Below are 144,179 nucleotides of genomic sequence, written 5' to 3'. Positions count from 1 at the left end.
GCTACAATAACATGTAGGGCGGCCTAAAGCCTTTATACGTACCCTTTTAGTGCATAGAATACTAAGCTATTAAAATATTAATCGTTGCCATGATTTTATAAACCATCTCTCATGTGGTACAGTGAATCTTTAGGATAAAATGTATCTGGGGATGGCTATCTTAAGCTTGATTTATGGTCCTGCCGATACTCCATGCAGAGCTTTCGCTCAGAGGAAACGAGTAGGGGGGAAACGCAACGCTACGAAGCCACAGCCGAGCGACGTGTAGTTACATTTTTCGAGGGGTGCACATCAGGCTACGGCGTAGGGCCCGTGTCTCCGCGTACCTACGTACATAGCCACGGCATAGATTTAACGCAGAAGCATAAATCATGCTTTAGTGACTACCTTACCTATAGGCCAGTAAGCCTATCATCAGTGAGGATTTATATTTACTAATATGTGGGAATAATGTTTAGACATTTAAATTTTTGAAAAAAAAAAATACATTCACTTTTTTATTTTTTTTTATTTTTTTTACAATAATTGGGAAGCCCCCCTTCAGTGACTCCAAGGACCCCCTTTTAGAGGGAATGCCCTACTATGTATGCATGCATACACAAAGATAAAAAAACAAACAAAAAAGACCACTCTCTTTCTCTTCCTCCAAGGGCACCAGAAGTACCCCTCAGTGTAAACCGCATTGTCCTACAAAAGCGCGCAGCTCCTCCCCTCTGAGCCAGTGTCAATTGAGATAGGGTTCACATTCAAGGGTGTGGGGGGAAAACCATCTCAAGGTCATTTTGGGGGAAGCATCTTGAAGATATGGGTAGCCTATATCTCCAGAAAATTAGGCTGGAAAAATATGAAAATGGCTTGGAGAATTTCTAGGTTAAAGAGCTGCATTTTCCCTTCTTGCGGGGAGAAAAGGGGGATGGGTAAAGGTTAAAATGTCAACTCTGCAACCCAACAATGTGTTTTCTTTTTCTGGAGGTGTATTAAAGATGTATGACGGCTGAAGGTAGATTTTAATCAAACTATATATATATATATATATATATATAAAAACACCTGGACCTCATCTGTGGCTGATTTGTGCACCAAAAACCAGAATATGCCTCAGAGAATGTTAAAGATAAAAATGTAGTCAAAACACCCAGATGAAAAAACTTAAACCCAGTTACCATGGTTATTCCCACTTATCTGCTCTCTGGCATGTCAGAACATGTCTCTGTTTTCCCAAACAGGCTTTGCTGGAACAAAACAGATTATTCCTCAAGTAGTCCTCTGAAAACAGCCATCAAGATTGCCTGAGCTAATTTTTGATGGACATCTGTACAAGGGGATGTCTTGACTGGGATGATGACTCTATGAGCCTTCTGAGGCCTGGTGCGTTTGCTCTGGAGTACCTTGCAGAGGTGAGATCACAGCAAGTCTGTGTTTGGGATTATTTTCTCCTTGTTTTGCTGCCTGGTTCAATAGCTATGCTGCATTGCCTCCCTGTGATGCAGGGATCTGATCAATACTGGGTCTCAGGGGCAGCGGAGCAGGCAGTGAAAGGACTCGACAGAGAATATGCTCCATGGGCTGTGTAATGTTGTGATCAAGGGATGGTGTCAGCACCGTGGCTAATGCTGTGCAACCATCTCAGCATTGTTTTTCATCCAACAGGGTGCATGCAGTCCTCCTCACATGAATATACATAGACCAAATAGGAATAATAAAAAAAAAAAACACACCTGCATATAACTCACATACTGAAACAATTAGTCAATTAATCGGTTAGCAGATCAATTGAAAATCAAATTAACAATACTTACAAAACAATTAATCATTAAGTTATTTATCAAGCTAAAAATGCAAACATTAAGTGGCCATTTTCACTGTTTTCTAACATTTTTCTTGTAGTATAAACAATTTGCTGAACTTTTCAAAAATATTAATCCAATGATTCAAATAATCATTAGTTGCAGCCCTACACAAAAGGTCAGTGGGACAGCATAAAGACACTGCACCAGATTAAGGGGTACCCCATGTCCCAATAACCCAACTACAGTGTGCAGACACACAGGAGGATTACTTCTGCATTCATGAACTTGTCTATGAGAAATTGATGATTGATTTTCGAAGGAATACAACAGGAAATATGCTACCACTCGAACACCACAGAAACTAGTCTTTTCTGGCTAAACATCAGAGCATGTTGCTTTACTGGTGCCAGCCGTGCCACACACACACACACACACACACACACACACACACACACACACACACACACACACACACACACACACACACACACACACACACACACACACACACACACACACACACACACACACACACACACACACACACACACACACACACACTTCTGGCCCAAGGTTGACTTGCAGTCTCTGTATTTACCTCAGTGTGGTGCAGAGGTTGAATGCCGCGGAGATTAAATCAAAAGGACAGAGGGACGGTGGGGGGCGAGTGCATTGTTGAACTCTGTGGGTACATACGTGCACATACATACACACCCTACTGATAAACATCAGCAAGACCAAACCAGTTAACAGCTGTCTCCTAAATCTATCAATGCAAACATCTAATGCATTTATAGTGGGAATGAAAACAGCTGGGATACTTGACACTAATTGTTAGAGATAAATAAATTTGACTGCTTTTGTGAAATAACATTATTCATTCACTTTTTATAAATAAAAGTATAAGCATGGAAAATAAAATGGATTACGGGATGTGTTACCTAGGTAGAGAGATGCATTTTCTTTCTTCACATTGTCGTCCAGGTAGGTGGGCCCCAGGGTGTAGATTGGCGTCGACCCCATGCCTACAAGAATCTGGGCGCAGATGAACAGAGTCACATACAGGTTGTGCTCATTGCCTTCCTGGTCGCGTGGGCACGATGCCACATTGAGCTCACGCCCGCTGCTGTTGCCGCTCTGACAGAGGCCTTCGCGGCCCGTTGAGGAGTTCATCTCCTGGATTTGGTAAGGTGGTGAGATGAAGTGGGGCAGGGAAAACAATGCTGCCCCTACAGCGATGACCACACCACCGACAGCCAGCCAGCGAGGCCTCTGACCTCTGCCGCCGAAGTAGGAGATGAAGACCACCACCAGCAAGCTGCCGATGTCAAAGCAGCTGACCAGCAGGCCGGACTCAGAGCTGCGCAGACTGTAACGCTTCTCAATGGTGGTGATGACACTGCTCAGGTAGCCTGAAACCATCAGGGACTGAATGAAGGTCAGGTAGCACATGCAGAACAGGAAGCAGCGGGAGTCCCTCAGGATGAGCCGCACATACTTCCTGGCTGGGATGCGGATAAGGCGGGTGAGAGAGAAACCAAGTTCTTTAACCCCGGAGCCAGCGGCCCTGTTGCCCTCCAGAGGTAAAGAGCTACTGAGCCCCACCATGCTGGAGGCAGAGGGGGAGAAGTCGGTCCTGGAAGAGGGAGTCTCTGCCTGGCTGGAGTCTGGGGTTTTGGGCTGGAGCTCGCTGCTCTCCTCCCCGACCACAGAGGCGTGGGTAGTTTTGACCAGCCGAGGCTCTGCAGCCTTTCGATTTGGCTGACATGGTCCATTCAGGATGGGTAAGCTTCTGGATTTGAAGCAGGTCTCTGGGTCCATGTACTGGTCGTGGAGCTCCCGGATCTCCAGACACTCAGACAGGTCACTCCCTGTTTCATCATTGTCCGATGAAGTCATGGTGCAGCTGGGGATGCAGCTCCTGGCTGTACTGAAGAGTCAGTCAGTAACTAGTGCCACATGATGACACAGTGGAGGTGCTGCTGGAGGAACGTCTCTGCCCTGCCAGTGGGACTGGGTCGGACTGAATCCCTCTAGTTATGTGCATATTCTGTTCCACATAGCTATTTAAAGCAGCTCTTCTCTGTCAACCTTAGTGCCAAATTATTCTTACAAGCCCCTAGCCAGTAGTGATATCTTGACTGAATACAGAAGAACATCACCTCCCTTAACTAAACACTTAAGAATATGGTCTAATGAGGGAATTGTTTACAATAAATAGCTCATACGAGTAATAAAAAGGTGCTGTCTTCACAATGTTCCCCTAATTTACGATCCCATATAGATGTTGATTTTATGGCTCTTTGTTAGATAGCTTGATCATAGGGTTTTTGTTTCCTTTGTCCCATAGCTGTGCAGCATCCTAGAAAAAGGAGAAAAACATTCAATTAAAACACTAACAAATATTTAAATGACCAAATTAGACACACTTAGATACCTACAAAATCTAACCCTTATCACTTCTGGCATTCTGGTAATATGTCCACCCTGGATTAAACTGGTTACTTCATATCGCTAAATTGTTAGACACAGGAAAATATTACACCAAAAACAAAACAAAACTACACGAACAAACAACCGCATCGGTGTGAAACTGTCGCAGCGGGTAAGGCTAAATAACACCCAGCTTTTCTTTGTCAAAACGAGAAATATACCTAGAGAACAAAAGACCACGCTGTCCAAACACGTCTCAGTCATGACTTTGTAAAGAAATAAAATCCAGATTCAATACGAGACATTTCTGAAATTATATGACAATAATCTCGCCCTCGACTACTAACGGCGACAAACATTATTTGACATAACTTCTGTTAAAAGGCTAGAGGTACAGAAGGCTGTAATACTCACACAGGACAGAGGGAGGTAGCCTGTTGTTCTCCACGGAGCGGCCACTCAGTGAATGAAATCTGTTTGATGCGGATGGCTGCTGCCTGCTGGTTGGCAAATGCTGCCTTCATGGGCTGTCGGAAATAGTACAATTCAGAGTTTGAAGCGCCAATAAAGTGGAGGAAAAAAACGCTGCAAGGTTTAAAAAGTGATATAAGTGATGATTACACAAAGGAATTTAATCGATACATGTATTCATCAATTATACTAGACACAAGTTACCCTTGCATACTTACCCATACTATTTTTACGCCTTTAACTGAAAGTAGATATGTGCTATGTGAGTTATAAATGTAAAAACAATCACCAAGAAACAAGTCTCGCTTTCTCGTCTACTTCGGTGTTATTTTTCAGACACATAAACATAGACACATAAATATATGACAACTCTTATTTACAACCTTCAAGATACCTTGTATAATCCTATATATCTATGGTACAATCCAACGAAAAGAAGGCAACTTGAATGCAGCAAATGTGTGGGTGAAATTTTTTCACATCAGCCATATTGGGACTTGTAGTTTCTAACGTAAGTCAAACGTGCGTTTAGCTCTCTATCAAACTACATGTAAAACTGATAAGAGTAGCAGCCAGCCTCGGACACATAAGCCACACCGAATACTTCTGAAAATGAAATGCTAATAAATTCATATTTTCATTCAGTTAATTTTGAATAACCTAACTCTAATAATTCATATACCAGCATGCTTTTCATATGGTGGCTTGTTTAGTAGCCACATACGTCACCTGGTGTTGATGTCCCTGTGGTACCTTTCACATTAGATGTGCATAACCAGAAACGGTTTAGGATCTTTGGCATAGCCTCTGGAACCTGTGGCCTAGGCAGTTTTCTGTCCAGCCTGATGATGACGGAATTGTCATTATCAATCAAACCCATTGGGCCGCTTAGGTCACAGACATTCGAACAGGGACCAACACCGGAGATGCAAATGTCCCCTGCCATCAACCTCAAGGATCACAACCTGCCTCCGCAGCCAATGAGCTCCGCCCGTGGGCCTTAGCTGGGTATCATAGTCTCAACACATACATGTATGATGCTACCCATGTTCCCATCCGGGCCGAGGTCATTCCTGTGATTCTCGAGTACCTGGCTGTATATGGCTGTACTATTTCTCCAGCAAGGAGCTGCAAGTCGGAATGACATCATTAACCTGATAGTTCTAGGGGTTACAATCCTCACCTGCGGAGGTAGTATCACCAACGCCAGTCTGAAGAAGATTATCACATCTGCAAGCCAGGAGACCTTAGACAACATTGACTTCACAAGGGAAATGGTGACAAAGGGATGGTCCTTCCTCAACCTTCACTGGGCTCATCAAGTTCAGACCTCCCAGGATAGGGAGGCCATTTTTTTTGTCCTGGGTCAGTCTGTCAGCCCTGTGTCTCTCAGACTGGCTCTTGCATGTTAGCAAAAGTCGAAGATGCTCACAGGGATTGTGACTATCAATCGAGCCAGCTCTAGGTTCTGAGACTTGCCTTTGGAGGATCTCAACAACATGATCACCCATTTGACAGGCGTAAATGAGCTTGCCCATGTTAATGCCTTTGCGGACTACTTGGAACCCCCAGTAATGCTGGAGGCACACAGATTGGCAGTGGGTGGACTTTTGCACTTCGTCAACAGACTCAGGGGTACATGAAAAACACAACCTACCCCAATCTCTTGTACACTGCCTTGCAACTGTCAATTCAGGTTGATGGAAAAATGTCCCTACGTGGGTACAAAGATGTTGATAGCTTAACCATCCAAGCTAGGCCGATCATTGACACACGGGTCACAGCATAGGCTACCTCATCGAAAGAGGAGCTCAGCAGTTTCCCTGGTCCCCAGTTCCAGTAGCAGATGGGGTTGAGATTCATAACATCCAAGGCAAGCATATCTAGGTGCACGGGGGAAGGTCATTTAGGGTTATATTTGAAGGCTTGTATCAAACAATAGTACTGTTCCCCTGAGATTAGCTTTATAGGTGCATCAAGTTTATCCATTGTGTTCTTCTCGACCATGTCAATTTGACTTATTAGTTTCATTCCTCTGGGATGTCACTCTTGTTCTGCTCTGCCCAAGGGCTTGGGTAGTCTGGCCATTAGGAAAATTCGTAATGTTTTACAAATGTTTTCTAGTCTTAACGACTACTCAAAGTGCTTTAACATAGTACAGGAACCATTCACCATTAACACACATTCATATTACAAACATTTAGATCACAGAAATGTCAGGAAAAATAAATAAAATTATTATTAAGCTTATTTCCTATTTCTCCCGCCATCCCTTTGGAACCACTGATATGAGTTTTCACTGAAAGTAACGAATGAAAGCAATACATAGACTTCACCAATTTCCACTGGGTCTGTCTCATTGTGGTACAACCCTATGCTGTCAGAATGATGTGAATGTTGCTATAATCTATAAAAGAGTATATACATAGTGACTTTAACATCATGAGATAGAAAATCAGAACAGGCATTTGGACAGGCCCTATTAGCTGACAACAGACAAGTGAAGTTGTGTTCAAGTACAGGTTCTCTATTTAAGATTTCCTTTTCATACTTTATTTTGTGCACGTACTACATTATCTATTTCATGATTTTTGTTGTTGCTGGTATGGTTTGGTTTTGCACCAGGTAAGAGTGCAGGGTCACCAAACGAAAATTACATTTAATAAAGATTCAGTGACTGGCTCAAGAGCACTACATCAGCGCAGATTCTTGACCCTGGTTCTTTCAGGTGAAGGATAGGGGTTTTGTGTGACACACATACTTATAAAGTTGCATTTTTTATTATGTAATTGTCCCATACTGTATAAATTCATTATCCACAGCAGATGTTTTTCAGCCAAACACCCTTGATTTAGAGAAGATAGGGAAGTTACAGAGACATAAAGTTCTAATGGAGTAAAGTACAGCTTTAGAAGAAAACAGCAGCAGCAGAACAAAACATGTCTGTTTTTGGTGCAGAAAAAAAAACAGACAACTTCCCATGTTAACAAGTGAGCCAGAACAATAGAGACTGTACAAACATGCTTGCATTTTTAAAAGGGGGGTCACTGCAAAGCATTCCTTCATATCTTAATGTTTCCCACAAACCATTGCCAACTAGTTATTGCTGTATTGCATTTCTCATATACCCAGCAATAAAATATGCAGCCTCTTATTAGAACAGCTGTAAAAAACGGGTTATTGCTTATAGGGGGTCAGAAATCAAACCTATTTAAAATATCAACATTGATGGGCAATATTCAGACCAGACCTGTCACACAGAAATTAATCATTCCCTGTAGGATGGTGATTACTGTTTTATAGAGAGAAAATTCAATACATCTGTAAACCCTCAAAACAACTGTCTTGGATGTTACTCTGTAAGCGATGTATTTACAATGTGATAGGGCAATGTACTGATTTTCGAAACCTAGCACTGCTTCTACAACGGAGAGAAATACAACACCACCCTCTAGTGCACAATCTGGTTCAATGAGGCCAGGAGCTGCAGAGTGCTTGTGTTTCTGAACATGACCAGAAGATGGTGCTCAGTCCTCAAGATTGTTAGCCTCAAACAGAGGGATGGGCTGCTTGGTATACATCAAGCAGCAACTGATTTTACACATGAAGATCACTTTAATTGCCACGAGAGCCCATAGAAACTGTTTTATAAAACTGTATAAAAATTGTCTTAGAAACCAACCCTAATGATCTTACTGGGTTGCCTCAAAAACAACAGACAGAAACCTGCGTTACAAACCGGGGGAAAGGTGTTGGAATTATGTGAGTTTACCAGCAAGACAATATCTAACAAAAGACAGTATTGAGTTGCATCAATTTTGACAATTCTTTTGAATCTGGCCCTCACTAGTTTTCAAATTTTGTGAAAGTGCAATTATAGATCTCTGTAGTACCACCTTAAATGATTTGAAAGTTTTAAAAAATCAAGCAAGTCTTTTTTTTATTTCATGAAAATATAAAGTTAAACTGGCTTTATACAAAATAAAAAAAATAAAAATAACTTTAGCACTATAAACTAATTAACAGCCAATAATATTACTTTGATTTTGTCATTTCATTTCTTTTATCTTCCTTTTACAGCAATACACATTAAATTCACTCTTTACAATGTCTGGTCAAAGTGCTTGTTACAAAGAGTATGTCAGTAAGTGTGCCCGTGTCTCCTTTCAGTCCATGAGTGATGACATCATCATCCCCATCATCTGCAGCTTGGTCTGACACTTCCCATGGCCTTGGGTTGGTCTCCCCCTGCTCCATCCCCACACTCTTCCTGTTAACCATCCCAACTTTATTGACATTACAGGAATCACCAATGAAACCCTGTCTGTTTCTCAGCTGTTGTGTCTGCCTATGGAGCTATTAAAGGGAATCACACACAAAATTATGCAGACATGTGTGCACATAAATATACTGTAAGTTCCCATCCCCCCACCGTTCACATCTACACACGCAGCCTTTTCCTGTACATAGCCTTGGCTATCATGTCCACCAATACGGGAAAATGCAATAATGACAGACATCGAGGTTTGTGCATCTGTAACTGGAAGTCAGGAGTGCTTCTAGGAGTTCCATGACTCCAGGATACCTGGCTTATAAGGAAACATAATTAATCCTAAATTAATAATAATTGTATGCATCCTGAAAAGAGGTGAAGCAAACATTCCAATCGTCTCCGACCCTTTGCACAGCTTCATCAACTAATGGCTTTACAACAGCACTCAAAGATATAGGTGGACTCAATGCTTGAACTATAAGCCTCTGTGGTACTGTTTTACCACATTCTGTTAAACCGGAAAAGGCATCCTTATAAATTAGCAGTCCTCTTTGCGCTGCTTCCTAAGGTCAACATTCTCATGTTGTGGACAGGCTCCCTGGTCTGTAGTCAGGACTACTCCCCAAATTAGGTTACCCATTCAGAAGGGCTTGCAACTGGAAACTTTGCAACCCAGAAAACAGCTGATACATATGAATAAGGCAAGCACATCAGGACAGAAGGGTGGTGTAGTAATTGTGTTAAAAAGTGCAAGGGCCCCAAAATAAAGACCCCCAGTATAAGCCTGTGGAGGCCCCCTCACTGGGCAGAGCAATCCCAGCAGATTGGGCCCCATGCTTATGCAAAAGTCCTCAGCCCTTCCCCTCAGGACCCCTCACCCTAAACTCTACCATTACCTCCAAAAGCCTGATTGATAGACCAGGTCACCCAATGAGTGGACTTATAAACAGATCCCCCCATGACAAAGGCTGGCTGAATGTCCCTTTCCTAATAAATCATGAGGACATTAACAAATATGTTCCTTGCTAAGAAGTGCACAACAGCTCCCTTCCCTGTAGGGATCTTTAACACTGATAACACATTAGCAAAGACGACCCGAAAATTCTCCCCTGCTGAGGGGAGCATTGGAAAACATTTAAATGATCATGGATTACTGCTTTGCTAATTCATTATATCAAGAAAACATAAAATAATCGAAAGTAAAAAAAAAGTAAAATAGTCAAAAATACAGCAAACTGAAAATACTGTATAACATAAAAAGTGATATACTTCTTATTGTGGGATACTTACTGATTTAGCAGTATTAAATAGAATGTTAGCAGTCAGTTACATAGATCTGCGATCTTACTTGAATTTATTACCTATAATTAAATTAAATGTAGCCTAAATGAACGACTGAAGCACATGTGAATCAAGATGTTAAATTTTATAAAAGTATCATTATTGTCAATGACATTATCAAGATTGTTTGCAAATTAATTTTACGCTAAAACTACAGTAGCTCATTATACAGTAATCTTCCCATAAATCAAATTACCATCTCAACACCAGTTACATTTCTTTATTTTTGCCCTAATCACATTATTGTGATTTTGAATGCATGAGAAACAGACAGCCTGCCATGACAGTCATTTTACTGTAATTTAAATCAAAACAGGACTAAACATGCAAGTGAATAAACTAAACTCATGCTGTTTAATAGACAGCAACTGATGGGCTGCTGCTGGTATGAGTTTGAAAAAGCAGTTTAGCTGCATACCCTACTTCCAGAAGAGACCCTGAGTTTACTGTAAACAGAGGGCTGTTTCAAGCCCTCTGCAATTCCCCTAACACTTATGGAAATGGGCCATACCTTTAGGGCTTTGTCCTCCTCCAAGAGCATCCACACAGCCCTCGCCATGTTAAAGGAGGGACTGCCAAACATTTCATATTCATAGGACACAACTACCTCCATATGAATGGAATAATTGCCCTTTAGCTTAAGCTACCAGCTGAAGTATGTGTGAGTTTTTTTAGGCCCTTGGGCTAAGGTGATCAACCACCTAAGTAAAGGGTGTGCTCTATCATCTGTTGGAGAAAAGGAACTTTTGACTGCTGGAGTATGTTACATAGGTCCCAATATAATGCACAGTATGTGTGTGTGTGTGTGTGTGTGTGTGTGTGTGTGTGTTTGTGTGTGTTTGTGTGCTGTATCTTTGTATCTTTGTTTTTATCTTATGCTAAACTTTTGGTTTTGTTTGTAAAAGGAAGCATGATTGCTAAAGTTAGCAGTGAAATAATTTAATTGCCTGTATTCACTGATAATTATCCAGCAACAAATACTTTTTGGTTGCAGAACTTTGGAAGGAAAATGACTCATCTGTCTGCTGAGACTAATGCGGCTTTATTATATCATCATTTTTATTGCAAAGGCTTACATTGCTGAATGAAATATTTCAGATATGACGACATCAGATCACGACAACAGCATGTGAACTAAAATGGAGTTTTTGGGACAGCTGCTGATGAAAACATGTATGTTACCCAGCTGTGGTGCACCTATTTTCCTCTGCAGGGTGGGTCCTTCTTGGATGAATTCAAAGGGAAATCCCCTTCTCATTGTTGTCATACCACCCAGACACACATCAGTTCTTCAGAAGCCAGGTACTAGAGCGTGTGCCTTCTTAACCCCTGAAGAGGATCCTTCTGCTCAGCTCATCCCACTAATTACAGCCATACTGTAAATGGGCCACTCCTGATAATCAGCCTAAACTGCAGGAAGGCTGGATGGAAGTGCAGACAGAGGGAGACATGGATGGATAGGGGATGAAAGGAATGGGGGCAATTCAATGAAACTGATTAGCTGGGGCCTAAAGCCTTAGTTTGACAACTTGTAAAGTTTTGATGACATCATTCCATGCATACCGGGGCTTAAGATCAATCCCCAACTGAGCAGCTGATTAATTTCCTTTTCTCAAGTGTGTTTCTGCTCAGAGAGTTGGGAAACTCAGTATGCTGTGGTAGCAGTGCAACAACCACTTTTGCATGTGTGTTTTTGTACAGTCTGTCATTGTTTAAACCCCAACCTAAAAATCATCAATAATTGTAACTGAAGCCGTTAGAGTCTAAACAGTAGTTGAGAGTGTGTGGCCGTGGGGTTTTCTGAATCATAACATAGAACACATTTGTGGGATTATGTGTGCTGGGACATTTAAAACATTCAAAGAGACATGGAGTAAGTACAAGTATGCAACTTTAGCAAAAGCTGTTAACAACACGTTGCACTGGCTGACATGTTCCTTCATTACGATGAACATGGGCAATGTAATTTATTTTGAATCAAATCCTCATACATCGCCCATGTCCCTCTACACGCACTGAACTCCTGCAAAAGGCTGTCTCTCTTTCACCCTCCTCCGCTGAAAATAGTCCCCAATAACAATGCTATTTACTCCTTCTTAAGTAACGTTTGCTAAAAACTTCAATGCCTTGAACATTTTTACGCCATTTAAAAAAATGAAACTATATATTTGTGATCGATTTTTAAAGATTTACTTTTTCAGTAGGAACAAATGGGCTTGGGGCTGAGAGCCATGGGGTAGGGATGTCTTAGAATATTGAGAAACAGAGTCATTGTTGGTTTTCGACTTTTAATGGATTATAAAAAATGAGTCTATTTTCTACTGAAAATAGCACTAAAATGAAGGTCTGTTTTTTATTGTTGTCCATCCCTCTTCTGGATCATCCGAAAGGCCCCACACATCCTCCTCTTACAGTGGTCAGGTTCTTGAGACACAGCTGCTAATAGAGCAATGCCTTCTGCCCCCGTTTCTCCCCCTCCCACACACACACAGAGCAGTGTTTGCAATGTAATTACTGCAACACTGTCTTTGTCCGGACCATAATCCGGGAGATCCATTGTTGATCATACGTGCCTGCTCCTTCATTATTACCAACACTCACCCTCCTCCTTGTCCCTCAAACCACCCCCAAACCCTTCCAAAAGGGTGTCTCTCTTGCATCCCCTCCGCCCCACACACAAGAGAAGTGTGCTGCACCACAAAGGGACTAAAAAGAGGCACAATTAGCCCTGTGACAGTAAGCCCCGGCGTGGGCCAGGAAGCATGGCGCACAATGGGGACAAACTTTTATACAACACTTTAATGCAAACACTGGAGTGTGCTGCCTCGCGCCTCGGTGCTTAGAGCCTGGCCACTCTCATCACAACCCTTTGTGACCAAGAAACAAGCAGCCATTCATTTTATTTATTAGTTACCCATTAATTGGGGAGGCACAGTGTTGCCATTGAGGCAATGAGGGAGATGGTGTTACAGAGTGTGGATGAAAAAAAGAAATCATCAATGGGCTGTGCCTTTAATTGAATCCCATGCTAGTCATTCAGAGATTGCTCTGTCAATGATTATATGGGGATCAATACAGTGAGGGCAATTGCTATCTGAGATAGAGTGTGTGTTTTTTTTACTGTAAACTGCTTTAAGGAAAACCTTAAAGCCAGTGCTTCTATATTTGGTTTGCAAGTGTAATCCCTCTAACAAAACATAATCTACAACACAGAATCACACACACATCTTGTTCTGGCCTTGTTTGTGCTGCTAAGCTGTGTTGGAGCACTTCAACGGGTTTCCACTGATGCTCTGTATCTGCACTGCAGGACCCACATTAATGATCGGCAGACAAATAAACCCTCTGTGGTTGTTCTCTATCGATCAAGTGATCTGGCTATCAGATAAGATAACAGATCTATGAAGGACTCGTGCTGTAATTGAGTTGCTCTGTGGGAGTGTGTGCCTGTTCGAGCACATGTGTTCACAGGCACATCGCATATGCCCATGGTATGATCCACCTAGAGAATTATCAGCACACTTTTGGCACATATTTGTTGCTTTTGTGTGTGTGTGTGTATGTGTGTGTGTGTGTGTGTGTGTGTGTGTTTTACACTGTGTGTCTACCCAAATGGGAGATGTGCTCCCTGTGCTAATTATGAGTTGTAAAGCGAGTTGTGATTGCGGTTGTTGGTTTGAGTCCCAGAGGGGTAACAGTTTTCAGTCTGTCCACTGCGCTGTGTGATTAGAGAGACCGGGGAGAGGAGGAGGGTAAAGTTTAGGTTGAGATGCTGGACCAATTAAGATATCAGGAGGAGAATCCCATCATATGTATTTATTTTTGTAATTTTGTTGTAATTGACTGGAGTATATATGCATCTTAAAAACTGACCATTCTCATGGTCATGTCATTTCTGCAATGAAGTATGAAAAAGATGAAGTAATTTACTGAGTTAGACAAAACCAAACCATTTTTGGGACAATACAGTCCTGAAAGACATGATGGGATTTACTATTCTTTGGGAACACCAAACAAAGAGATCTTTGACTCAAATGTTGCATGCAAACACCAGAAAAGCTATAACATAACAAGGAATTAGTGTGAAGATGAACATCGTAATGGTTTGATTTTGTCCAGGAAATGTGTTCATTGGAAAAACGGACCTGATGTTTGAGAGATAAACTGTTATTTGTTCCATTGCATGTTATTTTTTAATTGCCAGGTGTAACTTGTATTAAATCTATATACTTTATAGGGAATACTAATTAAGTTAAACAGGTAGCAATTGTGCCATCAACTCTTTGAATGTGTAATGTGTGTGGGGGTATGTGCGTGTGTGTTTCCACTCTGTGTGTGTGTGTGTGTGTGTGTGTGTGTGTGTGTGTGTGTGTGTGTGTGTGTGTGTGTGTGTGTGTGTGTGTGCGTGTGCAGCATTTATGGCACTTGCATGCCTCCATGACCACCTGTGACGCTAATGTTACCTGTCACCTTCCTCACCACAGCAGCCATACTGGCGACAACACCCACACGCACACACACACACACACACACACACACACACACACACACACACACACACACACACACACACACACACACACACACACACACACACACACACACACACACACACACACACACACACACACACACACACACACACAAACACACACACACACACACACACACACACACACAACACACACACACACACACACACACACACCTCCGCTCAGAGCTTTGCGTCCAGCAGGAGATGGGTTACAGGACAACAACAGTCACAATTAATGGACACTCAGTGTGGGATCTGCCTTCATTAGGTGTGTTTTTTTAAGGGACAGCCTAATGGTCAGGTTTAAGGCTAATAGGGCACAGGGGGATAGGAGCACCTGAGTGAGGCCCGCTCCTCGCAGATTACAGACACACACTAACATATTAACACATGGACTGCAGCAGGGATGACACACAAAAGATAAATAAAGAGGCATTACAGTGACTGTTCTGCAGTCGAAAAGGTAAAGGGGAGAGTAAATACTTTCTATAATTTCTCACTTTCCTTTAGAGGTATCTAGCAACAGAAAGTCTGAGTTTCATCTGCGGAGGCTTTTTGATTTTTTTCGGCAGAAAGTAGTGCCAATAAAAATAGTTCACAGAGAGATCTGTGCATTTTCCAGAGTAACCAGGACGTTGTTATTAGTAAGGAAAGTTACTGCTGATATTTAAAATGCTCTGAGCATTGGCAAGGTGGCAAAATTCTCAGTGACGGATACCTGAAAACCTCATTAGATACAACCAAAATGGTATAACTACTGCATATCTTTTTTTTATTGGGGTGAACTGGCCCTTTAATCTCTTACAAGGAGAACAGGGCTAACATCAGAGAATTTTCTACACAATTCTAACCCTGCCAGTGAATCTGCACGTTTCCAATTTCATTCTCAGTTTAAAGAGCGATTTAACCAAGTTAATGGGATCATAGCTCAAATATTAGTATACTAATAATATGAGTATTGTTTTACGACAGACTTAAAAATAAAAGTCCTTTAAAACACCGTCCAAAGCAGGATGCCTATCGCAGTTGTCTGGCCCCGACCTTACAGAGCAGCTCCAGTTTGCATAACTCACACACAGTTACCTCTGTGGCAACAGCGAGGATCCACATCTCATTCTCTAAATCAGGGCCTGTAGGCCACTCTTTCTCCTCCTCTGCTCCAGACAGGACTGATGACTTTTGTTTGCAGAGGAGCATCATCGCTCACAGCTGCTATACTGCTGCTGTAAATTTGACCGAGAAAGCTAAATGAGCTCATCCTTCTGGTCTCACGTGGCATTTCTGTTGCAGTGGTGAAATATCAAGGATGATGATGGTGATTATTGGTGATTTCCTCATCTGTGTTTGTCATTAGGAGGGGAAGGGGGGGGGGGTTGTTCTTTGTCTTATTTATGTGTGGAGGGTCTACTCGAGGCGGGATGAATTGTCTGTCCTCAGGTCACTGTTTGGATCACCTGGCTGATTGTATTTCAGCTGTTGATTAACTGCGGCCGGATTAATGTGAGAGCTATATAAGGCAGAAAAGATAGAGTAATTAATCTAACTGTGTTGCTCCTCAGCTGCTGTCTTTATAAATCGGTGCTTTATAAATGGAGCGCTGAAGTTCTCTATCTCTTTCCAAGGCGAACCCTATAGACCCCTGCTCCTCTCCTCATCTCCGTGTTCCCTTTTCCTTTAATTACTGTGTTCATGCTTGACGGGCACTGATGACTTGATTAAGCCTGCCGTGTGCAGTTCCAGTCTCTACCCTGCTGATGAATGAGGCTAAAGCTTATTAACTTACTCATTGTGATCAATAAGGCGCTGGGCTCGAACACTGCAAGGACAGAGAGGAAACCGCTGCTGCTGCTGCTCGTCCACGCTGGCAGCAGGGATGACATCAACACACATGATTAGCGTGTGTAACCAATCCTGCTGCTCTGTGGAGAGAGGTGAACAGGTGGATTGATTTTGTGCATTACTTTCAGTTGCAGAGGCTTTAGAGTCAGTCTTCCTGTGACTTTCATGATAAATATGGCTGCATTTGAAAACTTATTTATATCTTTAGGTTGGAATGTATCATAAAATGCTTATTAAATCAGCACAAAGAGTAAAAAAAGGGTTTGACATGGTGGGAATTTAAATGGCAGGTTAAAACAAGGACTGACCTAAACTAGATAATTGGCTAAATGTCCACAGAAAGACAAAGTTTTGTGTGTCAATTTGACTCTGAACAGCACTTTTTTATCTTTGGTATCCTTCCTTAAAACATATCAGACAATAAGTTGAGTTATCTATTAAGTATTTTGCTTCAACTTGCAGACAAACCTAACAATATGGTCTCCTTATGAAAGCCAGATGCCCACATTTTGAGCAATGGATAGGAAGGGTTAAGGTAGTTTATGTCATGGAAAGACTTTAGTTAGAAACAGAATCATGGAAAGATGGGTATTACTTTCACACAAATTTCTATTTTAAATTCTATTTTTGTTCTAATCTAAATCTAAAAATAATCTTTTCTATGTTTGTGTCAATTAAAAAAAACTAAACAAAAAACTTGGCTTTCGCTGCAAAAAACACACAACTAAACTGCCAATTTGTTTTGGAGCTCAAGCCAATCATTCAGCAATATTCAAACTATTTCCCCACAAAGAATACCCCTCATGTATTAGCTTCCACTACTCATTTACACTCAGAAGACCTCCAGCATCCAGAAGGCAGCGGATGAAAGGTTACATCTAAACCTTATTCCCCTGAGGAGGCCTTTCAGCTCCACCAGGGCCTTTAGAAATGAGAGGCTCATCATTGAAGCTAATTCAACCACCAATGGAAGCAGTCAGCATGCCTGTAGCCCATACAGTGCTGGACAGACATTGTATGAAGGTGACATCTTAACTGATAATCCTTTGAATAGGAGATTATGACTGAGGAAGGTGCCATGTGTCTGTCTGCACCCCGGAGCAGACAGAAAAAAAAACACGTTTTCCACTCTTCACATTCCGATATTGATCATTTTTTGTGCTGCAGATTCAATCTTTTATGGTAAGAGGTTCCAGTATTGATGTATTGTGGTCAGTGATACACACACACAAAACAGAGCTGAAAGGTGTTTGATTCATTTTTCATGTCAAGAAAACAGATGCTTCCTGTTGCAGAGAAGATGCCGATCATCTGATATCCCCTCAATACGCCCTTGTGTCTGAGAACTATCTCTGGTTTTGTCAGGGTCCTTAATGAACAGGACTTGGTAATGTAAGCCTTTAACTGTTAGCAGGCCTGGCTAGGCTAAACAAGACTTGGTGCAGGATAGCCTGTATTGACCTTTGTTTCCCCTCTGCTGGCTGTTGTGTTTGGAGCATGTATGAGAGTGTGAGCAGGAAGGTCTTCTGGGAAGAGCCCTTTAAGATGATGCGCACCATTAATGTGACTGTAGGTCGGCTCCATTTCAGAGACATTGATCTGCTGCTGGAGCTCACAGGGCGGTGTGGGCCTGAGAGGTTGGAGAGAAGGACCAGAGGTAAATCTAGAAATGATGAAATGAGGGGTGCTAATGCAGAAATACTGTGTGCGCTAAAGGTTTCACTGTGTTTAGTTTTGTGTTTCCCAGGAAGTTTACGAAAATGAACGATCATCACACCTGTTTTTTGGGGGGTTTTTTTTGGCAGGGTATATGTACAAAGGAGCATTTTGCTATCTCTATCTTTTCCTGATGTTATCGTTATCATTACAACTGCTGCAAAGGATCCAGATGAACTATTTCACAAGATAGTGGAGAGGTTGAACATGCTTTATTTTACAGTAATCCATTAATCCAGTAATTGTCTTTATTTATCCAGTAATTGTCTTTATTGTCCAGTAATCCATTAATCCATCCACATAATGCTCAGAATTGTGCCGCTACTCTTTTATCAGAGACCTTCATTGCTATATTAAATAAAAATGTTTCATAGTAAGTGAAATATATTGATATAATATCTTATGCTTTTTTTGATTTCCCTTCATGCTTTGCCTGATGTTTTAGTTTGACAAGTGGACTAAAAAAAATAAAACACTGTGTGAAAACATTTTATTTCATCTTGTGCAAAAATGTGGATTAATAAAAGAAAAAGTGCAACTCCATACATACTCCATACTCCATAAATACTGCAGTTTGTTTTATTTTAACTAAATATTCATTACTAAAAAAAAGACACAAACCTTCACTTAATACAAACTACACATCCCAGACTACTTTATTGACGATGTTCTTATTGACTGAGGTAAAAGAAGTCACAGAGGATGGCTCAGACTCAAGATACGGTAAGAGTCAGTCTATATTTCTGATAATGTACATTCATCAGAGGAAAACTGCAGAGCTCTGCAAGTATTTTCTTCACTTCAGGATTTAGTGGTGCCTGCTAAGCAATGGGTTTTTCTCTCAAGTGTATTTAACAGGGACAATACAGATACACATTTTTACATAAGAAGTAATGCAATATTATGTACACATAATGTATTCAATATTTACATCTCCGTTGTTGTTTAAATCAATATTTCACATGTGCATTGATTTTATTTATTTTTTGCATTGAAAAATTCTTTGCATATATTTGAGGAATCTCTTGTTGCATTCCAACCTGTGCACCCAAGGTACATGCTTTGATATATTGTTGGTTGTCGATATGCATGGAAGACAGAAAGCATGAATAAAAAGAAGAAGGTTGACATGTAGAATAATCTATTTAAAAATCCATTTAATAAAAAGCCAGGGTTTTATACACAGTCTGGACACTTAGCAGGCACCACTAAATCCTGAAGTGAAGAAAATACTTATTCCATTATATAATATAATATCAGAAATATAGACTGACTCTTACCGTATCTTGAGTCTGAGCCATCCTCTGTGACTTCTTTTACCTCAGTCAATAAGAACATCGTCAATAAAGTAGTCTGGGATGTGTAGTTTGTATTAAGTGAGGGTTTGTGTCTTTTTTTTTAGTAATGAATATTTAGTTAAAATAAAACAAACTGCAGTATTTATGGAGTTGCATTATTGCATTATTGGAATGGCAAATGTCACATGGTAACTGATAATGCTTCGATAATGATTGACTACAAACAAAACAGCAATGACTGCCACCACTAATTAATTGGCCTGATGTTACCAGATGAATCAATGACCATCAGAAGATTGTCTGTGGCTGAGATGAATCTCAAGTGTTGGAAGATTGTTAAAAAACCATAAACAGATCAATGGAGCTCCACTTTATATGCGTGGATATGGCTTAGATATCAGTTGTGCTTGATGTTGGAGTGTGTGTGTGGGGCAGACGGACCGCTTGTGTAACGGGAGCCGTAACACAAGCCCATTTAGCATATGGCATTTTTACCACGGAGAGGTAAACACAGTGGGGAGGCCAGGAGAATAGTAAAACACACTGCTTGGGCCTGATGTCCCTGTGGACCCACACAGGGTGGACACACACAGAGGACGCAGTGTCCAGTCCCAATGATAAGCTGAGGTCACTCTGCTCAATAGCTAGATTTTGTGTCTTTTGTGTCTCGTCTTGCTTTCTCGCTCTCTTTCTTAAAGTTTCTTGTCCACAGTCCTTTCCTCCTACCCTACAACCTACCAACCTTATTTCCCTTGCTCTTTGAGTCACATTTAAACGTGTCCCAACACTAAAGGATGTTGCTATCAACTGTCAAACCTTAAACCCTAATGTGGCCTTTTTAAAGTGACAATCTTAACAGATCAATGCACCCCCTTAGGAGTCCGATTACAAAGACTGTCAATGACCACACGTGAAGGAGAGGAAAGCAAAGAAGGGGGAACAACATGACACTGGAAGCATACAACAAAGTCAGCTGAGACATACCAACCGCATACCTGCAGCTTGATTTAATGGATGTCTCGGGGATATTGTGCTGCAGCCATCCTTTGTCCGCTTAGGAAACCCACCAGGGCGAGGCTTCTCCAGCAGACTGCTGAAAGGGCATAAAAGACCAGCGGTGGCAGGGTGTTAAGAAGTTAGATGCCGGGAAGCAGCACTAAGGTGGCGCTAGGCTAGAGAGAAGCCATAAAGGCCTGTTAGGGTACATTAGGTGGAGGAGAGGGTCATAAGGCTTCATGAATGTTTCAGCAGGACGGGGGGCATTTGTCTTCCGGCTCTACTGTCAAAAAGCCATCATGACTCAGTGTTGGGGGTGGAGAGTTGGAAGGTGGGGAGCTGTGGCTCCAGGGCCAAGACACTCTATTTCCCTGTGGCAGAGCACGCATACACAATCACAGACATGGGCAGACAATGCACTGAGGAACACTCACACACAGCATGACAAACCAACAGAAGTACATATTGACTCTTAGCTGTGGTAGTGCACTCAGTAGCCGCCTCATCCTTCACAGTTTTCATCTCCATCACTGTCAACACACACACACTGTTGAATCATTGCCTCTTGTCTCCTGGATGAGCAGGTTTAAGACCTTTCAGCTTTACACTCACTAATGTTTGGCACCAATGCAAAGCATCAGGTGCTTAAACAGTCATTCCTGCCCCGAGGTAGCTGCTAAACATCCACACCCCTGGGCCTTTCAGCATCTTCTAGCCTTTGACCTATGCAGACCTTTGGGAGCTGCCTGGGGTCACGGTCAATTGTCCCATGAACAATAGTAGTGTGGCTGTGACAGCAACAGAGACTATATTACCTGGTTGGTAAACTGTGTGTTTTTTTTTAAAGGCAGTGGAAGGAAGGAGTAGACACTGAAAGAGGAGGATATTGACCCTGACATCCTAGTGTGAGGATTAAAAATGTCAGTAGCTTCTGCATGAGTTGCTGGCCTGTTCCTGGCAGTTGCATACATGACATGGTTACATTTTGATTTTGGCCACAGTTTAACATAGAGAACTGACAGTGCAACTCACGCCAACTTATATAAGAACTAAAGACATTTAGATTTACACTTCTTTAAGACAGTATGAAATGATCCTCACTCAAGGGAGGCAATGTAATGGAATCACTAACAAACTCAGACTCAAAAGAACCCCCTGGACTTAATCCTGCCTCACACACTAACTTCTTTTAGCTACAGCGTTGGCTTCCCAAATCAGACTGTAAGTTGATAGAGAGGCAGTATTACAGTGATTAGAGAGGGCGGGTGGTGATGAGAGGAGGAGGTAACTAACTAGCTGATAAAGCAGTTGTCCTCCCTTGTCTCTGCGCTGTTCGCTTTGTTAAATGTGACTGACAGCTATTGATGGATATGTAGCTGACCTGCACTCCTCTGTCTAACACTGTGTGTGTGTGTGTGTGTGTGTGTGTGTGTGTGTGTGTGTGTGTGTGTGTGTGTGTGTGTGTGTGTGTGTGTGTGTGTGTGTGTGTGTGTGTGTGTGTGTGTGTGTGAACGCACATATAGGCATGTATGTGTAGATTTTGGTTCATTGCACACACATAACCCTGTGCATTGGAGTTTATGTGCATATGAGGGCTTGGTTTGCAAGGGTTATGGTGCACTGTGTGGCTCACTCCTCTACTCTCATATTGGTCCACGGGGAAATCAATCATCAGCTGTCCTGTGCGTCTGGTGACTGTGCATTCTCCAGGAAGAGGAGATGAAGGGAACGAGTGAGGAAAAGACAAGAGTGCTTAATAGCTAATCCACTTCAAAAGGGTTGAAATCTCCCACTTACTTCACTACTTCTTGCTGTCTGTTCATACCATACTTACAAACATATGATACATATGGCATACTTATTCATTTTTCTCAAATATATGAAACACACTCCATATCCATCTTCCTCCCCCTCTCCGACAGTAACAGAGAGAAAGCAAACAGATCTCTGTTTGACAGCATAGTGCAGAATTAATGTCTGCCATACGTGAGTGTTGCCCTCTAAGTTTTCATTTAAATGGACAGCTTAGTTAGGATTAGTTGAACTAACAGCAAACCTCTTCAGAGGCAGGGAGGTCACATCATCTGTGCATGAATGTGCATGTGGTAGGAGTACAGTGTCCATATGTTGTAAATCCTTCCCTCAGGGACAACACATGCTGTCCTTTTACTGGTAGAAAATACACATGCTTAGGTTTTATTTTTTTTACATTTCTATCTTCCTCTGATCTCTGAAAACTATGTTTTATTGCACCTCAAACTGCCTGTAGAAAACGTTATGACAAACAGAATACAAATGTCTAAATTTTAAGATTCCTGAACTTTCACATCAGTGGATTTTTGCAAACCTGCACCAGTGTGTGTCTTTCCTCTGGCCAATAGTGTTGTAGCAGCATGTGGTCCAACTGTCCTAAAGTATCAATTTAAGACATCCCAGGGCCTTTCAAGACCTCTACCCCACCGAGAGAAACAATCGCCTGAGAATAGACCCTGGCACAACAGGGGCAGCCAAAAGCATGAGGCAACTGTCACATGGGAATTACATGGTCACAGTCTATCAGAGCATAACATACATGTACATAATTTGCATGATTTTTTTGTTTGAAAGGCAGCATCAGGATGCAATTTTTGGCAATTTATTCAAAATTGAAAACATAGAAACACCCAAACAGAGGGGATTAAGAAATTTGGGGTGATTCAGAAACAGAAGTGTGTGAGAGAGAGGGAGGGAGGTAGGGAGTACTGTAACAGTAACTGCTCGCTTCAACACCCACAGGAATAACAGTTGGGTACATACAATAGGCTTTCGCATAAAGGCACACAAATAGCACACCGAGAACTATTGTAAAGCGCAACGCATGGGGAGAAGAACCCTATAACACTTTCTAACATCCCGAATGACAATGCCAGATGTCAACCTACAAGCAGATTTACTCCATTCAGCATTGTTGCATATGAATCATCGGAAAAGAAGAGCCCGGCAGTCTGTCAGGGGTTAGATAGTTCAAACAGCTCAAGGAAATAGATAGATAGATAGATAGATAGATAGATAGATAGATAGATAGATAGATAGATAGATAGATAGATAGACATACTCAGGTATAGGTATACTTTCTGGGGGTTTTGTGTTGTGTGTGTGTGTGTGTGTGTGTGTGCGCTTGGGGGGGTAGGACAAAATATGTTGCCCCATGGGACCACAGTGGAACCTCACACCAGCCCCCACAGAAAAGAACACCATCTGCCCTTCTCATTCATCAATCCCACCAAGAACACACACATACACACACACACACACACACACACACACACGCGCACACACACACACACACACACTCAGTGCTGGGCAGCAATATGGAGAGGCTTTGCAGACAGTGTTTGATCTGCCTTTCAGCATGCGGGCTGCTGAGCCTCTGTGTGTGTCTCGTGCTGTACTGTCCACTGTCCCAGTGGAAATCACAGCATATAACAACAGCTCCAACCTGAGGCATGAATGGCAGGACACAAGCTTTTCTGCCTCATCTCTTGACTGTGGGAAAAAGGGGGCGGAGGAGGGCGGGGGGAGGGGGGGGGGGGGTCCATTTAAACTTAAATGACTTAACTCAAATGTTTCTTTAAAGGTAGGAGTCACACATTGTGTGACCGGATTAAAACTAGAATTCAGAGTAAAGGCTGGTATTAGAAATGCAGCAAAGCTAAACCAGATAGAAAAATATAGCTCCCAAACCAACTGCATTTATTCTCATGTCTTCTGAAACTGAACAAAATGAAATCCAAAGATGGCAAGGCAAGTTTATTTGTGTAGCATCTTTAAAAGAAAAGCAATTCAAAGTGTTTTAATTAAAGTGAAGAAAATAGTAAATAATATTTTGTAACAACTTACTTACTTTGTACTTGGAGGAACAGTTTGGTATAGATTTGAATAAAGTGTCATCACCATTAGGCCTAGTAAACTCCTTCCACAATCCACACCTATGTAGAATTCATAAATTGCACAGTTTCAGTTAGGCTGATCTTACAAAACTAAATTCATAAATACATTAAACTTTTTTCAGTCGAAAGAGACACAGAAACTGAGAGAGACAGGAAGAAAAACCCTGGGTGTGGATGTAAGCTCAGGACGTGAGTCAGCTGAGCATGAATGCCCCCAAAACACAATGTTTTTGAAGGGGTATATACGCTGCTATATTAAGGGACACAGAGGGGCCAGGTGTCACATTCACTGTGAGATTAAGCCTATTGCATTAAAAAGTAGCACATTTCTAAATTCTCCTTCTTCTTAATCGTCGCTGAGTTTTCGTGTGGTTTGAGGCAGACTGAGGCACAGGCGGACAGAGAGCTGGTGTGGTTATAGTTTATGAGTCCACTCAGCTGAGGCCTGTCTGGATCCAGGGGCTAGCCTCAACGTCAGCCAGACTACAGCGTGCGCGCACACACACACACACACACACACACACACACACACACACACACACACACACACACACACACACACACACACACACACACACACACACACACAGCTATTAGGCAATCAATAGTAGCTAATACATCAGAGCATTTGAACACTCAGCTCCACTAGCTTAGCAGACAGAGAGGAAGACAAGAGAAGAGATCTATCAATCATGCTGTATGAAGAAATGCATTTTACAAGCATGAAGTATACAGGTGGTGAACCTATCCCTGCACAACCCTGCAACAGCAACCTCTCCTTTATATCAACAGACACTACTAATTGATCCAACGATTCAGTTGTGGCAGCATTCATGAGATGACATCATACATTGTTTTGTTGTTGAGTTATGGCCGATTGCTTCAACCTCAGAGGGAATTAACCTCAGCAGCCATAAAACTCCAGAGCTCCTATCATTAATATCACATTAATATAGAGATTAATCTGAAGGATAGCCCTCCAGAGGCCCTTTTAACTGGGCAGGAGGTTAAGTGTGAAATCAATCTGTATAAACGACCTGGATAAAAATTCTTCCATGCTGAAGCAGTTGAGTCCTAAATCAGCCAATCACAGAGGTGCTAGTAAAACCCGTCTTTTAGCACGGCTCGCTAACAATCTCAGTATTTCAGTTCTGGCAGCTCATTCCCCCTTTTTCTCCTTCTGTCTTTCTTTTTGTCTTTGTTTCTGTCCCATCCTTCTCCTCCACCCCTCTGCTCCTGGAAGGCCACAAAGGGGAGTATCCTCTCTTTTCACAGCAGGCCCCTCGTGGAGGCTCGGGGGTCGTATACATGGGAGGCGAAGGGTGATCTACACTTGTTCAAGCATCCATATTTCGGCTATTTGAAGGGAGAAGGAGGCTGTTAAACATTCAGTGAGGAGGTGACCCCTGACCTGGAAGGCTGCTGTCAATCCGTTAGAGAAAATAAACAGAGAGGCTGGGCAGAGCTGACTTTACTGCTCTTCTCAGCCCAGGAAGATGTACAGAAAAGAAGAGCTTTGTCACTCTGATCTGATGGCAAAACAGGAAGAGTTCAGATCTACATCATGCAAGCTTATATATTGTATGCTTCGTGGAAAAGTGTTGTTTAAAATCACTTCCCTCTTTCTTGCCTTTTTTGCTTATTTCTAACCTCCCAATGCTTGAATCTTTGTTCTCACTTAGCACTGTCACAGCGTTGTAGTGTCTGACTACATGCCCTCAGTGTGAAGTATGGTGACCCAGAGGTTAAAGGTGACATAACAGAGCACTGAGACAAAGGCTGGACACTGTTATATCAGTCAAACCCCATGCTGCTGCCACCACCAGTACCAATTGGGGCTTTTCTCAAATTAACACATGCGCACACACACACACACACACACACACACACACACACACACACACACACACACAAACACACACAGACACAGACACACACACACACACACACACACACACACACACACACACACACACACACACACACACACACACACACACACACACACACACACACAGACACAATCTGTCACAGATTACCATTTATCTATCTATCTATCTATCTATCTATCTATCTATCTATCTATCTATCTATCTATCTATCTATCTATCTATCTATCTCAGGACAACGCATGTGGGACAGTTGGTGACAGTGTGATGGCAGATGTGAGTCACTGCGAGCTCCTTTGTGTGTGGAGCAATAGACCACCTTACTGCTGCACTCTATTGTCATTCATTTGGTCCAGTGGGGTTTGTTCATTTTTACTGTGAGCATGCCGTCTCCAATCCATCACTTGGCTCTATACAAACACACCAGTGGATGCATACAGAGAGACACACACACACACACATGACTTAACAAAATGTCAAAAAATATAAATATAACTGATGAAATAACATGTAATGGATTTCATTAAACTGCTGAAGTGAATCAAATCTTTCCTGTTTCACTCACAAATATAACTGCATGTACAGAGGGACACAAAGGGAATGTCTGTGCTGTATTAATTCGTTTTAACCAATTTATTTCTTCTCAACTGAGATTTTAATGGAAGACCTGCACAATTCCGGCATAAACCAAAACAAACAATCTTGTTTCCATGCGGTGATTTTATTTGTTAATCATGAAAAAGCAGACGCTCATAGAGAACAAACGAGGACACTTTCGATTGCTTCACAGCCTTACAGTACAGTAAAAAATATTATCATACATTATAAATTAAGAGAGGGTATAACATTTATTTTATACACAAATAGGCTCAAATCTACAATGATAAAAAAGCTTTGCTTTTCAAGCGTGTGTCGATGCAAGAAAACCCAACGTAATAATAATAATAATAATAATAATAACCGTTGTTATAATAATGCAAAATCATTGCAGAGTGAAAGCTGTAAGCCCCAAAAGAGAACACATATTTTAACATATTATAAATAGATTTAGACAAATTTTTTTTTTAAATTATGATGAGCCTTAAATAGGCCTATTATAGAACATTTTCTTATCTTAAGCAGCATTTACATAAAGAAAAACCACGAGATCCTACCTTATTGTAGGCCATATTTATTAATCTCTCATGGTATTACCAAACTGTTCCTGTATAGATGTAGTCTTTTGTGATATTTGTAGCCTATCGTCTAAAATCCTCCTCACAATTAGAATAGTTTTCTTTTTCAGGATTTACTGAGTAGGCTACAGCTGAGCTCAGAGAGAGACTAGTTCCAGGGCCGATATTCTGGATTTAACTGGTTAACTGTTAACCCGGTGTAAGGGAAGTTTTGTCCGGCGTTCTTCTGTATTTTTGGATTGTCCTTCAACACGGTGTCCTCCTGTAATCCACTCCCTGGAGAAGACGGAAGAACCGTGCTGTCCAAGATGTGCCTGTCTGCAGAGCGAGAAATTGGCTCAATAAAATAAGCAGTTTTCAAGGCGGAAGCAATGCAATTTGTTTTCTTTTGCAGCCTAAAATATGTATTCTTCCGTACTGATAAGAAAGTGACAAAAAGCTGCTTATGGATTATGGAAGAAACCAACACCATAGCCTTTAACAGAATGCATTTTTTTTAAAGCATTCATTCATACACATTTGCCGCCATTTGAAGACACGAGTCCCACATTTATGGCAATAACACATTTGTCACGGATTTGCCTTATAGAGGTGATATTAGTCTAAATGGTACACTTCTATTCCTCTGACTATTCGATTGTTTAAATGACTTTAGCCTAATTATTTAGGCTACCTTGCATTTGTTATATCCCTTCAAATAACCAACTTCGAATTATATTCACAAAATAAAAAGGTAAAAAGAAACTTGGGTGAATCTGCCATATAATAATGCTAAATTCAATCGGGATCCTGTGAGGCCCATAACTTATATATATTGTTTTTAAAAAATGTTCTTACTTTTGTGACTTTCCATGTGATATTTAAATTCCCGTTCCTCCTGAAAAGACGCTCCGCACAGGTCGCAGGGAAGGGGCTTGTCCTTTGCGTGGGTCCGCCTGACGTGGCTGTCGTGGGCGGCGTGGGAGGCGAAGGCCTTCCCGCAGTGCTTGCACTTGAAGGGCCGCTCTCCGGAGTGCTGGCGGATGTGTGTTCGCAGAATACTGGAGGCAGTGAAGGCCTGGGGGGTGGGGGAAGGGAATAAACACATTTTAGCAGGTGAAGAGTTTAGCAATTGCATTTTATACCGTTTAATGATTTTATGTAACGATTATAATAAGAAGAAATTTAATCCAACATGTTTGTTTCCGCTTTCTTTTCAGCGTCCTCAGCTCTAAAGCTATGACTGCGACCCTCCGGTCTCTTGGCCTAGGCTACTGCTTAAATTGTCCCGATAAGGAGAGAGGGGATTAGGTTAAACAAAACCTTCTCTGGGTGAATAAAAGGGGGGAGGACATCGAGAAGAAATGACAAAAAACTTCTGCTCATTCCACGGGCCGTAAATTAAAAGTATAATCTCGGCAGACAAAAGGGTGGGTGTACATCTGGCGATAATTAGCATGTAAGTGTCTCCGCGGAGCGTGCCCTTCGAGAGCAACAATAATGAGGGGCTCGCACCAAATGCACCGTGAAACGAGGAAGCACTAAATGGATCTAAAATGCGGGCTGTGGGTTTTAAAAGATGCGTAGAAGAAGAGAAGTGAGCAGGAGTAGAAGGAACCAAAACATTCATGACACACACTTCCATTAAGTCTCGAGCGGAAACAAGGAGACTTATGGCTCTTCTGTTCAGCAATAACAATGTAACTTAAAATAAATAAATAAATAAATAAAAACAAGTACTGAATTTAAGTTTAAAATAATATTTATTTAATGAATATTTCAGTTTAAAGTAGTAAAAAGTAAACAGTGACCACATAATTAATATGCTTACTTCCGGTAAATGTGGCACAATGTATAAAAAGGCTTCTTACCTTATTGCAGTAGACACACTTGTATGGCCGTTCTCCAGAATGCACCCGCATGTGTTTGTTGAGACTGGACGACTGGGAGAAACTCTTTCCGCACACTGAGCACTGCGGATCAGACAAATTAGAATGGGTAAAAGTTATTCAGCCAGTTCAATTTGTCATATCTTTTTTGGAAGTCAAACTAACTTTAAACAATTTACATTTTTTTTGTGTGGAAGAGTGTATCCCCATTTGTTGGATTCTGTTGAGTATTATATATAATAGATGTATACAAGTTTCTATTTTTTTAATTTGTTAACCTATTTTGATGATCCTGTGCAGTTTTGATGCTTTAGGCTATATGGTTACCAACAACTAAAGGACTTAAAGTATTTTGCCTTTTTACGAGGCCTAATAAAAATCTGAAGCATCCGTTTCTAAGAGACGCTGGATAGGGAGCTGTTCTTTCAGCACCACATCAACGTTTGGATGCTCTATCGACTTTACTGCGTGACGCAAAAATGCAATGATGTAATGGTCTGCAGAATGGGGATGGTATGGATACCCTGCACTAAATGCAACACACATGCACACGCACAATGTCAGTACCTTGTGAGGCCTGTGTTTTTCGTGAACGTGTAAAATGTGGATCCTTAATCTGTCTCTCTTCTCGAAAGATCTGTTGCAGAGGTGACAGGGGAACTTCCTGTCGCCCTGGTCCACGCAGCGCGTGTACTTCAGATGCTTGTCTCTGTAGTACTTGTATGCAAACACCTTCCCGCACCTATCACACTTGAAACCATCACCAGTATCTGGGGAAAATATAGAAAAATGTTAGCACGGTGGTAAAAACTAACCAAAGGAGCGTTGAGCAAAGATTCAAAGCAACACAAGGTTCGACTCTGACCTTCTGTGAGAGGAACCACGGTGCTGTCCTCTCTGTGGTCTTTCAGGGTGAGAGGGATGCCGAGGAACTGCATGTAGCAGTCTCCATACCACACCAGGAGCTCCTGCCCTGGCCGGATCTCTTTGCAGGCCTCATAGAAGATCTGATCCTGGACCTGTACAGCAATTAGGTTCTGCTCCTCTGGGAAACGAGCGCACTTCACTAACGACATCCAGTTCCCTGAGCCTCCCCTGCCGTCAACAAAATGACTCAACCGGCCGTTTTCAAACACCTGAAGGAGGAAAATAATGGTTTAGGGTTAGAGTTAAAAAGATCAGATCTTTATTTTTTTATTATTGGCTATAGATCAAACCTGGAACAGGACTTTGGAGATAATTGTAACACATTACCTCCCACATCAGAGTGTTGTCGTCGTATGTCTTAATCTCGCTGGTATTGACCATTTTTCCTTGGAAAGGTCCGAAGCGCGTCCCTTTGGGGATGCTGCTTTTGTCTGTGAAAACTCCACAGTGTGAGACGTTTCCCCAAACTGCCTGGACGATGGTCAACCCTGCAACACCGTGTCAAAGCAGTGTCAAATATCAGCCAGTGCCATCACGATCATTCAGGTACACAGAATTAAAGGTGATTTATGAAAAGAGAGTTGGCAGGTCTTACCCTCTGGAAGTTCAAGTGTTTCTTTGTCCAGTGAGAGAACGCGAGAGCCAGATACTGAAAAAGAAAGCAAACACAAATGAACACAATTCATGGGTTCGTTAATCCAATTTCTGCGAGAATTTAAGCAGGTATTGGTGACTAAATGTTATTATTTTTTGTTAAAAGTGATAAGCCATTTAGTCAAGAATAATAGTAGACTGATCTCCACACATTTTTTGACATGTCTAGAGATTATTTTCTCTTGCATGATAATAAAACCACGACCAAAGACTTTTCATTTATAAATCTAAATCTAAATGAACATCCAATAACTTAAGTCTCACCTGACTTATCGGGCAGGGCCAGCCCTGATATAGCGTGACCCACGCTGCGCTCCTGGCTGCCGGAGTAACCGTAGAGCACCATGAACAAGTCATCCTCGCTAAAATTATAAGACGTGCGCGTTTTTTCTTGCGACAGGTCCGCGCTCCGGAGGCGAAACAGAGTCTCTTTAGGCGGTGAACTGGCAGAAGAGGAGGCACATGAGGACCTTTCACTGGCCGGGCTGTTGAAGTCAGAGGACAGCGGACCAGCGGCGTGCTCGGTCACCACAGCAGCCAGCTCCTCTGGTTTGGAGTACAGCGGGTGTCCGGCCAACATCTGACTGAGGTAGGGGATGCCAGAGGCGCTCAACATGTGCTCGTGCAGGACCGAGGCGTGGTGGTGGAACGGAGGGGCTCCGCCGTGCAGGTTGAGCGGCATTGATGCCTGGGTGTCCGACACCAGGCGACCGAGGGACTTGAGCGGGTGGAGGAGGCTGTGAGTCCGCGGGAAGAAGTCCATGTAGTGGTGGGGGCCGGGGAGAGGGGCAGGGTAGAAGCCTCGAGCGGGACTGGCCTTCAGCATGCCGGCTTGGTAGCAGCTCTTGTCCTTCAGCACTACAGGGATGCTGGACAGGGACACCGACATGGCAGCACGTGGAGCAAAGGTTTCAGTGGAGACGGTAGTGTATCCTGCAGTGGATGGAAGAGAGAAGAGGGTGTGGGGGTGAGTTATAAAAGTTTAATGCAAGGAATCTAAAAAAAGGACACATGACATCAAGAGAGGTTGACCACACCTGAATTGATTTTTTTTTTTTTTTAAATCTGAGTAAGCCTTTAGTTTGGTAATTCAACCAGTGTAATTTCCCCCAACACAACAGAGGTTCAACTAATGTAATACACGTAGTGTAATTGAATAACCCTTAATTGAAATTGACGGAAACTACAGACAGGAAATTAAGATCTGGAAACATAATAAGCAAAATTCGTTATTGAGAACAAGTGGCACGATGTTTATATGTTGTATTAATACAACATATCTTTTTAATGAATCTAGCTCCACGACAACATATCCAGAATTTACGTTTTAAAAATCAAAATCTCACACAAATATGGACTACTGCAGATGAAAATACTGAACACTAGCTATTGCATAATAAGTAAAAGCAGTCCACAGTGAAATTGGACAGCCGATTTTGCAATATTTCCAGCTGAGAGGTCACACACCAGACACACATCAGATGTTCATCAGCGACTTTAAATGACCGGCTGGAATAAGGTGTGTGTGTGTGTGTGTTTTTTTTTTTAGGAACCGTTTACCAATCAGCCAGTAAATAGAGAGACAAATCAGGGTCATGACACTCTAATTAAAGAACAGTCGGCCGGAGCAGAGGTCATCATTAATGAAGCTTTTTATAGACTTTGCAATTACCGTCATAAAAAAAAAAGGTATCAGCAGGGAAAATGTGGGAGCAATATATGGGCTAAAAGTAATTATTAGGCTATAATCAAGACAAAGAAGACTGGAATTTAACAGAAGAGAAATTAAAAGGACTAAAGATAGGAGCGTGTCACTTGTGCGTAATTTCAAACTTCTGCAAAAACAACTTGGACTAATCGTATAGTATTTTTAAAAAGAAAATACAAATACAAATAGGCCTATCGCATAAAAAAGTGATTCACAAGTAACTCAGGGAGTACCATCGAGTGTAATTTCCTATATGAAGGTGCAGCAATTTAACGTAAGTTGGAAAAAGAAGCTTACCTTGTTAAATAAATTAGAGAGGTTACACAGTCATGTCCACAGGCTTCAGTTTGAACAACCTCCCGTGGATGAAATCAAACACAGCCGACAAAATCTCCAAAATGTGCAGATATAAGCGCAGCAGGTCGAAACTCGTATGCGCTGCAGGAACCTCTCTCTCTGACTTTACGGTGGTCATCTGAGGGCACCTATACTGAATACTGTACACAGTCAGGTCTGCTGCTGAAGATGCTTCCCAGCACCTTCTTCCTATTGGCCAGGAATCAGCTCATGCATCTCAATGTCCCATAGGAATCCATTTTCTTAGGGACAACCCACCCCGTTAACTTCTCCACTGCTTTCTCTGCTACAATGAGGCCCATTGAGAGAGGTTCCCAAACATTTCCATATGTGCCCCAAAACACACACACACACACACACACACACACACACACACACACACACACACACACACACACACACACACACACACACGATTGTATCTGAGGGACCCCTGTGGAGTGTAGATGTGTGTTGTTATGACTTGGATGTGGTGAATTAGGAAGAGAGAAAAGAATGGTCCAGATAGGCGTTTATCGGCTTCATCGCTCTCTCACTGCTCCAAACTTCATTAAGAAAATGAATAAAACTGATGGTCGGCTATTTAGACCGCACATTATACCCACCTGGTGCTTGTCACTGACTTTTGTTAGCTAATTCTATTGTATTATAGTTTGTGTTTTGGGCTACTTTTTCTTGTTGAGTTTGTGTATACTATTTGTAAAGGGTCATAGGCACGGGCATCGCAAGCTAGTTTAGGCTACAGGCAAAACATTCAATAAATAAACTCATAATTTGTGGGTTATTCGCATTAAATTACACTGAATGCATGAACCCAGAAAGAAAGACCCGCTAAACTCTGTAGCGATTTTCGATGTTAACTTAAAATTAGATCTTTTACTTACTATTTTTAATCTATAAACTTATTACTTATTTGTGCGTTTTTATATATTAGAAAATGCAATGCATGGAGGCCTTACATTTTCTTTTACTCTCAATCATATGAAATAAGACTCACTCGATTAAATACTGCAATAACATAATTCTTTATTTACAAGGCAAATAGCATCAGCGAAGCCATATTAGTTCACAACTTGCATAACTGTGGTTTTAACTTCTCTTGTATATCTAATTTTGCATAAAACGCTCACACACACAATAGGGGTACAAAGGTGGATGCGGGTATACAGTGTGATTCCTGTGAACAATGCAGAAGAAAAAAATATCTGGGGAAAACAACAGTAAGCTTTCTTCAGAAAGTCCATATAGTATATTACATATTGCTTCAATATCCCTATGAATCATCTTTTCCATACAAACAGTGGGAGGGGAAAAGAAATAAGAGTCTTCAACCCAACACAGAACAGAGAGCAATGATGAGAGTTCAACTGGGACTGAGTCTCCAGCAACTGAGTTGAGCTATGATGCACCCATATTATACACAAGTCATTATACAAATTTATACAGACAGGGGTGTAATGTACAAGAAGGAGAACGGACGAAATCTAAGGCATTATGCTAGGGTTTGTAGCATTTCAAGGTTGCATCTTAGCTCTAAGAAATTGGCAGACAATACAAAAGGGCATTTAAAGTTTTTTAAAACCATGAGTTAAAAACAAAAAATATTTTTCGTTTAGTGGGTCCAAAGCCTGGATATTTGTTAGGGGCAAAAATCATTTATTTGCACCTGTCCTCATTATAAATGCTAAAAAATGCATTGCTACCACATGGCTTTAAATCTTTTCAAAATCTTGACAATCTTTGGAAATTTTCAAAGGGCTGTGAATCATTTTAAATGACTCAAAAAGGCTTGTTCTGCGCGACTGTATGATACAATCAAAACAGCATTTATCAAAAAAAGTGTGATCTCCTGTAGGCCTACAGCAAGACAACTGCAGGACATCTGCAATGATGACAACCAAAACATTAATGCAGACTTTGGACACAAAGATGACTCGCTACAGCTTCAAATTTCCTTTACACAAGAGGCAAAAAGAAGCAACAGCGGGAAACTTTCTATCTAAATGCCGAGAAGAGCATGGTGTAAGTGTACACCACCACCTTGTCAACATGTTGAGATAAACACCATCAGTCACCAACACAGGCCTTTAATGACAATACATTCAGAATGATTCTTCCTGTTTTATGCTGCAACCATCCACTTTAGGACACTGCTAAGTGACATCATACATTTCTTATTTTCTGTGGGCCTCAAAGCATGCTAACCAACAGGTCGTCTCACTACGAAAATAAAAGCTGGTAGAATTCAGAAATCCAATTTGAAAAGTGAGGATTATTTGGCTTGCTCCAAGTTTGTCCTGGGTTAAAATAGTTTGATATAAAAAGTGTTGTTTTTGAGGAAAATGTACTTTTGAGGTTAGAGAAGATGAGTTGCTTTAGATCTTGTGAGGTCAAACCCAACCCCTACTGGGGCACAAGAATAGCATGTCATTACCGAACACTTTATAGTTGAACTGCCTGAGGTCATAAAATATGGCTAAGTGTCTGTCAGAGCAGGTCTCATGAAGCGTGCAGTCTTAACTCTGACCTCTGCTATAGACGAGTGGCTGGAGGCAGAGAGGGTGCGTGTCAACAAGGGGATCACAAACTACTTCCCTCTCCAGGCCTCAGCCAACGCTGCATAATCTAATGGGAACACTGTGTGGGTGGATGTAGACTTTCTTGGTACAAACTGCAATAAAAAACTGTGTTTAATACTGCATCCAAACGTGGAGCAAAAATGTATCCTTTTTATTCAGGAAACTGTACAAAAATTACAAAAAAAAATAAAAAAATAACACAAAAAAAACCCCAAGAGATTCTCAAGTAATTGTTATTGCTTGTTTACATCACACCAGAACAGTTTGCACCTAGCAGCTTGTATGAAGCATTTTTCACTCCAGACAACATAGAAAGCACACTTCTGTTATTTTTTTTTGAGTTATTGTATGGCTGTGTTGAATTTTGTATTTGTTTTTTTTTCCTTTTTTTGTGGTGTTCTATGCTAAAGGCAGAGAAGCAAGCGTTAATCTGTACACTGTATACACAGCACACCCCCTTACAACCCCCTCCCACCCCCACCCGTCTGCATCGTACCAGAATATCTGAACGTGAAGACTCCCACTCCACGTCCCTAAAACAAAAACGAAAAAGAAAAACCCTGCTCCGCTTCAAGAGGCAGTTGTGACCAGACGGGGAAACCAAACCCTAAGGAATAAAATAAATAGGAACGAAAATGTTTTACTTATTGGTATGTACAATCTCTGTAATTCATTTTAAAACCATATATATGATTTTGACATCTTCTTCTGAAACTACAGGACCAAAGTATAATCCATTATTCAGGTTAATAGAAGAATCTTCTCAGAAAGAATACAACCATTACTGTTAAAATGATAAAAAAAAGTGCCTCTTTCACACTTTTAGAAATCTTTTTCATGTTGCTACTAGGATAAAGTATCATCTACAATAATTAAATTAATCTATACAGAAAAATAAAACTTAATTTAATACACTATATAAACCTCTTGACTAAATTAGTCTAATCATACAACTCACCATTCCACTCAAACCATTCTTCTGCAGTGTTTTTCAAGATCAGTTTTTTCAACCATATCTTCATTCTACATCTTAATTCTCACAACAAGAAAAAACAACAACTAAAATAATAATAAAATAAAGAACAGCAAAAAGGCAAAACCGGCTAAGTGTTTGAGCTCCATCCATAAATTTAAACATAACTTGGAGTCTTTGCTGCCATCTTGGAACTATGTGGAAATGTCACAAATGTGTGAGCAAGGTAGGACTTAAAAGAAAAATCAGTGTACGTCATTTTTGAGATGAGATTGTAAATGGCCGCTGTCCACTGAGAGGAATACATTCATCAGAACAAGGGATCCCACCCACTGCTGGCCCCTAAGGTCAGTGTCCCCCACCAGGAGTCCTACAATAAGTCACACTACGGTGAATGCAGCTGGACAGGCAGACAGACTGGCTTATCACAAGGCTCTCCTCCAGGAGGGTTAGGCATGTTGGACAGAGATCCACCATCCTTCCCCAGCCCTCTTCACTCTCCTGGGTCTGTTCAGGGACAGGCTCTGTCGAGGAGGCCCAGCTGGGACAGACGGCAAACTTGGGCTGGGGATACGGGGTCAGGGCACAACCTGGCTGGTCCAAGGGGCAGTCGGTTGGTTACATGTTTGTACAATTTTTAAAGGGCCGACTCGCTCCTTGCTCCAGCTGATCACTGAGGTTCAGGTTAAGACCTCCATGAGGGTCAACAGTACTTCTGCAGGGAAACAACACATATAAGGTCACAACTTGTAAAGCATTTAATAAATAAACAATTCAACAGAACACATGAACTTGCAGAACTTGAACTTGTCTGGAGTAAATCAGCCACATGTGCAAAAGACAAACAATTAGAAACCATCTAGGGAAACACCATCAAGCCAAAAACAAGTCAGTAAATCACAAAAGTCTACACTAATGGCCAAACAGTAAATAATTGAAATAATCTAAGTGCCAATATATTTCTATAATCCTGGAAGGAGGATACATCAAGTGACAGATATACTGGTATGTTACAACAGTCTGAAGTGCAGACAATCAAACAGCAGCACCTTGGTTAAATATTCATGGCCCTTTATTGGGCTTAAAAGCATCACGGACAACAACAGTGCATTTCACATACCAAGCTAACAATACCGAGGAGACAAAGGAAGAAGGATTAACGTGGTTGGCATTAAATACTCACCAGAAATGGAGTGCTGACAAAAGGGGAAATGTTTGTACTTTTGCCTGATTTTCATTGAGTTACTGAGGTCAGTTGTCGTGCAAATGAAAGTCCGACTTGTCATTTCGCCAAATCAAATATGATTAAGCTTGTCTATGTGTGTAGAGAGTACGTAGGTTTGACAGATCTGTGCCATAAGGAGTCACGTTTTCCATGTTAAGCAAACCAGCTGTTTGTCTGAAGTTCAGACAGGCCCGCACTATATAGTCTAAATGGTCTGGCTCTAAAGTGCCTGCTGCTAATTACATCATTGCCCTCTAAGTTCAAGTGAAGTATCAGAACTCCAGCTAGAGGAGTTACGTAAACTGCTGAGTGAATTATTCACTAGCACGGCTGTTCAATAAGTGTACCCAAACACTTAGGGTCTTATGATAAGACAAACCCAGACATAGGCAGCCAGGAGAAAGAAAGACAAACCTTTTAGTTTGTCTTGTTCCCCTGATTACTGTATAAAACTGAAAGAGGTCAATTTTGTTAACCTCTAAGGCTTAAACCCTGAAAGTGTCCGATATATATTCCCACAAGGGGCTAATGTAAAGGATCACCCTGAGGATATTACTGGGCCACTCCAAAACCTCTAATTTGGTCGGGCCATGCTTAGCACATGAAACACTTGATAACAGCAAAGGTTTTCTTTGGGAAATTCTAGTTACACCAACTTCTAAAAGTGTCTAAATTTTGACCCCATTTAGAGAATTAATGTGTCAGTATCTGCCCTGTATTTACCTGTTCTTGCCCCATGGAGGGCAAGCCGGGTGAGGGCCCTGAGGCCATGGATGTGACACTCATCTGTCCGGCCATCTGGCCCATGCTGTTCATGCTGCTGGTTGCCATGTTGCTGGCCATGGAGACATTGTTGAGGTTCATGCCATTGCCGTTGTACATGTTGCTGTTACTCTGCTGGGTGAACTGTGGTGATGCTTGCTGCTGTGAGAACATACTGGGGAGAGGGGATGGAAAGAAAAAAAGTTGGCATCGAGTCAGTGAGTCAGTAGTCTCGCATTGCCAGACCTGTCAGCACTGCAGTATTGTCTGGCTTCGCCACTCATCTATTCTGGGATAGAGGGAAAAAACACTCTGGCTTGTTTGTATTTCACAACCGCCCTGGGTGGCGCTAAAGCTTGTTTTAAGGTTCTGCGTAGGCTCCACGCAGAGCTTTCGCCGTAGCCCACGTAAGTGGCCTGATGTCTATACTTGTGCGCTGGTGTGTGTCGAGCCGGCAGGTGTGTGTGTGTGTGTGTGTGTGTGTGTGTGCGCGTGTGTGTGTGTGTGTGGGGAGTGGGTGGTAGAGCAAGGGAGAAGTGAGAGAGTGACGGCGATTAGCTTCGGAGCGAGAACCGACTCTAGAGTCATAGTGAGAGAAACAAAGTGTCTCCCCTGTGCTTTCTGACCCTGGTGGGAAATCTTTAGCAGGAAAAGTTAACCCTCTCCTTGATTTCATGTTGTTTATAGGGAAGGAGAACCAGGAAATGAGTCGGGGGAAACGCAACCCTACCAAGCCGCAGCCGAGCGACATTTTTCGAGAGGTGCACGTCAGGCTACGGCGTAGGGTCTAGCGTAGATGCAGAAGGGTCTGCGGGGGTACACCATCGATTTGACGCAGAAGCATAAGTCTGAAAAAGGCCTTAAGCCCCGGGTGCAGCAACAGTGGCCATGCAAAATAGATAGCGAGATAGCAGTGTGAGGCTTTATCCCAGCAATGTACATCCGTTGAGCCAGACTAGTGACTCACACGGTAAGCTGTGGCTTCAACATAAGCCCCGTTTTTTGCTTACATTTCATTAGCTATAAGCAGTTCCTGTTTGCACTTCACTCATGAACAGACTGTCACTAAATAATTTTGATGCCTAAGAAATATGAAAAATGTGAGGATTCTTTTCTAGAACCTCGAAAACCATTTATGGACAAATACCTGCAATGGTTATCAGAGATATCGATATCCTTGGTAAGAGTAAGTTGCACTGAATCTAAGGGTCTAATCATGCATTAAGGGTTAATTGGGGAGAAAGTGCTATCCAGCTTTACCTGTTGCCTCCCATGTTGCTCTGTGGCCAGCCATTCATGTCAGGGGAGCCCTGGAAAGCAGCATTTCCTTGGCCCTGCTGCATCATTGGGGACTGTGTGTGGGCCATGCGAGGAGAAAGCAGGGGGCTCTGTGGTGTGCCGGGACCTCCAAAGCCTCCGTCTGCCTGTTGGCTCATACCTGTGGTGGAGGCATCAAGATAGGTCAACTTGACTAAAAACCAACATACTGAGTGGAGGAGGGGAGTAAATGTTAGCATTCCACGTAATTTACACAATCATGCCACATAAAGATGAACATTTTGGCAGAGAATGAGCAACTGAGCAAACATGATGATTAGTGTGACTGAAGACTTAATTCCAGTCTGCATTCAGGAGTGTTGGCAGGCAGTTCATATTTCCTACATGCACGTAAGCAGTGGACAGGCAAGGAACTAGGAAGAAAGAGAATAAGGAGATGGCTTAGGAGAAAAGGGAAGAGAGAAGTAATGTCTCGCTCTGTACGAACCCACGGGCCAGAATCAGATTAAGGAGTGAGGGATAAATCAAACATGTCATCATACAACTCAAGTATCAGTGTTATACTAGATTATCAGATTAGGTCCAGATTACACGCAATGCTGTCAGACCGACAGGTACTGCGTTGATTATTGCTCTGCCTGCTCACAATCTTGAGTCCGGTGTCAGTGTGTATCCTCAGTTAGGCTTTGATTATTGTGCTCGTGGTGCCCTCTGGTGGAGCAAGCGTGTATAGCCAGGACACCATTTTGGACAGTGCACAAAACAATGAGAGACATATAATCAGACTTTCCTGTAAAATATGTAGCATGACTTGGATCATTCAATGTCAGCTGATTAATGCAGTCATCAGTGCATAACGCTACAAATCAGATGATTGCCGCTCCTAAAAAGCATGTGATGCTGTGCAAAAGAGTCACATCAACACACAGACACAATGGCATACACACACACACACAGGTTGTAAGGTGAAGTGTGTGGTAGGCTGATGTGTGGGAGCAGTACCTGAGTTGGGAAACTGAAAGGCACTGTGCTGCATTTGGGGGCTGAGTACTGCCCCGTACTGTCCGCCCATCATGTTTGTGTTTCCCATCATCATCTGGGAGGAGGAAGAGGTGGAGGAAGAGGAGGTGCCATGCATATGGAGCTGAGGGTTGGGGGGGAGAGAGGGCAGGCTGGGGGAGAGAGGGGAGGAGAAGGGGCTGGTAGGGGGAGGTGGCGAGGCCAGGCCTGTACTGGTACCGTAGCTGGGCGGGTAGGGGAACTGCTGGGGGTTGGCCTGGGGGATCCTGGGGTTACTCATGCCTCCGGCGGCCATGTTGGGAGGCAGGTTGAGGCCCTGGGCCCTCATGGCCATGCTCCTTTGCTGCTGGACCTGCTGGGCCTGCTGCTGCCTCTGTCTCAGGTGATTACTCAGCAGCTCCCGCTGACGCTGTGCCAACATCTGAGCATTGATGGTCCCCTAGAGGTGGGAGTGGAACAATGTGTAAGAATAGAGGGACACAAAAAACAAAACATCTACTTGTGCCTCTACAACACAACAAACACTAAATTTACTTCAAGCCATCAACAAACCAAACACTACCTAGAGATATAACAACATATCCGTGCAGACAGATTATGTGATGGTGCAGTGAGCTACCTGGTTTGGAGCACTGGCTCTAAGAGGTAGGTTCACATTTGACACACTACTCATCTGAGTCATCATTGGCTGACGGTTCTGGTGGGACAAGAGACAGAAGACGAGGTTAAGAAAAACACCAGTGAATTGGAAACATCTTTGAAATGCTTAAAAACGTAGTGCTCCAGCTAGTAAATAGTTAAAGAATACAAACAAAAAACTATCAACACAAGAAGTATCCTACATGAAACCATGTAGATTAAAATGATATTCAAGTAAATGCCATGAAAGACCAGCAGATGGCAGGCAGACCTAAATGTCGCAACTATTCCTTGTGTGCACAGAAGACTTGCCAAAATGTCAACCTCAAGGATAATTACACAACTCCCATCTGCATGTTTAGTCACACAGCTACTAACCAAACAGCGTGGTTACATCAGAAAGACTAAAAAACTAAATGGACAGGATCACTTCCAGCAGTGTCATGCCAGTCTAGTTGCACATGTACCTGCTGTGACTGTAGCCGGTGCTGGAGCTGTAGTCGCAGTGCGTTGGGCTGGTTGGGGACGACCCCAGCGGGCCTGAGACCCGGCCGGGCCTGCATCCTCATCATGGGGTAACCCGGGCGTGGACCTATCTGGCCAGCCATGGGGTGAAAACCTGGTTCTTGCATGGGGGCACCAGGGTAGCCCCTTTGGGTCATGTGGGATTGTGGGGGACCAAATTGCTGTGTATACATGGGGGGCTTTTGGTCTATCATCATGGAGGGATCCTGGGAGAACTGGTCCGGCTCCAGTGATTGGTTCTGAAACAGGCAGCCACAGAAACAGATAACAATGTAGAGCCATAAGACATAATCATAAAAAGTCACTAAAAACACTAAATGTCATGGTAATCTCACTTGTTCTACCAGAGCAGGGATCCCCAGAGCACGATCAATCTCCTCCAGGCCATCAAAATCTTTTAGTGCAGTGTACAGCTGGGACATCAGAGCCCCCTCGTCTACTGCACTGCCATCAACAGAGCCGTGCCCAGTACTACACAGCAGTTCATCCTGAGGCACGGAGTGCACCGGCCTGGGCAGAGAGGAGACGGACAATATAAATATTTATTTATATATTTTCTAAATGAAAAGATTTTTTTCCCCATTGTAAACCATAGAACACTGAAATCAGCAATCTAATTACAACAAAAATACTCATATAAGGAAGAATGATAACAAGAGAAATAATAATCTTGAGTAGTGAGACCAGTAAGACTTTTTAGCATCATTAATAACATGTAATGGTAATTTGCGAGGATGTTACCTGGTCTGGTTTACAAAAGCTGTCTGGTCGATGGGCATCATGCTGTCTGGCCAGGGGGCTGTCTGGTTGGGCGGAGCCTGTTGTTGGGAGAAATGATGGCTGACCATACCAATATCCATATCAGGTTGGGCTAAATAGGGGAAAAAACCCAAAACTGTTTAAGGCAGGATAATAGACCGTAGACAGTCAATTCTGCAATTTTGAGGAAAACAATATGACAATCTAGATGATGGTCAATATTCTCTTAAACCCAGAACAACCAACACACAGAGCTGGGTTAGATATTACATTAATTCTTGAGTGCTGTACTATGGTTAGCCACTGGGCGGCAACCTTTAACACTCAACAGCAATAATATAATAAGGGTAAGTTGAAGTCTTGTCATCTTTGCCTCACCAGTCCCTCTGCATTATGAGTTTTAGAGGGACTAATAATTCAGTAAAGGTGAATTTATAAATGTCTTTCATCAGGTTTGTGTATTAAAATGCTTTAGCACTTGTTATAATCTTAGGAAGACAGGTTAGATGAAGAAACTGGGGCTTTATTGTCATGGATCAATCTGGAATGTACTATATACTGTCATACCGTCACTTAGTTTCCGCTTTTAAAACTCTATGTAACTTGTTTTTATGGCATACTGGGCTCTCACCATTGGCCATCATTGGGGAATGGAGCATCTGTCGGGGGCCTGGCTGGCTGTTGGGCCTCATGGGAGCACCGTTCAGCCCCATCCTGCCCTGCATGGGACCTTGCTGCCCAGGACCAGGTGCTCCCAAAGGAGGCGCAGACGCTGAACCCACCCAGCCCTCCTGCTGCTGCTGCATGCCTGGCCGTGGACCACCTGGAGCCATCAGTCCTAGTGGAGCAAACACACAAATGAAGACAAGACACAATGAGAAATGCCTCAGGACAGACCTCAGTAGATGTCCTCTGTCCCCATGATGCAATGGTGTAATATAAGGGGGAAAGCCATCTATGTCGTACGGGGGATGTTTGAGGACTGCTTATATGTGGAAATGACATCTTACAGAAACTTTGTGCCAGTGTGGGTGACTGAAAATTTCCTGTCACAGGAAGTGAGTCACTGTACCATGATATGGCACAGGCTGAGAGAGACACTGAGATAGAGGGGAAAAAAGGTCTTTCCTATTCCAAATTTTGAAAGCAGCACTGTTAACAAAATCATTTAAAGGGATGTAATCACGTTTTATTCACTTGGTTTTGCCGTTGTGATATTGCCAAGTAGGAATCACACATCAGAAAATTTATTAATTTCTTAGTTGACTTTTAGTGCTTTTTACCAAGTTTGTAGGTTCCTGTATGTTTTCTAACATTGGTGGTTACACATTCCCATGGACATTTTTTGTAGGAAGTCCTTCAATCTTGACTAGACTATAAAAAAAAGGACTCATTTTCATTTAATGTACACAACTAAATCAGAGCATGCATCATTTTTTGGTTCAATGGTTAATTTCTTCATCAAGGTGCACGACTGTCACACCCACCTGTGTTCACTATACCAACTTGGTTAGCCATCATGCTGTGACTTCCCACCATTCCTTGCTGCTGTTGCTGCTGCATAAGAGTGTAAGGGCTAGTGGCCCTTATGGGGTACTGTAATGAGGACTGCTGGGGGGACACATTCATGTCCAGAGACACGCTCCTCACAGGTAGACCTCTGCCTGGCTGGCCTGGTCGGACACCTGCAAAGCCTGAAGGCAGGAATAAATGGGTTTTAGCCAAATGTGCAACAATGGAAAAGTCAATAATGAAATAGTTAAAACTGTGTCATAGCTTTAGAATCGTATGACCTCATGATGGGAGTATTTTCTGAACACTCTAAAGTTTTAATATCATGAGATCTTCCAAGTAAGTGTGAGACTCACTCGTCGGGCCCATGCCCGTCCCGATGCCCCTGTGTTGCTGCTGCGCTGCCATGGCAGGATTAGTCTCTGACATCTGCAGGATGTCATTGATGATGTTCTGTTTGTCCATGGGACTGGGCAATGAAACAGGCCGCGGCTCACAGAAGAGCTGCGGCTGAGCATTCTGTAGGTCGTTCAGGATGTCATCCAGCTCTGACGACTAGAGAGAAAACAGAGAGACAGAAAGGGAAAGTGTGAAAACCAGAAGAATGAAGAACAGATGAACCACTTAGGCCTCCATTTAGAGAACAACTGACGCTTCACCTGCAGACACACAAACACAAACATACGTGTGAAAGGCATACACATTTACCGACAGCACACTAGGTCTGTAAACGCTACAACACTTGCACGAGAAGTCGTTATCTGGGAACAGTAGGCTTGGCCTTGTTTATAATACAGCAGTAACCCCGGGAAAAGAATGGACCACTTTCTATCAAATCTAGGCCACACTTCACTTTGACTTAGCGTATCAGACACATACTACTCCTCGCTTACTGGCTGGCGTTTTCAAAACACACAACTGCTCCCCTTTTTTAAAGCCCACAATTTATACGAACACTATTTTTATCCCCATTGAGTGATAAACACAGAAAAGATGTGGCTACTGAAGCAGCTTTCTACTGAGTAACATGGGAGAGCAGCATGAGGCAGCAGGAGTTTGGTTGGTGCCAAAGTTTGAACTAGGGCTGGGTGATATGGAGAAAATCAAATATCACAATATTTTTGACCAAGTACCTCAATATCGTGACAATATTGTAGGGTTGACTTGGTGCTTTCACAAAATATTTACACGAGATTCAATAATAATTAATAATGTGAATATAATGACTAAGTGGGTAAAGGCAAAAAACAGAACAGCTAGAACAGTCTAAAAGTTACATCACTTTACTGTAATGCAGCCTTTAAAACCTGGAAGAAAAAAAACCATGACATTATGACATCAAAATCTAAGACGATATCTAGTCTCATATCACAATATTGATATAATATCGATATATTGCAGTCCAATACAACACCTCGACAATCTACAGCCTAAAAAACACCAATCTGCAATTTCACTTAAAGTGGAACATTATTACCTTTAGTTAACATTAATTACAGCATTACTGTATTGATTTAATTTTAGGACAGACAAATATCAACATAGGTGATCATATTGCTTCTTAGAGAGGCCTGAGGGACTTTAGGTAAATAAGTTGCAATGGCTGTGAGTGTCCACGAGAGTGCAGCACACTTGGAATCACTGACGGCTCCTGACCGTGACATACTGTATAGCAGGAAAGCCGCACACCAGCCACTGTTTCAATGTTGTACTTCACTGTTCTAGACAATGATGTGTATCTGTTAGGCATGTAAATGCTACTAAAGATTACAAGACTGCCAAAAACGCCTGATAGAATTATTATCTTAAGTGGCCAAGGTGTTCAGACTGCATATGCTTTATTGTAAGATGTGAGTAGCAAAGTGTATGTGTATGTGTATGTGTGTGTGTGTGTGTGTGTGAGAGAGAGAGAGAGAGTGGGGGAGAGAGAGGGGAAAGACAAGGGGCAGTGGTGGGAGAGAGAGAAGCCCTAATGAGGTCAGGAATGATGTAATTCTCCTGTATGCTCTCAGTTTGCTCTTTTCCTCCTCTCCAATTCTCTCTCCTCCCACTTTCTTTCTCTCGTCTTCTCTAGTTGCTTTTACCCTTAATGGGTCCTATTTCTATCAATTCCTGTTACTCTTCTTTTAATGCATGTCAGTGCATGCATGGCAATCCATGTCTTCCTTTTCTGCATTACAGGCTGGTATACTGTATTTGGCTCAAACTGCAGGGATTTGTAAGGCCAAATGACCATTATCAAATATTTTATCTTAAGCCCAAAATTAGTAATGTTCTTGGCGTTAGAACGGTACTCACAGTGGAAGGGCAGCTAAGAACATTTACTATATAAGATGGTGTTTGTTTAAGGGTACACGTGCATATTCAAAAAATAATTTTATTTTAATTAAATTAATTGTGGTCACTTACTAAATTTAGAGAATACCGATACAATACAAAAAGTACAATCATGTACTCTGATAATGCCTTGTAGATTTCAAGCATGTTTGATACAAAAGGGACTCACTCCGCAGTTGTGTGCTTAGAAACTGAAGAGGCCGACTTTCTCACAGCAGGGTGGAGATGAGGCTGTGCTAAATGTGTATTCTTACAATTTGACTTGAATCCATCAACTTGAACCGATCACGGCTGTAACTGAGCAAGTTGTTAAATCATTATGTGATACAACCTTCTGATCAACATTTCGCATACAGTATATGCCCCAATGTCAATGTGGATCTCAGAGAAGTAGGAGCATTGTGCCTCTGTGACCTGGCCCATGCTATTTTATAGGAAAGGGAACTGAGAATCAGGGTGGGTAAAGAAGAACTGCCACTGTCAAGTAGGGCAAAAGGAAAAGCCATTTCACTCCAAAATCATGTTGGTCTTTTGTAAACAGCAACCACGTGGTAAAAATCTATCTGCCTTTTGAAAAAGCTGAAATGGCAATTTTTAAAGTCACATGGATGACTGCAACATTACCTGAGAACCTTATGTACTGCAGCATTTGAAGTTAACTGCCATGTTGGGACAGTTACTCATGACTATGTGTTTCTTCTTTGTTGCTGGTATTTATTATGAGATAAATGTCATTGCATAATTTGTAATTACTGATTTGTGTGGGATATCTTGTGGGATTGAACTGGAAATGTTCTATTGAAAAAGGGAAGTTAAACACAGCAAATCATTTTATGTTGCAACACACTGCAGGATTATGTTTTATTGCAGGACTGGTAATAAGAATTCAGAGAAATCTGGTGTTTTAATGGTCATATATTCACCACTACATCCAGTATAACATGCTCTCATTCTTTTCTGATGGCAGAGATTATTCTTCAAGTAATGATAAAGGAGTAATTATTTTAATAACACTGAAATACTCCGTCCCTCGTCTTTTAGAGGACTTCTGGCTCACCAGTTTTTGAAAACTCTTGACATACTACGTGAGGTCTGATACAGTAGGTATATTTGCCTGTGAGTGAGCACTAATGGAAAGGACATGTTTTGTCATGCAGTTTCTCATTATATCATCTCTCAGCTGCAGTATTTTTGCCAGGAGAAACTACTGATTAAAACACAAGATCAGACTGTATTGGATGAGATAAAAGCATTAATTTCTTTACCTGCTTATTCATATTCAGGGTTATTGAGGAGCTGTAGCTATTGTGACCCTCATCTGGCATACTTTTCATAAAAGAAATACTCAATATTGAGCTGAGCTGCAGTGATTTCAAAAGCCAAAGCAATGAACAACTCATGATACCACAGTGAACAGATCCTGTAATATTACTGACGATTGCTTAATTTGACAGTTTTTTTGATGTTATAAAGAAGAGGAATATACGCTTCGTGTAGAGTCATAATACAGTGTAAATTAAAGAAAAATAGAAACATGAACTAAATTAGTAACATGCATTAAACTAAGGATACTACTGATGTGGAAACTGGTTCAGCTTCAGAAGACTGTATGTTTACATGACAATGTGTGCAATAACCACAGAAGCACACACACATGTAAAACACACAAATAATCCTGCCTCCCAATGGGCCATGGGACTAAATGACCATACCCATAGTTCCTTCAGCCATTAGCTGAGCCACTACTACGGAACTCTGCTCTGATTTCCCATTTAGCTCTGCTCCAGCCATCAATAATTCAGCCCTCAAACAATCATGAGGAGAGAGGAGGAAAAAGGGAGGGAGAGGCAGCAAGAAAACAGTGGGTGAGGTTAGTAGAGAGAAGGATGAGTGGACTTTTTAACTAATACAGTCAGCTTTCACACATGGCCGAGCAGCAATTCACCAGTAAGAAACAAAAAACCACTCACACACATGTAATTGCTCTAATGAAGTCATGGCTTAGTTCATGTCTAACAAATGCCCTTGTACAGTTAAATTGGAATGAGCCATCACCATCACTTTCCTGAAGCTGTGAGCACTTTAATCACCATCTAACTGACAAACCTAGATTTAATCCTTTTCATTTGTACTGTCAACACAAGGCAGAAATTAACCAATTTAATATGAAATGTAATTTTGTTTGTGTAGTACACTGACCACTTCTAGAAAATAAAGCCTTCAGTATCAAGAAATAAATGTTAAACCTCTATTTTCTCAATTTCTATTTCCCTCTATTGTTTCTGGTACACTGCTTGTTCTACCAACACACCACTCCCTCTCCCCTCTATCTCCATGGTAGCAGAGAGGACATGCAGGAGCATATGGCTCATCATTTTCACTCTGCCTGCCGAGAGCTGGGCTCTCCTGGGGGTATCTACACCTCTCTCATCTCTCCTTTGTTCAGTTCAACAGCAGCTTTTATTATCCATCCAATCACCTTTTCCTCTTCTTCATATGTGTACCCAAGTGGCCGAGCACATACTGTACATACACACAACTAGCATGCATAGCTAGCTGACATTCTGTACCACTGCCTCTTTGTCTGCGTGGGAATACCACACAGTTTCTATTGAAATGTGCCACAAAGAAGGAAGAAAACAATAAGAAAGCAATCCCTTTAAGACGAACACACTGGTCTTCACACGCTTCTCTAGACCAGGATCATTTCTACAAAAATGTGACTTTTGTTTAATGTTGACATTCAAATGGTATAAATGGTATAAAGAGGTAGGTTATGAGAAAAAGAGACAGCAAAGTGTACAAGAGCATTCATGTACTTTTGTGTAATTCTATGGTTTAGCAGTGATGTGTGTGTAACAGAACTACATTTTGCTAGACTTGTGTCTTGAACTCGTGCTTAGTAGAGCGCGTCATAAACCGGTTTCCTGTACGCAAGGTTATGAGTCTCACCAAGCAGTGGTTTTCTTTCCTGCTTTAGAGAATCAGCAAGCTAAAACCTCTGCTACACAGAACTTAAAGTTTTACCAGGAACACTCTCCTTGCTCACTCCCTTTTACTCTTTCCTCCTCTTCTCTATTTCAGCGCCAGGCCTGACCTGAGCTCTGTGCCAAACCTGAGGATTCTGGCCAAATGCAACCAGGATCAAATGGCTGGAGAACCACAGGGGCTCCTTCCAAATGTCACAGTTGTTTGAAGCTGGCGGATCGCTTCACTCAGATTATGCTGCCAACGCATAGGCAGTGAATGGACCAAATGTGTTTATACATGTGTATAAAAAAACATGCATGGTGTCTTAAGTTTATATTACGAGACTGTAAATCTGAATGGGACTGTATATATGCTACAAATGCTGTCTGTCTGACCTCTACACTGCCAGACCGTTTGTGTTTAGCTGTAGCATCCTGTGTGGACACGGGACTCGGAGGAGCCAACATCTGCTACCTAACCCAGATTAATGCTCAGACCGAGAGGGGAGGCAAGTGGAGCAGTACAGGGAAAAAAAGTTTTAGTTTTCGCAATGGGCTAAAGAGAAGGTTACAAAATCAGTTTTAGGGCAGCTCTAGTTTTTTTCATCATTTCAAACATGGAAATGAATCAGTAAACAATCTATTTTTCAAACAGTAAGACACACAAGTAGTAGCTTTTAGGGGTGGGAAAAAAATTATCAATTATTGTATGTATCGTGATTTTTTTTGCGCCAACTTTCAAAATTGATTCTTTTCCCTAGAATTAATTTTTTAATTTTAATTTAATTAATTTCTTTTAACCAATGATTCACCTAAATATTTTCTGTTTATACAGCACCGCAACAGCGAGTAAATCATATCAGTTTACAGCAAAACAGAGCAAAAGCAGAAAATGTTATGTACTTCTTTACAGATGAAATAAATGTCAGACTGACTGAAAACAATGACTTTTTAGAAATATCTCATGATATATTGTCTCTAGAAGTGTATTATTCAACTTTTCTTTTTGTTAAAGAAGGAAAAGAAATCCGCAATACTCAATACTATCGAATTGGCAGCCATGTATCGTGAAAGAATAGAATTGGGTCAAAAGCATATCGTCCCAGCCTTAGTAGCTCTTTGTAAAAACTGACCTGTTCAGCCCGGTCGTATCCTGTGTCTTGTTTCTCCGTCTTGACATTAGGGTGTTTGCCCCCTTCGACCTTCACCTCCCCAGGCTCCAGTTTAGGGACCTTGTCCTTCAGTCCAGTGTCATCCTTATCCAGTAGGTAACGTAGCAGGGCATTGTCCTTCTTTTTGGGGCTCAAGGGCTCCTGCTTAGGAGCAATGTCTGCACCAGAAGCTGTACCACCAGCACCCTGGGTTTGGTCTTGGCCCATCTCTTTGCCTGTGGCCTCTGCAGTGAGTTTGGCCAGGTCTACTGGAGATGTACTGTTCTGAAGCAGTTGGTGGAGGATCTTGTGTTTTTCCTTAAGGGATGTGGCATGGGTGTTCCCTCCAGTGTGGCCACCTCGTACCCCAATCCCTGCCTGGTCCTTACCCTCACCTCCTGTGCCAGGGGACAGGGGCGTCTCCAGAGGTTCTGGCTTGGTGGTGAGCAGTTGCAGTAGCTTGGTGTGGCCCTTGTTGTCATGAAGACGATTGTGAGTGTCGTGGCCATCAGGGGGCCCTTCCCTCTCCTCCTTCGGCTCAGCTAGGTTGCTGTCCGTCTGGCCCTGGGTGTGCCCCTGACCCACCTCTGTGTGAGGTCCAAATGAGTCTCCTGTAGCACCAGCAGTACCACTGCCCCCTCCAAGTTTTGACATCAGATGAGTGTTCACCCCTGACCCTGGTGTGACCCCAGCTGGGGAGCCTATTTTGTTGTCAGGAGAACCCAATGTGTGTGCATGAGGGGGCCCATGCCCGTGTCCTACACCGTGGCACTCACTAAGGACCTGCAGAGCTGACAGAGAACTGCTAGTGTAGCTGTTAGCATGAGTGCTCGTCGTGCTACTACTACCTGCACCTCCAGGCCCTCCACCACACATCCCCACTGGGGAGGGTGAGTGCAGGCCTCCTGTGACACGAGGGCTGCCTGCCACCCCAGGACTTCCTCGGTGCCTGGGCGACAGCATAGAGTTCTGTTGAGGTGGATGAGGCCCACCGGCTGGACTGGGGCTAGCGCGAGAGGGGCTGTTCATCCTCCAGTTGGGGCCCTGCTGTGGTGGTTGCATGCCCCCAGTGTGGTTGTGTGGTGGGGGGCAGCCAAAACGGTAGCTCTGCATATGGCCCCCCATGGCTGCTGGTTCTCTGGGGCCAGCAGGGCCTGGAGAGGAAAAAGGCGTGCTGTTGCTGCTGATGGTAATGTCTTGGCCCTGAGGCCCTGAACCTGGCAAACTGCCTGGGGTTGGAGGAGTCATGGAGGGAGTGGAGGAGTTCATCGGTTTGGGAGCCATCCCTGTGGCCTGACTGCCAGGACCCATGTCCTGGCCCATTCCACATACTGTCTGCTCCCTAGAGGTTAAAAACAGACACACAGATAATACAGTTGATTAGTTCAGTTAGTTTTAATTACCAAGACTTTTCTGGAGAACTTTAGAAATTGTAGAAACTGTAGTTTATGTGTGTCTTGGGGTTTATCCTGAGAAAGTGCAACATTGTTTTTCAAAAAGGGCCATTCCTGCTGTTTTTTTCTAATATTATTGAAACTAATCTAACTACAACTATCTGTATATACCAGAGGGGGAAGGTGGGAAAATGTGTTCAATTTGTCTTTTTGAATAAAGTGACCTTCATGTCTGATTTTATTGTGACCTTATTCCCTGAGACCCAGACCACTGGCAAGCACAAATCTACATATTCAATTCTATCCACACAGAATACATAAAGCCATCAGGTCATGCTGCAGGGCATTAACAGGCTAAAACAGGTAACCAAGTAGGCCTGCACGATTCGGGAAAAAATATGAATCACAATTTTTTAGCTTAGAATTTATATCACGATTCCCTGCAACGATTTTTTTCTCACTAAGTGTAATGTTTATTGCACACACGAACCATGACAAAAACAAACAAATTGACAGTATCAAACATAGATTTCTTTTGGCACCTATAGCACATTGCGCATCACCACAAGCCTGTAAACATAGAGGCTTCAATGAATAAAGAAAATAAAGTAAATACTGGCCATTTAAGTAGAGTAGGCTACCAAAAATAGTGACATATAACACATTGAACTAAATATGGCCCTGATACAGGCTCTATCTGAACTCCTTGAACATGTCTTTATATAATTAAAACATGTCAATCAACATGCTGCAGCTACAGCTTCAGTCTCTAGAGAAATGGAGTTTGTCAATTGCCAATTTAAGTACAGTATCAAAAACTGAATGATTTCTTAGCACACTCTTTAACTGCTTGCCTTTTATAGAATTAACATTCAACTGGCCATTCAAGTCACTGAAAAATAATCTTAAAAAAAAAAACATACCTCTGAAGAATGTGTAGGGACATGTAGAGCTGGGGTTCATTGGTGGCGGGCGAGCGCACCAGTTTACTCTTGGTGTGGGCTGACACGATGGTTCCATCAGAGAGGGAGAAACGGTAGATGGGACTGAATGCCTGGCCATGGCGGAGCACTAAGGACACATATGCACTTATATCAGTAGATAAACGCACAAAGAATTTCTTACTTAAGATGATTGGTTTGAAAACAAATAATGAACAACTTTCTCTGGGTTGTGTATTTTGTATAGTTTAGGTTCTGTTTTCAGTTTGTTTTTGTAACAGCAATAACATGGTGATTGGATTGAGGGTCTCAAAGCAGCAGCCCATGATTAACCATTAGCTTTGGTTAGAATGGACCCATGGTTTGACCAATGGTCAAATCACCATTTTATACTAATATAGTCATCTGACAATAGCAACATGAAAGACAAACAGAAGTAACTATCAAGAGCCAATAATTAAACAATCTATTCTTTGCAGTAAGCAGCATTACCTTCCTGCTGATGTCTCTTGGCAAAAGACATCTCTCCGTCGTTCTGTAGGTGGAACCTCTGGATGCAGCGCCTCACCAGATCCTCCCAGCCCGGCTTCATGGACGCCCGCAGCAGACTGGTATCTAGGGACGTTATCTTACCTAAACACAGAGGACCGGATTAGAGAGGCCTAAGTCAGACATGGATGTAAGATACAAACCCGCAGCAGCTGAGCTAATGGGGATGTCTCTCTCAAACATAATATGTAGAGCGGCTTGTTGACCAAAATATTCTCTTCACTTGGCCACTCTGCTGCACAACAGCTCTGTGGTTTGATATTGATTGAAGAAATACTGAGGATTTACTCTATTTACATTTTAATTATACCTTCTCAAAAGCTTTAGCTTTCTTCTGTGCCCGTAAGGCACTAAAATCAACTGAGGAGACAGTCCTGGCTACAAAAGATTAGATAGGCAAAGACAAGTACAAATACTGTCAGTACAAACTGTATTTGTATTTGACATTTAGACACAACAGATAGAAGGATTCATTTTATAAGTCACCAGGGCAGCTTAGGCTCAACTATCTTTATCAACAAATACATCCATGCTACGTGTATAAACACACACACACACACACACACACACACACACACACACACACACACACACACACACACACACACACACACACACACACACACACACACACACACACACACACACACACACACACACACTCGTATCAGTGTAACAGTCCCTCACTGGTTTGCAATTTAAATGGTGGCAGTGATGCATTTAAAAAAGACTGACAAGCAGACTGCTGCTTGAATGACAGCCATAGGGACTGACTAAAGACCTGTCACACATTCAACACACAACGGTAGCCTTTCACAGCACACCACCATGTCCAACAAGTTCTCATTTTCCAAAGAATAATGACAGAAAAATCCTACTCTCAATCTTGAATAAGAAAATCATGATACTTATTTGATCCAGAATTGTGCAGCCCTAACAACCAGGCAAACAACTGCAGGATATGCATACGTGCATGCCTACAATAGTCTGGTTGGGAATTGGGAACTACAGTAAATGACTATATGTCAGCAAGTAACTATGTGTGTGTGTGTTGTGTATGTGTGTGTGTGTGTGTGTGTGTGCCAAACACAAATGGTACAAGCACATCAAAGACCAGGTGACACACAGACAACCGTCTGCATCCATGCGCCAGTGTTCAGACAGGTACTTTACCTCCCAGAGTGCAGACAGAGGTGGGAAGCATGTTCAACTAATTCATTTAATCCTAAGGGTCTTTGCCAAGGATATAATAATTTTCAAATACCTAAACTGTGTGAGGTGATTTATGTGCTGGTGACATGTGATGAGGTGGTGCTGAGGATATGCTTGTGTAAAGGCACTATATAAACACAAGGCAAAGCTTTATTTTAACAGCTGAAAATGCTTTACCAAATTGGTAGTAAGGGAGTATGGGATCTAAAATGGTCACTATGATCAGCATGATCTATTAGCTTTTACTGAACAGTGTATTTTACATTTTTGTTTCGTCTGCTGGAAAAAGACAAAGTTTATTTTCCGGTTGTGTGACTTGTTCGTGTACCTTGCAAGTCCTGGCGCGTGGTGAAGCTCTCATGCGTGGGAAGCATTGGCCTTTCCTTCATGGGCACCCTACGAGCCACACAGATCAGGCACGACTGAAAGTCTAAAATTGAGAGGAAGAGGGATAGATAGAGAGAGAGAGAACAGAGGAAACGTGTGGCGAAAAGATGAGGTAGAAGATGAAACAAAGAGGACAGGGCAGAGAGAGAAGGGATGAAGGGGGATGGGGGAGGATGGGGGCGTAAATGATAGAAACAGAGACAGGGAAAGAAAATGAAATGCATGTTATTCCCAGGCAGCATAATTAATACAGTTATTAATGAGCATGGGGATCAGGGCTCCACTCCTTTCATGAGGAGGAGCTGCTATCGCTGGCAAGGGAAATGATGAAGTGTGACCTTTGAAGGTGTGTGTATGCGTGAGTGCACGCATGCATGCGTGCTCATGCGCGTACACGGCTGGTCTCACCTACAGTGCCATCTCACACTGATGACACCTCCCCTGGCCCAACATTAAAGATTGCCATCGCTCAATCATGACAGTTTCCTCTAACACACACACACACACACACACACACACACACACACACACACACACACACACACACACACACACACACACACACACACACACACACACACACACACACACACACACACACACACACACACGACTGGAGTGACCCCAAAAAGTCTTCCATCTAACGTTATTCTGCCAGTAATACCCACAATCCCACACATGTTTCTGGCAAAGAAATGCATTGCAGGGCTGACACACACATTCCTCATTTTGACTTGTAAACAGAGCCTGTTGGGTGGTCCGGCCCTTAGATCAGTGAATCTCTCTCAATTCTCTTGCTTTCCCTCTCCTTCCTTCCCTTGGCTGGACAAACTCCTGCAACTTCAACCACTGATTCTGACACACAACACACACACAAGTCAGTCTATTTGCCAAAGTATGGCTGGCAAGCAGCTGGTGCACAAAGGAAGCCAGATAGGGGGAAAGACAGGTTGAAACTTGGAGTCAAACATGTGCATTTTTACTTATTGCTTTAATTAACCACTGAGTTATAGTTTGGCAGTGGGACGTTTTGGTTTCCCATCAAAGCCACTGAGCAAAGAGGATTTTGGTAATTAAGATGTAGAATATTGCATTTTTTTGAGAGCATTAGGTATCAATGCTTTATAAAAGTGCTGAGTTTTTGGATAAAGACAAGTCACTTGTGATGGAAATTTACTCAAACTAGAGAATCTCAATTTCCAGTTTAAAAAGGCATTAAACCACTGGAAAAGCCCAATGAACTCTCAGTGACTAAACACAGTGAGTATATGTTTATACTAGCTGCTATCACAAATGCAACCTCTCTGCTCACATATGCTCCAAAATGTGTTGATATGTTGAGAATTATTTTAAGGTTATCAAAAGACTAGGGTTGGGTACCGAAACCCGGTTCCACTATGGAGCTGGTTCCTATGCAAACGGACCGGATTAGAACGCAAATTTTGGTTCCTCATTTCGGTTCCGACTGAAATATTTTCCCTCTGTCGCTCTGGACAGCGGCAGACTCTTTTTTTCCTTTCTCCCTTTTCTGCCGAGTGGCGCACGTGCCCGCTCACGGTGTGAAGCGCGTATCCGCGCTATTCTTGGACATGCACTCTACAATCACTGCTGATAGACTGCTTTTTGTACACGCTCCGAAACGGACGTAAAAATATCACACTTACTCTGTAGTCTACAGTTAGCTAGCTACTGTAAATGTAGCTTTTAAAATGGCATATTTTCCCTCTGGGCTCACCAAAACTGATGTAAAAGCATATTAACCATTCACTGCACATGATCGCTCGTAAACATATTACACTTACTCTGCTAGTCTATCGTTCAGGACAAGACCCTGTAGCCTGGTGGTGGGGGAGGCGAGACAGCCTCCCCAAATTGTCTGCCCTTTCAAACTCCTACCTGGGTGTGTACAGACCTCTTGGACACTATCTGAGAGAGTTTTCTCCTGTGCAGGACATGCCATAAGTCAGGAGAGATGTAGTATCTTGCCAGAGAAGGCGAATATAGTCATTTTTCTGCAAAAGAACTGCTAAAGTTTGAAGGTGGTTGGCATACCAACTCAACATTTATTTTGTTGTTACTTGTTAATGGTGTAACTGTTATTTGTTATAAATTATTGTAGTTATGGGTTAGGTGACTTAGGTTTACTTATTATATATTTAAGTACTTTAAAACGTTAATATATTGTTCAATTTAAATCATTTTCAATAAAAAAAAAAAAAACTCCATAAAAAAAAAAGGCTTTCTTTTATGTAATTTTTCAGTTCTTCAAGAATTGGTTTAGGAATCGGAATAGTTTTAAAAGTACCGGTTCGGCATCGGAATCGTAAAAATCCAAACGGTACCCAACCCTACAAAAGACCGGTTTACTGATGCAATACGGATTAAAACAGCTACACTCTTTCCTTGGAGTCATATGCCCAGGTTTGTGAATGATGTACATGAATTATATATAGGCTTTAATGACAGCTGCCCAACCTCTTGTCTCCCTTGTGTCACACACAACTTTTCATGGATGTAAGTTGAGTGTCACCAGAACGGCTCCTTATCAGTAGCCAGAGAAGTTTTTCCCATATACTAAATTCAATAAGATTTTGCCTTTTTTCCCCCCCCGGTTGACTCCCTATAATGACTGCTGATGGTTTTGGCAATTGTTTCACCAATAACACACTTGAATATTTCAAGACATATTAAATTGCAAGCTCTGAGATCCTAATCCAACTCTAAAGTTCCCAACATTTCTCAATTCACTTTTTTATTATTACATTCTCTAATTGTAAAAGTGTTTACACTTTCTCTAGATTTAATCATTATCATTAAAATATAAATTGGTCAAAATCAGTACTGGTACTATACATATCACAGAATGGAGGCAATTCACGCTCTATCCATTCTCTTTTCCCCACACCATCTCTCCCTCTCCTTCCATACCGTCTCCTTCCTCCTTGATGGACTTAGGCTCCGAAACGGCGAAACACTGCATGGTCTCGTATTTCTGCTGCTGAGGCTCGTGCTCGTGCGCCTCGTCCTGGTTGTCGCTGTGGGGATTGACCAGCATCCGACAGTTGAATGTGTGACTGTTCCTCCTCGGACCCTCGCTGGACCACGGGACGCCATTCACTGCAGGGGAGCAAGAAGGGGCAAGGGAGATTTACAATCTGGCCTCCTGGGGATTTTATTTGATGAATTAAACTGCGACCAAAAGTGAACAACATAACAGAGGGCTGCAACGAGCGAGCCAAGAGAGGCTACCACACTGCAAGTGAAAGACATAATGAGAGCAAGACAGAGAGAATGAAGGCGGAAAAAGTGTAAAAAGGAGAGAGCAGTTGCTGGGTAGAGAGATCAGTCATAATGAGCAATTGGAACCCTGAGCCCTGTGCCATCTATCCACAGCCATGCATCACAGCCAGGCCTCCATATGCATGTCCTCTAAAACATCACTGCCAATCTTTCTTTTTCTCTCCAACACTTACACGGGCGCGAGCAAACACGCATACACGTACAAGCAGAAGCGCACTTATGTACACACGCACAAAAGAAAAAAGAAAATGTACAGTCACGCGCACAACTCATTTAACTCTAGCAAACTCCCATCACACTCCATCTGGTTTGTGATCTCATTCAGTGCATTGATAATCTCCCAGTATCTGGGACACAGCCTGCTGATCATTTCCAGGGTACTCCGCTCTGTGCTGCTCTCCCACCCAGATGGCTGGGCACTCAGACCTCAATCCGAAGCACCAGGAGACAAGAGGAGAGGAAGGGGAGAAGGGACTTAGGAAGAGCTCCTGGTGGGGTGCACTGACATACTTTACAATCACCGCTTATGCAGTGGAGATGGAGAGGTTGGATGTGGAGGAGGAATGGAGGTAGGTATGAAAGAAAAGGAAGGAGACAGGGGAAAAGAAGAGGGCAACATTTCTGTCTTACTAAAATAAATGGCCTGTTTTCATGAGATGAGCAATGCCAGCATAAAGACAATGCATTTCGGGGAGGCTAGGAAATGGAAATGGAGACCATGAAAATGGGAAGTTGGTGAGGGTGAGAATAACACACAAAGTGAAGAGAAGGGGAACGAAAGGGCATGAGATGAGAATATAGGAAGGGAGGGATGCTGCTGACGGGAGAGAAGCCGAAAAAGGAAGTTAATTAGTAGAAAAAGGAGAGCGAAAGAAGAGAAGAGCAAGAGCAAAAGTCTGGGCTGAGCATCAGCAAAAGAAAAGAAATGAAGAACCTATAGGCTATATGCACGGTGCCAACCCTGTATATAGAGCTTACGCAACACTTTGTATTATCCGGGTGTCCAACATCCTCTTAGCAGTTTGGCTGTAAATATTTTAATTAAACTGACATCACAATTGAACAGCAACCCACAACCGTCTGAACAGGGAGAAGAGGAGAGGTGAGGGTGTTAAGAGAAAGAGGAAGCACATACATGTAAAAAGCAAGAAATGAGCACAGGGTGTGAAGGACAGCCTGCTAAGGTATGAGCAGAGGTGGGAGTGAGGCAACATACGGGACATACACGCAGATTTGGGAAAGTGGAGAGTGAGACATGGAACACAAATGTGACAGCGAGACACAAACTCGAAAAAGCCAAACAGCAAAGCAAATGCTGGCAGGGAAAATAAGCTTGAGACTAACCGAGGGATTTGGGCAGCAGGTTCTTGATGAACTCCGCATGATCCCCGACGTGCAGCACGCTGTAGACACTAGTGTTCATCAGCTCCTCCTGGTTGTAGCGCAGGTACTGGGTCACATTTTCAGACACGAACACGATGTTACCCTCCATGTTCACCACAAAGAAGAAGCCGTCCAGTGCCTGGGGGAGTGAAAGAGAGAAAAGTAAGAGAGAAGCTCAGAACAGGCAAGTTTGATTAATGAATGTTTTACACCAAAACAGAACAAATCTCTGACAGGGAAACAGAAGCAAAAGCAGTAGAGTACATCTCTGTCTGACCACATACATTTCCCACTAATCTTGCCTGATAACTAGCTGCTATAACAATGCAGCTGAGATTATTAAAATCCTAGCATACTATGCTTTTTCCCACTTTATTATTGATTATATGGATAATTTTACTATTCTAGTTTGAAACTCTTAAATCCAACACCACAAGCCAAATATGGTTCATAAACAGGATTTCCAGGGCTTTGTAAATAGCCAAAATTACAGTTATAAATGCAGAGGAGTTTAGGTTCTGCAGATGCCCATTGTGTAGGTGCGCCCATGTGTATCTTCTATGGTCTGCAGTAAAAAAAAAAAAAAAGCACATTTAAAAAAATGCATGAAAAAAATATTCAAGTAATACTTTTAGTAATTCTTCAGCCTCCTTATTGTTAGCTTATTTTCCTTAGTAATGTGCCACGTCTGCCTGCTGCATCAGCTAGCATGTACATACAGTAGTGACATTTTGGTACATCTTATCAAGTTGTGTGCGCATGCAGCACATCTACATTATGTCTAAAAAGAAGCAATTAGTGCACTGTTGTGGGTACAGCCATCTCTCCTGCAGATGCTCAACATCAGTTTGGCTGATAGAAAACAGGATAAAAGCATGTGCCTGCAGAGATTGGAGGATGTGAAGGGGGAGCACTTAATTGAAAGAATACAGCCCCAGGTCAGCCATTACACACAAGATGGTGTCAATTAGGCCATCCAATCACCAAGAGCCCTTAAAAAGGGAACTCTGGTAGTTGTAAAGCTGTAAAATCTAGTGTCAAGATAAGAGACAAGGGACTCCTGCCAAGGTGTCCGTGTATCACCTCTGCTTAATCATCTCACACGCACACGTACTTTTAATGCATAAACTGTCAATTAACCAAATTGCTTTATATTTTCATGATATAATGCATATTGACAGTTGCATACGGTATTTGCATTGTCTCAACCTTCCCCTGATACAGCACCCTGTGTGCACCTATAATCAACTGCCTCTGATCTCTCAACTACGCTGCATAACATACCTGCAATCAACCAGCAGGCTCAATTTTGGGGTGTAGCAAAGTCATACATCCCAGGTTACACATGATCACATTGGAACAGAAGTTTTCCCTTGCCTGCATTAACACAGCACGAGCTGAAAATAGACTTAAGGAGATCTCATCTATCACTGTGTGAAGCAGAGCGGTTCCAAAATACAACATGGCTGTGCAAGTCCACCCTGTGTAAAGAAAGGCCATGTACTGGACAAGTAGGGCAAACAGAAACAGAGCAAACACTCTTTGGTGCCAACTCGTGCCTTCTTCCAGACACTCTTGAATAACGCCGTTAGGCAATACCTTCATTTATAATGCCCTGATTCGCTGTAGAAGTGACTTAAGCCGATTCAATTACACTGTATATAAATACACTCTGAGGCACCATACTTGCCATGCTCCATTTTGCACCTAGGCTATTGTTTTGATATACAACTCTATATTGCTTAACCTCCTTCAGCAATGCACAGTAGGTAGTGAATTGTTATAGTGTAGGGAATAGGGTCTGGTCAACTCCCCTCTCCCCTCTGGATGTTACTGTTATTTACGATAGGATACTGGTGCTTTGCAAACAGGGTCTCTCTTCACATAAATTCTAGCTAAACACGTCTCGCTAAAAACAATTCAAAACAGGTCTCTTGTAGGGCTCGGCATTGAACTATAATATATTTGTAGTACAGACAGAAATGGGTCTGTAGCACTGAGTATCAAAAACTGTCAAGTACCTAAATCTGGCATCAAATGTCTGGTTAGATTTGTACTTGTTTACTAATAAATGTAATGATATATTTACTGATTAAAATACTAGATTTGCCAATTTTAGTCTGTATCTGTCAAGATATCAAAACAAGTGTAAATCGTTAATGACATTGGTATCATATTGGCACTAGTATTGAAACATTTAAAACATACTCAGCCCTAGTCTCTTTCATTCTCTGACAATGTCATCATACCACACAACAGCAACCATACGGAGCAATCTACCAGGAATGCAAACTACATGCCACAGTAGCTGCATCACAGAACGAGACTTGCCCCCAGAGGGTTAAAACAACAGCACATTAATGTTTTTTCATGGCCTTCTCGGCCCTCGTACGCTCTCATAAGAGCGGGCAGCAGAGCGCCTTGGTGGAGGGTCATGGGGCGCGTGGGTGTATTTCCTGCCGACAGCCATTCTCTTCAGAGCATCCTGTAATGAGCCCAGGCTGGTGAACGGGGACATGGCTGGAGCAGAGCTGGTGTGAATGGCCGATTGCTGTGTTTTGGGGCTGCTGACAAATGGGAAAGCATGCAGGCTGCACTGGGCTATATTTAGCCGCAAGTTAGTATTCAGTCGATTCAGTGACGCTGGACCAGGAGAGCTATAAATATTCCATGGCAGGACAGATCTAGAGGCAAATGAAGAGAAGATGGGAAGGGGGAGAGAGAAAAGAGAACTGAACAAGTAAGAGAGAAAGGGAGGGAGGCAGGGAGGAAGTGAGTGATAGGAGAAGCTCAATGGACTGATTCATTCGCCAGGCTGTGGCTTTCTTTTCCCATTATACGTAAGCACTTCAGTGGCCCTCCACAGGACAACGAGGCCATTGCTCTGCTTGGTGATTTACAGCCAATACGGGGAAGATACAAGATGCTGGCAGCTTTTACTCCACACAGCTACACTCGCACACAACCACTACTGCCCCATTTGGGATTGTTCTCTGTGGATAGCACTCTTCATTATATACCAATCATGATTTAAAGAGGAGTGTATACCCTACTTGAGTGTTAGTATGAGTGTTCAGTATTTCAATATGACACTATGAATAAGCAAGAGAACGCCCTCTACCCACCTCCAGCATCATTGGTCCCAAGGCATCTTTGTCAATCACACTTTGGCCTGTTGATGAGACATCAGCCTTCTGCACCTCCTCCTCGTTTGCGGCTGCAGCCTTTTCTGTTGACAATGAAAAGCCAATGACAAAAGTTTACAGGCAAAAACAAAACACTCATTTTATGAATTTGACGGACACATCCCTTTTTATAATAAGTAAGTACATCACAAAACATAACCCCAAAACATGCTGGTCAAAGAGGAAAGTAATGAGAGAAACAATGTTTGCTTTGGCCCTGAAATTGACCCACATACTTTAAAGAGGTCACTTGTTGACAAGACTTTGAACAAGTAGCTTTCCGGCTACAAAGAAAACACATTTTGTCCCTTATTCAAAAAATTTTGCCATGGATCAAACCCAAGTATTGAGCAGAGAGCAAAGTGAAAGGTTGCTGTAAATGACTGTGTCAGAGCATGCAGCTGCCACACTGGTGGCAGCCACTGGATGGATTGCATTGTCATGTGCACAAAAAAAAAAAAAAGAGGCTATTATGCAAACACTGACCGTGTGTAAACAACTAATGCTTCCAAAAGAGCAGCAAGTTGTTACTATGTGTGGTTAACTGACAATGGCAGACCTTAGAAATACTTACCCAAAATATTGACCATAAACCATTCTTAATTTAATTAAAAGGGGTGATAGAATGATTATATAGGGTATTTCACACTGTTCCTTAAGGTCTCCTAATAGGGTATGGAAAATTGCCCGGTTGCTATTTTATGGGCCTTTATGCATCCCTGTGTTTTGGCCGTATTTTGAACAAGAGCTTTTCTTCCAAATATGGTATGTTCATGAATATTAAGATGAGCTGCGCGCTGATTGGTTGAGGAATCACATACACTGGAGACGAGACAGCAGGTCTCATATTTCAGACACCGCAATGTTTCGTTACTAAATTCACTTCTGAGACTTTTTTATGCGAGAAATCAACTATGTAAAGCTCAAATATAGGCCGTTTTACGAAAATTGATGGCTAATTGCAAATTTGGTAAGACGTGTCGGACTTCAGGAGGTCCACACAGTCTGACGAGACAGCGGCAGACCCGCTGCGCTCCATACCCAGGAGAAAGTTACAGTTTCTGGGTTACTGGACAACTGGCTCGGTGCTCCGCAGAGCTGGCTGGCTGCCGGCATAACTGTAGTATATTTACAGTTTGAATTTCGTCACTCAACTTATATTACAGCTACACTAAGGTCTTACAACGGTGAAGCTTCCAATTTCAATTTAATGCATTTGTGTGAATGTGAGGGGTTTCGTTAGCTGCTAGTGTCCCTTCAATCCTATGGGTAGCTAAAGATCACGGCTAGCTAGCTAGCTACACTTTCGGCATAACTATAATATATTTACAGTTTGAATTTGGTCACGTCACTTAATAACATAACAGCTACCCTAAGGTCTTACAAAGCTAACGCTTGTGTCCGATTTCAATTTAATGCATTTTTGTGAATATGAGGAGTTTCGTTAGCTGCTAGTGTCCCTTAAATCCTATGGGTAAAGATTGCGGCTAGCTGCAGGCCCTGGAGCTCTGTCAGGGCCTCAGCATTTGGTAGTCCAGTAACCCAGAAACGGTGACTTTGCGCGGGTATGGAGCGCCGCGGGCTTCCGGTCGTGACGGAGATCCATCTAGCTCACAGCGAGCCGGGTCTGTGACACCCTGGGCGGCGAGGCAGCACCGGCCGCTGTCACATTAGCCTGCTGAGCTCCTGCTGAACTGCTACACACAGTCGGACAAAATTTGCAATTAGCCATCAATTTTCGTTAAACGGCCCATATTTGACCTCTACATAGTTGATTGCTCGCCTAAAAAAGTCTCAGAAGTGACTTTAGTAATTAAATAGCGGACGAACAATGTATAACATTTCTGAGATCTGCGTGACCTAGATTCAGAAGACTAAGCTGACCTCAGGTCAGTGGTGTAGCCTATGTAAATGTTGGGGCGTGACAAAGGTAGAGACTAGAGCCAAATAAGGAGGAGCCACCGAGTTGACGTCAAATCGTGGTTCGTTGAGATTTGCCCGTTTTCAGCAGCAGTCTGAAATTGTGAGATTTGCAGAGGAAAGAGGTGTCAATGGGATTTAGAGGTTCTGTGTATGTCCTATTTACCCTCCAAACTGTCGTTTCTCAACTATGACAAGGTAAAATCGGTTTTGCATTCTATTACCCCTTTAATATAAATTATGTGATCAGAGAGTTTTTAAGCCTACTATTTTTGAGTTTATTATGTATTCATTAGATTAGTAAACACAATTAAAAGAATAAACTAGATTGATAAATTAAGCGACAAGATAGTATTTAATAGTAAATTAAATTAATTTCAAATATAGCTACATTTCTCAACAAAATAATGGTTTAAGCTGTTCAGATATTTTGTCACAATAATGTGAGCAGATATAGAATTTAGAGGGTCATAAACTATTAACAGTCTTTTGAGAGTCTTCATTTTGAACACCTTTCACTTTGGAAAGCTCTTCAGCATTGACACTCTGTAGCCAGGGGTTGCCTCCCTGTTCATATGGACTGCCTTTCTCAAATAACCTCTCCTTGTGTCTCGTTGTGACCGCATACTCCTATTGGATTTCCAAGTATGTACATACAGACTATGACTTAAAACGACAATTCCGTCGCAAAATGAACCTAGGGGTTAATAACGTGTACCGAGTCGACTGTTCTCTGGGATATGTTTTCATGCTAATCGAATGTGTCTCTAGCTTGAAACAAGCTAGCGCAAACCGGTGACTAGCTTCTAACGCTAGCCTTCGGGGCAGAGGAGCCTTTGGGGCAGAGGGTAAATCGCTATTTCTACACCACTAACAAGGCTCAAAATAGCACCACACTTACATGGTAGCATAATGAGGGTCCCTACATGTAAACCGAAGCATTGAGAACTTTGCAAGCATACAGACAGTTTATTAAAAACATTAAAATAGATTATAAACACAGTAACGTTCATGTATACGTGCAGGCACCATCTTGGGAAACAGTCATGACCAGTCGAACGCCATGCAACCAGTAACCAGTAACATAGCTCAAACACGGCGGTGTACACATATGTTATTAACTCCTAGGTTCATTTTGCACCGGAATTGTCCTTTAATGCACATACAGGTAATTAGGGTCTATAATATTACCAAACTGCACCTTGGCAAAACACAATTACACTAAGTTGATTAGCTTCACAATGTTTCAACACGAACATAGCACCTTTAAATCCACTGCAGAAAAAAACTCCCATAAAACATTTCAATGAAGTGATTATGTGATTGGTTTACTTAAGAGTAAATATAAGGGTATCCTATAAGCTCCTGTACCTGCACTATGGTGCTGTGCATTTGTACATGTGAGTGATTGGGTTAATAACCATGCAGAGAAGCCTTATGTTCAGAGTGTAGGCTGCCCTACTTTTGTAGATGATGATGAGAGGCGGAATATGAGTGGGCTGTTGGGGGGGGGATACATTTAACTGTCGCACCTTGCCAAGAAGAGGGCTGACCATATGGTGATAGAATGTTGTGGTGAAAAGCAAACAAAATCATGTCCTTTTTTTGGTGTAGATGTGTGAACGCTGACACAAATGCAGGTTTCCCCTCTGTGGGCCTGTGCAGCACCGCACAGACCCACATTCATCTCTTTCAGCATTAATGATGTGTGCATCAGCAGGACCTCTCCAGGCCCAGCGGGGCCCTGTATACCAGCACAGCTGCCCTGGGTACAGACCCATCACTCAAAGTCAGTGCAGCCCTCACTGGCTCTCTGTCCAGAACTGTGACACAGATATTGATTATTTATAAGGGTTATGTCTGGTAATAACAGCTACGTAATCCATAACATTTGCCATACACACAATTCTTTATTTTCACAGGTAGTGTATTAGGAAAGTTTTCACATACGTATAATGAATTAAACAATGTACTTAACTATCTGCAGCTCAGCAGCTACTGTATATGTCAGCCTCCAGCCAATGAGAGCTGGTCTTTGTGGTGTTGGCAGGAGCAAGCAGTTAAGAGTGTAAAGGGAGCTGTAAAACTCTTGCCTATGACCTTTTTTATAAGCTCTATAAAAGATATCATAACTCAACAAGTTGTCTGTTAAAGCAACAAGCTGGAAACAGAAAAAAACTAAACCTATGCTAAGCACACAACTCCACCCTAATTTCAATTAGGGAAAATGTATGCAGAAAGCATGAGAGTAGCAAACCGGGATGAATTAACAGCTTTCGGTAGGAGGCCACATTTTCAATGGCCATCACCGCGGCATTGCACTTCTCTGCAGGGCGGTGACACCCATCATTGAGTTATTAAGTCACATTAGTGTAATTTAATGCATTCAGTAACGTCACCATAAACTGAGAATATATTTTACACAGTAATGATGCTCTCAGGGGGAAAACAACAACAGGCTTATAGAAAGAGAGACGTGCACTACAAACAATACTAAACAGGTGGTGGATGGGGTGTAATGAAAAGAACAAATGTTGGTGGTAAAATGATGAACGTCGACTTTGAGCATAAATACATCTAAGCTCTAGCTTTCAGTGCATCCCTGGTTCAACAAGTGCAACAAGAAAAACAAATGCTGATGAAATTGATGCCCCTCTGAACTGTGCACGGTGGGTGCAGCAGCTCTCCATGTTAGCTATGAAAAGGGGTCTCTTGCTGGCCGTTCCAGAGAACAAAGCAGAAAAGAAAGTACTGTTTAGTCCTTCCCTCAGTGGTTGCTGTACAAACACAATTATGCTTTCAGATGCAGGCAGGGGAAGTCACTCTAGCCTAGTGTAAAAAAATGAGAGTGAAGAAAGGAAGGGTTGGAGGGAGGGAGTATGGAGACATAAGAGTGGGGGAGGGACGGACAGACGGTAGCCAGAGTTTGTGTGTGATTTTTGCGTCACATTGCTCACCATTACATAACGCTTGATTCTGTGAGTCGCATAAAACAAGATGTCATCATCAGGCGGTCTGATTCATGTATACCTCGAGTGGGCCACTCTTTGTCTACCAATCACTTAGCTGCTTTTTTCTTTCATGCATGACTCAAGCTTATTCACAATTTAGTATTTGCCTAAACGTTTTTGTTATGTTTGGACCTGTAAGAAGGAGAAACTGGGTTTTAATTGATCTTGGTCTGGTAAATCCAACATGAAAAAAGTAAAAAGACAGACCTTAACTAATTGCTAAAGATTACTATAAAAAAAAGAGAAGTTGGCAAGTACAACTGAACAGGATGATCCATTTGCCTGATGTTCTGGCTCAGGATGGAAGTGGGAAAGACAACAGCCAACAAAACACTGCTCTGGTTCATCCATAATATATGATGAAGTGATGGAGGGAACATTAAATTAAGTGTGCTGCCCTTTAATAACAACATCAATTATTGTGTGTGGAGCAGACCATTATATTTATGCCATCCTATCTGATGCTTCTGCCAACACAGTGCCACCGGTGGCACTTGTCGTTATATTGGAGCCTAAAATCATACCCTAAGCATATTCATGATATTGTAGTACCTTATTCACAGCATAAATTGCTTAAAATCAAACCAGTGTTAGATCCATTTGCAGGTATTCTACCTAGGCTAGGTTTGGTGTATATGTAGGTTGATTGTCATAAAAAAGCAGAATGGAAAGTTTGTTTGTGAACAGATATAGTAAAATATATGCTTCAGAAAAAGCAGCCAGCTGAACGGTAACTCGGTATTCCTTTCACTGTTGTACTTTGGGATCTATCACTGTGACTGTTTCTTCAACAGACATAAAGTGTCAAAATTCATTACAGGTTGTACCTTGCTCCTTTATTTGTCTGATCTGTTTCACAGTTTCCTTCAGGATAGCACATTTGTCAGGCTTGACATTGAAGTTGTCGATGTCGTTAAAGTTGGCGAAGATCAGCTCGGCGAGCTCTTCGATGTATTTGTTCTCGTGCTCACGGTTGCGCTTCTCGTTCCGCTTTGGACTGCAGAGAAAGAGAAGAATGGGAAGATGCAACGTAGAAAACAGTTAACTGCAGAAGGGATAAAAAGTATGGAAACAAGGTTAAAGTGTGGGTAAATGTATGTATTGAAAAAGCTAATTCTACCACAATAACACATTGAATGGGTGGTAAGAAAGAACCTGGAGCAGGGCAGAAAAGAATATCAACAAAACTACACCAGGAATGAGTGTTCGTTCGCACACATCTCTGGACATTTAGAGGTGTTGAAATTAATCAAATAATCGATGCATCGAATCGTGGACATGGACGATGCTGCATCGATAATCGGCAGGCTCATAATCGATTATTTCTGTTTACAATTTAATGTAGGCCAAACAAAATTTCTGTTTACATATTCGGTTATGTTTTGCACATTCAGGAAGTGCCATGTGCTCAGTGCTGTAGTTTTATGTATCCAATTTATTTAGTATTAGAGCACTGCAGAATGTTTTGTTTTTGAAGCTTGAAAAGCTATGAATTAAATATCCTACATGGCTTTAATAGAAAAATTTATTTGACGCATCGCGATGCATCGAATCGCTGACATGATAATCGTAATTGAATCGGAAGATCAGTGAAGATTCACACCTCTACTGGACATGATTGAAGATCCCTCTCATTTTGATTAGGGGTGGTACGGTTCATGAAAAAACATCCGAACCGCTCGGCCCGCTTGTCTCGGTTCGAAGAGTGTGTTTGTCGCACGGTTGGACGCATGCGAAATGTAGCCTTGTGCCTGTCAGGTGCTGTATGTGACCTCAGACAGCTGCGTTTCCCTTTCGCGCGAAAGAAGAGGTGTGGACAAGTTACTAACAAAATGTACAGCGAAAGACTGTGCAAAACATTTCAGGCCGTCCTGCCAACCTGTATACTTTTTAACATCAATGTACTGTAACGTTTTTCACTCTAAAGTCGCTGAAGCGGCTGCAGTTTAGATCCTGTCGGGTCTCTGCAGCGGGCGGGGCTGCTCAGTTCTCCACACACACACACACACACACACACACACACACACACACACACACACACACACACACACACACACACACACACACACACACACACACACACACACACACACACACACACACACACACACACACACACACACACACACACACACACACACACACACACACACACACACACACACACACACACACACACACAAAAACGGAGATGAGACGTACAGGAGGACCTGACAGCTACGCTCGTTATTGTAAGTGCAATGATAAGTCCAATAAGTACTTTATCAAACCGTATGACTGTGTGTGTCCCAGCCCAGGCCAGGAAAGGAAATTAACTAACAAGGTAAACTTTTTTTATGTTTAACGTATTCTGACTTATTCCAAAGACGGAGCTTTAAGAGTTCCTCTCTTTTTCTTTTAAATGATACAGTTTTGTAAGAGCTACACTGAAGTTGGCAGTTTGATTTGAAGTTATTTCAATTGATATTCTGTAATATTTCAATCTTCATGTGCTAAAAAGGCACATAAGTTCCTGTAGATGGCAATATACAGTACAGGCCAAAAGTTTGGACACACCTTCTCATTCAATGGGTTTTATTTATTTATTTTCATGACTTTTTACATTGTAGATTCTCACTGAAGGCATCAAAACTATGAATGAACACATATGGAATTATGTACTTAACAAAAAAGTGTGAAATAACTGAAAACATGTCTTATATTTTAGATTCTTCAAAGTAGCCACCCTTTGCTTTTTTTATTAATAAGGGAAAAATGCCACTAATTAACCCTGACAAAGCACACCTGTGAAGTGAAAACTATTTCAGGTGACTACCTCATGAAGCTCATTGAGAGAACACCAAGGGTTTGCAGAGTTATCAAAAAAAGCAAAGGGTGGCTACTTTGAGGAATCTAAAATATAAGAAATGTTTTCAGTTATTTCACACTTTTTTGTTAAGTACATAATTCCATATGTGTTCATTCATAGTTTTGATGCCTTCAGTGAGAATCTACAATGTAAATTGTCATGAAAATAAAGGAAATGCATTGAATGAGGTGTGTCCAAACTTTTGGCTTGTACTGTACATTCTCCTTTTTTTGCCAAATAAATGAAAAGCATGTTGAAATCATCAATGTCTTCCCTCTTGCTGTATCAAAATCTCACCTAGCTTTCCTCAGAAATGGTCCCAATAATGTGCTTAAAGTCAAGTGATTACATGATATAACTATATAATTATTTAATACTGTATCCTACATTGTGGATAATTAAGCTATATATATATATATATATATATATATATATCATATGATGAAGTATATTTCTGGAGTGTTAAAGATTAAAAGAAAAAAATAACAAGAACCGTACAGAACCGAAAACCGTGACACTAAAACCGTGATACGAACCGAACCGTGGGTTTTGTGATCCGTACCACCCCTAATTTTGATAGCAACCAAATGACATGCACAACATCTACTGCAAACCTTGGCACTGAGGAGAGCCAGAGGAGGCATAAGGCTGGGGTCAATTATTCTCCATAGGGCTTGAAATATATCTCAAGGACTCTTTATTGTGCCAACATGAAGCACTGCATCAATAAAGAAAATCCTCATTCTTGAGTGCTTGTCTACAGATAAATTATGCAGATTTACTGTACAGACTTCAACAGTGCTCCAGGGTTAGCTGCCATAATAGCATACAGCCATTGTTGGTAACTACTAGAATGTTAATGTACATTATTTGTTATGTGGCTGGAGCTTGAGTTTTACGTTAACCATCTTCAAATCTCGATCAACTTTGTTTGATGGGTAATAGATGGTTTGGCAAGAGGCTGTTTGGCAAAGCAGTGGGTACAGTTGCTGACCACACACACAGGTTGACTCTGGACCTGACCTTTGTTGAATGAAAAAGAATGTGATACCCACATACTTTTGTCATCGCTTTCAAGTGTACACAGTTAAACGCACATTATGCAATTTATGCCTTCAGGTAGCGGATGTAGCAACCAGTGTTTCCTCTATGTTGATTGGCAAGTGGTCCGCCACGGTTAGATTTCTCCCACCACGGTATCAGAAATATATATACAAAAAGCCGTCTATCAGCAGTGATTGTAAAGAGCACGTCGACGGAGAATAGCGCGAGGAGAAAAAGGAGAAAGAAAAAAGAGATAGGCTGTCCGGAGGACCTGGTTGAGATGGCATGTATGCATTCTTGAGAACTTTAAGTCGTATATATCTTATATTGTCAGTTAATTTAAGCCTGTATTATTCTATAGTTCGTTCACCTTCACCTGCTAGCTAAATTGCACGTGGCTGTTGATTCAATACAACGCCCTTGATATCATATCATGGCATAGTAGACTAAACCGTGATTTCATACATTCATGAAACATATTGGGGGAAATTCATTCAACATAATTCACAGCCAAATAACTAAAAGTATTTAGTTATTTGAACATTTATAACCTAACCTAACCTGGCAGGCACTGCCTCCGATTTGGTGTTTGCTGCGGTGCGCCGCTGCCTTTTTTTTCCTGCATAAACTCCGCTCTCAGCTCCTCTGCCAGTTGCTGCATGAACTTCCTCCGGGACATTTTACAGCTGGTGCACTCCTTGGAGAGGATGTGTGCAATGATTCCAGCCAGTTGTAGCATGTATAACGTTATATGAACACGTAGACAGCTAACGGCTAGGGCTGCACAATTAATCGAATTTTAATCACGATCACGATTTTGGCTTCCCACGATCAAATTTGCGTGATCGAGCGATATTTAAAATGCGTCATTCCCTTCATAGAACAGTTTTTGCAAAGCCAATCTAGCGCTCCATAAACCACTGTCTGATCACATGTCTCCATGAGCCAATCAGAGCTGTTCCCTGCCTGCACCGCGCAGCTTAGTTTCTAGATGTAGACAGTCACAGAGGACAGAGTAACATGAGGAAAATTCCACAACAGGTAGCAGTCGGTCATCATAAGCTGGTCACAATGTTTACCAGTTTACCAGTAAACGCAACGTTTTGTCCCGGCTGTGTTGTTTTTCAGACAACAGCAGTGACCAGTGCTAGTTTGTGTCTTTTAGCTCATAGCTTTAGCAGCAGACTGTTGGACGTCTATGGGCTGAAATATGTGCCACCAGAAACTGAATTTGAATCATTTATATTTGAATTTGAATTGCTGAACTTGAATAATTGCATTGAAAAACTGAATTTGAATCACATAATTTGAAATTGTATTGTTTAATTTGAATCATTCCATTGAAAAACTGAATCTGAATAGTATAATTTGAAATTGAATTTATTCGTTTGTAACTGAAGTCTAATAAAATTTGATCTTCACTGAAAATTCAACTCTCTATATATCCTCACATTCAGTTCTCACTATTCAGATTCAGATCAGCAAATTCAATTTCAAGTTACTGAGACAGACATCCGGGTACTTGGAGGATGAAGGAAGAGCAATCGAGCGCAGATCGATAGGTAGAGTTCAGTGGCGCAGGATTAGCACTAAAGATGCCAAACTGTTTTTGGATGTTGGAACGAAAGAAATGACAAAAAAAAACAGCAAGGGATAATAGTTCACAGGTGAGGATGTGTTTTATGATATATATGCCGCCTTGGACCTGCAATCTGAGCTCCGGCGGCAGCGGGAGGTGGAGAGTTCCGTGGCCGGCGGCAGCGTCTCTTTCCCCGGGCAGGAATACTGCTTTGCCTCGCTGCTGCGCCGGTCCCCGCTGATCCAGATCGGACCGGCCAAAGACAGAGTGGTGATCGGCAGGATCTTCCACATAGTCCAGGATGACCTGTATGTAGATTTCGGCTGGAAGTTCCACTCGTGTTTGCCGGGCGCGCAGACGGAGAGAAGCGAAAGCGGGCAGCAGAGTCCGTTTGCGGCTGCAGGATCTGGAGATCACTGCCCGCTTCCTGGAAGCAGCAAACCGACACCACGCTGCTGGAGGCCGGGGCCGTACTGCTGGGACGGCTGGAGGGAAGGGAAGCCCGGAGAACTAGAACCAGGACTAAGCCGGGAGCGGACTGTCACAGCTTGCTGAAGTTTAAATCACAGGTTTCCTAAAGGGAGTCTGGCGGGACTTCGGACTGTGGACGCCGAAACATGATTTTAAGTCTCTAAATAAATAACTAAATGCAGAACTAAATGAATGAATAGTGGAGCAGTGAGCCTGGACATTTCAGTCTGTTTAAACTTCACTTTGAAGCAGAACCTCTTAGTTTCAGAAGGGTGAAGTTTCTGTTTGGACTCAGATCTGTGAACTGATTATAATAAATATTCTTTTTATAAACACATGAATTAGTCTCTTTGTTTTGTTTGTTACTGCACATGATGATAAAGCTACACTTTTAAATCACAAACAAAACTAACTTTAATATGTATATAAACGCTCTAAGGAAGGAGACAAACGATCAGATATTAGAGTTGATTAAAAATAGACTCAAATAATAATTTACTATTTTGCGTTTTAATGTGGAAACATCTTGTATAAACTCAGGGGACTGACTCTTACATCACATTGTATTGCAGGCTTGCTGATGTACAAAGTAAACCAATGCAATTCAAATGTTTAAATTAATTAACATGTATTTTCAAATATGGATAGTCACACTACTTTGCATGCAGTAGGCTAGGCTAAGGTAGCCTATGTAGCGATAGTTCATATTAAGTTTACTTAAGTGGAAGAATGTGACTAATAAACCTAGGCCTACTAACACCAGGCATTACATTTTGAACATTGTGAACAGGTAGATTATATTATCTATGAGTCTCTCGGTCCGAGCGAGGCTGTGCTCCAAAACGTATGTGCTGGCCGAAGAGGAGTCCTGTGTATCTGCGCCACTGAACTCTACCTATCGATTTGCACTGCGATGCTCTTCCTTCATCCTCCAAGTACCCGGATGTCTGTCTCAGTAACTTGAAATTGAATTTGCTGATCTGAATCTGAATAGTGAGAACTAAATGTGAGGATATATAGAGAGTTGAAGTTTCAGTGAAGATCAAATTGTATTGGAATTCAGCTACAAACGAATAAATTCAACTTCAAATTATACTATTCAGATTCAGTTTTTCAATGCAATGATTCAAATTAAACAATACAATTTCAAATTATGTGATTCAAATTCAGTTTTTCAATGCAATTATTCAAGTTTAGCAATTCAAATTCAAATATAAATGATTCAAATTCAGTTTCTGGTGGCACATATTTCAGCCCATAGACGTCCCGCTGTTGGAATCCTACAGTGAAATACAGACGCACTACACTGTTTAGCAGTCAGCATTTTAGCCGTGTTTAATCCAGTTACTACTGTGGCCAGTGTTCGAACTATACCGTGGCCTTCGGGGGAGCCCACTTTTTCCACGCAGGGGTCGTGTCGCCAAACTTACAATGACTTACAAAGATACATAACAGCTACAAGTGTATGCACTATACAGGATTTACCCTATCATACTTTATCGACAGGAATAGATAGGACAAACAGCCACCCACAAATATATAAACAATAAGAAGAATACCAGAATTCCTCCGTTCAATTAGACCATAGCGACGCACCCCAAGCTTCCATCCTTAACAAACAGCCAATGCCATGTATATGGGCTCTTCCAGGCTCTCCACTGCTGGCTGTTCCAATTTAACGGGAGAGAGGAGCGAGAGGGGTTAGGATCATCTTCAGCCAGAGAGGACATTATTTCTTCAGCTTCTTCTTGCGTTGTCACCCCGGTGGGAGGTGTGCTAACAGGGCTTGCAGCAGGTGAATTAGTCGTGCTATTAACGTCATCGCTACACAGTTTCTTAGTAAAACCAAAATTAATTAAACTGCCTTGTTTTCTTTTTGCCATGGCTATATGATGCTTACTGCAGAATGGATTAAAAAGGACTTTGCGTACCGATTAATGGCCTCCAATGTTTATATTTTTTCTACGAATCTTTGAGTTAACATGTAGCCTACTAAACATGAGTTGGATTTGCACCGCAGCGCCGCCACGCCTTGATGCTCATAACAAGAATAACATGTATAGTTTTCTTTATTGAAGTGAATAGGGTTTAAATCACCATCACGCATGAATTATATTTTTGCAGTTCTACACATTATAATCCACGATGATCACATTACACAAAACTGAAATTGCACGTCAAAATGACACATTGTCAATATTTTTAGAGACCCCCCAAAATTTCACAAATCACGTTTTCAGGGGAGCCCATGTCTTATTAAGGGGAGCCGAGCTCCCCCTAGCTCCCCCGTAGTTCGCACCCTGACTGTGGCTAACGGTAGGCTAACGTTAGCTGCTGTGTCGTGTTATTAGTGTTTACTAGCGTGACATGCAGTGAGGTTTATGTTGCCTCTAACGTGGGTTTCGGAGCATCAGAGCGCAACGCAGACATGTAAGTGGCAGTGTAATGAGCCACAGAAATCCGCGTAGCTATTTCGTCTGCTAGATACCAGGCACCACATGCGCCGTTAACGTGAACAGAAAATTGTGTTGCCTGTATCTTTCACGGCAAACATGCATGTGTGGAAAGCGGTCGCACAACAGCTGAAATGGCATACTCCTTCACAGTATCCTTCAATAAAGGAGGAATGTAGCACAATATGGATGTATTAGTAGGAATGTAGCACAATATGGATGTAAAAGCAGTTATAATTATATAATTATTTGACAATAAAATTTGTTTTGGCTAAAATCAACAAATAATCGTGATCTCAATATTGATCAAAATAATCGTGATTATCATTTTGGCCATAATCGTGCAGCCCTACTACCGGCCATCTACGACGTGTACCGCGCCTTTCTCAGAGCGATGTGCTTTTCTTCTGATTCAGAACCGAGTCCATCCACGCCGTAGCCTACGTTACCGACTCTGGCTTTGCCTTCGGCCCATTGGTGATGCATTGCCCCCGCTTGTTACTCGAGACCGCTAGTTACATTTCTCTGACTATGAGACTATGATTATTACTAAGCAACCAAGATGCATCTTCAACCACGCAAAAGATTAAAAACAAAACCGCGAAAATCCGAGCAGTAAATATGATAGTGTATGGCCAAAATAGGTAAAAGTGATTGTATTTTCTATGCCTTTTGTGTAATGTACAGTATATAAAAACTATTTTAAATGAAAATACAGACTCTTTTAGGAAAAGTCAGGTACCAGCAGGAATTTTTTATTTTTTTTATTTAGCAAAGTTATTACACATATAAATATCAAAACGGTTCAAAATGACCATCCTGGCCGTTCTAGTGTAACCCAGCCTTGGAGTTATTTTTCCAAAAGCCAAGAAAAATCAAATGCACACTGCAAGGCTGCCAACTTTGCCACTGAGGCAAATATGCAATTAGTTTCATTATGAATGGTTTCATACTATAGCCTACTTTGGGTTTTGGTTTCCCTATGAAGAATTTCTTGCAGAATTCATTTTGTAGACCTACAGTTCCTCCAAAATACAGTTCAATGAAAATGAAATGAAAATATGCCTCATTGTGTGTGAATAGAGGTGAATAAATATATTTGTTTGTGTTGCAGCGAAGTGTCAGTTCTGTTTAATACGTAAAACATTTGGCGGCGGGGCGTGGGATGGGTCCGACAGATCTGCCCCCACTGCTAAAAAAAAATCCTAGAGGAAACACTGAGCAATTGAAATTCAGCCAGCTCAATGTAAGGGTTAATGTAAGTACACAACTCAAAATATATAACATAGGTCTAGTTGTATTTAGACATTTTAATTTTACCTGGGTCCTAGAAGTACGGCAGAACATTCTTTGCGTTTTCGTGACTCTGCCCTGGCAGGGTCAGATGGGTTTTCACCGACTCCACTCATCCTCAATGCATATCAGCGTCTGGAAAATGAACACACAGAGACAAAATGTATGAAGAAAGAAAAAAATAAATAAATCACATACGACATTTAATAGAAACTCCAACCACCGAATTATGTGGAAACCACTTATATACTCTAGGTATGTGAGCAACACACACACACACACACACGAAAATGGAGCGGAGAAAGAGATTCAATCATTTCTCTCTGATGGTGCAGCTCTCCCCAGAGACACTGAAATGAGAACACAGCGCTTTGCCCACAGCACCAGACTGCATGTTCAACCATGTACCAAGAAAAGCCCATTCGTTACATGATACCAAGCAAAGCCAGCTCACAGTAAGAGCAGAGTGGGCTTATAATCACAACATGTGCCTGTGTTTACGGAGTAACTATAAGAATGCTTTGCCTGTAGTGGTTTGTGTCACTCAAAAAAGAAAACGTTACAATATCTTGTGCGCGCTTTCTGAAATCAAGCTACAGAATATGAGATCTTAGTAAGCAAGAATTCATGTTGTGACCATTCTTTGCAATCCAAAGTGACAAGCAGGCTAAGGGCCCTGACCTCCTGGGCACTGCCAAGGTGCCCTTGAGCAAGGCACCGAACCCCCATCTGCTCATGGCGCTCATCCTTGTGCAGCCCCCTCACTCTGACATCTCTCCATTAGTGTATAGGTCCTGTTTGTGCATGTGTGTGTATTTTGGGCCAGTGTAATGTGTGTAACTGCAACTGTACCAACAGAGTGAAGAATGTGAATTTCCTGTTGCGGGATAAATAAACACATGCAGGAAAAAAATATATATACATATTTTATTCTGCTCCTCCTCTTAGCCTGCAAGTCAGCACAGTCTGAACTTCATGCCACTTAATGAAAGACAATCAATTATTGATCAAAGTAATGTTTTATTAATTACCACAGTCATCTGCACCAAACTGTGATGGTGGCTAATGGACTTGGATTTCAAAATAGGACGATATCTGTAGAATAGAAGATGCGGACACTTGTCCTTCCAAAACAAATTTGCATTTAAAAATATATTCCTGAAAACAATTTCTTCTTGCAAGATGGGTGAACTGCAGCACTCTGCTCCGAGAGGTGGTGAAGAAAAAGTTTTTTCCCCTAGCACAATGCACAAGGTTGGGGCTTGCGGTGTTGTGATGCACTCTCAGCCACTCTAACCATGGAAACAGCAGTGACACACAATGCTCACTGCTCAGCTATTACATAAAGCATAACAGAGTACAGCACAGCACAATGTAGAGCAGAGAGGAATAGCATAGCTTAGCAGAAGCAGGCTAAACTAAAAAGGGAGCTAGTGACCATGCAAACTTGAGTCTGGCTCCCTCCTGGTCTAGAGTGACCTACTTAAAACTAATGGTAGGTTCTCTGCTCAAATGGATGAAGTCAAAGTAGTGGTGAAGCAGAGGAGATTCTGAAGGGTAAATCACATTTCCACCGTTCTGTTGACAAGTGACTTGAGTACTATTGGCCTGTATAGTGTATGGACATGTAATGCACACACATTTCACTGTGCATCTGTCCTTGCATTATGCTCTTTTTAATGTCATCAGGGTGTCTTTGTGCTGTGGCACTGTGCTGTCCACTGGAATTATAACAGTCTCTATAGCAGAGGTTATGTGTTTTTATTAATGACAACAGAAACAGGCCATTAAAACTCTCATAGCTAAGTGGCACTCTCTGTTCCTATTGGTTGTGTCTGGGCTTTCCAGCACAAGTTACCATGGGGATTCTAGACCTGATTGGTTGCGCTTGTCCTGCTGAGCCGGATAGGATTGGTTGCCTTCGTCTCCTTGACATGGCAGTAATGATGGGTCAGTGTACATTGAGACAAAAAAAGAGAGACTGGAAGTACCAGGCACGTCTCAATGACAACAACACAGACAGTCAGACTGCCTGGCAAGAGGGCTGGCAGGCCATTTTTGTTGCTGGGGTGTCCGATCTTCACATGGGCAGACTAGCGGGGGATCTCTAATCCTAGAGAATGCCCTGGGTCTCTGAGCAGCTATGAAGAGCTGGGCACTGGTGTTAGCACTTACTATACAGAGCTGCATCACTGAGATAATTATCAACATTGGCCACTAGGGTTAGAGTTCCTTTTGGTCTTGTTGGCGAGGCTTTCACAGGCCACAGTAAGTTTGCATCTACACAGTGTTCCAAATTATTAGCAACTGCCATCTCAGTATGTATCAGTTAATTTAAATAAGCATTTAGTTTTTCAATGAAAGTTTTTATAAACTGCTATCAATCTCAGACTGGTTTATTTATTGCTAGGTGATCTTTAAGGGAAATCTACTTAAAGAGATTGTTTCACATTATTCAGCAAGTCACAGTTCTCATGCAATATGGGGATATATGTTTGGTTGCCAATGAAAGGATTCAGCGAGTGACATGTTGAAGATAATGTCACAGTAGTTTGACGTGGGGTCGCTATGGTGATCAGCTGAGAATCCTGCCTACACTGAGAGGGGTACTATCTGCAGTGGAAAGAGAAAAAGAAAAGGACCTGGTACTAAAATGGAGTTGAGTTGAGCCAAACCATGCAGTGGAAATTAATCTTTTTCCTCTTAAATAATAACAACAGTTGTTCCAATTAAGTGTAAATGAATGTCCTATAAACTGAATTATTTAATAAAAAATTTAGCAATGAAAAAAATCTGAAGAGCACATACTATGCAGTTGTCTGTTACACACTCGACCACCCACACCCACACACACACACACACACACACACACACACACACACCGCGACGTCAAGGTAGTGATGTATAGGATCACGTTAATGGAGTTGTCCGTGATGGCACAGACAATCACGCTTATGGCTCTGAATGAAGGTAGGGTTCTGAGCTTAGAGGTTGTGATCAGGACAGGATGTGCAACACCGCTCTTTAACCCTCCTAAAAATGAATTAAAAGGGTAATTCAACATTTAAGAATATTTAACAGTGATTGAAAAGGCTAAGTCTAGCTAACTAGCATGCAGACAGTGAAATTGGAAAAGCTGTGGTTACATGGCTGATAAAGCTGAGCATAAATTCATGCATGCATAAGAGACCTCCATTGGTACACCTGTGCTGTGTGCAGATATTGACTCAGAGGAATGTAGGGTAAGTGGGGGTTGGGTAAGTAACCTCATTATACATAGAACTGATTGGCATATTCTGGAGGGCATCTACCAAATTTGCAGTTCATCAAGCTGTCAGCTCATTTAGTTCATCAGTATTGTAAATTGAGACATATGGCCCCATCAGTCACTGCAAGCTACCTTATGTTATAGACAGTGTGAAGCCATTGTTCACACAGGCATGGTGAATGAATGCAATGCAGCTTTTAAAGAAATATTCAAAAACTTAACCAAGCTAAAGTATTGAAGGGTAGGGCCATACCATATTTCCATTGGAGTAAGGGGTTAAGAGTAAATAATAATAATAATGTATACTTCATTATTCCCACAAAAGGAAATTCAAATATTTTCACTGTGTTAATATACATATATTCACACAGACAGAGACCCAAATACACATATGGACTAACAGGACCTATACACATGCATTATTTATGGAGAGATGTCAGAGCGAGGGGGCTACCTTACAGGATTGCACCCTGAGCAGTTGGGGGTTCAGTATATTATAGAAGGGCACATCAACAGTGCCCAGGAGGCGAACTGGCACCTCTCCAACTACCAGTACGCACTCTGCACTGGGTGCCCACTCCCCTCTGGTTCCCAGCAAAGCAAAAGCAAAGTTCCCCACATAGCGAGCTACTGCCGCCCAACAGGGTGAAGGGAACAAGTCATTTAAGAAAAAGTCTCTATGACATTGATTTGTTAAAAGGGGGATGCACTGTACTGCTATTTACAGTGTGTTTGACCAACTGCTTGCTGTTGTTGACAAAGCACTGGTAGGCTGACGATCATTGGTACAAGTCATCAAGTACAAACTGAAGAAGATCTCACTGGAAATGACGCTAGGGTCACAATGTTTATTGGAGTAGATAGCCTTTCATGCAGTTGCTTTGTCACTTTGAAGTTGTAAAGAGGAGCTTAGATTTCCACTTGCATAAGTGTAGTAAACACCTCTACCCAAACTATCCCCCTCTTCCTATCTCTCACACACAAACACACACTTATAAGACAGCAACCATAATTGTATATTTGTGTGCTGACAGGTCAGCCCTGCCAGTGTGAACTCAACACTTCATTACAGGTTTTCATCTTCATCATGGCCTGTGTGACTGACTCACAGGGCTAAATGATGGGTTACGTTATTAAACCACTGTAATAACCACAAGCCTGCCTCAGCAAACACAACATTGATTATTTTCCAATATCTCAACCTTTTTATTAGACCGATGCACCAGACTTTACATTTTAATATCAGGACTCCATATTATGCTATGCAAAATATAAAATATTATTTATTATTATTATTACTTTAACTCACAACAAAGTATTTAAGTAATAAATAGCTCATTTAGTAAAGGAAAAGAATACCCACCGATAAAGACAAGTCAAAGTTTGAAAAATCAATTGACTTTGAAAGCACTAGGTGCACTTGAGGGAGGTGATCATAGGTGTGTGTCATTGCTTATGTCTTAGGTGTCACAAGAGCAGACTCTCCTGGACTGAGCTGGAGCCAACCAGTCTGGCGAGGGAGGAATGCAGGAACAACAAGGGGCTGCTGCAAGGAGAGTTGGAGACAACATTTCCCCTTGTCAAACTCAGCTGGTTACAACCTGTACATGACATGCTGTATCCAACTTCCATAAACTCCTTAAAAGCACAACAAATTAAACCTTTAACTGCACCTGTGCAGCTGTAAGGCTGTCAGAATGACATGACAAAACGTTTTAACGAACAGAGGACGCACATTGGAAGTTACTTTCCAACTGTTGAGTTGGGCTTAACAGTGATGCTAAACGACGTGGTGCTGTTGGCTGCATGGGGACTCAAAACCAGAAAGGATGGCAGTAAGCTAGGGGTGTGACGAGACACCACGCTTACAAGACGATACAGGAGATCGGGTTCCCGAGAACGTGACAAGATTTAGACACTATTTTAAAGAAACTTCAATGATAAAAGATAACCGTAATAATATATAGTATAAAGTAATTTTATTCAATCAAAAAATTAAAAACAAGCACTGTGAAAGGTTTTGCCACAAACTCAAATGGCTTCTCTCCTGTACAACTCACTCATGTTATCTCTTGAGCTGTCTCCAGTATAATGTAACCTCTTCAGACCTATAAATAAATTAAATTAAATTCTGCCACACAAATGATTTAAATGTGGCGGGTACAGTTGGACCTTTTTCCCGGTACATTCAGTTCATCATATCAGTTATTAAAGTTTTTGTTTTACATACATGATTTTGCATACATTTTCCATATTGTGATACTCCCCGGCCAATTAAATAGGTACACCTATAGAATCTAATACAATCGAGCACAACAGCGGTGCCACACATTCTACCCATACAAAGCTTATAATGTCCAACTTTTGTTAAAACTTTGAGAGGTAAATTCAATGCCACACTAAACAAGTTTACTTTATTTTTAAACGGTTAAATGAATCCCTCTCTGACAGTGTAAATCAAAACTGAACATTGTTATCTTTGGGTAGAATGGTAGAATTTACGGAGTAGCTGTTGTATTAGGGTGAAGGGTTTTTACAGGTGTACCTAATAAAATGCTCAGAGTGTATCTTGAAATCGAAACATTTCTTCATTAGTATTGGTGATCCTGATTTCAGCCATATTTCCCAATGCATAGGTTTCTTCCACATTAGATAACTGTAATGTGTTTCCAAAAAATAAAAATAAAAAATAAAAAAAAAGAACAGTGTCTGATTGCCAAGGGGGAGAAGGCTTGTGCCAGTTAGCAGGGCTTTGATTATAAAGACACATCTAGTGCTTCTGAACCTCAGAGAGTGTTGGGCATGACTGTGCATTAAACTGCATCAAAAGCTATTGGGGAAATGTTCGAAGTCTCCTGTTCTATAATAATGAGAGCCCTTCGAGAAAGTGCAACACCACTGTGGAGCACTGAACAATGTCTCGCTAGTGTGTAATCTGTCCTCACATGGCTTCTTGGCACAACAGGCCCCGAGAGAGAAATGGAGAACAACAGCGCACCAATAAAGACTGCTTCTGGTGGGCTGCAACATGGCCCATTTATTTCCCCCAACACTGAAGAGGAAATCATGACAGGGGAGGGGCCCAGAGGATTCACGTCTTCTCATTTTACATCTCAATATTTGCAAGGGTGAGAAGATGTGCTGAGAGAGCCAAAACACACATAAACATGTTGGAAACATGTCAGATGGTATTAAAGACAAACATGTATTTAAAAACAATCAATTTCAACAGAACGCATCTTGGATGAGGGTCTGCACAGTGAATGCTGGCCTTGCTGACAGCTGCTCTTACCTTAAACCAGATGTTCTGATATTAGGTTTGGGTCAAGGGGGAAGCATAGGGAGATGGAGGTAGGAATGTGATGATGGACTGAAAGAGATTAAGAGCAATGTGAATTTGAAACCTTGAATTTAACAAAACTTTAGTGACTCAGAACATATAGGGGAATCAAATAAAATCGGGTGAATATGAGAGTGTAGAGACAGTAAAGGAAGATGGGGAAACAAAGGGAACAAAAATAGGTCATGGGTCTTTTTCACAGTGTTTCAGAGTGTATGACGTTGTGTTCAGTAGACCTTGGGTGTCACTGTTCAGAGAGTCCAATCTGTAACTGTAGGTCCATATACATCACTACTAAAGCACAAAATTACATTATATAAGTGCATATAGTTAAATCTCAGTTCTCTCCTAAAGCTCACTCTCTATCCCTTGCCTACATGTGTGTGCTGTCCAGATTTCAGAGTCAGCTAAATGACACTTAAACCCCCTAGTTATCTGGTTACTCTGTACACAAAGCAAATCTACTTTATTCAGATGACACATCCAGAAAATCTGATAAAAACAGACAAACAGACCGCTATTGACGTAGTGGAAAAAAAGTATGCATCTTGCCTACTACCAAGTCCCACTCACGAGCTTGTCCATTCTAGAATCACTGCAAGGTAATGGCTCTAAAGTGCCAGAGTGCAACCAAGAGCCAGCCCCCCCCCCCACCCACCCTCATTTACTAAAAGCTGATCACACTCATGAATCTTTAAAACTGGCAATCACTTCAGGATGTGGCAGTATGGGAAGGGGAGGGCTTTCGGTACAATAAGCACAGAATGTTGGTCTCTGGATGTCAGAGAGATGCACTGAGCACACTATACTAGCCTCAGTCTCCATCTACACTACCACATTTACATTTTTAAATTGAGTTTTCAAACAAAAAAAATCTTTGCCAGATTGTCCATATTACCAATCCTAAAGTGCATATCAAGTAACCATTCACGTATACTTGGCATGCGCATAACAGTGTAAACAGGAATACTACAGAGGGAGAGCAGCTATAGCGAAAAATAAGACCAGAGACTTCTTTGCTTGAACCGACGACAAGGAGGCATGGTTACTGAAAGTAACACGACTATAAGGCCATGAATGCGGCAGGAAACATAGATCGGGAGTCCTTGCAAGACAAATACGGGAACATATTAGAACGGTATATGGAGAACTTTCCATCGCTGGAGAAAAACTTTATAGTGCAATTTACTTTTTCGTGTTTTGTTGCTCTGAATGACGTTTGTCAAAAATAGGATCTGAAGTGTATTATTATTGTCATTATTGCAGTATTATTCTGTACCTGCCTGAATCATTAAAAGACAGATGACTATGCAGTATCAAAACCTTTGGTAAGAAAGATACCTGAATACTGAGTAAATGAAAGCAGAACAGGAGTTGAAAAATAATTATTTCATTTTAAAAGCAATGTCATCCCTAACCATGTCATATTTTTTGGCTTGACAAAGCCAATTTGAAAAACGTAGTCTTTTTTTAACTAATAGTATACTAGTTGAGTCAATTATTGCATTATAAATGTATGGTTTCAGAAGTTACACATGGTTATTTCACTGTTACTGCAAAATAGCAAAAAACAAATATGATGCGCAAGGAACTATACCTTACCTTTGACTTTTGACATGTCATAAACATTACATCAGCTGAGATGAACATGCTTTTTTATCATTTAGCTAGGGCTTGTTTTATCTGGATGCGTGTGCTGCCAAACATAGTGGCATACCGTGTTTGGTAGAAGTTGCCGACAAGAGCCTTCACTTTGGGCTTTGTATTCTGTGTTAAGATGTAGTCCAGACCCAGGAAGATGGCGATAGCTTTACAGACTTCTTGTCAATAACTAAAACAACTTATTTGGATAGTCCAAATGTGTTAAAGGTTTTCCGGAGTCTTCCCTCATCACTAAGGAACTTCATTGTGCATGGACAGGAGCCCTCAATTCTGTTGTTTCTCCTTCCACATGTGAACGTAGTCTTTCGCTTAGGTTGATCTGGGCTGATGTGGACATTCAATCAAGTCATCAATTCATTAAGTTCTCTCGCCATTCCTCAAGAAACACAACTTCATTGATAAAATTATCCAACCAGGCACGAGTTCCTCATCCACAACTGGCGTTCCACGTAGGGCTGATAAAGCCACCAGACATGGGAATTGTGGCAAAACGCTTAAATAATAGCTTGTATCTGCACATGTAGGCAGTAGTGGCATTATATAATGCAAAATCTAACTGCACAACAGCTGCTAGCATCAACAATGTCAGTAAAGCCAGTAATTAGTTATCCATGTTGAAATAACCGGAGTAGTGTGGACGCCAGGTGTAAACATTTTTAAACCAAAACGTAGTAGTGTGGATGTGGCCTGAGAGGGGAAGAGAGTCAAAGAGTAAGGGATGGCAAAATTGATTAACTGGTATGTATAATGAATCTCTCCACAACAATCTACAACAACAATTGAAAGTCAACAATTGATCTGTGGCTGAGAGCACTGGCTGAGGGGAGATTCACATGTCAGATGTCAAAATTGCCACATATCCATTTGTGATCCTTTGTTTATTGTATTGTGCTCTGGGTATGAGTCTGCAAACTATTATTTTGAGTCCACTCATAAAATGGTGTTTTAAGAAGTGCTGGCAATGCAGTAATCCTTAAAGATGCATTCTAGTCAACAGACCATCTAAATGACAAACTGTAAAGTAACAGAACCTCACAGAAAGAATGGTGGTTGAAGCTTCAAATTAAGCTCTAAAATGGATTAATACTGCAGATCAAGGAGACTACTGGATGCAGCCCTCACTTTGACAAAACGGCTGGATCTGGACACGACCAGGCGCAAAGAAGAAAAGTAAAGCAAGAACTGTGTGGAAATGAGGCTGAGAATTAAGCAGACTTCATCTCACACAGTAATATCTGTACAAGTCAGGGATACCCTTAAACCAAAACATTGTTTAAAACAGAATTTTGTCCAGTAAACAAAGTTCTCAAATGTGGTTTTTCTGATAGCAGTGGGAAAAAGGCTGCTGGAGGTTTTCATGTCAAAACCACAATCAACACTCTTCGCTCATATTGTGAAAATCAGCCTAGAATACAAAGCATGTGTACAGGGAGCAATTATTCTAGCTAATAGCCTATAGACACAAGCCAAGAAAAAAAAACACTGCAGGAGGGGCACATGGAATGGTTTTCATGGACACACATGGAAAGTCTACAAGTCTTTTTTTTTTTTTAAGATCTAAAATACTAAATTAAGTTTTTATTTTTAGATTAGATATTTGCATCATCTGTGCAACTGATCATTTAGTGTGTCTATTTGAAACATTGCACAGTACAGTTGCGTAAAAGGGGAGTTGGCTGTGACTATGCTTCTCACCTTGGTTTCAGTCCAGAGAGTCCCAGGTCATTGCTGCAAGACGGTAATGCTAGGAAACCTTTAAGCATCATCCACGTCTCCCTGCTGAAAGAAATAACAGCAAAATTGGGATGTACAGTACATAGTGGGAGTCCGAACAACTCTCATCACAAAAGTAGAACTGAGTATAATAATGGAATGCTATAAGATTGTACTGTGCAATGTACTGTGCCATTTACGTACTACAATAGTTACATAATGACAAGTGAAGAAGAAATATATTAGCCTGCAACTAATAGTTTTCATTATCCATTCATCTACTGATTATTTTTTTTATTATTTGTTCAATCCAAGAAAATTTTGCATGAAAAATTATGGATTATCAAACTAGTTGCTGATTGTCGCAGTAGGCTAATTGAAGAATTTTTTCAGCTGTAACTATAATAAAGACAACTATTTTCATGTTTTTAAAAAAAATATTTTTTTTCCATTTGTATTCACTGTTAAGGCATTGCAATGTTCCAAAAGGTCAACATTTTTGAAACAAATAACATTCCACAGTGAAACCACTTTTCACACACACACACACACACACACACACACACACACACACACACACACACACACACACACACACACACACACACACACGACTGTGAGGACTTGAGATGTTAATGATTAACCGTTTAACCGTTGACAATAATAATTTTGACCAATTAATACCATCAGTTAAAACAGTTATAACAGTATTATATAAAAAAGAAAAATAGGCTACAGTCCATTTCTTAAGTGCTAGATAACCTGCTAGTGCTAACTTTTAACTACCAAGTTGCATTTTAAGCTGCTCTTTTTTTCAGCTCGTGGCTTTCTGTTGGACGGTGCTTACAATGAGACCTACGTGACACATGCCACTATATAAGGACTGGCAGGTTAAATTGGCTGTCCTACACACAGAGTAAGCCAGGCAGACACCCAGCTGACAACCTTGCAGGTGGATGCGGTGGAGACAGGCTGAGACATACACGCCACAGTGGCTGCATGTGTCCATGACCACGCACGGAACATCGTCGCTGCGCCACCGGTACAAGTCTGCAGCTGTCCGCGGACACGGAGTGCAGACAGTATGTCCGGGTCTCCCGGACGGGTGAACTGGGACTCCATTGCCTGCTTGTCGGTTAACGGTTATATAAATGTAAATTGACTGTATTTATATAGCGCTTTTCTAGTCTTAACAATTACTCAAAGTGCTTTTACATAGTACAGGAACCATTCACCATTCACACACATTCATAGACTGTGGCCGAGGCTGCCGTACAAGGTGCCACCTGCTCATCAGATAAACATTCACACACATTTACACGCCGATGGCGCAGCATCGGGGGCAACTCGGGGTTCAGTGTCTTGCCCAAGGACATTTCGACATGGGACTGCAGGGCCAGGGATTGAACCACCAACCTTCCAATTGGCAGGCTGAGCCACAGCTGCCCGAACGGTTAATGAGGGTCACCTATCAGTAACCTCCCCTCCCCCCCTCCTCTAAATTAGCAGGACAGGGACAGCTCCCATGGAAGGCTCATCAGAAAAGTCAAAAGAAAACCTCAGAGAGGGATCCTCCTACAAGGATGCTTAGGTGTGTTGAGGTGTTCTGATTGGGCAAAAAGGATTTAACCTTATGCAGTCCATGTTTTATCATTAATCTGACAAAATGCTAAATTACTGTAACCTCCTACAGTAAGAACTGCACAAGATCTGCATAGAAAAATGGTTAAAAAAAAAAAAGTTATGCAACACTACAACATGCATATTAGAAATCATACTGGGAGTTCTAACAGCCAAGCCCACCGAGTAAGGTTTACTGACTCATGAGTTTCAATACATAGCTGAAAATGTCTAATTAGACAGAAAACAGTTACTTCAAAAAAATGCTGTACCTTTGTATTTTAAGTGTGAGTGTAATCAGTCAACAGAATGCAGACCTCAAGTATGTGCTCCAAAATGTCAAACCCTTTTCAATTAGCTTAAGTTAACTGTTAATGTTCTTCAAACTCGCAACAAGTCATCTTATCTTGTACTAACGGTTTGCATTAAGTTAGCATGGTGCTGCAAGTTAAGTGTCTACAGCAAGGGTCGGCAACCTTTTTGATATGAAGTGCCCTTTTCAAAATTTCTTGTTTATTAGTGTGCCATATCAACATTAAGTTTAATTATGCCATCACATCCATCCTTCTTCGTCCGCTTATCCGGTGTCGGGTCGCGGGGGGAGCAGCTCCAGCAGGGGACCCCAAACTTCCCTTTCCCGAGCAACATTAACCAGCTCCGACTGGGGGATCCCAAGGCGTTCCCAGGCCAGGTTGGAGATATAATCCCTCCACCTAGTCCTGGGTCTTCCCCGAGGCCTCCTCCCAGCTGGACAAGCCTGGAACACCTCCCTAGGGAGGCGCCCAGGGGGCATCCTTACCAGATGCCCGAACCACCTCAACTGGCTCCTTTCGACGCGAAGGAGCAGTGGCTCTACTCCGAGCTCCTCACGGATGACTGAGCTTCTCACCCTATCTCTAAGGGAGACGCCAGCCACCCTCCTGAGGAAACCCATTTCAGCCGCTTGTACCCTGGATCTCGTTCTTTCGGTCATGACCCAGCCTTCATGACCATAGGTGAGGGTAGACGAAACTGACCGGTAGATCGAGAGCTTTGCCTTCTGGCTCAGCTCTCTTTTCGTCACAACGGTGCGATAGATTGAATGTAATACCGCACCTGCTGCTCGCCGATTCTCCGACCAATCTCCCGCTCCATTGTCCCCTCACTTTCCCGAACAAAACCCCAAGGTACTTGAACTCCTTCACTTGGGGTAAGGACTCATTCCCTACCTGGAGTAGGCACTTCGCCGGTTTCCTGCTGAGAACCATGGCCTCAGATTTAGAGGTGCTGATCCTCATCCCAACCGCTTCACTCTCGGGCCGCGAACGATCCAGTGAGTGCTGAAGGTCGCAGGCCGATGATGCCATCAGGACCACATCATCTGCAAAGAGCAGCGATGATATCCACAGCCCCCCGAACGCGCAACCCCTCCACACCCGACTACGCCTCGATATCCTGTCCATAAATGTTACAAACAGGATTGGTACCAAAGCGCCAGCCCTGGCGGAGGCCAACCCTCACCTGAAAACGAGTCCGACTTTACGCCGAGAACCCGGACACAGCTCTCACTTTGGTCGTACAGAGATTGGATGGCCCTGAGAAGAGACCCCCTCACCCCATACTCCCGCAGCACCTCCCACAGTATCTCCCGGGGGACCCGGTCATACGCCTTTTCCAGATCCACAAAACACATGTAGACCGGTTGGGCATACTCCCAGGCTCCCTCCAGGATTCTTGCGAGAGTGAAGAGCTGGTCCGTTGTTCCACGACCAGGACGGAATCCGCATTGTTCCTCTTCAATCTGACAGCTCCGCCCCTCTCTTCACCCGAGTGTCCAAAACATACGGCCTCAGATCAGATGAAACGATTATAAAATCGATCTTTGACCTTTGGCCTAGGGTGCTCTGGTACCACGTACACTTATGAGCATCCCTATGTTCGAACATGGTGTTTGTTATAGACAATCCATGACTAGCAACCACTCTGGTTTAGATCAGGGAGGCCGTTCCTCCCAATCACGCCTCTCCATGTGTCTCCATCATCGCCCACGTGCGCGTTGAAGTCCCCCAGCAGACCAATGGAGTCCCCCACTGGAGGCCCATACAGGACTCCAGTCAAGGTCTCCAAGAAGGCCGAATACTCCGAACTCTTGTTTGGTGCATATGCACAAACAACAGTCAGAGTTCCCCCACAACCCGCAGGCGTAGGGAGGCGACCCTCTCGTCCACCGGGGTAAACTCCAACGTAGCGGCGCTCAGCCAGGGGCTTGTGAGTATCCCCACACCCGCTCGGCGCCTCACACCCTGGGCAACCCCGGAGAAGAAAAGAGTCCAACCCCTATCCAGGAGTATGGTTCCAGAACCGAGACTGTGCGTAGAGGTAAGCCCCACCAGATCTAACCGGTAGCGCTCCACCTCCCGCACCAGTTCCGGCTCCTTCCCCCACAGAGAGAGCTGCCCGGGTCTGGTCCGTCGAGGCCCCTGACCTTCACTGCCACCCGTGTAGCGCACCCGACCCCAGCGGTTCCTCCCACAGGTGGTGGGCCCATGGGACATCACATCAAAATGTAATATCCAGGGAACCTGTAATTTTATTCCATAGCAACATTTGATAACATTTATTTCTCATAATCAGGACCTTGTAATTATTATTATGATTATGGAAACATGGTTTTAGTATGCAGCGTCCTGATTGGTGGAAAATGGGCTGACAAAAATATCACTGTCAAAGAGCCTAAAGCGAAAAGTTGACGTGGAAAAGCCCAGCTTTAATGATGAATGGACTGATAAGCAGGTCCTGTATGCCTCATTTTCAATGAAACGATGCTGTGGCAAAATAATAATAACACAACCAGCATCATTATCAAGAATGAAGAACACGAACATAACGATTGCGTCATTCACGTGCATATTAAGTAGCCACATGTATTTGTTTTGGTCTTATAATGCATCCATATTTACCGCTCCAGCGGAGAGGATGGTTTGTTTAGCCAGCTTAAGTTTATAAAAATTTGTCCAAATTCCAAGATTCCCTGCAAACTAAGATAAAAAGACTACCAACCGACAGATTTTGCTTTAGCTTGTTTTGTAAAAATTAGCTATTTGCAGAGTAGAGCTGTATTTGCATAAAACAGCGCAGCGGACAAGAGTGTACCGAGCAGACAGAGCAGATTGAAATATCGCTTTCTACATGTTTATGCCGGTCTACACAGGTGAGTGCATTGATAAGTATTGGCTTTTAACTCACAAAGGTTTTAATGTAGCCTACTTACAGTAACAAGACTAGCATTAGTTCATCTGCCCCAGCGGCCGTTGGTAATCCTCTTTGTATTGTTTCCAGTCAGAGATATGAGTCAATCAAACTACCGTATATAACCGGTCACGCAACTGTGAACGTTGTAATTTGGCATGCGGATGAGAGAGTGCTTCAGCATTTCAACCATGATTTTAACACATCAATAACTCTCTTGCACACATATTGCCAGCGTGCCATTGGTTAAGGTCCCGCGTACCCATGGTGGCATGCATGCCTAAGTTTGCCGACCCCTGGTCTACAGGGTCTTTACATCTGCTTTGGGACGTCAAAGCCTATTACATTGTGAAACACGTTGTGCCTTTTTAATCACGGCGTACAATTAGACAGGAGATAAGTTTCAATTTTGAATAATACTCGCATATGGATTCTTAGGAAATGCAACTTGTAACTCAAAAAAGGACACTGCTAGGCTATTTGGCTATGCTGGAAAAAGGTCCCAATAAAAAGCTTCTGTGGAAGAGCTTGTCTTGTACTACATGTAGCCTGATGAAGGGAAAACCGGACAGCCCCTCTTGGCATGGGTGATTTCCCCCAAATACCTGCCAAGTGAGCCAGCTGAGGAATGCACTAACATGATGTCATGTGCTGACATAAATGGAGAGTAAACCGATCCCCCTTCTGAACCCTGCACAGGTCCACAGCTAGAAGCCATGCGGAAAGGTGACATTAAGCATGCTGAACTGCTTCACAACATACACCCAAACAGCTGAAATATGTGATGAGTCAGGGAGGGTGACCACATATACAGTTTAAAAAAAGAATTTAGCATCAAATTTTGCATTAGTTCAAGAGAATTATAAATCATTACTACACAGGCAGACACTTCAAACATTTTGTTTAAGAGCTTTCTGCTCGATGAGGCATCAAAGGAGATGTTCGTACTGATGACTGTTACACTGGCACACATCCATTCATTAGCGCACTTAAACATGAAATCTTGACAAAAACTCTTTTTTTTGCATCCGTATAGGGCTAAACCTCAAGTATAGTGAAAGTAGAAAATAGCTGATACATCTTAAATGCTACAGTCAATCTCATTTTTTCTAATAAAATTTCATAACTTTGTATTTCTCAACTCTACCTTCCTCTTTTGACTTTCATGCATTGCTCTTAGTTCTCATCCTCTGGAGGAATTTCCTCTGAGCTTTAATGCTGTCACATGCTCAGTCTAAGTCCGACCCTTGATCTGTGGACTGAGTGACAGAAAAGTGTGAAAACACTCCATTGAGCTAGTTTAACAGTAATCATTTTGGATGGATCAAAAAAAAAACTTCCAAGTGTTAGATTTTTACAATGAGATGAATCTTTTCTTTGTTTATAAATTGAATTGCTTAGAAGAACCACTTGATGACAGTGATTTCCTCTCAGAAATTGAATCAGCAGTACAAAAGAAAGAAATTAATTATTAGTTATGTATGTAACAGAGTTATGTAACAGAAAATATTGTTTTACAAGCAATAATGAGGCATTTCTACACCCAGTTACATCCATAACTTCTATTCACTGCTGGTGTGATTGCATGTGCCATTGATTCATATACTTTTTTGTGAGTTTAATGCTCCATGTGAGTCAGTATGGACACTGTTCACTGTATAAGATCAAACTGCCTCTCACATTAGACCAGCTGAGACAACACTTCCTCCTATTATGGGTGGGGATCTGCTGGTGACATTAGTTGTGTGACCCAAGACCAGTAGCAAGTCACACCAGAATAATGCATGCACATATGCCTGCATGCAAGTGTGCAGATCATCTAAACACACTGGAGCAGAAGACCTCCCCAGGAAAGACTTGAGGAGCTTTCTATCCTTGACGGGCTATTCTACTTGGCACAGAAGTGTTGAATGACACATTGTGTAATCCAAACAAAAACACACAACCCTGCCAAGATTGTCACTGAGCTTTAGCAGCAACATTAATTGAGTTTCATGTTACCCTGAATACTGGCGTGACTCAATACTGCTACTTGTAAATTAAAGTGAAACCGGTTTCAAGAAATAAAAACTTAATATGAAAAGTCACAAGGAGAAGATAAATCCAGAGAAATATACACACTACAGATATACAGCTTCTCCAGAACCTGACACAGGATCATGGGAATATTTCATATGCCCTCACACTCCCAGTTCAACCATCTGTTGGTATTAAAGGGAGGTCAAAGATCATCAGGTGAAAAGTTCAAGCTCCCCTTAAACAGAGTTCAGCCAATTAAACCAAAATGGTAAAAGACTGTTATCCTTAAGGTTTGTGACAAAACAATATTATGAAGTGACTGCGATATTTTAAAACTGAACAGAAAAACACCATAAACCAAGTGATTGAATCGTTTCAGATTTCATCATGGGAGGTGAGCAAAAATGTTGCCTAAAGCCAAACCTTGGGACTAGTTGTAATCCCTTCTTTTGGCAGTGGGCTCCATTTGAGTAAAAGGCTTCGTCACCCAGGCTGGGCAAACAATGCTAATGGGCTGGCTAATCAGGTTCAGATAGGACAAAGGGTAGATAGTTCATGTGCTAGAAATTGACCATAACGGTCAGGTCACCGAAGGGCTAAACACCAATGGAGCACCTACTGGGTGCCCTTTGAATTGCCCACTAATGGCCTTGAATTCAATAAGAATCAAGGCTGATGTCTTTCCTAATGAAAACACATGGCTTTTTAGCTCTAGTTACCCCAAGGTTTGGTCAAGACCCTCATCCGAACCAACAATCAATTGATTTTTTGGGGGGTGGGCATAGGGTGGCTGCAAAGGAGCAACTGGGAGGTGTGGTAAATCACACAGATTATTCTGACAAACAAAGATTAAGGTTTTGTTGTATGAGTCATAGGGTGACAAAAGTATACATGTTTCAACACAAATGGGGCTTGTGACAGCTTAACAGGTTAAGAAGTATTGTTTTATAAGCAGCAGGTTTAAACCCATGCACTGGTCTTGGCACTTGATATAACAATGTAAAACTTACTGCCTCCGTTATGTGTCAGGATGCCCCAGAACAGGGAACTTGATACTAGGGTTAGGTACCGACCGAATTACGTTGGTACTACCGAGGACTGATTCACGTTAACTCAAACGGTGCCAAATTTCGGTACCCGAGAGCGCATCCACGCAAGCATATCTGTCCTCTCTGCATGTTGCAGACGGAGCTAAACAACGTTGACTCTAGTCTGCAGCTTGTTAAAGTCACAGTGAGTCACGGCAATGCCAGTTAAGTGGTTGCAAGTCGCTACACTTTTCAAAACTCCACGCAGACAGCCTATATAAAATTTCTTCTGTGACAGGCAGGCACAACAGTGTGCTATGCCCCATTGACTGACTGACAGGCTGAGGTTGTAGGGCAAGGTAACTTTATTTCTATAGCAGATTTTAACAAGGCAATTCAAAACGCTTACATGAAACATTAAAGAGCAGTTTAAAAAAAAAATTGAAAATAAAAACAGGCTAAAATATTAAAAGATACAAAATTCAAGAATAAAAGATACACTGCAGTGTAAGAAATTAATAATTGATAGTTTGTAGGGACGGGTTTGGGAGGGGAGAGGGAGGCTTTTTATTTTGTGTGGAGTGTAAAATGTTCTAAATAAATACAATGGGCCTCATTCACCAACGGTTCTTATGAAGAAAGTGTTCTTAAACCCGTCTTACGAGCCTTTTACGAAGATTCTGGCATTCACTAATGTTTTCTTAACTTGGATTTGTTCTTAGCTAAGAACAAAATCTACGAACACTGAAAAGCACTCTTACGCACATTTGAGTGATGACAATTCGCTCCAAATGATTGCTTACTGCATTTTATTTAATTCTACAGTCGTTTACAATGATAGTATTGTACTGTAATATATTTCTGATCATTTGTTGAAAAAAATACCATAGTATGCAAAAAAAACCACTAACATTGCAATATACATCAGCAATCAAACTGATTAAATCCTGCGTTATTTGGTGATTGATCGCTATTTATAGGGCCAAAATGCAGTGGTAGAATGTAACAAAGTACAAATTCGTCATAACTGTACTTAAGTAAATTTTTCACGTATCTGTACTGCATAGCCTACTTTTGACTTTTACTTTGTTACATTTTGCAGCAATTATCTATACTTTCTACTCCGCTACATTTCTACAATGTTCCGTTACATTTTCTGATCAGTTTCCCCCCTGCCAAAACGTCTTGCTGACCGTCACACGTTTGTCTCACCAGTAAAGTTTGGTTGCCGTAGATACTGTATGGGGCACCGCTGATCCAAGCCTTGTTTGTGGTAGTGGACACCTTCTACTTTTACTAAAGTAAATATGTCTCTGGTTATTTGTACTTTTATTTAAGTACTGAGATTCAGTACTTCCTCCACCGCGGCTCCGACAATCTCCGAAAACCAGTCTCCCAGGAGGTGCACAGGAAGTGTCATGTCCTTATATGGGAATTTGCGGGGCGTTTTCTTATGCTAATTAGGAACAACTGGCACGCGCTTTCAGTTACGAAGACGGATTCATCAATCCTAAGAACACAGATGCGAACAATTCTGCGGTTTAAGAACACGTCATGAATCCGACGTAGACTTTTCTTAGGAACCTTCTTAAGAACATATTTAAGAGAAAACTTAGGAAGATATTGGTGAATGAGGCCCAATGTTGTTAGAAAATAGGATGAATAGATTTGGAATTATTTTTACATCTGAAATACGTTTTTTGTTATTATTACAGAGGGAAAGTACTGAAAAAATTTACCGTAGGGTATTGGAACTGAAATTCCAGGTACCGGTACCAGAAAAAAAGGGAAGGATACCCAACCCTACTTGATACCCATTTACGGCAGTGGTGATGCTCAATAGCAGAGCGGGAATGTGGTTGTTCTGGGTTTCTCTGGGGAGATGTTTAACTGTAAAGCAAAACAAGGCACCCATGATCAGGAATACCTTGACAGATATATAAGAGCTGGTATGTGAAAGATCTTTTCTTTAAGATGTGAATAAAAAATTGAAATCCTCCCTGCCCTTGACAGTTTCTTTGAACTTGAAAGTGAAAGCATCGTCATTGCTATTTTGCAGGGATGCTAATTGAGAGTTTTTTTTTCCTGAAAAAGCCGACCCTCATTAACCGATCATTAACCATTAACCGACAAGACGGCAATGGAGTCCCAATTCACCTGTCCGGGAGGTTCGGCTATACTGTCCGCACCCTAACCCTAACCTCCGTGTCCGCGGACAGCTGCAGACTTGTACCGGTGGCACAGCCACGGTGTTCCGTGCATTGTCATGGACAAATGCAGCCCCTTTTCTGGAACCGCTTGGGGACCGATACAAGTCAGCAGCATGTAGGTTTCAGCCTGTCTCTACTGCATCCACCTGCAAGGTTGTCAGCTGTGTGTCATGCATGGAATACTTTGTGTGTAGTGCAGCCAATTTAACCTGCCAGTCCTCATTGATATAGTGGCATGTGTCACACAGGTCTCGTAAGCAACTGTATAACTGATTAATTGTATTTAAAAAAATATATATATATATATATATAAAAATCGGTCAAAATACATATTGTCGGGAAACGGTTAATCAATACCATCACTACCAATTTGTTTCACAAACCATAGTATGGTCACTTCCAAACAGCGTATGCAAAAAAAAAAAGGCAGACAACTAGTCTTTCAGCTTTTCAACCCATATCATCATAATACATGAATAAACTAACTTTAACTCGTAAAGCCAAATACCAAAAATACAAACTAAAATATTATATATAAATATACTATGAACTAAAAGTGAACAGTATTCAAGTCAAACACAAACAATTAATGTTAACAAAAATAATTAAAAAGTATTGAATTGGACGTCTTCTTTCACCATTGTAAAAAGGGCTAAGAAGAAGGGGACTGTCTTGGTGACATCAACATATAAAGAGATCCTCACATAAAACATTTATTACACTTTGGCACTGATTTGGCAGCAGCTTTCAATGCGCTGCTCTGATGCAACCCTGTGCCAGGTGCCCTCACATCTGTTGCTCAAATAGCAAACAGCCAGCTCCTTCAGCTGTGACCTCAGGGACAGTAAACACATATGTGTTTGTGCCATAATGAGACTGATGGTTGTGCTGTAAAGAAGGTGAGTCATAATGACAAGAGAAAGCAAATGCGCGTGTAGCTCAAAGAGCCATGGAAATGCACAATCAGAGAGTGGGGAGGTGTGTGGGCAGGCAATAACAACAATTTTTGTGTAGCTGATTGTATCATGCTTTAAAAGATGATTTGGAGCTCATCTTGTGACTAGTCTGCATGTCAAATGCATATCTATTGTGCCTGTGTGTGTCCACCATCTTTTATTGCCTGTCACAGTTTGTAAGGAATTAGTTCATGTGGAGGCCTGAGGCTATACAGTGGAAGCAGAATCAGGATAAGGAGGTGCCATGTTAGCACAGAGGAGGGGAAGAGGAGATCAGCTGACACAACTATGTCACTTTATCAGCCAAAGACTGAGACAATGTGACAGGCCAATGCTCAGACTCGCAGCAAAAGCACATTCAGAGTCTGACAAATCTGCAAACACAACCAAACAAAAAGTAGTTTAATTTGGACTCAAATTAGCTAGAAGAAGTTAGGACAGGGAAAGAGGTCCACAGTGGTTGTCTGCTCCATTGAACAAACGTGTGAGAAGGGTAATAATCTGTAGAGCATGTTTAGGGGATGACTTTAAACCCCAGCATTACCTGATTAAGAGCGGGGCTGCTCTGACAGGGGAACATGTAATTGGACCAGACGGAGCAAAGAGCAAAGTGAAGCAGCCTTCTCTCCCTCTCTGTCATTCTCCACATTTACTCAGTCCCCTGCTGAAACACTCGGTGACAGCCAGGTCAGGCAGACCTTACAACTATGGCTACTTAACCTTCATTCAGCAAAGCAAGTCACTGACATAGTCACTAATAGGAGCTATAATGACATTTTTTCAGGTTGCAGTTTCTGTAAAATAACTGATAACAACACCACTGGTGTTATCTGTTGAGATGTCTCCAGTATGTTTGACTCCTCCTACAGCTTTGTTGAGAATTATCAACAGGGATCATACAATTGATTAATTTGCAGCGACAACAAGCACACTTCTGTTTCCATCTAAACTAGCCACTGACCACTGATGAATCCGTACATCCAACTTAAGCAGTTTTGTTTAACTCTATACGATACCAATCACAATTTCCCTGTTGTGTTAAAATCTAACTGAAAATGTCAGAATTAGTGTTAGGCAAACACGTATGTAATGATGGTGAGACAAAACTAGCCTATATGGTAACATCTGAGCTGACTTAATTCATTCATCTCCTGTAATAATTTGTATTAAGGGTCAAAGTAGAGCTGGGCGATATGGAGAAAATCAAATATCCCGATATTTTTGACCAAATACCTCTATATCGATATTGTAGGCTTGACAATTGGTGCTTTCACAAAATATGCACACAATGAGATTTTTGATATATATATATATATATATATTATATAAATAATCATCAGTTATGTTGATATAATAACTATGTGGGTTAGGGTTAGTAATGAAACAGCTAGAACAGTCTGGTGTGTTCAGAAAATGACATCACTCTACTGTAATGCAGCCTTTAAAACCAGGAAGACACCACTTGTGTCATATCAGGATATTACGATATCCAACATTTAAGACGATATCTAGCCTCATCTATTGATATAATATCGATATATTGCCCAGCCCTAGGTCAAAGAACTCCATCCCTCTGCTGATTTTTTTTTAAATTAAGACATTGTCCTGCAGCTTCTGTAGCTAGAGCATCAGTGTAACACCATTGCTCTGCCTCTCCTGTGTAATCTCCTCTCCAATGTGTGCCTTTGTTTTGCACTCCACTGCCAGATGAGATAGGAGGCGGTTTTGTTTTGATGGCTCACATCTTCAGGTGCCAAAACCACAAATCTCTGGAGTAAAGGCATGAATGGAAGCACGTTGACATGCAAACAAACTCAAACACTCCATGTGGGACAAATATAGGTGATTTGGCTGTTCTGTTGGAGGGGGGTAGGGGATAAAATTAAATTATGCAGAATTTCAGAACTTGCGTATATGGATCACAAACATAATCACTATTTTGTTGTTAGCATTAGTACACAAATACAAAAAAATAAATAAACTAATTGAAAGGAATCTCTTAAAAACTCAGAAACTGAAGCACCATGAATTAATTCTCACTGTGTTAGCAAAAACAAAAATTACCTTTAGCTTACTAACAGACACCATCATTACCCATTTGACTAAAAAGAGCTGGCCTTTTAGTGTGCCAGGTGAGCTCATGGCATCTCAATTTCTGAAAACACATGTAGTGCATGATCATTGCTGGGGGGAGGTAGACTTATGTTTTATTTCCCCTCTATGCCACATTAAGTCACCGTAGCCGACCTGTCGTGCGCCAATGTGACGTTATTGGGAGCGCCATAACTAGGCCTGTCGCGATAGTCAATAAATCGAGTTATCGCACGATAAAAAAAAAATGAGCTCGATAATTTTTCCGGCCGCGATAATTTCCATTTGCATGCTTGTTTGTTTTCCTCGTCTCTCGCTACCAAAGAGACTGGAGGACCACTCTCGGTTCCTTAGCGTAACGAGGAGTGAACCCTCTTGTCAGTCGCATGGTCTTTGTGGGGGCGGGACTGCGGACAGAGAGACAGAGACAGACAAACGCTAGTTGAGAGTTGGAGCAGGGTTTCCCGCAGCACTTTGCAGTTAAGGCGCCGTCAAAAAGAAAGTACGCCTATATGAGCCGATATCCACCCCTCCCGTTATTTGGCGTCTCGTTTCTCCCCTTTCAATCCAAACCACACAGCTGACAACCTGCAGGTGGAGACTGTGGAGGCGGGTTCCGGACATACACGCCGCTGGTCAGTCTCGCAAGCGGTTTTCAGGAAAGTGGCTGCATGTTTCCGACAATGCACAGAACATTAACGGTACAAGCCTACAGCTGTCCGCGGACGGCACGGTGTGGAAAGTATGTCAGAGTTGCACCTGTGTGTGTGTGTGTGTGTGTGCGCCCGCCCCACGAAGCTCCGACCTGAAGAGGAGCAGAAGCCGCGCCCGCCAAAATGAAGACGAAAAACAGAACTATTTTGGTACATTTACTCGCCATGTGGCAGATAGCCATACAGATAGATTTAATTTATTAATTATATATTATTTAAATTTAATATTTAGAGTTAAATAATTGTAAAATGTAGTACAGAGTCTGTAGTCTGAGAACTTACGTGTCACAAACGGCAATTCCACAACTGTACATCAGCGTGAAAGACGACATACTAAAGGAGATCAAAGACATGTTCTGGATATTTATAATGTCTTGCAGTTCCAGTGTTAAATATTATTTAGAAATAAAAGTGTATTGATCTTTGAAAAGGTGTACCTGTATTATTATGCCATTATCATTAGATTAGATGCAAATGGTCTCTCGATGACAATATTATCGTTTATCGCAATAATTTCTGGGACAATTTATCGTCCAGCAAAATTTGTTATCGTGACAGGCCTAGCCGTAACCATTTATACTTGCGCATGGTGGTCGTGACACTAGTTGCAGTCTTCTCCTGAACAGAGGTATCGCTAATGAGGAAAGGCTAAGAACTTTGCTATTTCTACAGACTAGAAGAAGAAGAAGAAGAAAAAAAAAAAGGTAAACAACGGCAGAACTGGCAGCAGCATTGACGTCAATGTTTCGATTTGATTCGATGACCTACTTTGTCGGATCAAGCCTTTCATTCACCATAAAAGAACTCATCTTAACCCAGTAAGTTTACAAGAGAGAATTGCAGTCATTCTGAGAGTCCTGGCATCCGTTTGCCCTCAAACTCGTCCATGCTTCCTGTTTCCGCTTTGTCGTGGTGCCCGACCTAAACTAAACCTCAACAATACATTCGTCATACTAGCAAGTAGTGTCTGTTTAGGCAAAGCCTGAGCATTGCTTTTGTCTCCAGCCTGCACTTTAAAACTCCACTGTTATCCCAAAAAACATGAAAGAGCCATACTGTTGCATTTGGGTGACATTACAATTAACACAGTAGGTGCAGTTTATTTCTCTTAGCTGGCTAGAGTAACACTGAACCCTTCATGTTTGCTTGACCTAAGCCACTTCAACACAATCTATAAAAATAAAAGCTGCGTTCTGAACAATGGATCTGGAGCGCTGACAGTCTAATTGTATCTAGTCTATATCGATGACAACGTTCCACTCCCGGGGTGTTCAGTTGCCGCTGGATATTCCGCCGCATGTCCCTAAGGATTTATGAGGACTATGCTTAACTGCTCCTCAGATCGCTGCAGGGTAGATCCAGACAGCTAGCTAGACCATCTGTCCAACCTAAGTTTTCTGTTGCACGACTTAAACAACTTTTGAACGCACACGTTCCACCAAAGCAAGTTCCTTACCGAGGCTATTTTGCGCTCTATGGTGTTTTAAGCCCCCCCTAACGTCTCCTTCCAGGCAGCGCTGCAACCGTTGACTTCAAGGCACCTAACCCTAACCATTGCCTAATCCTAGTGCCTTCCAGGCAGCGCTGCCTGGAAGGAGACGTTGGGGGCTTAAAACACCGATAAATCTATTTTGCAGAGGCATCGTCATTGTGTCTGGGGCTTAGTGCCGCCCAAGACGATGGCGACTGGTTTAAAGAAATGCCAATAAACCACAGCATGTTTTTCTCCCATCACGGAATGCTGTGTGGACTAGCCAGACCCTCCTCCGCAACACTGCGGAGGAGGGTCAATGTGAGACTTGACTGTGTCTGACACATTCACTCTCCCTGGTCATGCCAGACCTATGACCACCAAAACAATAACCCATCTGGTGTACTGTCGACCTCCAATCACTACCTCTCACTGTTTCAGACAATCTTTAAATGTAATAGTTATATTAATATATAGTCATTTATCATATAAAAATGGATGATATTCTGATTACATCATGTCAAATGATGGGAAATAATTGGTACAGATCTATGTCACTGTACATTAACAAATGGAACAAAAAGCACTCAAACAAAAGTGGTTTTAGGATATCACGTAGGACGTAATAACTAATTGAGAAAAGTATTGCTAGATTAGTTGTTAATTTGAAAAAATAAAACAAATCAGATAAGGTTGCATGTCCATCAGGTAACTTAAAGTAGAGCTGCACACCGTGTTCACATATTCATACTGGTCATTTCACTCGCCATTTATGGTTAATTGTGGGAGTTAACGGGGTGTGATATGAGGCTCATGAACCTGTGCAACATTTTATGCTCTTAGTGATTAATAAAAAGGAAAACAAGTACTTCAGTTGATGGAGTTGTGCTTAATTTAGCCATAATATTAACCTACGGTGTACCTGAACTGTATAGTATGGATGGAACCACAGAACACAGGTCAGCTAAGGAGATTACCTCGCTAAAAACAGTAAAGATAAAGCAAGCAAAACCATTTTATAGGTCACTGAAGGAACACTGCTGAGTCAGCATCGAGTGAGAGGCAGAGAGCGAATGAGAGAGAGGGGGAAAGAGAAATCATGCTGGTCAGAGTTTGACCCTCACAATGTGTACAGAATTGAAAAGCCTGAAACTGAATCCCCACATTCCTCTGGCTTTATGACAAGTGAGTGAGAAATGCTGCCGCTCTGTCACTCCAAAACTACCTGAGCCCAGCCTGATAGTGCCGTTTACCTCCATTCCAGAATAAGATGGTATACCAGATTTTCTTAGGGCAGATTCACGGTGCATATTTTTGGACCACCCACCCAACTCCAGCAGGCAGCATGCTCAATCCAAGTTCTCTCTCCCTCCCTCAGTGCCAAGGATTCCACCCTGGGCAGTGGGAAAGGTGCCAACCACATGCTAGCACCCAGTGCCACAAACACATTATGACAGAGGGGAAAGCGATTCAACCACTCGCACAAATTAAAACTACAAAGCACGCTCCCTAACCTTTATGTACAACTCTTTCCTGTCATCAATTTAGAGGATTTTTTTTAATGGTCTAACTCTGTCATTCTTTGAAGAGGAAGGGGTGTTTCTGCTTTTCCATAAAGCACTTTATAACCTCTATGTTTAAATAAGTACTTTTTAAATTGTATATTTTATTAGCAGCACAAAGCAGGTCAGTGATTACTGCGGAAGGTGTGAATAAAAATGAGGTGCTGAGCACATGTTCAAAATAGTAACATTTATTGGAGCCACCATATTGTACAGCTAAGCAACACAAGGGAAACCAGCAGCAGAAACATTGTCACATAGTCATGTATGTGACCTCTGTTGTCTCCTCTGTTCAAGCCAAACTGGCTGAGGGCACCTTCTTAGCAATGAGCAGTAGACACCACAATATCATTTAGCTTGGGAGATCAATATGCACTTTGCTGTAGCTGACCTACATAAGTGGAGGAGTGTGGACCATCAAAATCATTGGATTGCCTGTGAGCACAAGATCCTTGGAGCCCTGGTGGAGTCTCCGTGGGAGTAAAGCAGCCCATGGTGTGAGGTTACAAATCTCAGTTTTAAAAACATTACAGGTTCAATAACTAGCCATATCAATCTAACACAAACCAACTGCCACAGGGAATTAACCCACAAGGAAAATGATCACAGACAAGTCAAGAACACTTTAACAGTGCATTTGTCTGCCAATATAGAGCTTAGCCTAAATGTTCATTTTGAGAAGCATACTCTCTTCCATGGCCATTCATCACAGATTGGACTTCTTGATAGACAAACACTAAAAGGTGCAAGTTATCCAAGAGCAAATTTGGGCTCAATATAATCACCTGTGATGTCACGGTAGTCCATTTTGTTGATCCAGAGCAAACCCAGTTTTTAGCTTGTATCTAATCTGGATCAACAAAGTACATTTCCAGGACAAAGCCTGGCGCCCGATGTCCCTGTCCGTCTTTCTGTGTGTTGTCAGTCTCAAAATCCTTTCGCTACGGAAAAATACAAAAACAAACTTCCAGCTAGCAAGCCACACGCTGAAAATGGCAAGTTTTGAAGAAAATTCGGATTGTGCAACAAGACAGGCCTGCTTGGTTCTTTCAGTGAATGACTGTAAAGATTTACAATTAATGTGTTCATGACATTTACTATCTAACTGGGACATTTTGGAACCAATTGGCGGGATTGATGTGGACAAAGTTACACACTGCGATACAATGGTAAGATCAAATTACGTTTAACCATGTATCCACTTAATTTAAATAGCTCACGTTACCTTATTGTGTGAATAGTTAATCATTTGATATTTAATTTGGTGTTTTCTTTGGCAGGGTGCAAATGTTCTACCAAAAAGTTCCTTTCCATTTTGCAGAGCCACCATCGCTGCGTCCGGAGCTTAGAGCCAAGATGACTGTGATTGTTTTAAAGAAATGCAAACAACTTAGATTTTTTTTTTTTCTTATCCTAGAATGTATCTGTGGTGTAGCCAGACCTTACTCCACAGCCCTGTGGAGATAGGTCTGGCAGCCAGACCAGTTTATATCTGAGAGCACTTCTCTTCATTGTTAAAGCGTTGATTCTTCAATGACAAGCACTGTAGAGTACTCTGGTAATTTCAGTTCTACAGTTAAACCAAAAAAAGATCCTGTACAGGCTGCTGTTAACAAGACAAGACCTACTCTTAGCACAGAAAGATGGGATGGCTGATTTGAGGTCAGCTAAAAAACACAATGACAACATGCCTTGAAGCAGAGACGGAGTAAATACTCCGGCTCCTCCTCTTCTGTGTCAGAGCCCTCTCAGCTTTCCATCAAACATCTCTGCCTCGCTGTTGACATCTCTCCTTTGCCATTTCCCCCCACCTCTCTCCCTTTGCTGTAAAATCCTGGCCATTTCCCCACAACTCATCCCTCACGCCCACCCAGGACCTGCCACACTGCTGTTTCCATGACAACACAAACGCAGAGACAGCAGGGTGAGATGCCCAGTGAGACAAGGCAAATAGATACCAGGGGGAGCGGTGATTCATGTCAAGAATACACTGTGGCCCTTATATAGCGTGTGATAAACAGATAGGTTATCTGTTTAGTTGTAGCAGAACAGACTACAACTAAACCTGACGAGAAGCTACATAGTTTCTTGTGTGTTTGTCTGTCTTGTCGCACAGCCAAAGTCTATGTTCAAGTTTGGTCTAAATCATTTAAGGTTACTTCCTAAATTAAAAAAAATCTAAAAACACAGGAAAATGTAAAGATAGGAAAATGCTTAATCTTGCAGTGTTATTTAACTGTTCTGGTCAAATAAGTCTTCCCTAAAAGCAAAGCAACCCTTGTAGTTTCTCCTAAAATTCAGTCTTTCAGTGGAATTTACAGATTTAAGCAAGGGCGGTAATACTTTGCAACATCCAGCCTAGATTCCTGCCAGGGCTGGATGTTGTCATTTGACACCGCTTTTAAAAAAGGAGCCCAGGACTACACATTAAAGAGCCTGTGTAGGAGAGAGGGGTATGGGGTTGTTCAGGAGCTGTACATACTAAGCAGCAGAGACAGGGATGTCATTTTCCAAATGAGTCAACCTAATGTTGTTAGCAAACAGAAGTGTGTGGAAACAAGAGGAGCAGAGTAGTAGTAACTAGTAAAACGTGATGTGTTTAAAAAGGGATTCAGGCCTAGGTCATAATTTAAACAAAAAGTGTTTCTTAGATTGGTTAGGTGTAGGGTTGCAAAAGGGTGGAAATTTTCCAGTAAATTTCCAGAAACTTTCCATGGAAATTATGGGAATTTGAATGGGATGTAGTCCTTGGGCTCAAATCCAGTACTGTCTTCAATCAGCTTCAATCTGCTGTAGAATGTCGGACTTTAGAAATGATCCATGCAGTGGGTGTGGCCTCAATAGCCCTGCAGTAGGCTAGCCCAAACCATTGACCTTTAGCTTAACAAATGAAGGTAGCTAGCATGCTGCCTTTGATTTACTATGGTTAAGGTTATATGCCCTCAAAAGAATAAACTCCCGTATTTTAAAAACTAAATGTTGACAAGTATGTAGTAGCCTATGCTGATTACTGCGTGCATGCATGTCATTGACGAATATAGTGAGGACATTCAACTGAAGTTGCATTAAATCAGGTTGTTTTAACCAAGATTATGCTGCAAGATGGGGTTTTCTCAACTACATTTAAGTTCCCTGTTATAGACTACCAGTATTATAACAAGCAATATTAAAAATATTTGGTTTATTCCCATTCATTCTCGTTAATTCCCGTTTATTCCCATGGAAAGTTTCCAACTTTGAAAATTAAGCACTCATTTTATTTTTTTTATTTTATTTTCATTCAATTCATTTTATTGCCATTTCGATCTTTAACATACACTCACAAAAACAGCGCCGTTACATAAATGCACTGATAATAGCAACGGTATAACCTAAAATAGGTTCAGTTGATAAGATCAGCTTAATGCCCTAATAACAATGGGAATTACCTAGGGACCTTATGTGATTTAGGCATTTACTCCAACATGCCAGTGTCATGTATGTAGTGCATTCACAAAATCAGCATTTCAATTAAATTTTCTGAAACAATCCTATAGATTATCCCCAGATACAACAGAACTGACACATAATGCTGTGTAGCTAGATGAGACACCTGATTTTGCACACAAAATTCAAGTATCAATCAGTACTAACCTTAAGTATAATTCTCACAACAGCCTTCCCCCAAAGATTAAATAACATGAAATTAAAAAAAAAGGCTAAAGAGGTTTTAATAGTATTTGTAACTTTCGAACAACCTCTGCTGTCATTATTTTCACAGGTTTAGTTTAGACGATCATTTGTGCTTAAAACCAAAATAAAATCTGTTTTTTTATTTGTGGAGATTGTCTCATAACAGATATGCAAAGTCTGCTCAAAACATACGTCTGACTTAAATACAAGAAACTAATTTAATTCTACATTATAGTGGGGCTACAGTACAAAAAAAACCCTCATTAGTGGACTATCATATTAGGCTAACAGTGACAGACAACCCAAGAACTGGCACTGAAGCTACAGAACAAGGGTCAAATGATTACAGTATCACTCAGGTGACGCAAGCCTATCACAGGGCAAAAGTCAGTGATTACAAGATGACAGGCGTCTCCAAGTGCACAGAAAAATACTTCTTTGTTTCACGGAATTATGAACACACTGAACACATTGAACATGGGGTAGGCAACCAAAAAGAATGAAACAATATAAAATGATGGGTTTGTGTAAAGAAAATTACAGGGGCTGAGTGAAGCCCAGACTGAGAGAAAACAACTAGCAAGCAAGATATGGATGTAGAGAATGTTTCGGAACCATGTGACAAGCTCAACATTATTGTCACACACCTGTTGCTATATACTGTAGCTTTAGTTAACAATGTGTTCAGGCAGAGGATTACTTCTAGGTAACATCCATTACACTAACTATGCCAAGTCAGTGTGAGAACACCCCCAACCAGTTATCCTTGTATAAACATCCACATACTTGCATACACGCTCGCATGAATTCCTGAACTGTCGTCATCCAAACACAGTCCTATCGCACTATTGTGTGTACGATGCAAAGGCAAACGCCCTGTTATATGATTCTTAACGCAAACAAGTATGCTTCATCCTTAACAACAACATACAACAAAAGCAATCCTATGTAGGAATGTATGCTTCCATTCTGTACAGGACTGCACTTGTCACAGGCGTCATATGCATGCTCTGTCATTGATCGAACACACTCAAAATTAAAATGTGGTCAGCTGTAGAAGACATTTTACTTCTTGGCTTGTCCTGTCTTCCAAGGACAAACTGTTTCAGCCAATATCCACCAAAAACATACTTGTAGAGAGTGAGTTTTGTTTAACTGCAATTTGCTAAGTCAATAACTTCAGGCACTATGCCTCAGAGATAATATGCTCAGCCTGACAGGAGGAGTATGTTTAAAGTAGTTAACAGACAACACATGCATGCAGGTGAAAGGAATACACACAAATATTGGTGTTTTATATTTAATGTGCTGTTAATGAAAAATATGAACCACGTGCCAATATTATTTCTTTTCAACTCCTTGAGAATGTATTTAGCATAGGACTACCGGTAATCTTGAAATCCATCACATCTTCACAGAAGCCCTGAAGTTGCAACCAAACCACAGCTGTGCAACATGTTATGTTACATCTCATATCAGTGATGTGACATGAGTAATGTGCACCATCAGGTGGGCACAGTGATGTAACAGAAACTGCTCAACTGGTTCCACAAGATGCGTTCCTCCAGCATTACTGAGGAATGTTGACAATCACTGAAATGGCACAAGCTGTCTGCCTGTATAGTCCTGAATCAGTCAAGCAGGGGAGCCCTTAAAAGGAGTGCACTGCACTCTCAACACAGGCACAACAAAGCAACACACATACTGCATCTTGAGAGCATCTTCTGTATTCAATTACAGGTCCTGCCTCTATTTACATCTCCACAATGAAGCCTACGTGACTGCCTGGTAATTGTGTTGCCACCTGATGGTGTGAAACATAATTATACGTTTATGACGTTTTTGGAAAGCAATGTCACAACAAACTGCACGCACTGTTTTCCTCTTCCAATCTTGAGCGTAGAGCGACAGTATGGGTATCTGGTGTAACGTTTGCTAAGTCCATGGATAACTTTCTGAATACTTTTGTCAAATGTTTGAAGCTAGTGGTTTAAGAGGCAAAGTGCTCATACTATAGCTTGGCCGCTAACTAGCTATGTAGTAGGAGCACCTCGACAATGCATAGTAACGACAGTCAAACACAAGAGAAACATTAGTTCAGCAAAAAATGATAATGGTCCCTGCACCCTGAACAATTGCAGAAATTTCGTCAACTCACCTAACGTAGCAAGTAGTACCGATGCATGAATAATACCACAACAAACAAGGTTAACAGCCCGCTCAAACACATGGTGGAGAGAACTGTCCGGACTGACTCGTATATTCTGACAACGACGTTGAACTAGCCAGACTAGCCTGCAGCTAAACAGTTAGCATGCTAACTACGTTCCTGCTGTAACGTTACTGACGAACTTCGTCCGGTCACACGCTCACTCAGCACAAAAAACAATGACATATGAAAGTATTGTGCACGCTACATTTTACTTTACATCAAAAGGTGTATGTGGCTACCACTACTCAATATTTAAACGTCTGACAAACATAGCAATAACTCGCTTGCAAGCTCGCTGTCTGAGCCGTCTAATTGAGTTTGCTGCAGAAAACACTATTGACACGGGCAGCGGGCTTAGCCAAGAAGCTAACGCTTGCTAATAAGCTAACACCGAAGCGAGAGCCTGTGCCAGACAGACACACAACCGAGATTGAAGACCTCACATTGGATAATGGATTTCACAACGAAAACACAACGTCCCGTCTCAACAAGAAGCACCAGCACATGTGGCTACTTACGATGTAATACTTTCGTCTGTGTCCTCGTTGTTAAATTCCGTTTATCAGACGCCGCTCTGACCTTCGCGGTAGTGAAACAACATTTCTGCTGGCTAACTGTGCCGCCATGTTACTCCTGCTGTGCAAACCAATGCTTGAGTGTTTATCTGGCTGGTAGCTGCTATCCTCCCCCACACCAAACCACATCACGGGGCTCCAGCAGTATCAACCTATGGCATCAACTCAGTACCGCCGGGGTTCGTAAGCAACCCTACGGCGATTTACCTGTTAGGATGACACGATAATACTTGATATTTGAACAGCATTCATTTGCTGACATTCCATCTGACAACCACTGACAGATACTTCCAAAACACCACCGTGTCACGACTGTCAGTAGGTAACGTTAATGTTTAAATGTTTAAAAGGGACTGGAACTATATGACCGGCATCCCAACTCCGGTTGGCCAATACAAGGGGACAAACTGTAATATACATGTAACACTAATACATTTACACCACTGAAGACTAATACTACTTACCAATATGTGTGTACATTTAAGGTCATACATGTAGCTATGTCGTGTGTAGGCTAAGCATTGTGCCGCAAATAAAAAGGCTGGTAAAAGGAAGGTAACGTTAGATGAAGTTTCCTATAAACACATCTCCGAAAGTTACATTTCAATCTAACCTAGTTCATTTTAAGAGGCTTTATCTGACAGTAACTACACAGTGATGAGGAAAATGTGCAACAGCGGCTAAGATTTTTTCAACAACACCATGACATTTTGTTTGCTAATTTATGAAATGAACATAATGTATTAAAATACAAACGGCAAGCTAACATAACACGCTTTAGAAATGTTACAAATTAGCGTGTCCTACTTATTTTGCTACCTTGGTTTACTGTGTGGTCATGGATCAAAGCAGGCAGGCGTTTTCTCTAATATATAAAACGCGTACAACACTGCCACCAAGTGGCGGATAGGTAAAATATCAACAGGGTGGTAGCCTACATGTTTTCATGAAACAGAGTAGACTGGAGGGAACAGAAACTCCATGTAGACACATTCAACCACACACCACCATTTGTGTAGGTTTTTTCTCGCAGTTGCTCCGCCATATAATTACTACACATCCCCTCTGTTGTCTCCTTAGGCAAATGGTAAAATGAATGCTACAATTAGTCTGTGCACACAACATCAATTGCATGTCTGTTTGTCATGGAAAAGGGATCCCTTATATACTGTCTATGGTTGCTCCTCATGAGATTTCCTCCATTCTTTCCCCCGTTAAAGGTTTTTCCTTATCCGAATCAAGGTTCTAAGTATAGAGGGTAACAAATGCTCTACAGATTGAAAAGCCCCCTTGAGGCAAATTTGTGATACTGGGTTAAATGAAAGGAAAATAATAATATTGATAGATATTTTTCAATAAAACACTATTTCTTTCTAGGATAGATAAACCATCAGGACAAGTTGAGAAAGTTGAGTGTATGTTACACTGCTGATATACAGCCGGAGGCAACCATGAATTACTACTGTGTACCTAAATTAGTTAATGGGTTTATTCTTTAGAATTAGCCAGTGTTACCTAGGAGATACATTCTTATAATACAGTTGATTGCACTCCATAGCTTTGTAAATTCATTTTATGGCATGTAAGTGAAAGGCATACATCAACAGTCAACCAAGCTCATTTGGCACAGTCTGTGGGTAGGGGGGGAAAACAGTCAAAAAAAAAAAAAAATATATATATATATATATATATTTTTTTTTTTTAAAAAAAAAAAAAAACATAAAAAAAAAAAAAAAATTTTGAAAAAAATTTTTTTTTTTATAAAAAAAAAAAAAAAAAAAAAAAAAAAAAAAAAAAAAAAAAAAAAAACAACAAAAAAAAAAAAAAAAAAAACAATTTCTTTTTTTTTAAATTCCTTTTTTTTTTTAAAAAAAAAAATTTTTTTTTTTTTTTTTTTTTTTTTTAGACAGTGATTCAATCAAACTCACTAAAGGGATGTTTTGCCTGATTTTACTTTCCATCTCTTATAAAGTTCTCATCACTCAAAACTAAAACGCAAAGTGTGTTCATTTATTGACAGTGTTATAGGAAAAACTGCAAAAAATTTGGTATCATTTTATGGCAATCAATATGTTCTGTTGTGATTACAAAGCTGCTCTGAACTCATAATTAAATGCTACATCAGGTTACTACGTCTTTGCTGGCAGTTTTGCACAATACTGAATTGTAAATCTACTTACAGTATTACAGGGTGATGTCTCCTGTTTTCCTTGGTTGCTTTTAGACACTCTTCCCTACTCTATCTACAAGTGAAAACTTGCTACTTCACTTTCCATCTTTAGGTGTCTGTTAGCCAGTGACAATGTCTTTGACAATGTCTTTGTGATTGAGTTTGAAAAGTCTGTGGTGTGAACCCAGAGATTATACCAAGACTGTATGCAACCTTCACTGATGGAAAAATAAGAGATATTATAAGGAAATTTATAAACTCCATACAATGTTTACAAATATCCCTCAAAAGAGGGACAGGAGTCAGTGGCAAAGAAGAGGAGCTCGACTAGCACTTATAAATACAAGGAAAAAAGGAAAATAAATCACAAGCTGTAATAACCACTATTTAGGTAAAAGCAAGGAATGGCCTGATTCAAGAAAACATTAAACACTGACGTCACCATTCCTGAATTTTTAAAATTACACAGCATGTACAAAACAATCTGTATCAATAGGCACTTCTTAAATAAGGTATTTTTTCATAGTTTATTTCGGGATTTCTTTTCTTTTCGTTTGAAATGGCACAGCAGAGCAATGATTTTTAAATCAAGGCGTGCTGGACGACTGGCGACAAGCAAAGCTATATGCATTCTGGCCCTTGAAGTCCAGCTGGGAGGTCAGTCCTGTGTGGGAGCTGAAAAATGCATATGGTGGTCAAGGAGCTGGAGGGACTGTTGGCTGGATACAGCCGTGGAGATACGGGGATGGGGGGGGGGGGGAGAGAGAGAGATGGTTCTTTGAGAAGGTGGCGATAGAGGGGGCGGTAGGGGAATGTATTTATGATGACTTCTCTTTTCTTGCTCTTGGTGAATCGGCTCCATGGGAGTTCACTCCATTTACTCCATTGGCTAAAAACAAAGGACACATCCAAATATAATTAATTAATTATGTTAAGTGTATGTAAGCATGAACATTATGCATATACTGAGAAGAAATGCATGTATTGATTGCTATTTATTTTATTGCTTGGGGAAATGTCCAGTGCTTTGCACACATTCATAATTAAGCGGTAAATGCGCCCTATACTTTGTGCCCGTTGCTCACCTTTGTCTTTCTTTGATTTGCTCTTGGAAGGAACTTGTTTCTTCTTCAAGGTCTGAGTTTGAGCATGCTCTCTCCACCGGCGCAGCTGGAAGTTGATAAATTTCCACATCATGAAGGCCTGAGTGAGGCAGATGGCAGCCAGGACAGTTATCCTAATAAAAAATTAGAAACAGTCAGTAAATCAAAAGGTTAATAAAGACGTGTGATGTTGTGTGTGTGTATGTGTGTGTGTAAAGAGAGCACCAGTGATTGACAGCGTAGTAAGAGCAACAGAGGAAGAATTCTCTCACTTGGCTTTGCTCGTACTCAACGCAAGATGTATTGTGGTTGCATTTCATTCTGGTGGTGTTAGTGAACAACTCTCTTCCTTTTCAACAATATAGCCATTCCTGTATGATTGTTAAACCTCAGTACTCCACACTGAGGATAGAAATGAGCTCTTGTTCCTTTATTCTAAGTGGCCAACCTGATGTTTACACATTTGCTCATTTGGCATTAGAACAGATCGAGAAAATTAACAAAAAGTGTGCATCATAATCAGCAACTCTAATAACGCTAAACATATATATCAGAGAGCAGTTTTTGTGTGTGATAAATGTTAAATTCTAAAGGGCTGTTGAATCCAGTAAGCAGTTTTAAAAAATATCATTTTAGGATTAAGTAGTCTTGGTTTTTCTTCTCAGACACACTTACCGAACAAAAATAACATTAAAGTTTCCTGCAGCCAAATCAAAGCCTTGATTCTCAGATGTGGCGAGACCAAAGCCCACGGTGAGGACGGACAAGGACAGGGTGAGCAGCCGTCCAAGGACAAACAAGACGGCCCATATGGTGAAACTGGAAGAGGATGACTTTTTACCATTAGTAATTCTTAAGTGGTAGAATTTCACAGAAAAATCACACAATGATTAGCGCACACCATGCTGAACATGAGAACTCACCCCATTTGTCTCTTCTCGTTGCTGAAGTAGAGCAGGCGGGAAACGTGGAACAGAAGCTCGACAAAGTAGTGCAACACCAGCAGGACCAGACCCAGACGGTTCAGACTGAAAGATACAAGGACACACGAGTCCCCTTTATTACAACTGACAGGAACAACACATGGGGGCAACACTCGACACCACAAACTTTTTGCTGAAGGGGCAGTGTACAAACACAGGAGAAATGCCATGTGTACCACACAACCACACACACACACATAATTTTAGGCTTTCCAATGTGGCAGTTACCTACTTTAGAATGTAGGCGCCTGCAATGTGGACCAGGTACAGGAAGATGTACACAAGTTGGCGTGGAATATCCTCCTAAACAATAAACACAAAGGATGGAAGGCCAAGAATGGTCAAAATATTTACTCTGCATGTGGACATAAGCAGGGGCGAGTATGATTCTTTCAAACAATGAAACATAACCAAGGAAGTCAAACAGGAAGTAGCCTCAGGGTCCCAACAGACACTGCAGTATGTCATACTATTCCAAAACAACACGCAGAAACACACACACACACACACACACACACACACACACACACACACACACACACACACACACACACACCTTCTTTGTCTTTTGGAAATACAGTTCAGGGAGAGCGTGTAACCAGTAGCCCAGCTGACAAATGAAGTAGAATTTCATCTGGAATCTGAAGGAAAAACACTTAATTAACACTTAAAGCTCTTATAAAATTACCAAGAAAGTAACATATGACAGCTATTCTTGTCTATTTAAACCACAAAGAAATAACAAAGAGTATCTCTAAAATGCACATGTCCTCCACACACAAAATTACAAACTTACGACATCAGTGTATGGGGATAACCCTCCCACAGGGTGACTGGATTGGACAGGAGCTTTTCCTAAAAACAAAGACGCTTTTAAATTACAATCATGGACAGTTTTGTGGCGTATCTAAACAAGAAAAATGCCAGCTTAGCTACTGTACATACAGAAAGCAGGATGCTTGCGCCCCAGCCGAAGGAGAATAAGTAGAAGGCGCTGAGCTGGCCCGACTCATTGAACTTGCTGTGCTTGGTTTTGGAGAAGTGCTTCTTTCTGTTAATTTTCTGAAAAGATGAACAACAATACAAAACATTCAGAACTGCTTGTTGAGATTAAAGTGTGTGTGTAGTCAAGTTTGGGTCTCACTTACATCCAGCACATACTCCTGGATAATGGCATGCATGATGACGGCCACCAGCATGTAGAAGAAGGTAGTGGCCAAGTCCTTGATGCCATGGTGGAAGTGGTTCACGGCTGTCTCCTCTGGGCCTTCAGTAGCATGCACAAAAGTCAGAGTTATCACAATGAGCATGACACATTCTTTTAATATTCTATCTGGGAATGTGTTTCATTCATATACAAAATGCCACATGCACACAGTTCATCCTTAACATGAACTGTCAAGCCAGTGATTCAGTGTTTAATAACCTTAATTACTGCGGTGTTAACATTAGGGACTCTCGACTGTTCAGTATTACACCACTTTGAAAACAGCAGAGACACTGACTGTCTCGGCACAGTAACTTTCACACACGGAGCCTCTTCTGTCTTTCTAAAGTTACATATTATCTATACGCCCTCCAACCCGGTATCTGTGAAACACTGTGAATAATGTGATGAGTTGTAGCACAGAGATTAGACGATACAGGAACACAGTTCCCAGCAAACCGCTTGAGAATGCCTGAGCGGCAATGCTGCGCTCATGTTTTATGCAACCACGTAACGAAATCAGTCCAATCATTTGTAAAAGTCAGCACAGCGAATGGAAAAAAATACAGTGGCGTTATTGAATTTGTTTCACTACAGAGAGATTTAGGCGCTGCATGTTATTTGTCTAATTAGATACATGCTGTAAATAAGTTACAGAGCTAGGTACGTGGTAAGGTCTCTCAGATAAGAACTAAATCACCAACTGGCAGCCTGGAAAGCAGAGTATGAATAAGCTCTGGGGTTGTACATTCCTTCAACAGTATCTAAAGTTGGCAAAGAAATCGACAACCTTGAAATGGCCAGGACTTTAATTAAGAGGCCTATTTTACACCTTAGCCCAAATTCAGGCGGCACGACCTTGCCACAAGAGAACTTTGTAAATCAGGCAGACTAAATTTAGCTCCAAAAGAAAAAAAAAAGGAGCTCTCAAATGGGTTTGTTTAAAGCCACGCAAGTACCGGTCTAGAATCCAAATGGGAGGCTTCCAGCAGCACAACTCTAAGATAATACTGTATATGTCAAAGCCAAAAGTTGCAGTATTCATTTTAACACGTTATCTGATAACATCTGTTCTCACCATATATCTTATACTCTCAATTTAATCCTTAACTTACCATTTGTTGATATGGTGACATTATACTGGACAGTTATGAATAACACTGCAAACTTTGAGGTGACCTGTAGATAAAGACAGGTAAAAAACAAACATGTTAGCCTGCACATATGCACAAATACATTTTGCACAAATACATTTTTACTGTAAAATCTAACAGGGTTACTTGTGTTTATACACTAGAACTTGGAGCATTTCATTTGTATATCAAAGATTTCCAAAAAGACCAATAACAGAGTGACTGTGACTCATATATGAAAATTTAAGTTAAAGTGACACATTGGTTTTAATGTCACTGAATGTTTTATTTTAGCAACATATTCTAGCAATTTTAGGGTGATAGTACACAAAGCCAAATCTACAGGCCATATGGGGATTATGCAATATTACTGTGACAACAGAAAAAATGATGAAGCACTACCAATTTCATCTGTAGAGGTGTTAGGAATAGAATAAACAGAACATTTATACAATTAGAACAATTACACAAACGCTCCGTATTATTATAGGGGTAATATGAGTCATGGGAAATTAAAAATGATCCAGCCAAGTAAATGTATAGCAGCGAATAGCTACATCAAGATAGCCAAATTATAAGGTTAAAATTGAAGGTTGCTTATTCCTCTTTCACAACAAAAGAACTAAGTTGACAACACGCTGAAATTAAATAAAAATAAGACGTATTCACTGTTTAGATGTCATAAATAGCCATCCTTTTGAAAATGTTCATGCTGCCACTACGATACAATATACAGGTTGCAACAGCGGTTACTGGACAGGAATTTTACTTTGTAAAACAAAAACAGGAAGTAGTTCAAATGATTGCAAAATTTACACTAATGGCGCTGCTTTTTTTCACTGAGGATGAAACATGCTTGAAATGGAACATAAATCGCAGTGAAAGTAGACCAGCATGCAGCACAGACATGTCATGCTGTATGAACGGGTCCCGGTTGTCAGCAAGCAGCATCAAGTTACATTTAAAACGCTGTTTAGCTCCAAGGACAACTTTCAGTTTTGGTGCAAGCGAGTTTCTGTGATGACAGCCCTCTCAGTCGTTGTGTGATTGCCACGTAACACATCTACGCATAAACTAACCTAGTCGAGAGCGTTGTACAGTATTGCAACCACCGAGATCGATACAGAGTTTCAAGTCTGAAACATACTAAGATATTTCCATAAATAGTGTTTCACATGAAAAACTTTGTGTTTTTTATGATCAAATGGCGGGCCTGAAGACGAGTGATTGGAAATATCGATTTCAACATGGTATGCAGCCAGTTGGACAGTGGACTCTTGTGCCCACGTCGCTTTAATAAAGACAAAAAAACACATTTAATTTTCATGAAAACCTAATACAAGGCTACCCGAATGAGTCGGCAATCTCGTGGAATAAAAGCAAAAACGAGGCCACCGTACGTGCACAGAAAACTTTCGATAACAGGAGGAAGTAGTGTGAAGAGATCAGACAGCCATGTCACTTTTCCAGGAGAACAGATGGGGAGTATTCGGCATCCTGTCTAGCAGTTGGCTAGTCCGTCCACTCTGCCGGGGCGATGATCTCCGCATGACCCACAACTGAAACCCATTCAACATGTGGACGGGACTCACCTCAAACATCAGCCCGAGAAGGAACACCATAGCAACACAGGAAACAATATCGGCATGGTTTTGGATGACAAACTCATGGCTCAGCACTGGCGGATTCTTGTTGTTTGTCTTTTTTCGGATCCCCATGTCGACACAATTCGGCTGAACTTTTGCTTCACGCAGGGCAGATGTGGTCGGTTTCTATCAGATATTATTATTATCCTTCTGTACGAGAACGCTCAAAGATCCCTCCTGCTTCCTACAAGCGAAGGGCCAGGCAGCAATTGAATGGCGTGTCACTCTTCTGCTAGTGGGAGGGTCTACGGAGAGAGAGCCGCTGCTGCGCCTGACCAACGAGACTCTCTCACGCACAGGAGAGGGAAACAGCTGGGGCTCTCGATCGCTCCCTAGAGGTTTGGAGTAAGACTGTATCATATTAGAAACATTGCCCATAGATGTATTTTCTCTTACCTCTGACATGTGATTCCCATTTAAGGAGTTACTGTTCCAAGCTATTTTTATTCCGTCTCAAAAGGTCTGAACACAAGTGTTCACATTTGACACACATTATAGTAGATTAAACAAGGCAGTGTTACCAATAGTTGGGGAAAATTTTGGGGAATACACTTGTACACTTTCTTGCCAAGAGTTAGATGAGATAATCAATACCACTCTCAGATTTGTCTGTTGAAGTCATATGAAGCAACAGCCAGCAGATAGTTAGCTTAGCTTAGCTTAGCATAACGACCGGAAACAGGGGGGAACAACAGGCCTGGCTCTGTCTAAAGGTAACAAAATCCACATACCACCACCTCTAAAGCTCACTAATTGACATGTTATCTGGTTTGTTGAATCTGTACGAAAGCCGATGGGGGGGGGAGATGTGCAAAGCTCCTTCTTGGCTGCTGGTTGCCTGTTAACCTCAGGTTGACAATGAGTTAGGGCACCTGGGTAGCTCACTTGGTAGAGCGTGCGCCCATATTCAGAGGTTTACTCCTCAACACAGCGGCCGTGGGTTCCCAAATGTTGAACTGTTCCTTTAAACTATCTCTATATCTTTAATTTAATACACATGAGGAAGATCAGCATATAGAAATTTAGATGTAAAGCGAGACTATGTAACTTTGCCTTATGGGATAATGGTAACAGTAGAACAAGTAGAAAAAAATCATAAAGTAAGTATACTGACAATAAAGCCAACATAAACTACTGGTCATACCAAATAAGGCTGAAGTGTATTACAGGATTCCTGATCTCAGAAAAATGTGCTTACTTTACAGGAAAAACCCTGTGCAAGGTGTTACAAATATGAAGAAATATGTCTGGGCTGTCACTGGCTAGCAGATGTTTAAGTCATCCAAAAAATGCCTTTAATGATGACAGGCTGTAACAGTGAGGTTAAAGTGTGAACAGTCAGCCAGACACACACACACACACACACACACACACACACACACACACACACACACACACACACACACACACACACACACACACACAATCTATTATGTAAGTACTTTTTAGGGCTTTAGTTCACAGTGTTTGTCATTGGGGTGGAGCCTATCACAAGTTTCAAGGAATGAGAAGTGTGAATCAGCAGTGTTTGCCTCTGTGACTGTACACAGCCGTCTAACATGAGCAAAGAATACTGGTAAGTATTGATGATAATATGCATTAATTTAAGACAGAATGTGATTGAATTTGGGATTTTTAGATGAGCTTGGAATAATTAGTAAAGAATCTTTATGGAAATACAATACATTTACTCAACTATGGCTTGATTTGGTTAAAGCGAAGAGAATATAAATGTAATTTTAATAGTGTGCCATCCTGAATTTGTTTTCCTTTGTCACCAATGGCGTCTTATGAAACAGTTTAAAATGATATTGAAACTAAAGGATGTGAAGAGACTTTACACGTAGTTGTTCTGTGATTCAGGTCTTAATAGGTTTTCGAAATGTCATTCTGTGAGAAGTTGTTGATAAAGTACATGTTATACAAGAGTTCAGAATGAGCATCATTTATGATTTTATCATTCTTGCTGATAATGTCATTAATTATTTTTCTATTACATTTGTATGAAGTATGCCATTCATCGGCACTCATAATAAAGTGTTTATGATAGTGATCAAAGGGCAGTAGACTGTGGCCAGCTGTTATACAGCAGCTGACTGCTGTCACGTTGCATTTCAAAACTGTCATGAGAAAATATTTTGTGGTCTTTTTCATGATACTCATTGTTTTGATCAAATTGTAATGCTTTTACAGATTGACCAAAATGGCACCTGAATGTCTGGGGTCCAACACAAAACTGTCCACAGCAGCTTTTCTTCAGAACCTTCAAAGCAACCACATTTCTACATTTATCACAGAGTGAAACCTTTGGTTGAACTTTTCAACTGATGACAAAATGCCTCCGTTGAGCATTCAGTACACTAAACAGCGATGGTTATTAACCATTGCTGGACTGTTCTTGTACGTGGTGGACATTTGGACAGACATCGGGCTGGCACTGAAATATTATCAAGAGAAACATTTTGTGTGGACTGCACTGACTCTGGTGTTTGTTCTGGCGGGGGTGCTGGTGACACAGATCTTCAGCTACACCTGGTACAGGGACGACATGAATGGTCCTCTGGTGAACACTGTGGGAGGACCAAACATATCAGGCACGTCCACAGGTGGACTTGCTGTCCTGCACCTATTTGGCATGGGCATCTTCACCAGGTATGACTGGGAAAATTGAAATGTACATTTTCACTTACATTTTTCACTTCATTTACACTAAATTACAACCATAAGTATTTGCAATTTGGTATACTTTTTAAAAATACACTGAAATACAGCTTAAACGAACTTACAATAAAGTGCACCTTTTTTAAGTATACTTAAAAACACTTTTAATGAAGTGAAATTAAAGAACACTTATAATAAATACTAGTCTAATAAAGCATACTAGTCTATAAGAAAATACTTGAAAAAAGTAAACTTTCCATTACAACTACTATACATATTTGCAATTAAGTTCACTTTTTACACTGAAATAACATTTTAGGAATTGAAGAATTAGTATAATTAATTAATTTTAAAGGACATGGTAAATATACTCTAAATTAAGCACAAAAATGTAAACTTTAGTATACCTAAAATATATTTCTAATACATTATTCCACTTTTTTTTTTTTTTACCTGGGAAGGGCACCGCATTATATCTGCAAAATAACATGAGCTGCTCATGCAGCCTGCATGATCAGTGCCTGCATGTTGTGACTCAAAACGTGAGTTATCATTATCGTGCACAATGGCCTGGTATCATGGAGTGTGCAAACTGGATTAACCACATTTCAGCTGTAGTGTACTGTAGGATGTGCATCATTGTCTTTGCAGCAGCAAAAGATTAATACTGACAAATTTATTGTATGGTGGCAAGCACAAGTCTGACTTTGTTGTCATTGTGTTTACACCTGTTGCTAGGTATTATCACCTGCTAAGGGAAGGCTTCACAGTGGTTTGGACAACATCACATTCCTATACAGAGGAACAGAGAAGAGATGTGCACCAAAATCTGTTTTGCCTGGCGACAGATCTGAGCATGCTCAAGCTGCTTGAGGCTTTCTTGGAGAGTGTTCCCCAACTCCTTCTGCAACTATACATAGTGATGGGCCAGAATGAGTGCTCACTCATTCAGTGTAAGTAGGGGCAGAAAGTTACATATTTATGAATTATTTGTATCATTATTTATAGAATCTGTTAATTTCTTTCAGATTTCTCTATGGCGTTCTCCTTCTTTAACATTGCCTGGGCCCTGGTTGACTATCGCCGCTGCCTGCGCAGATCCCTTCCCCACGTCAGTGAGATGCCCTCTGGCCTCCCCACAGCAATCTACCTCCTCTACAAACTCTGCACCATCACCAGCCACATCCTCAGCTATGCCCTCCTCCTCATACTGAGCCCCTATAGCACAATAGCCCTCACCATCGTCTGGTTTCTGGCTACAATCTGGACGCACATGCTCCAGACCAACTTCTGCTCATCCGGTAAACTTGAGCTTCTGTACCGAGCAGTCATTGGAGTCATCCTCACATTCACCTTTTTCAACGTCAAAGGACAGGACACCAAAGTAGCGATGATCATCTACTACTTGTTCTATGCTATTACAAATATTATAGCTCCTTCACTGCTAGCTTTGTTGAAACCAGAGTTACAGACAGCCACGTTTTTGCTGACAGTCGGTGGTTTAATCTTTGGAGGTTCAGTGCTGGGGCTAGTGTGTCTCGTGCTGTACTACCTCCTCCTGCATCCCAGAGAGAAGTGGCGAGAGGCTGATGAGGTGGACGGCCTGGAGAATGAAACAGAGACCACAAGGAGAATAAGGAACTTTTTACAGCCTTGATAATCTATTTCTGGTTATGGGGGTGCAGAGAAAAAGATTGCTGTACATTGTATTTAACGAGGAAAAAGCCTGTACAGAGAGATGTGACGTCATCTAGGCCTAGATATTGTGCTCGCCATTCTTACTGCTTCTATCTTACCATACTGTGCCTTATCATGCAGTTATGTTACCATATTCTGAGAAAAGTTTGCCTCTTCATCACAGATACAAATGGCTGGTGAAGCAATTCAGTGCATCATAGTTGAGTGTATGAATTACATTTTATTTATTCTTGTTGTAATAAACTTGATGAATTACATATTTATTGTTATATCTATAAAAAGTAATTTATTTGCTAATCCTAATTAACAGCTGGCATTATCTCCTTGGATATTATACATCGCTGCTATTGAGACAGATTTGTCTATTGAGATAAGCTATGGCTTCAGCCTACACCTTTTCGGTTACCACCCTTGTTTGTAATGAACTTGCTGTACTTATATTATGTTTTATGTTTAGTAACCGAATAAACCTTCATTCATTCATTCATTCATTGTAATGAAATCTAGAAATTATATTATGATAAAAATAATTTGGTTTCTCTAATTTCTTTTATTTTTATTTTTTTTAAGATTATTTTTGGGGCATTTTTAGGCCTTTATTTGTTAAGATAGCTGAGAAGTCTTGAAAGGGGAGAGAGGGGGAATGACATGCAGCAAAGGGCCACAGGTCGGAATCGAATCCGCGGCCGCTGCGTCAAGGACTGATCCTCTGTACATGGGGCGCACGCTCAACCAGGTGAGCTACCCAGGCGCCCCGGTTGCTCTAATTTCTGTATTAAATATACATATGTATGTGATGTATAAAGACACAATAATTACAATACTATTTGGTTGGTGTTGAGAGATTCTTTCTTTAAGGCTGTAACATGCGTGTTAAACACAAGGTGGCGTTATTGTCTAGGTTAACTTTTCTAGGTTAGGTATACTGCTGAACTCATGTTAACAAAACGGAACCCAACCTCATATTCATGCTCTTTTTCTGCCTCGTTTCACCTATTTTTTCTCCCCAGAATGTCTCTGTAACTTAATGAAAATGAAAAATAATAACAAAATGCTTAATTGATCCCCACAAATGAATTAAAGTGCAGGACCAGGTACAGGTTAACAAGATCTGGGACAGATTATAGCTCTTCTCTCAATGGCAATCCAGCAGAATTTAAAGCTCAAAAGGCACAGGCTTGAATGCAGTTTCCCCTGCTCTTAAACCACCAACATCCTCTCACTGACCTCAAATTAAACTATAAATACCAGCTCATCATCCTAATCCCTAGAAACTCAAAGGTGGCAACTAAACATTTCCCTCTCGTCAGAAATGTCGAACACAGGAGTCATGGATGAGCTAACTAGAAATAACAAACCATGGCTAATTTTGTTTTGACTACCAGCTAAAATATTGTGTGAGTCCAGCTGGAGATCTTAGGATGCTGTTTCTTCCTGGCCAGTGCAAGGGGGGGGGGAGGTGTTCCGGCCCAGTGTGAGCTCACCTGGGAGGAACGCTGACAAACCGCAGGGTCTAGAGAGCACCATGCTTGTTGGCTCTCAAATAAACGCAGGCTTTCCTGCCGCCTCCCTCTCTTCCTTTAATTCAGCCAAACTCAGAGCTTTTTGACTTGTTTACTCCAAGGGGCCACTTTAACTTTCATCTGTCAGTTGTGCTCTGTCAGAAGCACTCCATAAAATGACAAATTTAAGTGAGGAACTTGTGTTGGAGAGGAAATGAATCACTGCCAAGTAGTTGCCACACAGATTTCAGTTTTACTGTGGATCTGCAGTGGACAGACTCTAACTCTTATTCATTGTGTGTATTTAGTGTAAGCAAAGCTATTTGAATTGGCTATTTGCTATATGTTAATGTTGACTAATTATAAGGATAGAATCCCAAGCTTACCTTTGGAATCAGAAGGAGGACATTGCACTATTGCACCTGTAGGCAGGACACATCATTAGAGAGAAAATAAAATGACTTCATCCTTTGCATTCATCAGATGATGGATGCTCCCCTCTCTCCCTTCCACGGTATATTTCCTTGGGTTCAGTGGACTAATGCGATGTAAACCTGCCAACGGGACTTTTATTGGGAGAAGATGCATGTGTCCTGGGCTGGAGTCCTAAGCAGTCTGTCCTTCTCTGTCTTCCTTTGCTTTTGTTGAGCTACACATACTTTTGGCTGTGACTCACCACTGATAGCACTGCCAGGGACCAGTCACAAGCCATTTGGATGAAACGTGGTGAGTAAAGCATTACCTCCCTCTCTCTGGGAGAAAACAAGCAGAGAGAACTCTGGCGTTGACAACCTCTCTATAATTTCCACTTCTGGCACTGAGAGCTTAATACCCAGTAATCTCTCACTCTGATCTCACTGTAATGCACCTCCAAAAGGACTGGAGACCATGGTGAGAATCTGAGAAACTAATAGCAAATCAAAGATGATGATATGTGACACTGCAAGATGAATCTCCAGAGCACTACAGGCCTTCATTTCGCTCAGCCAAGGACAGAAAACATTGACCACTGAGTGTGCACGCAAGAGGACAAATGTGCAAACACAAAGATGTGTAAACTCACACTGCTCTCACTGTCAACAGCTCACTTTTGTCTGATTGAATAGCGCTCAGCGTTTACATAAACAACCTTGACCACTGACCCCTCTATGACCATCACTAGCTTTTCACCAAATCTTATCTTTTTGTTTTCCATCACCACATCCTGTAACAGCCAGTCAGGAGGGGGGCATTCCTGGCATACGCCATCCCCACAATTTGTACAGACACAATAAACCCAGAGAGGCAGGCTGTTTTTCATTAGAGCTTCAAAGTCCATATAAACCATGATTAATGAAGTCCTGAGATGTTGTATGTCTTTAATTATTATGACTTGACTGCTGCACCAGTGCCGCGGATGCATTAGCAATGTTGGCGATCTGTACACGTCCGCCTGGCTCACTCTGACATGGCAGCTTCGCCTCGTTCTTGGAGAATTCCCCCGAATGTGGAGGAGGCGGAGGACGGGAGGGGAGTGAGAAGCCCCCTTTTTTTTTGCAATGGCACAGAAGTTTCTTTAATCACTGTACATGCACTCTTACAAATGAGTTTGGGCAGTGACAGATTGGAGAGCAGGCTGGGGATAATTACATGCAGTGGGCTGGTGTGTGATCAGAGCATGGCATTGCGTTACCCAAGGGGGCTCTGTAAATAAAGTCCTCATGCAATGAATGAGGATATTGTAAAGTGCATTATGCTGGGTACAATAGCTCCACCATTGTTACTATATGGATTTCTGCTCCAGAGTAGCTGTGGGTGTAGAAGTGCAACAGGGAAGTCAATCTAGGCTTATTCAGAAAATATTGTGGATGAGGTCAGATGTTACCAATAATCTGGCATAAGGCACCAATTACCCATAGTAACTCATCATAGAGAGAATGAGCTTTAGGTAGGATATATATTTATTCTCTGGGATTTTAAAGGGACCCTATGATAGAAGTGTATTCTTTCCTTTACACAGAAATGTATCATGTCAGAAATTAACATTTAATGTATGCATTTTTAAGATTTTAGTTAATTTAGAGCCCCAACAACATAGTGAAGATGTCCAGTATTAGAGTGTAACTGTTTTACCAATACAATAGATACAAATATCACAAAGATCATTATTCTCATCTTTTGCTAGAAAAAGATCCAACTATTTAATCCTCCGGGAGTCTGACTGACAGATTGACATTTACTCCATTTACAATAACTATATGATAAGATCAGGTAACTGGCAGAAAAGATGTACCCAATATGCACAAGTTTTGTGACCTGAAAAGGTTCTAAAATTTTTATTACCCTAACACGCACACTACACTTGGGAGTTGGCTGAAACAACCATAGTCTCACTGCTGTCCCCAGAACAGATCTATTGGGGCAGTTGGTGTTTAGTGCCATTTGGGAATTTAACTATGCTTGTTGAGGAAGAAAGGTGCAGTAGGCTACTTAATACATTTCAGATTTTCCAAGCCAGTCCATGGATCCAGTTTAGGATTTACCAGTAAGTAAAATGGTTATTTCACATACTGTAAATGATGATTTCATCTGCCAAATGAATTCACATGGCTAACTAATATAAAATAAATACATTTTAAGCCAGTTTCTTACCAACATGCCATCTCAACATATTGCATAGCCCTTCTCAAACTCTTAAAAGGACTTCAAAGAATTGGAGTAAATAAAACAAAGTGTGTGTACTCTGCGACTTGTCCAGGCATTGGGACACCGAAACAAAGAGCAAAGAGGAAGCTCATTTGTATAATCCTCATTTAGTGCAGCCGGTTTATGTTTCACAGTCATGGACTGAGCACTAACGTAAAAGTCCTACCCATCCTAGCCCTCACACACAGTCTCACTCACACGGACATACACACAGATAGAAAACAGAAGCCATGTTTGTGTTGGGCACGCTCCCACAGCACACAGAATGATGGATTATAGAGTGTTCCTGTTTATTTATGCTGTGCTGGGTGGAGGATATGGGCAAAGACCTCATGCATACAGCCTATGTATGGCAAATACAATCAGCCATAAAATAAGATTGCATATTATGAATGAGAAATGGGTTCACACATACATACACATGAAAAGTACCGGGCTGCAATCACACAAACACAAACACACACACACACACACACACACACACACACACACACACACACACACACACACACACACACACACACACACACACACACACACACACACACACACACACACACACACACACACACACACACACACACACACACTCGTCTTTTCGCAGGGGAAGCTTGTCTTGATTAACCTGGCCGGGGGAACCCGACATGTTTTTCCTTTTACGTCATGGCCTGTTCCCTGAGTGGCTCAGTGGAAGCCATCAATTCTAGTTTGTCTGCAGTTTGTCTGTTAGAATTTTTTGTTAATCTGTATTATTCATTGATAGCCTGTTGGCCTTGTACAGGAAGTACTGAGTGAAGACTGTCGCAATATTTCTTACTCAGACATCATACATCATGCTTTCTTTTTCTTTCACAAAAATGTGCACCTCTCAGTTGGACCACCTTCCTCTGCCCTCTGCTTTTAAGAATGAGAGTTTCTTGTACTTTGAGGTTTTATAAGAAAAATATATTTTATTTGGCCACAGATTCTCTGCTGAACAAGAGCTGAGGAGAGGATTATCAGCATGATCCATAAAAAACGTAAGAAGGCACACAAAGCATCTGTGACTGTGTGACTACGGGAGACAAACGTTTTTCTCTCATACAGCTCCTCTCTGAGCTGCGTACACTACAGCTTATCACCCCCTTGACAATTTTCTGTTTCTCCCAGTATCAGAAGGCTCATAGATCTTGAGTGGAGGAAAAGATGCTATGCCTGATTATAACAAGAGGTCAGGTCTTTGATGCTGGTACGGTGAAATTTGTTATATGTTAAGCCAGTGCTAATGTGATTATGGACATTGATCCATTAAATCTACTGTAAAAATGCAGCCTGCACCAGTTTTGAACTCGATACTGAGGAGAAATATGAGAGGTACTGTGAAACATTAAAGACGCTTTGATGTAATATTTAACCCATCTGCAGCGAACAGGGGGGAAATGTCCATAAAACGCATTTTGGGCCAGAGTAAGAGGGACAGGCCGGTGTGAGAAATGGGATGTGTGATTTTCTCGCCGGTCTCTTGCGGTGCTGTTGCAGTGTGGGCATGAAAAGGGGCAACTGCCTGTCACGATTACCCTGAAGAACGTTTTATCAGGGCAATAAAATCAGGCTCTGTGTTGTTGAAATACTCTGTGGAACTCCCCCCGCCCACCAGGATCAGCCTAAGTCTCAGACTGTCACCCTCACACCTCTACTGCCATGGGAAATACGTGTAAAGTTCATCCCAAATTTTCCCTTAATGCAGAGATCAGTAAAGCAGTGACGCTTAGAAGAAGGTTTTTAGGCTGATTAGCAAACTGCCTATCAATGTGGTCTTTTTGCTTTTTTATCTTTGTTTAGGAAATAATCATTATCTTAATTATTTACAGCTCATATTGACAATAACAGTATGTAAATTCAGTTTTAGCTTTAGCTAAGGCATGCAGTAGGGGTGGGGGAAAAATCGCATAGTATTGCGATATTTTCTGTGGCAATACTGTATCGATACACAGACTTCAAGTATCGATCTATTATTACATATGTGTTGGTCAGTTTGTCTGCTTGACAATCCCGTTTTGCAGCAATACAATTGAAGTGAGATGAACAAATAGAGAAATGTATCTTTTTAGATAAAACAGATGTTGACAAAGTTTCCTTTTAGGGACAAAATTTGAAATTGGGAAAAATTTGAAGTTGGAAAGAAGGTAGTCTATTTCCTTAACATTCCACTTCCGGGATTGCTCCGGTGCTGCAGGACATTCTGCCGGAAGCATGTATTTTCCGTTTCCTTCCGCTTTCTTTGTGTTGGAATTTTAATTTCAGTGGATTTATGAGGACTATTGTTGAATGCTCCTCAGATCTCTGCATGTTAAATTGAGACAGCTAACTAGACTATCTGTCCAATCTGAGTTTTCTGTCGCACGACTATATTGCAGCGGCTCTGTGTGGAGCTTAGTGCCGCCCATGACGATTGTGATTGGTTTTAAGAAATTACAATAAACCAGAGCAGGTTTTTCTCCCATCCCGGAATGCAATGTGGAGTAGCCAGACACTCCTCCGCTCCACAGTGTGTGGATGGTCTGGCAAAGCGAGACAAGAAAGAAGGTAATACATTGCAATATCGCAGAATATTGAAATATGTTTAAAATCACCATAATATCGTATAGTGACATAAGTATCGTGATGATATTGTATCATGAGGCCTCTGGTGACTCTCACCCCTAGCATGCCGTAGGGGGCTATTTCACCAACTAGCTTAAATGTGATCTAGCTTTCTCGCATTAGCTGTCTAGTTGGCTGTCTTTCTGTGGCAGAGTGCAGATTAACAAACCAGAATGTAGTTAATGCAGACATTGGCAGCAATACAAAGCTATAGTGCAGTAGCTAACTACATAACCAGAGTGCACTGCGGTTTGAATGTTCATTTTTTGGGCTCCATTTTGTTGTAAATGCAAATTTTAAAAGCTCTTTTTACAGCAATCATACATTTTTATGACATATTTCTATGTAGTAAAACACATATTATGACCAAATATGCATTGCGTTTTGCCGCTGCTTGTAGCCTAGACATGATTAAGGTCATTACTTCATACCTCTAAAATATTGAGAATACAGAGTGAGGAAACCAAGGACTTCAAACATCTCTTTCCCATACCATGAGGAAATGACTTAATTCAATTGTGGGTTTGCAACAATTCCTAAGAGGTTATCCCACTTCTTTCAAAATGTGTCTTTCTCATCTTTGTAATCGTAATTTGTTCAGTACATTGGATCTGATCCCTTACACTGAATGACCACCAATGTACTGTATGAGGTAGTCTTTAGTTTTATCTGATTTTAGGAGCCTGCCATGGACAGTTAATGGTGTGTAACTAATAATATGTTGCACTAACAATGCCATATAGTCTGTGATCAAACATTTGATGATTGATTGAAAATTAAGCAGAACTCAGATGATTAACTAAGTCCTCTCACAGGCAAGTTTGCCATCAAGGAAACTCTTGCCTATGAGGGTGAAACTGTCGCGTTTGTTTTTCACATATTCACAGGGGTATAAAATAATAATCTTCCTGCGTCCTTGAAGACAGAAATATAGATCTGGGCTCAGATGAATGCTGATGTCTGTCCACGTTGATCTGAGTGTCAAAAAGCTGTCAGTATGGCATCTCGTTGGGATGTCCACAGTGCACGGCCTTTCACCCTGGCCCATAATGAAACAAAGGTGTGGTGACTGAGTAATCTCCTTAAACAGGCTCCCTGGCAAAGCCACGGGTTCACTCCTGGGCCCCAGAGTCTCTAACAGAGGAAACTACACCCCCCTCAGATCCCAACTCAGATAAAGCACACTGATGACATCACCGTCTCCCCTGTTTTTTTTTTTTTTTTAAACATCCCAGTGGTCCTCCCTTATTAGCATGTGCAGTGTAGCGGGCAGCGGGAATAATAATGTGTTCTCCCTCTCACACTGACTGAGCTATTCGTGTTTGAAACCACAAAGCCCCAGGCAGCAGCCAAGCTAAACAACAGTCAGGGGAAGATGGTCAGAGCATCACAATTAGAGGCAGTTTATTTTGTATGCAGCCCATGCCAGAGGGATCGCACACTATAATTTGCGCCAAACATGTTTGAGAGTTTATGTTGTTGGAGAAATCTGTGGAAAGATTATGAAGGTTTCCGATAGAGGAGTGCGGTCAGAGGTGATGCTGGGTGAAAGTTGACCGGCAAAGTGGAAATGATACAAGTGCTGTTTTAAGGAGAACTTGGTCGAAATTCAAGTGTGAAGTGCCTCGTTCTTAAAAGGGCAATGGGGAACTCAAACAAACACTCCCCTGCGTCACAGTATTACCAAATGATTCTGTGATAGGAGCTCTAACTTTGACTTATGATTATTATTGATCATTTTATGAACCGTGTGAAGCAAAAGTATACTTTATGCCACCCAAGGGTCCTGTCCATGCCGGGCTCCACCATATAGAGAGGGCTCGGAGTTCAGGCAGGCACATGTGGGACTTCCCCTCACAAACACACACAGAGTTGCAGCATTCTTATAAAGCTCTGTTCACGAGTTTTGGTTTGCAGCATATTGCTTATAAAAGCCATTTGCTGCTCTGAATGGACCCTTCTGATTCATTATGGTGATGCTACATTAAGGTGAGAGATTATATACCCCTGTAACTGCAGTTTTCTCTTTTTGCTATTGGTTCAGAAACAGAATGTAAATTTAAAATGAATCACACTCTTCACACTTTTGTTGTCTGAATGCTTGAAGACTCATGAGGAGAAATTAGACCTAAAGCCATTTTATGCAGTGAGAGACTGCTAATGACTGCATGCCACTGCCTAATATTTGGCCAGTAGATGGCGGTATATGTATATAGAAAGGCTATCCACCTATGAGGATTAAGGCCCCTGCCTGCCAGGGCTTCCAGTCACTGTCTGCCCGTGTCTGAGCAAGAGGCCAGCGGTCAGAGAGACACCTGATCCGGCCTCATTACCTTCATCACCACTCCGCACTGATTAGCCGAGCGGCCAACGCTCAAACGAACTGTCCTTTTCCTAATGACGCTTTAAGTGTATGACCTGCTCTAAGACAATAAGCCTGTGACTTACTTCGTGAAACAAACACATGCACTGTTCAAAAATCGTATTTTTTGTTTAGCATCGATACCCAGAAATAGAGATTGATAATTCGTCGTCTACAAATCAGCAGAAAACGGGCAGACATTTGACCGATAATTAAAAATATATATTGGCAGAGAAAATCAAAATGAACACAAAGTTGAAGTAAGATTTTTATGCAGGAATGTTAAAAGCTTCCAAATATAATAAATTGTTATCGGCATGGTTAATATAACATTTAGTTATTACAGAATAGCTATTAATTGTGACGTTATAATACAAGGCAAAATGTCAAACGGTTGTACAGTAGGTAATAAGGTCAATAATAATAATACAATAATGAAAAGGTTCCATAGAAGCTCTGAAAGAGTGTAAATTGCACAAACTGCTAATTTATTTCTACCGAAATCATTTATTAATTCTACTAAGGCTATTTCATTTTTATTCCGACTCAGCTTTGATTAGAGACAATAAAATATTTATCGCATTGTTATAATTAAATGCAACATCTAAAGTTAGGTATAGGCTAATATAAAATGCAACATGGATGCTTGTCTATGCACACGTGTGGTCACTTTATTTTCTAGAACATTATTATTTTAATATTTTTTAAACACTACGCTGTCGACAAGAGGCTGAATAATTTACCACAATATTATCTATCGATTGTACAGAAAAGAAGTGATCCGTGCGCAGCTCTCCGGTGTGCAGCAATATGGGCTACAGTAAATGTCTCACTCACAACAGCGAGTGATCAATAATCCCGGCGGTGTGGGACAGTGGGGGCAAGTCAGATGACGGCAGATTCCATGGGAGAGGCAGCAGGACAGGGCCAACCTTGACACTAAAAGGACGATTGAGTTTCAAGACATCGAGAAGTTCAGGTTTCATACCTAAAATGAAGTGCCCACAATTAATGAAACCGGAAAATTACAGTTGGCTGTTAGATGTCTACAAATCAAAGCTGTGTAAGCTGTCTAGCTTCAGAAATTTGTAATATATTTATAACAGTAGAATATATGCAAATTTTAAAGTCTAAACTGTCACATGTCTTAATTAGGCTATTATATGCATTTATAATTTTTTTAATGGATACAAAAAAAATTACATTTAAATTCCAAATGTTCACCAATTTAAAAGCTCCAAACAAATTAAAAACAAATTCATAGGCATCAAATTACTTTTCACTTTTAGTTCAGGTCCGACACTAATACTGTCCTGCCTTCAATAATGTTCCCACCTGTCCTGGAAAGTGATAAAGCTCTTCATCTAACTTGCATGCTTTGCCAGGAAGTGACGGCCTAGTGCTCCTACTTAATGATTTCCACAGGATAGGCTGCGCATGACAGACGCCAGAGAATCAGCCCTCATCACAACACAACACACACACACACACACACGCTAATACTATCTATCAGAGGGAAACTACACTTGGTCCAGCGCGTCTCAGTCCTGCCTGTATTTGTATAGGCTTGATTTTCACAACTGGAAAGTAATAGCCATCTGCCCAGGCAGGCTGGAGGGGTATCATATGTGAGCAGGTAACCGACAGCTATTAAAATCACACACACTTGGTCCTCCTCTCACTCTCTTCCTCTCTCTCACACACATTCACATACACACACATTGCAAGAGAAGAGACTGGGAGAGAGGAAGAAAGACAGAGATTAAATATAGTGCAGGCGCCGGTCTGTCAGAAACTCTAACACTGGCAGGACATACCAGGCAGAGGAACATGGTGTTGATGAGGGTGATTTATAGGTGTAATGTTTGATAAACTTACGATACAAGAGGTTTGTTTCTGCCATATGGAGGCGTGACAAGTGTATAAATGATATAGAATTTTTTTTGAGATTGTAGTAAAACAGACAGATGCTCATGTAGATGGCGAGAGACAGCCAGGCTGGCCAACATATATCCAGGACACACTTTTGACCAGACTGACAGGTGAGTGGAGTCAGTCAGGTCCAGGTTAGCTGCATTCCCAGGCCTCGTCTCTTCCCCAGGTATTGTGGGAAGGTGACCCCCCACCCTCCCTCGGCCCCTGCTCAAAGGGCGTGTGCGACCCCGTGATGACATATGACCTCTTTAATGGCCCTCCCGAGCCGCATCTGTCATTTCCCACAATCCCGCTCCCATTTTCATGTCAGGGTAAGCTCGAAATTACAGGAAAAAACAGTGGAAGCTTCCTCTTGCCACCAGATTCGAGTACCAGACTGTTGCGAGTACAGTCTGAGTCCAGTCAATTTTCAACACAGTGGATTTGTGATAGGAACAGGTAAACCAGGTTGTAGTTCACTTTTGCATCATATAAAGTCAGCAAAAATGTTCATTTGGATTTGATGTTTTTGTAGGTTTTACAATTTTTGCTTTTAAAGTTTAAAATGTTGGATGAGTGTCCCTATTTAGCATGTTAAGTTTTTTTATATGTATATTTTTTACAATATTAAAAAGGGGGAAATTCCAAAATGCATTACTAATTGAAAAAAAAAATGCACATTTTAACATCTCATTTATTCAGAGGACATAGGAAGTGTTCATTTATTCCCTCGGCTATCTGTAATGGTCTAATTACCCTCTAAAAGCTTCTCCATTGGCGTCTGTGTAATGAGGCCCCTGTAGACTACAGGTTGACATAAAACTGCCTTCAGCTCACCCCCGCTGCACCTTAACCCCCCCGCTTTAGCCCCATCCGGCCTCAAGGGCCTAAAGCTAAGCGAGCAGCAGCGGCCCATCTGCACAGGACAGGGCGAGCGCGGACGGAAGCCATTGAGGTGGAACATACAGGAGAGGTCCTGACAAGATAAAGATATCAGGAGCAGACAAGGGCAAAGGAACATATTGATGGAGAGGGCCTCTCTCAGGGCACGCTGATACCAGATACCTGCTATTTAAAACAGTAGTTTCGCTTGCTCATGGATTTGTCCACGCTGCAGTGCCATAACCTAACTGGGAGGGCCAAGAACTCTCACTTTCTCTATCTCTCTTCCCGTCCACCCCTTGGTCCCTCTTCATCCTCTACGTCTTAACCCTCTTTTACACAGTGTCAAGCAGACAAACACAGTCACCCCTATAACTGCTAATGCTGCCGACATAAGGCTCCATCTTTGGCCCCCAATGAAATCGGAATATGTGTTATGGAGTTCCAAACTGGATCATATTAAAACGATCCTCCCCTCTCTCCCACAGACTCTTCCTCAGACTTAACCATTAGTGTTGCTCTAGTCTTTCAGTGCGACAGGGGCCCCAGCTCAGGCTTGTCTGGCCAAGAGCCAATGCCCCTCTGAGGACGGATGCTGGGATCCAGTCTGCCCATTGGCCATGCATTGTGTGGAGCCAAGTGACAGTGAGTCTTGGGCAACAGCTGAAAGACGCTGGCAGTATGAGCCTATGGGGGGAGGGTTCAATCGGGCTTTGAGCGCAGCCTAAATCTCACAAAAGTGGAAACAGTATATCACAAAAATGTAGTTGTTGTCTCTAGCAAAAGTTGCATTCCTGCTTGCAATAGTCTGGTTTTACTTTGAATCTTTGATTGTGGTTCCAAGTTGGTAAAATAGTTTAACAAATGTTATATTTTCATTAGCAAACATTAATTTTCTAAATATAGCAAATAACCATTTTTCTTTTCCAGCAAGTTGGCATTAAATTGATTTCAATATTACCAAGACATTATTAATGTTGCAAATGGCCATTACTGCTGGAAATGATTTACAATTCATTATTCTCATGAAACTGCAAAGCCCCATTTTCAGCAGCTATTACTTTAGTGTCCTGATGATAAACTATTTTAGCTCATTCTTGATTAATCATGTCTTCATGATCTGATCTGATCTGGTCAGTTCACATGCATCCATGGAGAATAGAAGTATTGATTTCTATCAAGAACACAAAGAAGAACATTTCTGCGTGATTCCAAACAACTGTGCTGTTTTTACCAATTGAATGTTTAACTTTTGATACCTGAATTTGTAAGTAAAGATTAGATAAGTGAATTTGATATGGAATGAGCGCCGTTTTCAATATTTCTTTAATGACTTTTTATATTACACACATGCACCCACACACACACACACGCACGCCACACGCACACCCGCACACACCCGCACACACACCAATTTCATTGTTTGATCCAGACATCCCTACCTCTCTCCCAGCCCATTAACCCACTCTGTCCTTCTACAGTACACTGGCCTTTCCTTTCCTTGCCCCCCGCCCTCCCCAGTGACTGGCCCCTCCCAGGTCCCAAAGCCCATTATAGCCCTCAGTCCCTTTCCCCCGTCACCAGCTCTCTCCTCTCCTGCCCCCCCTCCTGCCACATACCCCGCCCCTGCCTTGTCACACCCCTGCACTGATGGATGGTCGGGGTCAGTGGTTCAGCTGTGGAGTTCAAGCCTGCGGGCTCCGTGGAACCCCCCAACCGACCCCATCCTTCTGCTGGCCTCTCCCCCACCTTTCTCCCCCCACCTTTTTACTACTCCTGCTCTCTCCTCCCTCTCGGATGAAAACAATGTCGGAAACCCAAAGCTGGGCGCTCAGCTGAGAAAACTCATAACTCTCCCCTCAGCGCCCACCTTCCCCAACACTCACTGTTAACACTTTCATTCCTCACTGGGCCCTCAAATAGACCCGGCTTACTGGGGCCACATAAATCACCGGGAGGGTCAGGCTGGGCCTAGAGTCAGGCCTCACCTCATGTTGAATGGGTAGAGGCAGGTCACTCACTGTCATTGCACTGTGAGTTATCTCTTTATAATGACGCCCCTTGGCTGTCTGTGAATGTGTGTGAAAATTCATGTTATCCAATTTTTTTAAAAGAACTCCTCAGCTTTAATTTTTTGACTTTGAGTCAAATTAGAACAATTGTTTTTGCTACTTTTGGCTGAGAGTTGCATTAGCTCACTGTGCTCTTTGTGGTGCTGTTTACTGTCTGATTGCTCAGCCTCACATCTGTGAAGCTCGAACCACATAGCTCCTGATCAGCCCTGTCCTAACGACTCCATAGTGGGGGTATCTGGAGAGTCTCAGATTCTAGACCTGAATCTGTACTGACACACACTCTGCTCTTATGCTAATCACAATGTTTAGGAACATTGAACCGACAAGGGGGTCAGGACTGGGCTGGACAGGGTTTGGGTGGGAGGCCCGACGAATTCCAGTAGTTTTGAAACATGGCAATTATCAGCATTAGCCTGGACCCCCGACCCAAACCGCCAAAGTGAGCGGAAATGGCAGCAATCAGGCCCGATTTCCCTCTGTGATGCTGGATGGGCTGAACACACACATCCCAAAGACATGGGCCCTCAGTCAGGGAGGGAGAGCAGCACCAGATCCCTGCAAGCCCCTGACAGATGGGAGCTGAGCGGGGCAAGTCCCGGGGCTGACAGCAATGTTGCCAAAATTGCTCTTGGATTGACTAACAATTAAGATATCAGAAGCGATCACGGCAGCTCACTGACAGCTGCTTCAATTGTTTGCACCTGCTCCTGTGGTGTTCTGCACATGTCTGGCATGGATTAGGCTGACTCGTGCTGGCTACATTTCACCTTTCCACAAGTGATTTACTCCAGAATCATCCTCCTGCCTCACTAGCTTGTTGAACACACCCTGTGGCTGCTCTCCCATTAAGAAGAGAGGGAGGGCAGACAACCTAATGGCATCATTATCATTGTCATTAGCAGCATTGTTATCTATCTCTCATCTCCTCTTTTGCTTCTGTTTAACTTCTACAGTACAGTTTGCAGTCTGAACTATACATAGTACACACAAGAACTTGATGTACAGCCTCAGTTTGCTTACGCTTCTGTCTGTTGTGTACACATACAGTCTACCTCACATGTAATATATGCATGGGGTTGTGAAAATTGTTTCTTTACATTGCATCAGTTGCTTTCCAGCACACATGCAGAAGATCTTGATAAGCCTGTAAAATCTGAACTATGGGATTGTTGAAGCCCTAGTGTGATAAAGAAAGCCGTTGTGTAGTGCACTGCTGCCTGCTGGTACCCTATCCTACTGGGTTAGGGATGGACAGATGGACAGACTGATGGGTAGATGATCGCAGGTGAAACAATGTTGACTGGGTCTAGCTCATCAGACCAGTTCTGTTGTACCTTGCAAAAGAGTTTGGCACACATGTACCACATATCAGGTGCTGTTGTGATTGGTTAAGGAGAGATTTCATGTCATACTGTCTCTTTCCTTGGTGAGTCTCCCTGTCTTTTGTCCTGAGGCATCTGTTTGTAGAGAGGAGGAGAAGGAAGAAGAGTGAGGAACACCTGGGAGTAGGGGGATGGTCCAGAGATTCTACACACACACACACACACACACACACACACACACACACACACACACACACACACACACACACACACACACACACACACACACACACACACACACACACACACGTCTGATTATAATGCATGCCGTTCAAACAAGGCAACTCTTTCCTATTATCTTTCCATCAGCTTTAGGCTCCATTAAAACTGCCCTCCCCTCTGTGCACAATAACACCAGTATTCTCTGTGTCCTGTCATTGTCCGGACCTATAAGGCACAGTTGCCCTTTTTTTTTTTACCTGATGAAAAGCTTGGTCTTTGTGTATGTGTGTGTGCCAGTGTGTACCAACAGTATTGCTTATGGACCTGTAGACAAGCCAATTACCAAAGTATGTCCCTAAAAAAAAAAACAAGAACAGGAAGGAAGGATGTAGAGGTGGCAGCAGGTATAACCCTCCCACTCCCACCTTACACAACCACACACACACACACACACACACACACACAACTCCTCCCCTTGTCTGGCAGGGGGAGACGAGGCCAGTTGTACCCAGTGCCAACCCCTCTGGAGCCAGGCCAGTCCCGCTGGACCCTCTGGATCGTATTCTGGTGTGGGCCGTTGTGGCTGGTTGGTCCCACTGTGTAACTCTAGCTCTGTCTCTGACACAGTACAGGTATGTCCCCTGTGGCCCAGATTACCAGGGGACTGTGTAAACAGCCCTGCTAATCTGAGGAAGTATCCTGTTGGCATTTTTGTGAAGCCTGCCTCAGCGGCAGGTTTGGTATTTCATTTAGAAAGCCATTGTGGGCTCAAAAGACAGCTGAGGGAAAATTCAGCAAATTCAGCATTTTTATTTTTAATTCGGGAGCATCACTTCAGAAATGGAAAACCCTTTACATGTTTTTGTTCCTTTACAAAACGTCACATGAAAAAAAACCTTTCTGGACAAAAGTCCATTTTCATCCCATATGAATGATCTCTTTCTATGTTTGAAATTATATAATGGCAGGTTTTTATCAACGACTGAAATCTGCCATTTCATGTCAAACAATCTAATAAAACACGTATGAAAACCAGAAACTAAAAAAGTGCTTTGAATTCAGTTTTTTTTTTTCACATATCACTATTTTGTTTGGAGATTCATTTTAACAACATAAGTGAGCTAGAAGGGCATTCTGAGAGTGCAGACCTGTGCCCTGAACATCTCACAATGTTAACGCAGTGTACATTTTTCCAGCTGGGAACAATTTTTTTCGATTATTCCGACACCACATGAATGCAACACAAATGCCCTATCTCGCAATCTTAACGAAAGTAAAAAATAATTGGTGTCTTTGGCCCATTCTACACCCTTCCACCAAAATTCTGCTGACAGACAGCAAACCAACAAACACACGGACCAAACCAAACCGAAAACATGACCTCCTTGGCGAGGTATATATGGGTATCATAGATGAATATACAGTATGTACAATGTTTGTAATAGGCTATGTTTGTTGTCAGTTACTTTAACGTAATGAGGAAAGGCAGCGACAACCCTTCAAATGACCTCACCCAAAATCTCTGTATCACCTACCTTACCTTTTGTCATGGAGAATTCAGGTCCCTGCATCTTTAAGTCACTTTAATCTGCTAACAGCTTGGGCTTGGGCCACTTGCTCATTTATTTGTCCCTCTTTCCATTGTCCTGTATGTCATCTCCAGGCAGACACTGTTTAGATATTAATGGCTGCATGATGAGATGGCCTCCTTACAAGGCTGCCCTTACTGGATAATTGATCATGTAGTGAATGACATGTTGTGGTTCAGGTTTAGGTCTAGCTGCTCCACCACGGAGACATGGCACACCTTTTCTTTGAGGTAACAATGTCAGGGTCTCAGGTGGACTTGTATACGACATTAGTTGAGCTTATACGATTTGATAGAAATGAAGGGGTCAATTTGATTCATTCCCACACTATAGAGAACAATCTAGCCATAAATGGAGAAAAACAACTGAAGTTACTGGAAAATCCTGAGAGACATAAATCACACATTAAATAATAATTCTTACTGTGTAGTACAAACAAGTTTAACAATCTCCGAGTGGTTTCTTTTTCTGTTGTAGTGACTAATCCCAGAGCCAAATGAGAGAAGTAATGAGCATTCTTTACTGACATGAGTGTGTTTATAGGAGCGCAACTCTAGCATGTAAAGAGAGACGCATGGAAGCACTTCTCTTCCTTGGAATAAAGTAATTAAGGATCTCTCGCCCATTTTTTCTCTCTCACTCTCAGCCAAAGAACGTAGCTTTCTGTGTGTCAGTCGATCATCGCTGCAACTTGACATCCTGACCTGGACATTTAATTAATTGATCTTCATTTTATTCGGATGTAAGGACCCTTTGCTCTTTTAAATTAATCCAGGTTAATTTGGCCGGGCCCCCTATCCCACCCAGCATGAATGGGCCCTCTGTTGGGCAGAGCTGGCCATGGCCACCCAGTTTTATGGGAATCTGCAGTGAATTAGAAAATCTGTCAATGAGAGAGGAGCTGCGGTGCGCGGATATGCCGTGTCACTCCACCTGTAAAAGAACTGCTCTTTGTCCATTATCTCCCAGGCTTACCTGAGGAGAGTTAACCTTGAGGTCAATAACATCTCCATGGTGTTTCATGACTGGCTGGGCCTGGGCCGGGGGTCTGAGGAGAGCCATTGTTAACACGGGGCCTGCAGACCCACACTTCCTCCCTCTTTGGCTCTCCCCATCAAATACCTCTGGGAAACAGATCTGTAAAGAGCAGTGACGGGAGCCATAAAGATGTGATCACTTTCACAGGAAAGAGCAGCCACTGTACCAGTTTGTCTTCATTGTGGTTAATATAAACGGCTCATTTCTTTAAATGAAGTTACAGCATCAGGGTATATTCCCACAGGATGTAATTTCTTGGCGTGCTGCATAACTGTTACCTTGAAACATTTTAAATGTAGTCTCATAATTACACAAAATATATAACTCTTCACTAATGCTTCATCCACGGACCACTCTGTACCCCTGAAACCATGATGTGGAACTCTTGGCTGCATCACTCTTCCTCTTATTTTCCCCTCTTATATGATTCATGTTCTTCTCTAGCATGGTCTTTGTAGTTAAGCATGCTGGTATTCAAATCTAAGCATCCCAGATTGGACTATAATTTGCCTGTGCATATCTGTTGCTCTCCCCGCAATCATCCACATGGTAGAAATAATCGTAAGATTGTAGGAAAGTTTTAGGTAGTGTGCCAGGCAAATAACAACCTTTTTGTCACAGCAGGGCAGCATTATTTCTCTCAATCCCACCCCTGCTGTGAGTAACAGGGAAGATATTTGTGTTTACAGCTGCCAGAAATGGATTTAAGATGACCAAGAGGAATAAACTAACTTGTAGACTAATAAAAAAAAAACATATTTAAGGCTATATTATGACAGTATAAACAATCAGAGATTATGGTCTGCTGCATTAATTTGATTATGTCCATTTCTGCTTCTGCAGAGACCTTATACAAACTGATGCATAATGACAAGTCAGTTGATGGTGACTGTTTTGAAATGCTCCTCTGTTTAGAGGGGCATTTGAATAGGATTTGACCTGCATGTAAATGGTGGGTTGGGAGTTTCCACTGAAAGCAGACAGGCAGGTGCAGAGCATAGGAGAGTCCAGGTGTGTTGACAATAACAATAACACAGATCCACTCTGTGTTGTTGCTATTGTCTTCCAGCAACAAACCAGAGGAATATGTAATTTCCACCTTCCAGAAAATTACTTTTCTTTTTTTTATTAAATATAATTGACCTTGCTCATTGCAATGATATTTTCAACTTTTTCGCCAGTGCAGCCCTGTCATTGCACATAAGGAGCAAAGGATTTGCCTAATTTGAGTGGATATTTTCAAGTCAGTCAAGCATTTGTCAACAAAGGCCAACAAAGCGAGACAGACAGCTCTACGCTACGCAAGCTGACAGCAAATTAAACAGTGCTGGACTGATTACCGCTCGCTGTCCAACATGGATTTGTTTTACCAAACAAAAGCAGAGACAAATGTCTTGCATTGAGGTGCTCATGGGAAACGTGTCTTTTTTCCCCATGTTAAACACAACCATGCGTGCCACGGCTCTGCAGCACTTAGGCCACGCTAATCAGGTATTGATCTGTGTTGTAGAATAGAGGGCCCTCTTGCCGCTGCTCCTTTTCTTGGAAAACTATGTTGTCATTGCATTCGCTAACAGCCCCAAGGGGGTGGTGTGGAGGCGAGGGGAACATGTCGGGCCAAGCACATCACCTGTTCCTCAAACCAAAATAGGACACAACTTGAGATTCAATTTTAGCAGCCAGTGGGACTAACCAAGAGCCGCGACAGGGGTGTAACGCCTGGTGATGAGTGATGATCACAGGCCTTCACTCACAATCAGCCGTCCCTGGTGGCCTCATTTCACTATACCTGCCACTTACTGTGACACTATTAATAATCCTGGCTATTTGGATTTGGTTTTCTGTTCAGGCATATTTGAAATTATCCACACAGCAGATGGGATTATGCTATTATTTGTTTTGGATAGGTAGTTTCTGTTTAATACCCTTTGGGTGTGAGAGGTTCTAAAGAATTTTGTACTGCCTGTGCTTTCATATCTGAGATCATCTCACTGGTTACAATGGGAATTAGACCATAGCTGGGAGGACAGGGCAAGTTAAGTCAAGCAAATCCTTTGAGAAAGTGAAAAATACTCATATTTCCTACAAACTCTGCCCAATAACATAAGATTTAAACTCAAATAATCAA

The 144,179-nt window shown here is 41.7% G+C and overlaps 5 protein-coding genes across 13 annotated transcripts in view; 1 reads left to right on the top strand and 4 right to left on the bottom strand.

The window, feature by feature from the left end:
* Nucleotides 1–4,716, bottom strand: part of LOC120552109 (solute carrier organic anion transporter family member 5A1) — a 43,766-nt gene extending 39,050 nt beyond the window's left edge. Inside the window, exons 1-2 of the mRNA XM_039789820.1 lie at nucleotides 4,638–4,716; nucleotides 2,732–4,152 (exon numbers count right to left, since the gene is read on the bottom strand). Coding sequence (XP_039645754.1) covers nucleotides 2,732–3,689 — 958 coding nt within the window. The 5' untranslated portion in view covers nucleotides 3,690–4,152; nucleotides 4,638–4,716. The remainder of the gene's footprint in view (nucleotides 1–2,731; nucleotides 4,153–4,637) is intronic.
* Nucleotides 4,717–27,509: 22,793 nt separating this feature from the next.
* On the bottom strand, nucleotides 27,510–32,022 carry prdm14 (PR domain containing 14). Its single transcript, XM_039790574.1, has 8 exons — nucleotides 31,398–32,022; nucleotides 31,075–31,128; nucleotides 30,807–30,967; nucleotides 30,418–30,688; nucleotides 30,120–30,322; nucleotides 29,535–29,636; nucleotides 28,522–28,741; nucleotides 27,510–28,002 (listed from the first exon to the last, which is right to left on the bottom strand). Exons 1-8 carry the CDS (start codon nucleotides 32,020–32,022, stop codon nucleotides 27,833–27,835), a joined length of 1,806 nt encoding a protein of 601 aa, XP_039646508.1. The 3' UTR covers nucleotides 27,510–27,832.
* A 2,177-nt stretch (nucleotides 32,023–34,199) lies between these two features.
* Nucleotides 34,200–111,481, bottom strand: ncoa2 (nuclear receptor coactivator 2). Of its 7 annotated transcripts, none has more exons than XM_039789481.1 (23): nucleotides 111,181–111,475; nucleotides 87,863–87,946; nucleotides 84,458–84,535; nucleotides 77,925–78,032; nucleotides 69,037–69,206; nucleotides 63,219–63,322; nucleotides 60,055–60,232; nucleotides 58,339–58,527; nucleotides 55,352–55,453; nucleotides 53,755–53,895; nucleotides 53,245–53,392; nucleotides 50,910–52,269; nucleotides 44,827–45,025; nucleotides 44,446–44,652; nucleotides 43,590–43,796; nucleotides 42,941–43,070; nucleotides 42,535–42,709; nucleotides 42,142–42,438; nucleotides 41,655–41,732; nucleotides 41,018–41,474; nucleotides 39,998–40,175; nucleotides 38,699–38,912; nucleotides 34,200–37,465 (listed from the first exon to the last, which is right to left on the bottom strand). In XM_039789481.1, the coding sequence occupies exons 4-23, from the start codon at nucleotides 78,011–78,013 to the stop codon at nucleotides 37,454–37,456; spliced, it is 4,635 nt and encodes a 1,544-aa protein (XP_039645415.1). In that variant the 5' UTR covers nucleotides 78,014–78,032; nucleotides 84,458–84,535; nucleotides 87,863–87,946; nucleotides 111,181–111,475; the 3' UTR covers nucleotides 34,200–37,453. The 7 variants fall into 7 exon arrangements, with proteins under 7 accessions (XP_039645415.1, XP_039645418.1, XP_039645419.1 ...); XM_039789484.1 differs by lacking the exon at nucleotides 111,181–111,475 and adding an exon at nucleotides 110,609–111,134; XM_039789485.1 differs by lacking the exon at nucleotides 84,458–84,535 and having other exon boundaries at nucleotides 42,544–42,709; nucleotides 111,181–111,481.
* Nucleotides 111,482–113,171: 1,690 nt separating this feature from the next.
* On the bottom strand, nucleotides 113,172–119,729 carry tram1 (translocation associated membrane protein 1). The gene is made up of 11 exons (XM_039789478.1): nucleotides 119,426–119,729; nucleotides 117,816–117,879; nucleotides 116,642–116,760; nucleotides 116,439–116,555; nucleotides 116,290–116,348; nucleotides 116,050–116,134; nucleotides 115,726–115,796; nucleotides 115,434–115,538; nucleotides 115,186–115,329; nucleotides 114,493–114,644; nucleotides 113,172–114,296 (listed from the first exon to the last, which is right to left on the bottom strand). The coding sequence occupies exons 1-11, from the start codon at nucleotides 119,549–119,551 to the stop codon at nucleotides 114,226–114,228; spliced, it is 1,113 nt and encodes a 370-aa protein (XP_039645412.1). The 5' UTR covers nucleotides 119,552–119,729; the 3' UTR covers nucleotides 113,172–114,225.
* A 94-nt stretch (nucleotides 119,730–119,823) lies between these two features.
* Nucleotides 119,824–124,440, top strand: xkr9 (XK, Kell blood group complex subunit-related family, member 9). 3 transcript variants are annotated; one of them, XM_039789476.1, is made up of 5 exons: nucleotides 119,824–120,192; nucleotides 120,685–121,055; nucleotides 121,673–122,131; nucleotides 122,879–123,093; nucleotides 123,169–124,440. In XM_039789476.1, the coding sequence occupies exons 3-5, from the start codon at nucleotides 121,815–121,817 to the stop codon at nucleotides 123,795–123,797; spliced, it is 1,161 nt and encodes a 386-aa protein (XP_039645410.1). In that variant the 5' UTR covers nucleotides 119,824–120,192; nucleotides 120,685–121,055; nucleotides 121,673–121,814; the 3' UTR covers nucleotides 123,798–124,440. The 3 variants fall into 3 exon arrangements, with proteins under 3 accessions (XP_039645410.1, XP_039645411.1, XP_039645409.1); XM_039789477.1 differs by having other exon boundaries at nucleotides 119,824–121,055; nucleotides 121,998–122,131; XM_039789475.1 differs by having other exon boundaries at nucleotides 119,824–121,055.
* Nucleotides 124,441–144,179: the final 19,739 nt, after the last annotated feature.

Source organism: Perca fluviatilis, chromosome 22 (genome assembly GCF_010015445.1).
Source record: "Perca fluviatilis chromosome 22, GENO_Pfluv_1.0, whole genome shotgun sequence".
NCBI classification, from domain to species: Eukaryota; Metazoa; Chordata; class Actinopteri; order Perciformes; family Percidae; genus Perca; species Perca fluviatilis.
This window is presented reverse-complemented; position numbering and strand designations above follow the sequence as displayed.

Excerpts from the sequence above, each read along its gene's own strand:
- prdm14 (XM_039790574.1), bottom strand. The coding sequence starts at position 32,022 with ATGTCGGTGTCCCTGTCCAGCATCCCTGTAGTGCTGAAGGACAAGAGC. Across the intron at positions 30,968-31,074 it reads AACACTTGAACTTCCAGAGG|GGTTGACCATCGTCCAGGCA; the intron begins GTAAGACCTGCC and ends ACGGTGTTGCAG. Across the intron at positions 28,742-29,534 it reads AGTGTGTCTACTGCAATAAG|GCCTTCACTGCCTCCAGTAT; the intron begins GTAAGAAGCCTT and ends CCCACCCCCCAG.
- ncoa2 (XM_039789481.1), bottom strand. The coding sequence starts at position 78,013 with ATGAGTGGAGTCGGTGAAAACCCATCTGACCCTGCCAGGGCAGAGTCA. Across the intron at positions 52,270-53,244 it reads TCCCTACACATTCTTCAGAG|GGAGCAGACAGTATGTGGAA; the intron begins GTATGTTTTTTT and ends TTTAACCTCTAG. Across the intron at positions 40,176-41,017 it reads CTTTCAGTTTCCCAACTCAG|GTATGAGCCAACAGGCAGAC; the intron begins GTACTGCTCCCA and ends CCTCCACCACAG.
- tram1 (XM_039789478.1), bottom strand. The coding sequence starts at position 119,551 with ATGGGGATCCGAAAAAAGACAAACAACAAGAATCCGCCAGTGCTGAGC. Across the intron at positions 116,761-117,815 it reads TGTCACCATATCAACAAATG|GCCCAGAGGAGACAGCCGTG; the intron begins GTAAGTTAAGGA and ends ATGCTACTGAAG. Across the intron at positions 115,330-115,433 it reads AACGAGAAGAGACAAATGGG|TTTCACCATATGGGCCGTCT; the intron begins GTGAGTTCTCAT and ends ATCCTCTTCCAG.
- xkr9 (XM_039789476.1), top strand. The coding sequence starts at position 121,815 with ATGCCTCCGTTGAGCATTCAGTACACTAAACAGCGATGGTTATTAACC. Across the intron at positions 122,132-122,878 it reads GGCATGGGCATCTTCACCAG|GTATTATCACCTGCTAAGGG; the intron begins GTATGACTGGGA and ends ACCTGTTGCTAG. Across the intron at positions 123,094-123,168 it reads TGAGTGCTCACTCATTCAGT|ATTTCTCTATGGCGTTCTCC; the intron begins GTAAGTAGGGGC and ends AATTTCTTTCAG.